General features: G+C 37.2%; 1 protein-coding gene across 7 annotated transcripts; it reads left to right on the top strand.

Moving 5' to 3' along the window:
- Nucleotides 1-60,096: 60,096 nt before the first annotated feature.
- On the top strand, nucleotides 60,097-129,420 carry GPBP1 (GC-rich promoter binding protein 1). Of its 7 annotated transcripts, XM_081053739.1 has the most exons (14): nucleotides 60,742-60,894; nucleotides 62,107-63,056; nucleotides 74,619-74,684; nucleotides 95,870-95,989; nucleotides 105,087-105,210; nucleotides 105,343-105,566; nucleotides 108,190-108,256; nucleotides 109,289-109,348; nucleotides 116,261-116,445; nucleotides 117,031-117,171; nucleotides 118,487-118,654; nucleotides 119,106-119,293; nucleotides 122,637-122,739; nucleotides 128,877-129,420. In XM_081053739.1, exons 4-14 carry the CDS (start codon nucleotides 95,927-95,929, stop codon nucleotides 129,033-129,035), a joined length of 1,482 nt encoding a protein of 493 aa, XP_080909865.1. In that variant the 5' UTR covers nucleotides 60,742-60,894; nucleotides 62,107-63,056; nucleotides 74,619-74,684; nucleotides 95,870-95,926; the 3' UTR covers nucleotides 129,036-129,420. The 7 variants fall into 7 exon arrangements, with proteins under 7 accessions (XP_080909864.1, XP_080909867.1, XP_080909870.1 ...); XM_081053738.1 differs by lacking the exon at nucleotides 74,619-74,684 and having other exon boundaries at nucleotides 60,097-60,894; XM_081053742.1 differs by lacking the exon at nucleotides 109,289-109,348.
- The last annotated feature ends 14,759 nt before the right edge of the window (nucleotides 129,421-144,179 follow it).

Raw genomic sequence — 144,179 nt, 5'->3', positions numbered from 1 at the left:
GGAGGGCGCAGCTCAGCTCCATGTCCAGTCGCCGTTTTCAATCTTTAGTTGCAGGGGGTGCAGCCCCATGTGGGAATTGACCTGGCAACCTTGTTGTTGAGAGCTCACATTAGTATAACCAAGTGAGCCATCTGGCTGCGCCTCTGGAAGCTCAGCAGCAGCTCATTGTCTTCAATCTAATTGTGGAGGGGGCAGCTCACTGGGCCACGTGGGAATCGAACTTGTGACCTTGTTGTTCAGAGCTCAGGTTCTAACCAACTGAGCCATTCGGCCACCCCTTAAGAATGTTTTTCCAGGAACCATCAGCTCCAAGTCAAATAGTTGTTTTAATCTTGTTGTGGAGTGGCCCATGTGGGATCGAATCAGCACCCTTGTTATTAAGAACAGTGAGCTCTAACCAACTGAGCTATCTGGCCGCCCTTGTATCTCCCTTAATAATACCTCAATTCCTACCTTCTGCTGTGGTTATTCAGGTACAGACTTATCCTCTCAGTAAACTGGAAGTTTCCTGAAGTAACTCGGACTGATCCACCTTTGGATTCCCATAACTTCTAGAATGATGGCCTGAACCATGATAAGAAATAATCATGAATGGTCTGATTAGTACAGAAACTATTGGGCTTCATTCTCCTTTTACTATACTTTTATAATACAACCTAAGAATGCATTCGCTTTTTCTTAGTGGTAAACTATTAGGTAACATAAACTTAAAATCAGCAAAGACTTTTGCTTTTTTTCTATTCTAGATCTCCCTCAACTTCTGTTTGTGAGGCTGATCTTTAAAATTTAAGTGTAGACTTATTAAATCATGCTAAGCTTTATCTTTTAAGAGTCCATTGTGTGGTCTGTGGCGGTCTTGATTCTATCATCTATCACCTATTATCTGTTCCTCCACCTTTCGGACATCTGCCTATTTGGTAAACATCTCTTCTAAGTTGTCGTTGAAGTAGCTAATAAAAATACAAATAATTCATGAATCTTGCATAAAACTACAAAACAAGCAAAAAAAAACCCAACCAAACAAAAATCCTCCAAGCCAACGTGGTTGATTAATCAGAGATGTTTGGTCACTATTACTAAATTAGCTAAGAATCTAATCCACTAATCCATTGTGTTATTTTCCACATGACATTCCTGGGACTCATCCATAAAAAATATCATGATTGCTTTGTCAGGTATATTATTAAGCCAAGAAATAACTATCCATAACTTTCCTCTCTTTCACCAATCTCTTATAAAGAAGATATTACCGTGTCTTGTACACCTGAAACTAATAAAATAAAATAAAAAATAATTAAAAAAAAGAAGATAATGAGGTTGCTTTGGCATGCCTTGCTCCTGCTGAACCCAAGTTGGTGCCTACTGCCATATAAAAGGATTCTGATTTGTTTAACAACGCCTAATAAATTCACCCAGCTCTCCTTGTGAGTGTGGAAGGGAAGGTGTTACTCCTACAGAAATAAACCAATGTAGTGACTCACTCACAGGAGTCAGGTTACACCTCTTGACAGCCTATCACAAACCTGGCAGCGTGCACAAAAAGTAAATCAAATTGAATTACTCATCCTCTTAGACTGCCCTTTGATGAGAAATGAGGGAAGAGGGGTACAGCCTCACTCCTGTTGCTTTCCAGAATCCACACACAGTCCACAGAGCTCATGGCACAAGACCAGCCTTTGAATAATCCAAGGATACCTTCCTGGTTACCTTTTTTGTTCATTTCCAATCAACAGATCTTATTCAGAAAATGTCCTCTATCAACTGTTGAATGTTAATTCCTAAGGATGTTCCTAAAATATAGGTCTTTCTGATATAGCTTTCGATAAAAATTTTTTATCTGCCAAAAATTATTTTGTTAGATGGTATCTAATACATACTTGAGTTATGGGCTTTGTTTCTTGATTGACCTAAATCCATTAGTTTCAAGGGGAATTTTAAAATTTCAATTTGGATATAGGCTTTATCTATTTAGATTAAAAGGTAATTTTTGAAAACATGCTTTACCATATCTGAGTATATCCTGGCTCTCAGCTTTCCTTCTAGGCAGAGTTCATAATTTTATTAATTAATTTGTGCATATTAGAGGAATCTTTTTTTCAGGACACTATTGTGCATTCTAACAAATTCCTAGAAACTCTAGGTTGAATTGGATCCTCTCGTTACTACTTGTGCTTCCTGTAAGAAGATATAATACAAATAATTCTATTTAATAACAACTTTTTGGGGAGCATGAAAAGGAGTAGAACAAAAATAAAGTTTGAAAAATTGAGTTTATCTTAGGATGGTTTCCAATATAAAATGGCATTCGGCTAGCAGATCCAAACATAACCTTTTTCAACTTCCAATTGAAATACTTAAGAAGAAGAAAGAAGATGAATACCAAAATAAAATGTAAACTGACAATTAACCTGTGGGTAGAAACAAGGGGGTAACTCCACTAAGTATTAGTCAGATGGAAGAGTTTAGAAAAATGTAATCAATTGCGCTCCCTTCCTATACCATTGGGGAAAATGGCAAACTTACAGGCAAGAAGGAAGGTCAATTAGCTCTTCCCTTTGCCCCGACTGAAGAAATAAAAGACTGTAGCAATGGGAAACCTTAGACAGCCAACATTTCCCATACAGAAGCTGTGTTTTGAGGGAAGCTGGAATGTTCTCTCCTAGTCCTCCCTTCCCTCTCTTTCTAAAACCTTTCAAATTCTGTCATAAAAACAAGGCAGGAACTGGGGTAATACTGGAGGTGTAGTAGCCCCCCAATTAAATACTATAGAGACATTAAGACCGAAAGAGCTGTGACAATAGAAGAATTGGCAATTGTGTGTTCCACAGATCCCACTAATTGGAAGATGATAGAGGCAGTGAGGCAAGAAAAGTCACCATCTCAGGCCAGCAGAGTCTCACTAGATGAAAACTTACAAGAGGCTGGGAATCAGGCGAAAAGCTGCACATCCAATTAACTACAGATCTGAGAAAGGAACACTCACGCCGAAACCCAAGGGCAGTAGTGTGCTGGTAAACAGACTCTGACCACCCCCAAAAGCCCTATTTTGTAGTATTTGCCAATTTACATGGTGCAAATATTCCCACCATGGTGGACCTCAGCTATCAACATCACTGAACTACAAGTTGGGAAGAAAAACACACAACCCTGAGTTGATATAAGCTGGATCCACCACATTCCCAGACAAACACTAGATGTGGCTGAATTTCATCTAGAATAAGAGGAACCTGTGAGAAAAATGCCTCAGGAAGGAGGAAGGAGAAAAACAATAATAATAGCTAGCAGGAATTGAGCATTTACTATTCCAAGTATTTTATACCTTATAAGGAGCATCTTATTTAATCCTCATGGCACCTCTATGAAGTAGGCAGTACTATCGAAATTTTAAGACAATAATCTGAAGTTTCAGGAAGTAAAGTGATTTGCTCTGCTCAGGCAACTATTAAATGGCAGAGATGGTCTTTAGACTACTGAACTCCAAAGCCCATACACTTCAACTCTATGTGAAAGCACAAACCAAACCTGCAATAAATGTCCTGCTTTCTTGACTCACAATATTATGAGAAACCATTCATCTTCCTTATAAATTGTTGTCATTTTCATTTTTTTCTCTTTTGAATTAACGAGAGATGTTTAGGAACTTTTAATTGCTCTTAACTAATTTAGAATGACAGAGTTGTGTGTGTGTGTGTGTTGGGAAATGGGGTGGGGGGAGGGTGAACAGGGTTCTTGATTTCCTCTCCAATATTCCAAAATGAATAGATAGAGACCCGAAGCTGGGGCTGGTAGTCCCAAGCACCCTATCATCTACCAATCTTTGGGTGTTCTCCCAAATTCATACCAAAGTGTCTTTCTTTTTGCTATTTGTCATCAGTGTTAATGCCTATATGGATAATGACCTTTATTCCATAACAACTGCCTCCTCCCATAGGCACACCTGGGGATCTTTGCCATCTATGTGCTCCACCTCTGATCTATTGAATTCCAGTAAAATGCTCACTAACCACAACCTTTTAGCTCTCCCACATCTTTACCACTCGACCTTTGATCTAGTCAAGCCCCCCAGGGACTGCCTCCTGTGTTTTCCCCTAACTTCCATATGGTTCTGTCTTCTTTCTTTACTTTGCACAGACCCCAGGTTGTATCGGTCTAATCATTGTCTCATCAGTGATCTTACCATCTTTGCCCCTTTGCCTTTGCCTTCCATCTTACCCCAGTCTTTATCTATCTATCCTCTTGACCCCAGAACTCAAGTTCTTTAGAGCTGCTGAGAAAATCAAGCAATAAGGCTCTCCAACCTCTACTTAGTCTTCCTCACAGCCCAAAAGTCCTTCAGTGAATGCTTTGTCAGATTACTTACCCATTCATCCTGGTAGCTGTTTCAAACTCCTGCCGCTTTCCTTGACTCCTTTACTCTACAGACCTCTTCTCAACCTCAGAAGAGAGCACTGACTGCACTTCACAAGTGTATTCTGTTGGAGATGCTCCACATACTTGGGTATCGGCACGGCAGAGTGCACAGTCCATAAGGCTTTTTTTCAGGAACTTCGGTATCTCCTTGAAGTTGCCATGTTGCCTCTGAATTGTCTAAAAGCCTTAGGGGTTTTCACAGTCAAAAGCGGATCTGTAGGCGCCGGCCGGGTGGCTCAGGCGGTTAGAGCTCCATGCTCCTAACTCCGAATGCTTCCGGTTCGATTCCCACATGGGCCAGTGGGCTCTCAACCACAAGGTTGCCGGTTCAATTCCTCCAGTTCCGCAAGGGATGTCGGGCTCCGCCTCCTGCAATTAAGATTAAACATGGCACCTTGAGCTGAGCTGAGCTGCCTCCTGGATGGCTCAGCTGGTTGGAGCGCGTCCTCTCAACCACAAGGTTGCCAGTTCGCTTCCTCTACTCCCGCAACGGATGGTGGGCTGTACCCCCTGCAACTAGCAACAGCAACTGAACCTGGAGCTGAGCTGCCCCCTCCACAACTAAGTCTGAAAGGACAACAACTTGAAGCTGAATTGTACCCTCCACAAGGGTACAATTGAAAGGACTAAGATTGAAAGGACAACTTGACTTAGAAAAAAGAGGATCGGTCAACTTCCACACCCAAATAGCAACAGGTCTGGGGTCTGATTAGAACCCACTTCCGTGATGTCTTGCTGGCACACATGTTATTGATGCTTAACCCTATATGATCCAACCTATTGGATCACAACTTACTGCTGCCAGCTCCCTTGGTGATCCCATGGGGCTGTCTCAAGGGGTCAGGAGAGGGCAATCTCCCTCACATAGTATTAATCTCTTTCAAGACTCCTTCACACTGAGTTTCTCAAAGTTACAGACGTAGAGCAGAGGAAATTGCCCCCACCCCCCAAAAAAACTGTAAGCTCCAAATACCAGTGATTCAGCCTTGATTAAAATTAAGGTTGTTGCACTGTTGGTGGGATTGCAGATTGGTGCAGCCTCTATGGAAAACAGTATGGAGGTATCTCAGAAATCTGAAAATGGAACTACCCTATGATCCAGTAATTCCACTCCTAGGCATCTATCCAGAGAAATCCAAAACTCCAATTCAAAAATCTGTATGCACTCCTATGTTTATTGCAGCATTTTACACAATAGCCAAGATATGGAAACAACCGAAATGCCCATCGGTAGATGACTGGATTAAGAAGCTGTGGTACATTTATACAATGGAGTATTACGCAGCCTTAAAGAAGAAAGAAATCTTATCATTTGCAGCAACATGGATGGATCTAGAGAACATTACGTTAAGTGAAATAAGTCAGAAAGAGAAAGACAAGTACCATATGATCTCACTTATATATGGAATCTAAAGAAAAGACTATGTGAATGAACTAATCAGAAACAGTTTTGGGGACACAAAGAAAAAACTGAGAGTTGTTAGATGTGTGTGTGGGGGGGAGGTTGGGGATAAGGGGAAAGGTGAAGGGATTTGGAAGGAGCTGGTAACCACAAGATGGCCTCAGGGTTTTTTTTTGAAAATTAATTTGGGGAAGGTATTCAATAATGTTGTAAAGATTTTGCTGGGTATCTGATGGACATGTGTCCTATTTGGGAGACCACCTCAGGGATACCTGATCATGGCATTGTACACCAGAAGCTAAACATTAATGAATGCCAACTATAATTTTATATATATAATGTGATGGTTCAGTGTGAGGTCGGAGGGATAGTGGATGGGGGGAGGGGGATTCACAGTGTGAGGGATATAAATGATGAACGTCTAAGTATTACCTTGTCTTGTACACCTGAAACTAATAAATAAAAAAAAAAAAAAATTAAGGTTGTACCAGATGTTTTGATAACAGGAACCTTAGGCAGATGAGACATTGACACAGACATTTTAAGTTTACAAAACTCTGAGCTGGTCATTGCAGCTTGTTATAGAGATAAAGATCAAAGAAGGACACTATTAGCCAATCAGACGTTTTTAGGACACTAAAAAATGTAAACATTAGCCAGGTTGGGGTGAAGGTTCCTCTTGATAGATTTATGTTTTTTATCATGATGAAGTTGATTCTTGGCTCGTTTGCATTTAAGAAGTTTGCCCATTACATCTTGATGTTTGACTACAATGGTTTATCATTATATTACCTTAATTTTGAGACAGTGATGCTTGTTTCACTTGTTCATTTTTGAGAAATTTTACGTCCTCATTGTTATCAGTGGAATTTCTATTTGAATTTACTCATCAACATTGTAACTGGTCTTATTGTAATCAATTCAATGAGTATAAAGGAATTGTCAGATTTTCTTTGAGTTAGGAAAAATATATCTATTTTCTTCTTTTCAGGGGCTGTGATCATAAAATAAATGGTGGTTATATCAGAATCTTATCTTTTTCATAAAAAATATTTTTCTCATGAAAAAATATTAATTAACCTATACAAAAGTAGAGTGAACAGTACAATGAACCCCCATGTACCCATCATTCAGATTCAACAGTCATCAAGAAGTTGCCATAGTTGTAAAAACATTTTAAAAATCTGATGCATAAACTCAGCTGTATATTTAACAGAGGAAACCAGTCCTGTGAGCAGCTACCTCTCAGGTCCAAAAGCACTGAGAGCTCAGGCCATCTTATCACGCCCAGAAATATGTATTCTTTTGTAATCTAAGTGCCTCACACAGTGCCGAACACGAACTCTACAAATGATTATAGAATGAATAAATGAATGACTTTGAAAAATAGTTCATATTTGGTAAGAATTTCCAAGTGTTAAAATTGATATGCAATAGTATCTGTGGTGGTTTCTTTATTCAGGTTTGTCCTTTAAAGAGAATAACAACTTTGAGAAAATTGAGGGAACATGAATATTAGATATTATATGAGGCAGTACTAAATTATCCCATTTAGTTTTGGTGTTGCATGCGTTGAAAACCCACTTTAATCTGACCATAGCCCTATTCATTTTGATTATCCTTAGATCAAATAATGTGAGGTTCTCAATTATAGCTATAAATTTGAATGACAGAATTACCATATGAATGGGTTTGAATTTCACATTAATATTAACTTTAAAGAAAATTATGTGTTTTTTTCCTGAAGAGAAGAAAAGCTGCTACTGAAATTAGAAAATGTGCATACCTACAGGTGAAAGAACTAGAAATAGTGCCTTAAAGAAAAGAACAAAATTTAAAGTTGATAGTATTGTCTTCAGATAACTCACCACTCTCAACACCAGTAGAATTTAAATTATACAGGCACCTTGAATAAAATGAGGACAGTGAAATGTTATTAGGAAGATCACATTCCTTTTAGTTAATCATTTTTGGAATAAAAATCTCCCAGGATTCTTGAGTGTTTTTTCTTTTTGGTTGACATGACATCAAGGATTATATAAATACATAGCAGACAGGCTGAGTTGCCTGCAAGCCTATCAGTGGTTGAAAGACATCAACAAGTAGGACATCAACGGCAGGGACAGTTCCTGGGGGCCTGTCCCCAGGCATGGAAAAGTTCTTGTAGGTTATGTTTAAAGGAGTTGTAAGGGCCTGCCAAGGGGCAGCTAGGGAGACCAATGGGGTGTGGTGAGGTTCTCCAGACTAACACAAACTCAAGATCCTAAAGGGCATCAACAACAAACTAATTTAGAGTTGGAAGGACTGAGCTGTGATGAGATCAAGAGAGGGAAGTTTCTAATGGCTGCCTGGTCTTCAGGTTGTGTTCCGGGAATTTAATCAGCAAAGTGGAAAAGGAATGACTAAAAAAGAAAAATACTTACAAAGAAAATAAGCGTAATTCCACTACGCTTTTTCTTCACTTCTTCCATCCCTCTCTCATCTCTTTCTGTATCTCTGTCTCTATCTGCACCCCCCACCTCTCTATCTCTCTCTGTTGCACTAACTCTCTTTGTCCCTCTGTGGATTATTGGAAAGTAGAAAGAAAAGAAAGACAATTCCAGGCTATTCACATAATCTTTCCCTGCAGCCCCTCTCCTAGTGAGCAAGGGCCATAGCTGCGAAGAACTAGATATTCTCTTATAACCCTCATTTCTGGAAATCTATTCATTAGTTTGTTTTTTCATTCATTCATTTGTTCATTCATCATTTGGCAAATATTTATTGAGCTTATAATGTTCTAGGGATATAATTTGTCTCCCAGATCAATTATTTTCAATCCTGTTGTTGTTTTTAAGCTATACAAACCTTTTTGCCAATAAAACATTGCTGATTCTCATTAAGAAAAACATGAAATGAATTGGTGTAGGGACACAGAACTTGGCCAACTCCTTTGCTGCCCTGTCCTGCAGCCCCTGAAGGATTCTGTTGTGCATAGCACACATACCACTGCTCTCATACATTGACATGGGACTGCGGAATGGTACAATGACTGTGGAAAACAATAATAGTGGGTGCATGCACACATAGAAGGTTTTATTTTATTATTATTATTTTTAGATTTTTGGGGGTAAGGGGAACAGGACTTTATTGGGGAACAATGTGTATTTCCAGGACTTTTTTCCAAGTCAAGTTGTTGTCCTTTCAATCTTAGTTGTGGAGGGTGCCATTCAGCTTCAAGTTTGTTGTCCTTTCAGTCTTAGTTGTGGAGGGCGCAGCTCAGCTCCAGGTCCCATTGCCATTGCTAGTTGCAGGGGGCGCGGCCCATCATCCCTTGCAGGAGTTGAACCAACAACCTTGTGGTTGAGAGGACGCGCTCCAACCAACTGAGCCATCTGGGAGCTCAGCAGCAGCTCAGCTCAAGTTGCCATGTTCAACCTTAGTTGCAGGGGGCATTGCCCACCATCCCTTGCGGGGACTCGAGGAATTGAACTGGCAACCTTGTGGTGTAGAACCCACTGGCCAATGTGGGAATCGAACCTGCAGCCTTGGGAGTTAGGAGCATGGAGCTCCAACCGCCTGAGCCACCGGGTCAGCCCAGAAGACTTTTAAAATACTAGAAAGAAAAACAAAAAAGTGATTAGTATAGAATTAGGAGAAAAGTGACCTCCAGGACAGATGAAAAGGGATGTCACTGGGAAGGGTCACAGGGAATGGTAGGTGCTTTGGGGATGTTAGCATTGTCTTATCCCTTGCTTTAGGGATGAGTATACTACTGTTTGCATTATTTCTTGACATAGTGGGTTGATTATACTTGCATGTCACTTGTTTATTCCCACCAAGGAAAAAATGGATGATACATTTTCTCTGGATTTTCTTTCTCTTGTCCTTGACACACACTGGGGATGGAAAGAGTGGGAGGAACTAAGAGTCTTTGCTAAAGTAAAGAGGGAGGAGCAGGAAAAGAAAGGTCAGTAGGACTAGAAATGCCCAGGTCTGACCCAAAAGGGGAGGAAATGGACACAGAATGAGAGACATTAACAGATAGTTGCACCCTGAATGGGTCATATGGAATTTCCTTTGGGGGGTTTCCATCAGCATATCTATATTTCAGAAGGAAGAGCTATCTGTCTTATCTTGTGAGGAATGTTGGTCATGAACATACACAAATAGAAAAAAATATAATCGATGTGTAACATCTATACAGCTCCAATTTATGATATGTTAAACCAAAGACTAAATCTCTGGGGAAGAAATTGGCATTTGTGAGAGGGAAAGGGAGAGAGAGGGAGAGAGAGCTGGAGAGAGGGAGGGGGGAGAGAGAGAGAGAGAAATCCTTCAGAAATTCTACTATGCAAAAAAATTAATGAAATGAAAAGACCAGGTTCAATGTCATCTGTACTATAACATATTGGACTATAAAATAAATCACTATCTCAGTCCCCAGGTATTTAACACAATAAATAACTCACCTAAGGCAATGCATATATAATAGAAAAGGCCCAAACAGAAGCACTGACATAATTTAGAATGAACATATACAGCTTCTGATACTAGGTACACTGAGCATGATGTGTTTTGGGAAAACAGCCCTCTCTGTTTTTGACAAGTATCACATCTGAGATGACATCTGAATAATTAATATATTTAGCCTCAATAATACATTTTCAAAATAAATGTGTTACCCTGGATATAAATTTTCAAATAGTAAACAGCACTTCTTTTTGTCACCTCCCATTATGTGTCTTTTATCACCCATTTAGCCAGCTGTACTGCTATGCAGGCAAAAGCAAACATATAACAGATGTTCCTAGAACTTGAAGCGTGAGGTATTTTCAACCATGGCTAGCTAGCTACGTTGGTTAGGGATGCAAGGTATCTGTGCTGGAAAACAGATTAGTTTCCCCATTAAGAGTATGAGTAATAGATAATGAAATAAAATCCATCTGCTAGCTATGTGGTCTTGGGCTAAATTACTTAAACTTTCCAAGCTTCAGTCTTTTCATCTATAAAATGAGAAGTTATCTGTATTAATAGTATCTACTTACTAGGGTGGTTGTGACAATGAAGCAAGATGATCCGTGTAAAACCTTAACAACAAAGATATCTGGAATAGGTAAGTGTTTAATAGGGATTAGCTATTTATTATTTCATTTTTACTGAATTACATGAGTTAAGTGTTTTGGAGAGTAAGGAAATGGTTTGAAGTAAGCAAGTTGGTTTGGTGCAGTGGTTTTCAACCTGCGTTCCGAAGAGCTGCTGCTGAGGCTGCTACTTGGTGGCAAAGAAACAGAAGCTGTGTGAGAGGAGCTCCCAAGTTCTCACCTCAGCTTGAAGCAGAGAAGTTCAATGTTTATCCTCTATTTACTGAAGTTCTGTGTAAAATTTCAGTAAAAAGCAATACCACTATTTTTTAAATAATTTAAAATAGTTGATAGTGGGTAGAGCCTCTGATTTCAAATTCATGCATTATCTATCTATCTATCTATCTATCTATCTATCTATCTATCTATCATCTATCTATATCATAAAATGTTGAAAGGTTTTCCTCTAAGATGAGAATACAAAGAGATATCTGCTTTCCAGTCAATATTGTACTAGCCAGAATAAAACAAGAACAATAAATAAAAGGTTCAAAGATTGGAAATGAAATAAATGTCATTAATTTAAAGTAATATGATTTTAAACATAAAAATTCAAAAGTCTGGGCCAGCCCGGTGGCTCAGGCAGTTAGAGCTCCATGCCAGTTCGATTCCCAAATGGGCCAGTGGGTTCTCTACCACAAGGTTGCCGGTTCAATTCCTAGCCTCCCGCAAGGGATGGTGGACTGCGCCTCTTGCAACTAAAAATGGCAACTGGACCTGGAGCTGAGCGGCGCCCTCCACAACTAAGACTGAAGGACAACAACTTGACTTGGAAAAAAGTCCTGGAAGTACACATTGTTCCCCAATAAAGTCCTGTTTCCCTTCTCCAATAAAATCTTAAAAAAAAAAAAAAATTCGAAAGTCTATTGGTATATAATTAGATTTCATAAGAGTTCATTAAAATTGATGAGTGCAAAGTCAATATGCAAACTCAATTCTATTTCTATACCCCAGCAACAAATAGAAAATAAGTTTGTTTTGGTTCGTTTTTTTTTTTAAGGAGGAGGGCGCAGCTCACAGTGGCCCATGGGGGATCGAACTGGCAATCTTGGTGTTCAGAGCACTGCACTCTAACTAACTGAGCTAACCTGCCAACTCAAAAGTAAGTTTCTAAAAAGGCATAATTTCCAGTAGTTTCAAAAAAATCAAATAAATAGTAGTAAGTCTGGCAAATAAAATGTTACAGAGATAAAGTTTTGAAAACCAAAGTAAATCTATACAATATGTCCTTATCTTGGAAAACTCAATATTGAAAGGATGTCAATTCTTCCTAATTTGACTTCCAGTTCAATAGAATCTCAATCAAAATCTCAATAGTAATGTTGTGAATTGAGAGGGTGATATAAAAATTTAGATGAAAATGCAACTGGCTAAGAATATTCAAAAACCATTGAAGAAGAAGAAGAAGGTAGGAGAACTTGCTTTACTGACAACAAGCCTTATTATAGTCACCAAGACAATAAAGTATCAGTGCAAGAATAGAAAATTATAGATACAGAAATACACCCATACGTACTTAGACATTAATTATATTAAGGGTAACACTGCAGAGAAGTGGAGAAAAGGTAGTATTTTCAATGTGGGGGTATCCTTTGGGAAAAAACAAAACTTGACTCCACACTCACACAATACACAAAAATTAATTCCAGATAAGTTTTTGTTCAAAATATAAAAGGCAAAACATTAAGGTTTCTAGACAGTAATTTAGGAGATTAGCTTTATTACTTAGGATAGGAAACAATTGCTTAGCACATTAAAAGCACTACGCATTAAAGAAAAGATTGATAAACTGGAGTAAAATAAACTTTTGTTTATCAAAAAGTACCATAAAGAGAGTGAAAATGCAGTCTACAGTGTGGGAGAGGATATTGTAACACCTGTAAGGGACAAAGGGGGTCATATTTAGGATGTGTTAAAAACAAAACAAAAAAACTTCCACAAATCAGAAAAAAAATATATATCTCAATTTAAAAAAATGGGCAGGAGACTGAAATGTTCACCTCACAAAAAATATATATAAATGACCAGTGACATATGAAAATATGCTTAAACTCTTTAATAACCCAAGAAACCTAAATTAAAGCCTTAATGAGATACTACTGCATATTTAATTATAGATTAGCTTAAAATAATTGACAGCACTAAGTGTTGACAAGGATGAAAAATTAGTATAAATTTGGAAACTTTTAATTTTATTCTCATTTTATTTAACCAGAGTTCCCCTCTGCTGAACTTCATGATGCAGAAAATGGACCATATTTTAGAAAAGGCTATACTGGGAAACTCAAAAATGAAAAGTAATGATCACAAGCCACTGTAGAAAGTGGTTGTAAAGAACTGAATTAAAAATGAGTAACACTGAAAAAGAAGTTAAATCTCTCAAATTAATAATGAATCTAGTAAAGAAGTCACAGATTAAAGGCATGATAGTAACCACCACCTTGATGGATAATGAATTTGATTTCATTTCTGTTCCTAAGACAGCAACTTTATGAACAGCTCACAGCAGTATGACAAGTAATTTTAAATATACGGTAAGTAAATCAATGCTTGTTTTACGATTGCTGGGCTAGGGAAATTGCCCAGAAAGAGAGATGCTCTGGGTCTCAGATTCCAGTCTAGGCTTTGAGGCCTTCTCACCTGGCTTTTGTCGTTGACTTGTCTCAGTCCCTCCCAAGTTTTCAAATTGTTACCTTTACATGGGTGTGCCCTTCTATCACTAACTTCACTCTCTGAGCTCCAGACTCATGTCACTAATGGCTGACTGATGATAAGAGTGATCAACCATCCCAAATTGCCCAGGAATGAAGGGATTTCCAGAATGTAGACTTTCAGTGCTAAAACTGGGAAAGGCCCCAGCAAACTGGAACAAGTTGGTCATCTTACTACTAAATAACTCTACCTGCTCACTCCTAAGGTACCTTATAGTCAATGTATCCAAAATTCATTGACCATCTTCCCCTTCAATACGATTCCTCCCAGTATTCTCTCTAGCAATGGACAGTATCTCTGTCCACGCTGACTACCATGTTAGAAACCTTGGAGTCATCACAGATCCTTCCTTCTCATTTACCTCACGTACCAAATCAATTGAGTCCTCTGTATATCTCTTTTGAAAAATATTTCTCTTTAGTTGGTTTAACTTCATCATCTCTTGAGTGGACTATTGCAAAGGCCTCCCGTTATACAATGAAATGTTTAAAATATTCACCCCCCCAGCATATGTTTCATTATTATTTGTGTTCTGTATTTGTGTTTCTTTATTGATTAAAATTATTAATATATATTAGTTTCAATGAAAGGTGAGGAAGCATTCCCATGTAAGGGGACATAATAGAATCCTAGATTGTGAGTGGGAGGGGTTGCTATAAAGGATGATATCAGGACAATCATTGACTGAATATGGACTGTATATTAGATAATAGCATTTTATCAATAATAAATAGATAATTAAATATTAAATAAGTTAGATTATGACTCAGTAGTTATGTACCTGAATGTCTTGGTTCTTAAGATAGAGATGCTACAGGGGTGACAGGCCATGATCTCAGCAACTTAAATGTTCATATTTTCAGCAAATTTTTTAAGTGAAAAATAAGAATAAGAAGGGAATAAAATAAAAAAGATAGGTGTGTGTAAGTACTTGGTGGCATTGGTGAAACATTAACTAGTCACTGACTACTCCGTGCCCAAACGTCCTACGTCAGGCAGTGTGTTCAAGGGTCTCATTCACGGCAGATGCAATGAAGATTTGAGGTCTAGTGTCAGGCCAACATAAGTTATAAGTCAAAGGTATTCCAGAAGGCTCTCTCTGGCCTAAATGAGGAGGTTAGAGCCAAAGTTCTATGGAAGAACAAAGGGATTTGCCAAGCATGTGCTAACCAAAGTAGCTTGGAGGGAGTCTAATAAAAACAGAAGCACCAGATGATGTCTGTTGCAACCAGCTTTCTACTTGGTATTGCAATCATTGTTTATTGGAAGCCAGCCCTTCACTCTGAATATTTTGCATCTCTGACATTAAGAAGTGAAGTCTTGAAAGGGTTAATCTATAATGTGGGTCAGCTGGCTTTAAGTCTTAAAGAAACCAGACCAGACATGACCTTGCTGATAATACCACTTCTGAGTCACTGAACCAGCTACTGAAGACCAGATAACAGTCGGGCAACAGGGTCAACTTATGAGGAAAGCACCTATTTTGTGACTTTGAGGCCTCCAATGGCTTCCTGCACAAGGAGTCTCCTCCCAATGTATGGGATGGGAATGACAATGTGTTTTCCTTACAGTGCATTAGAGTTTCAAAGCCAGGGTGGTATTTCTCCAAAACCCAAGTTCCTAGCCTAAATGTTTTACTGCCACACCCAGACCCTGATAATCTGGCCCTGCACTGCTGTCCCATATCTAATCTTTATGTCTACTATTCCTGCAAACATACCTTGATTTTCAGCAATATCTAAACCGTCTGCCCAACACTTAGCCTATAATTCCCTTTTATGCCTTTATTACATCTCTGTTCATGTTTTGCTTTTATTTGGATCACCCTTACCCACCAGGCATATAAGAAACCTCACCTGGCTTCAAAGGTATCCCAAATGTCTTCTGTTCTTTAAAATCTTTACCAAACTCTTTTCTAATTCTTCACACAGAGTTGGTTCTCTCATATAGGACTTTATATAGACTTTCATTATAATTTTTATTTTGTGTTTGTTAGTTTTCATGTCTGTTTCCCCTGATTATTCTTTCAAGGCCCAAATAAACCATATCTATTCTTTCCTATAGTCCACCATTTCAATGCCTCTCCTGTAGACACTTTTAACCCCTCTTAGCTCTGTCCTTACACAATACCAGCCTTCCGGTGTCTTGCCCTGCCCACTCCCAATGTTACCATAGGCAGAAAGAATAGTGCTGCAGGGAGAGTGGGGAAGGAAGAGAACAAGGAGGTGAAGGGCAACAAAAGAGGGAAGAGGTGAGATCATCCAAGAGAAGCTACCAGATCAGCCAGAACTAGATTTTGGCAGCAGAAAGCAGAGAACCAGGACACCACCTTGTCACTTTAGGTGAACCTTAGCTAATTATAATGGATTATAATGTTATTAGCGTAGCAGCCAAGAAAAATCTCCATCCCTTGTGTCGCTATGACAGTTCTAACACGAGCCAAATAAGGACAAAAATCCTACTCCCAAAGGGAAGGAGTGGTGAGCTAGGAATACCTATATTGCCACCCCTAAATCTTGAATATTTCATGCCCTCATTTTAGGAGTAATAAATTCCTAAGCCTCTTTGTTCTTCGGGGCAGCTGCTCTTCTCTGGGCCAGCCCATTCTCGCCATCTTGAGAGTGTACTATCCTTTTAATAAATCTATTGCTTGCTTGGCTTATTTGGTGTGTCCTTAAATTCTTTCCAGTGGTAAACACCAAGAACCTGTTTTCCAACAACAGCAACACCCATACCAACTCTTTTCATGGAATTTGTTCCCTTTCTATCCAGGTCTTCTGCTTTATTAGCTATTGGCCCCCATACACTTAGATGGAAAGAGGAGAAAGAGTAACTCCATAACTCTAGGATAGAATGCCTGGCATGTAACCCAGAGTATCCTTGGAGTGGTGTGCTTTCCTTTTGCATAACTCGACCTGGTTCTTTCTGTACAATAGTACTGGGTATTGTACTGGTGCCTGTGGTACTCAGTGCTCAGGGTGGTCTAAAATACATATCCATTTCCTTGTTTATTATAGCAGATTGGATAGTTTGGGATGGAGTCCCTCTAATAGGTGAGGCTATAAATAAGGGCAGGGATAAAAATAGAAGTGGAGACTGGGGTCAAATGTTAGTCAGTTTGATTGTTGAGAATGTACAAAATAATAAGTGACGGGAGGAGATAAGAACCACACCTGGCCCCCCACCTGTTGCATTGCTCATTGGATTAGCCTTGCCTCTCTCTCTCTCTTGCAGTCATTTGTAAGGTGGTCTGTGAGCCTTGAGTTTTCTCCAGAAAAAGGTTAAAAGGTGGAGCCCTATAGAATGGAAAATACTGGGATATATGCCATAGATACAGTTAAAGGAGTGTCTGGGTGGAGAAGTAAATTATAGGGCAATTCTGCCATGGGAATATGGATAGCCAGTTTTCCTGGCAATAGATGGAATAAAAAAATAATCAATTCTTACAATATGTCAACCTTTTGCATTCATTATCAGATTGAATCCTCAAATAGTCCAATGAATCATCTATTTTATAAATGTGGAAAGTAAATCTTAGGCCAATTTATTAATTAGTCTAATAGCAAATTAGTGACAGAGCCAACACTGAAATCCAAATTTGTCTAACTCCAAAATCATCAGTCCATAACACCCCCAGGATATCCAAAATACAGTTCATTCGTTTATTTAATAGATATTTATTGTGCACCCACTGGAGGCAGGCACTGGGGATATAATAATAAGGTAAAACAAAAACTGCTTGTCCTCACGGAGTTATAACCTAGTGGAAGAAATAAGCTTTAACCAAATCATCACACAAATAAATGCAAAATTGCAGCTGTGAATTGTACTATGAGGGAAAAGTCCACGGTGTTATAGGAGTAGATATCTATTTTCATCTGTCCAACATTACATCTTCTCCTAGAAACTGCCCTTCAATTTTCCTCTGGTGAACCAGCCTTTCCTCTTTCTCTGACAATGTAGTTAAGGTAGGGCTGATGTCATTGAAGGTTACATGTCCCAGTCCGGACAAATGAAAGTGCTGCAACTCCTGACCACAGTGGTTTGTTCATGTGACTCGGGTCAGGTCAAAGAGAAAGCTATAGGGACTTTCCCTGGAGAGATTAAGAATGAGATGCATGTAAGGTACATAAATGTTTAATCATTATGCTGTACACCTGAAACCAATATAATATTGTATATTAACTGTAATTGAAAAATAAATTTCAAAAGAGAATGAGATGCATTTCTTCGATTAAGCAGCTAAGCTAAGCTGCTGGTGGCCATGGCATGAGAAGAGCACACCTAAGGATGAAGCTAGTAGAGAGCAGAGCCAAGAAATAGAGATTCCAGAGAATTTTAATTACACACACAGACCTAGCCTCACATCAACTACCAAAAATATCTTAGTTATGTGAGCCAGTTAATTCCCCTCTTTCAGCCTAAACCATTTGATTGTTTGCTTGCTTGCTTGTGTGATTTTTATTTACTTATTTCTTTTTTTTTTTGTCACTTGGAACTGAAAGAGAATAGAATCCCATCTGTGCTCTCAGGGATCGCTTCCCTGAGGAACTAAGGTCATCTGAGATCTGAAAGAGAAGCAGGAGTTAATTAGGCAAAGAGAGAAGGGAAGAATGTCTCAGTCAGAGGAAACATCAAGCTCTAGAGCCTTGAAATAGGAAGGAGCCTTGAAATAGGAAGGACTGACAGAGAAGACGAGCAGGCCAGTGTGGGTGGAATATGGTAAATGTAGTATGACATAAAAATGGAAAAGCAATTTCCTGTAACTACATTAAGGGTGTCAATCTTTGGATATAGAGCTACAAGACACAACTGAGGGTTTTTAAGTATGGTGGAGTAGGATACTGGTGATGTTATCAGATTTATATATGTTTAAAAATCACTTCGTTGTTACATGGAGAATAGATTGAAAGATATCAAGAGTGCATATAAAAGATGAAGTTCATAGCCCCATATATGCCAAGAAATTTATCTTGAATCTAATCAAGCCTGTAGATCTAGTTTATGGAAAATATGACAGTTAGAGAAATATGTTAAACAATGCCACAAGGATACAATCAGACTGTGGGACATTGTATAGGATTAATGACCTGTTTTCTACAACAAATAAATGAGATGAAAAGGAAGAGGAAGAGAAAAAGAAGGAGAAAGAGGAGAAGGAGGAGAAAGGAAGGCATTGGATGTTGTTTGGATCCTGATTGAAACAAAAAAATCTGCAAGACATTTGGGGGCAATTGAATAAATTTGAGTAGGTACTGGGTATTACATGATATTAAGAAATAATTATCTTGTTAGGTGTGGTAATGGCATTGGAGTTTGTATTAAAAATGACCTTATATGTTAGCAATATGTCCTGAAGAATTTAGAAGTCAATTGATATATCTGCGATTTGCTTTAAAATAATCCAGAGAAAAGAAAAAAAGAATATTAGAATAACTAGCAAAATGTTAGCAATGATTGAATCTGGGGCAATGGGAGGTTTTATTATATTATTTTCTTCCTAGTTTTGTATATTTGAAAATTTTCACAATAAAATATTTTTAAAGATAAATTCTTAAAACCAAAAAAAATAGATTAATAAAGTTTGGGATTAAATCTGACAAAATTTTAATAACTGAAAGCAACCATAAAGCTCTATGAAATCTATCCATGATATCACTGAGGGAGAGAAAAGCAACATTCAACATTACCACCACCACCACCAAAAAACAATGATGGGTGAAGAATAAAACCATTTCATTTTTATGCCCTTCCCTCTGTCGCCTTCCCCCTTTCCCCTCTTCCCAAAAGAGTGGATGCAGCAATAGAATGCTATTCCTGTCATCTACTGAAGGGGCAGTCTGGACTGGGGAAGTGACAGAGGAGACAGGTTAAAAAGTATGTGGTTTTAGGATTTGGGTCCAAGGTGGTAGATTAGGTAAATGCTATGCCTACTGTATTCTAGGATCACACCAAAATTACAAATAAATTATAGAGTCATCAACCTCAAGAATCATTTGAAGACTGTCTAACCGCTATATTGTACACCTGAAATTAATATAAAATAATATTGAATGTCTAAATAAATAAATAAACAAACAAATAAATAAATAAATAAAGTGCTTAAAAAATAAAGAACAGAAAGCTATAAAAAATAATTATCTGAAGACCAGCTGAATAGAAACCCTATAACTAAGAATATAAAGGTGAGGCCACATTGAGATGGGTAGGAGGGGCAGAGATGAGAAATGGGCTGACCACAAACCCACAGATAGTGGTTGAATACCAGGAGGGACACCTCGGTGACAGAGGTTCCTCTGGAAGAGGGAGGGTGCCTGGGATGTGTCTCAGCCCAACACCAGTCTCTGCAGCCCAGTATCATATTCCAGGAAAAGGAGTTCCCACAACATCTGGCAGGGAAAATCAGCAAGGACTTTGTCCATCTTGGTGAGACGGAAGGCAGCTAGAAACCCAGACGCCCTTTTAAAGGGTTTGCATTAAGACTTACTCCCTTTCAAACGCTCACCTGGTCTCTGGTGGAGGGGAGGCAACTCAGGAGACACACAAAGACAAAGTTGAGTCATATTTGAGTGAGGGCTGGAGGGAAAGCAGCCATTATCCCCGTGTGGAGCCTATCTCACGTGGAACCTACAAGAGGGCGCCATTTTTCTATGTTGAACCCTCCCTCAAAGGGCCAAATCTGAGATCACATTGGTGTGGTAAAATCCACACATGTGCACTACCTTGGTGATGCCCTGGGTCCCTGCCCTGCCTAGCTAGTACTGCATTGTCCATGGTGGCTGGCTCCGCCCCACAAGCAGCGGAAGCCTTTTACAGCAGTGGATGGTATGTGGCTGCCTGGGGAACTTTTGATGGTGGACAGTGAGCCACAACTTTCACTGCAGCTAGGGCAATTCTTGGGGATGTGTGAGTCTGAGGTGAGTCGTGGCTGGCTATGGTATTCTCAGGGTGTTTTGCAAAGTGGTCACAGGCCAGGCACTGGTGCAAGAACTGAATCTGCATTAACCTTGTAAAAACCACTGGCAGTACCTCATGGCTCCCTGGGACCCCGCCCCGCCCAGCTAGTGCTACATCACCAAAGGCACTCTCAGCACCGAGTCAGTCAGCCTGGCCCATGCACCTAAGGAAGCTCTTTCAAACAGCTGAGTCTTATGGACAACTGGCAGGTGGCAACAGGCCTAGGGCACCCTGGGCCTTTTGCTAAGCTGCTCCAGGCCCAATACTGGTGGCAGCTGGCCTCAGTTCACAGCGAGGCTACCCTCACACTCCTCCAGGTCTAGCATATACAGCAGCCAACCACATATACCTTTGTAGCTCCTACCAGGTAGCCACAAGCCAGTCACAGGCAAGGCTGAAATTGGCCTGCCCGGGAACCATTCCCAAGAGACACCCAAAACAACATACCTAAAGGCCAGCCTCAGACCATACCAGAGCACACTACCTGGTTAGTCCCACAAGTGGCACACCCAAAGATTGGTCTCAACAAGAGCCCGTGGAGGCAAATCTGCCTCTGAGGGGTCAGCCCACACACAGCAGCTGATACACTGTGGGCATAGCAAATCTTCACAATCAGCCTGGGAGTCAATCCCACCCACTGATGTGCCAAAAGCAATCAAGGCTCAACTACAACAGGAAAATACACACAACACACTCAAGGGACACTCCTGGAGCACATGCACAGGAAACCAGGGAGACTGTGCTATTGGGCAACACAGGACACAACCTTCATAGGCTACCCAGCAAAGATTGAGAGACAGAGGTGATCTGCCTATTACATAGAAGCAAGCACAGAGAGACAACCAGAATATGGAAACAAAGAAACACGTCCCAAATAAAAGAACAGGAGAAACCTCCAGAAATAAAACTAAATGGAATGGAAGCAACCAATCTACCAGAGACAGATTTTAAAACACTGGTTTGAATAATGTTTAAGTGAGAATTTTAACAAAGAGATAGTAAACACACAGAAGGACACAGAAACTATAAAAACAGAACCAGTCAAAAATAAGGAACACAATAACTGAAATGAAGAATACACTAGGAGAAATCAACAGCAGATTAGATGAAGCAGAGGACTGAATCAGTGATTTAGAAGACAATTTAGCAGAAAACACCCAATTGGAACAACAAAAAGAAAAAAGAATAAAAACACACACAGAAAAACGAAGAAAGCTTAAGGGACCTCTGGGACAACATCAAATATAATAACAACATTCGCATCATCGGAGTACAAGAAAAATAAATAAAGAGAGGGAGCAAGGGATCCAGACCCTATTTGAAGAAACAATGACTGAAAAATCCCTTAACCTGGTGAAGGAAAGAGACAGGAGGCACAGAGTCCCAAACAAGATGAACCCAAACAGCCCCACACCAAGATACAGTATGATGAAAATGGCAAAGGTTAAAGACAAAGAGAGAATCTTAAAAGCCACAGGAGAAAGACAACTAGTTACTTACAAGGGAGCACCATTAGACTATCAGCTGACTTCTCAACAGAAACTTTGCAAGCCGGAAGGGAGTAACAGGAAATATTCAAAGTCATGAAAAACACGGGCCTACAATGAAGACCACTCTATCCAGCAAGACTATCACTTATAATTGTAGGAGAGATGGCTTCCCAGACAAGAAAAAGCTTAAGGAATTCATTACCACCAAGCCAGTATTACAAGAAATGTTAAAGACTTCTTTAAGCAGAAGAAAGGAGAAAATAAGTTTTATTGAAATGATCACTAACACACCAAGTTACTTAACGTAACTGAAATAGTCAAAAACTCAATTTTAAATTCATGACCCTAATTCATGTTATTTTATAATTCAGTAATTACAACCTATTTTCCCACACTACACATCCATCTTTCTTCCCTTTTATTCTTTCACTGAACTTATATTACAAAACAAACATACTTAAGGTGGATTTGACACTAATGTTGTCTGTATGAACAGCCATAAATTTGCAAGAAAATAGTAGTTAATTGACATGAAACCTTTTTCAGGTTGTGTTTCCCAGAAATAGATTCTGTGACAGAAGTTAGCATACAGCCTCTTTATCAGGGCGTGCTTTCAGGATCGATACCTGAGGAAAGTGGGGCAGAAACCAAGACTGGGAAGTCTGGTTTGATGCAGGACCAACAAAGGCCTCGGCTGTCCCCACAGGATCGCCCTGCAGATTGACGGCCTTTCAGAGTTGTCCAGAGTTGAGGAGAGGGAGTCAAGCCTTTACACTCTCCCATTTGTTGGTCATTGGCTGCAGGCCAGCCCTGAAAGGACAGGAGATCTTAGGCGAGGCAGTTTTCCTAAAGCCCAGGCAATCAGCAAAGAGGGCTGGCAGCTGAGGGCTGACGCCTCCTAGCACTCTTGACAGGTGGGGTAATAAAGCCTTTGTTCCCAAAAGAGGACTAGATGGTGCATGAGAGCGTCCATCATAGAAACTAGTTCAATGTAGCTCATTGTTTGGTTTCCAAACTCTAAGAAAAGTCACATCACTGCATCTCCTAAGCCATGGTCATTTTAAGTCCAGTCAGCCATCATTTGTTTTTATTCCTATTCTGAGACCGGGGCAGAAGCAAAGATCATAAGGTGAGGTTCATCCATACAGCACAGGGAAACACGTTTAGGACTGAGAGGCCACTCCATAAAGAGCCACACGACAGGCAAGGCAACAGAAGGGGAAAAGATGGATTCACTAGAATTCTGGGCTTCTTTAAAGGATGATAGGTTTTTGGTAGGCAGAAATAGGGGTGGGGAAGGACATTCCAAGGGAGGGAATAGACTAAGCAAAGCCCTAGAGGGGGATGTGAGGGCACATAAAGAAAATGGATTATAATCTGGCCCTTCTGGCTCTATCCTCAAAGAACCTGGACAGACTGAGTTCTGTCCACCATGTGGGTGGACTGAAGTAGAGAAACGGTGGTAAGGCAGGACATGAGCCTGATTACCGGGGCTTTAGATGCCTTTAATTACGTAACAGGCATGAATCTCAGTCCATAAACTCATACCTAAAAAAATATGTCAGAATTGGGAACTGAAATAAAACTAGTTGGAAACTCTTTTTAAAAAAAAGGGATATGAGACAGTGCATTACATTTAATGAATGAATTCAATTATTTCTTTGAGCCCCATCCTACTGGGCTGATAAAAAAATGAACCTGTTATTCTTCGACTTCCACCTATGGATGTGACAAGAAAGGAAGCTCTAACAGAGTCAAAGCAGCAAGAGTGGGGAAGGGCCAGGTGGTCACTAGCCATCTCTGCACACAGGCCACAGTGAAACTGGCCCTTGTTCTTGTCCAAATAGCTCATTCCAGTCCAGTGGTGCTGTGCAGTCATGCCACACTCTCAAAACATGAAATTCTGCAGATGGTTTTATTTTGACCCACATAGTGACATTTAGACATGTGAAATAATTGCAACATGTAACAATTAGGTGACTTGACCTACAACATCCAGATTTCTTTTTTTTTTTTTTTGACTTGGAAGATAATGGTAACTCTGGTTCCATATTCTTATGTAACAACACTAGGCTGCAACTAAGTAGTGGCTTCATCTTTGAGAGCCCTTCACTGAGTAGTGTAACCTGACTGGCCTCATAGGTACTTGAGTTTGCAATCCCTACCCTACCCGTTCCAGGTAGTCGCTCCCCATGGAAGGCTAGGTGCATCTTCTGGATATGGCCTGGGAGCACTGTAGAGCTTTCCACTGCTCCAAAACACCAGAGCCTTTTCCCTTCTGCCATGCAGCCTGGGGGATCTCTACACTGTGGATGAAGGACCTTCTCCTCTCTCAAATGCTTGCAGCCTGGGAGATCTCTACAGTCTGGATGAAAGACCCTCTCCGCTCTCAAATGCATCGTGCAAGCCCTTTGTCCCACAAACCCTTTCCTTTCTACCTCCTCTAGAAAACTCTCAGTTCTTCTATGGGATTGATTAGATTTTAGAAACAAAGACAGGATGTCTGACAGACTTACGGTTTTTGCACTGTTGCAGGAGTAAAGAGCCAGCTCTCTGCTTGAATGAGAGAAAAACTAGTGAAAAATATGGGGAGAAATTTAAAACTAATATTTCAAAATATTTCAAAATATTTCAAAATATTTCAAAATATTATGAGTTCCACATATTAAAGAGTTGGATGTTTTTGGTCTGAAATAATTGTTACTGCTCACAATGTGTACCCCCAGCTTTGTGAGGGATGATAAAAATGTTTAGAACTGTTTAAATGATCCTAATTTTGTTGGCAGCATCAAGGTACCATACTCAAGGGTCATTGCAATGCGTGCCTTCCGGGCTCCCTGCGGCCCAGATCAGCGCGTTGACTTCAGCCCTGTCAAGGTCATGAAGCTTTTGCAGAGTGCTTTATCTCAGGCTCGTTGGCCTTGACATCTACAGTAAAAACCGGTGTGTTGTTCTTTATCTTCTTTGCAGTCCAGGGGAACTTGATCATGGCATTGTGGTCTAGTTTATTCCTTGGTCTTAGGTTGCCTTTGGAGTCACGATGTATTATACCACCGGAAGGCAGGTAGCTGTTGGGCCTTCTGGCGGCCGTGGCTGCCTTTCCACATGGTTTTCTTGGCCTTCCAATTCCTTGTGCTTGCTTTGGTATCATCCAAGGCAGAGTTCTCCTTCTTTGCCTACAATGTAATCTTTGTATAAAGGTCATAATTCATTGTAACTTCCATTTATAATGGTTGCTGATCCTTGCTATGTTCGTAAGAAACGACCAGTGAGACAGAGATGTGCTGCCTGGGGAACGGCTACGCATAAAGGCAGAATTTGCTGTGTCCACCTCAACATAGAGTTGAGTTCTCAAGTTCAAAAACTCTACTTTTTTTTTTAATGTACCAAGAAAATCAGCTTCCCATTGTCCAGGAAATATACAAAAGGCTAAAACCAGCATCCCAAAGGTGTTAATTTACAATGAGAAATATAATGGCCAAATGGAGAAGCTATTCATACTGTCCGGCCAGAGTATTCTGTACCTTGAAAAAAATATGCATGTGTGTAAAATCAGAAGTTAACTGGTTGAATATAGAATTAGAACAAGGGAAATTATATGGTTTTAATATCTACGGTCATCAAGTTATAAAAAGATAGATATATCTAGGTATGAAAGAAAGGCACTATCTATGAAAGCAGACACACCTGCGTATGAAAGACAGGTCCACCTAGCTGCACACGGGAATCCTCTCTGGCTAGTTAGGCTTGGCCTTTTTGCTGCTCAGATACAAAGGCACAGTACCAACTTTAGTCCCTGGGAAGGCAGAATAATGCCCCTCTCAAAATGTTCACACCCTAATCCTCAGACTCTGTAAATGTGTTAGGCTCTGTGCAAAAGGGGAATTAAAGATAAAGATGGAATTGAGGTTGCTAATCAGATAACCTTAAAATAGAGAGAGTATCCTGGATTACCTGGGGATCCAGTGTAATCACAGAGCCTGTAAACGTGGAAGAGGGAGGTAGAAGTGTCAGTGTCAGAGTGGTGCAGTGCAAGAAGACTGGATTGGCCATTGCTGGCTTTGACCACGAAAGAAGAGGAATGCAGGCAACCTCTATAGGCGGGAAAAGGCAAGGAAATGGTTCTCCCATAGAGCCTCCAGAGGGAACACAGCCCTGTAGAACAACTTGATTTTAACCCAGTGAGACCCATTTTGGATTTCTGACCTCCAGAATTTTAAGATAATAAATCTGTGTTATTTTAAGGCACCAAGCTTATGGTAATTTGTTATAGCAGCAATAGAAAACTAACAGTCTCTCTGAACTCATCTTTTATACAGGCAATGCAGAACATTCTCTATGTGTTAAATGTTTCTTCAGGAAAAAAAATACAGCACAATTATATAGCAATAGTACTAAATGCCTAACACGATGCCATCTCAGGTACTAAAAAAAGATGTTTTCCTTCCATCAATCATTAATTCCACAAATACGAATTGAGTGTCTACTATATTCCCTGTACGATTCTAGTCACTTGAGGAAAGGGCCCTGCCCTCATGGAGTTTGCATGCTTAGTGCTTAGCACATAAGCCAGAGATGATAATTTATAGACCATGGCCTGCTGATAGATTTTATTTGGTCAGCTTAGGCTTAAAAAAAGAAAACTACTACTTTTCTTCTTTTCCGCATGCCATCAAGAAAGTTCCTTTTTGTTTTAAAGATATAAATGACATATAACATTATATTAATTTCCGGTATATCAAAACCTTTTTATTATAAACACTTCAAACATAAAGAAAAGGAGAGGGATCTGCCAACAAGCTGAAAATTTGTAAGAGGACTCTAAGCTCCAAATATGAACATAGCCCAGATAGCACCTTGATTTCAGCCTGGTGAGATTCGTCAAAGAGAGCCTAGCCATGCCATGCCTACTTTTACCTATAGAATAGTGTTTTGGGTTTTTTTTTGAGCTGCTAAGTATATGGTAGCTTATTCCACAGTAATAGAAAACTTACACAGCAACTGAACAATTCCTATACTTTATTTAATCACAAGATAAGAAAAATGATAGAACCAATACTTGAAGTCAGGCTTGCCCATTCAAGAACCTCTACTCTTTACCTATGGAAAGTTCTACAGTGGCCCTCATTATGACAGTGAATCTCAAGGTGAAGAAAGAAATGTCCTCCCTTCCTTCAAAGGACCCATCAAAAGAGACATATAGCTCCAGTGTGTTATCAAGATTCCTCCTACAGCTATGATTTATAGACCTGTCTAATTCTGCTGGTAATAAAAATGATTTTTTTTTCCAAACTTTAATTTCTAAAATGGAAAAGAAGTTGAAGCTAAAATCATTATATAATGAAGAAAAAAAGTATCATGTATAAGGCCAGAGAGTCCATTGTATCTTTAGATAACTAAACACTGGTTAACAAATATACCTATGCGTAATAATGTCATTATTTACCTGCTTCTGTTATAACATTGATACTATATGGAAAACTAATTTGTTTTTGTTTTGAGGATTGGTTTTGAGAGGCTCAGAAAGATTTAATGTACAGATATATGGGATATATACTGTGTAAAAAGTCTTTTTAAAAAATAAGCAAATAGGGGCCGGCCCGGTGGCTCAGTCAGTTAGAGCTCCGTGCTCCTAATTCCAAAGGCTGCTGGTTCGATTCCCCCATGGGCCAGTGGACTCTCAACCACAAGTTTGCCAGTTCAACTCCTCCAGTCTCGCAAGGGATGGTGGGCTCCGCCCCCTGCAACTAACAATGGCAACTGGATCTGGAGCTGAGCTGCGCCCTCCACAACTAAGACTGAAAGGACAACAACTTGACTTGGAAAAAAAATCCTGGAAGCACACGCTGTTCCCCAATAAAGTGCTGTGGGGACAGAGCCCCAGAAAGCAGTTTCCAGGCTCTGGGCCTCATGTGGAGAGGTGCTGGCTCAGATAGTGGATGGCCGTCAGCTGTGGCTGGTTGGCCATCAGCTGTAGCCATTAAGCCATTGGCCACTGATATAACTGCCGTGGCTACGGAGGGGAGCTGAGGAGAGTGAAGGAGGAGACTGAAGGAGAGTAAGGAGAGTCAAGGAGAGTTGGTCGGTTGGCAGCAAAGCGGACAGCAGGTCGCACGTCGTGTAAACCCAGCCTCCAGTGAGACCATAGCGGTATGACTTCCCTACCTATGTGTCCGTGGGTGTTCCTTTTTGGCCTCACCATGTCCTGTGTTCTTATGTGGGGAGCGGGAGCAGAGACCCCACAGGCCGCCCCGCCGGACACCCCGCAAGACAGTGCTGTTCCCCTTCCCCCAATAAATAAGTAAATAAATAAATAAGCAAATAACTAGAGCGCATAGTTTTGTATTGATACCATAATCCATAATCAAAATAATGCCTAAAAAGGGCAAATTAACTACTAAACCGTTTCCAAATTGTCTTATATAGTTTTCCTTTTATTCTAGTCTGAAGAAAATTATTTTTCCTAAGTTCTATATATATTCCTCAAAATGCTGTTTATTATTTTAATATACTATTGCCATTTTGTAAAATTAATAGTCTATATTTTCAAGGGAGAATCGGAATGCTATGGTTACTTTGTATCTATGTCTTTATAATAACCTTTGAAAGATAAAAAATATTTGAAAATGAAATTAAATTTGAGGAGAAAGTATGAATAATGAAAGATACATTAAATAAATAGAAAAAAAAGGAGAGGGAGTATACAATGAATCTCTGTATGTCCATCACCTAGTGTCTACAATTATCACATTTTGTTGATCTTTGCACAGAATTTTGGAAAATCGTTTGAATTAGTGAATTGTCAGGAAATTTTAATGAAATTTCAGATTTTAAAAAATTAGAGCATGAGACAATGTTGGACCCAAATCCCCACATAGCAATAATTAGCTACACCCAAAAAACTTCTGACAGTCCTAGTCATTAGCTAATGCATATGTCTGATTACCATATTTCTCACCTCTCCCTATTGTCTCTCCCTTACTGAAGTCTAGTGTCAGATATACTGTTGGTGTTGTTTTTAATTGTGGTAAAATACACATAACATAAAATTTGTTCATCTTAACCAATTTTAAGTATACAGTTCAGTAGCGTTATAGTGACATTATTCTGCAACTAATCTCCAGAACTCTTTCATCTTGCAAAACTGAAACTCTGTATCCATTAAACAACAATTCCCTGTTTCTCCTCTCTGTCCAGCCCCTGGCAACCACTATACTACTTTCTGTCTCTATGAATTTAACTCAAGGTACCTTATATAAGTGGGATCGTGAGTTATTTGTCTTTTTGTGACTCACTTATTTCACTCAGCATAATGTCCTGGAGGTTCATGCATGTTGTAGCATGTGTCAGAATCAGAATTTTCTTCCTTTTAAAGACAGAATAATCCATTTTGTGTGTGTGCCACATTTGTTATCCATTCATCCATGGATGGACACTTGGGTTGCTTCCTCCTCTTGGCTGCTGTGAATAATGCCACTATGAACATGGGTGTACAAATATCTGTTTGAGACCCTGCTTTCAGTAGTGGAATTGCTGAATCATATGTTTATTCTATTTTTAATGTTTTGAGGAACCACCATATTGTATTCCATAGTGGCTACACTTTACAGTGCCACTAGCAGTGCACAAGGGTTCCAGTTTCTCCACATCCTCACCAACACTTGTGACTTTCTGCTTTTTAGGTAGTAAGCATTCTAATTGTGCGAAGTGGTGGTATCTCTTTGTAGTTTTGATTTGCATTTCCCTAAATGATTAGTGATGGTGAGTATCTTTTCATGTGCTTTTTGGCAATTTATAGATCTTTGGAGAAATGTCTTTACTCATTTTTAAATCAGGTCATTTTATTGCTGTTGTTATTATTGAGTTGTAGAAATTTTAGATATACTAGATATTAGTCCCTTATCATATATATGATATGCAAATATTTTATCCCATTTCATAGTTGTTGTTTTTTTAAGCTCAGCTTGATAGACATATTATCTGCCTGGTCATCTTTGATCATTTGACTTTCTGATCCCTGGCTGACATTTTCTTGGCTACAACATTTAGCATAACTTCCTGAAGTTAACACAAGCCTCCTTACCAAGATTTTGGATATTTTCCAAATTCTTCAGTTAATATTTGAAGACAATATCTTTTGTTGTATCATTTGTAAAAGTAGCTAAACTCATTCATTACATTTTGAATTTACCTAATTTCATTTCTCATTAACTTTAATTTGTGAAGTACCTTGCTGTAATCCCCATGCATAACTGATTTTAGCTTCATTGATCTTATTCTACCAGTTTTTAAAAAATTTTGTTCTAGTTTTTAACCACAGTACTTTCATTATAATCTTTCTGTCCTAAAAGAAAAGGGAGAAGGAATGACATTTCAAACCCATACTCAAATTCCGCAATTTCAGTGATACCTGATAACTGCTTGGTTAAATTTATTACTTTCCCATATTTTAAAATTATAAGCAGCTACTTCTTCTGGAAGCAAAGGTAAATGCACAATGGGAAATAGAGGCGGTGAGCTAATAGCTGTGATGTGCTTTTTATGTTATCATTTCACCTTTGAAAAAATGTTTCTGTGCTATTTGTTCTGTGGAAGGCATAGACAAATGCAACTCATACAGCACCTAGCCAAAAAGACATAAATTTAAAACAACAGAGGGACCAAGAACAATTTAAAAGAACAATCAAACAAAGCAATGAAATTAAAAAAACACCGCTTTTGGATTTTATGAGAGATGATAGAATTGGTTTTCATTGTCATAACAAAGGCATACAAACCTCTTCAGTTGCCAAAATCCATCTTCAGAACTAAATTCTATTTCTGGGATCTCAAGGAGACCTATATTTTTCCCTTGGAAAAAGCCCCAAGAAGCACTCTGGATATCATCACATTGTATGTATTCAAAGTTGGATTAAAATGAAGGTCTTGGAGGCCCCAAAGAGCTTACTTAAGTCTCCAGTAAACTCTCCCTCAAGGTCAGTCCAGTCCATATATAGTCACTATTAGTGCCCTGACTAAAAGCAGAAATTGATTCTTTCAACAAGTTGGGCACAGAAGGAAGAAAACTTTTGGAAGACAGTGTCTTTAATTTCAATCAATAAAAGACAAAAAGATGTTTTGGAACATTTACTTTAGGCTGACTAGTGATACTCTCAGTTAAATCATACACTGAAGCCTCACCCAGCATTCCAGGGGGACATATTTCTGTACTGAGATGCCTGAATTGCCCTTTCCCAGTGAGGCTCTGCATGTTGAAAATGCAGAAGTGGGATAACTTGTATCTGAGAATGAAATACTCCTCCCTCAATCTGTGCAAAACTCCTCTTTCAGATTCTATTGACCATTATCAATCCACAGATCTCTACATATCCCTGGAGATTTATTTGGCTCCTCCTAGAAGCAGCATGGAATGCTTCTCTGCGGACTATTACATTCTGAGTGGGAAATAGAATGACTCAGAGGTGTGAGTTCCTTTTGTTCACAGACAGAATGCCCTGAGGCTTAGTGTTGGCACTCTGGAGTCAGACACCCCTGGTTTCAAATCCCAGCTCAGTTATTGATTGGTCAGATGACCTTCGGTAACCAGTCTGAACCTTCGTTTCTCTTCTGCAGACTCGGAACAATAATGACATCTACCTCATAGAAGTATGAGGATAATTTTTGTTATCTATGGCTGTGTGACAAATTACCCCAAAACTTAGTGGCTCCAAGCAATTTATTTGCTCACAATTATGCATTCTGGGTTGGGCTCAGCTGGGCAGTTCTTCAGTTTGCTGTGGTTACCTAGGCAGCTGCAGTCATCTAGAGGCTCAACTAGGTAATTCAAAATCACTTACAGCTAGGATATTCAGAATACCTTGGGGCTGGTTAGGCCTCTCTCTCACCATCTGGTTTCTCAGCAGCGTAGCTAGACTTCTTACATGGCAGCTCAGGCTCTAAGTGAATGAAAGCTAATGCTGCTGGCCCTTTGAGACCTGACATCTGGAACTCATACAACATCACTTTTGTTACATTATGTTGGTCAGAGCAGGTCATAAAGCCAGTGCAATTCAAGGGGAGGGGAAATAGTCCACCTCTTGAAAAGAGGAGTGGCAAGTGCCTACAGGGATGGGAGGAATTTGGGTTGCTCTCTTTGATGACAATCTATCACAAGGCATATATAAGATACTGCATGTATACTGCTAAGCAGACAGTAGTGTCTGGCAGACAGTAGGTGCTTCATAGTGCACTGGATAAAAGCATATTTCTGGTATTATAGTGCTTGGTTCAAATCCTGATTCTGCCACATACTAACAGTTTCATCAAACTGTTAGTATGTGGCAGAATCAGGATAATTTTAAATTTCCTGTCGGTAAATTTTAAATTCTTTGTCTTAGTTTTTAATCTATAAAATGGTTGTAATAATTGTGCCTCCCTCCCAGAGTTATTGTAAAGATTAAATGAAATACTACATGTAAAAAGCTTAGAAGAACTGATTTAAAAAAAAGAAACTATTCTTCAGACTTACTTTGGTACATCTGTAAGGCATGGTCCTGAGTTAATTTTTTCCACATTATCAGCTGGTTGTTTCAGCATTCATTCATAAAATCATCCTTTGCTCTGCCTTTGTTTCATAGTGTCTTTTTTATTATGTGTCAAATCATTGTGTGTAATACTGTTCTGTTTCTGAGGTTCCTACTCAGTTCCATAATCTATTTTGTTCCATTATATAAATTATTATTGCATCATAAAGTGATTTACCATCTTAAAAGCTACTGTCTCCCCTTTGCTCTTCTTTTTAAAGCTATTCTTTGATACCTTAACCTGTTTCGTAAACTTTATATTTAGTGTACTTTCTATGAAGTTTTTCTAAAAAATAAATGTATTGGTGTTTTCATTGGAATGATGTTAAGTTATACATTGGAAAAAATAACATATTTATGCTATTTGTTTTGTTTTTGTTTTTCCCATTCCAGTACCCTTTTGCTCACGTCTTCTTTAAATACCCAGTAATGCAGTTGTTCCTTAAGGGTATTTTTACTATTTTTATTGCAATTATCTATTACTTTTATCATAATATGTTAAGGCAGTTAATGCTGGATAAGCATATATTTTTATCTTTTTTTTTTTTTTTACCTTTTGTAATAGTCTTCAGTTGCAGAAAATTTAATCATACCTCTCAATTCCTTGTTTAATATTAAAACCAGGTGTTATAATGCCCATTACTGGTTTTTTTTTTCAGTTTCTTTTAGCCTTAATCACTTAATCCCATCACTTAATCCCATTTTCCTGTCTTCATTTTAGTGCATTTGATACAGGTTATAAAATATGCATATGCCCTTTTAAAATATGTAATTTTGTATTGCATGTCTATATGTTTTAATTTACATAAATGATATAGGCTATGTATTCTGTTATATTTCTGAAGTCTTTCTTCCTCAGCATTATGTTTTTATGATCTATCCATATTGCTGTATATATATGCTTCTACCTGCATAGCATTCCACATCTACCACATTTCATATACCCCTCACCTAGCATGCCTCTGGCTTACCACTACAATAAACACTGCAATGAATATCCTTGTGTAACTCTCCTTCATGTGCATGCAAAAATAATCTCTGGTATATGTATACCCTGAGTTAACTAAGTCTGAGACACGCACTAACTTATTTTCACTGAATTCTGCCAGAAAGCTTTCTCGAATACTAGTTTACACTACTTCCTCATATTCTTGCCAAACTGATATGTCTCATCCTTTTTAATGTACGCCAATCTGATGGATGTAAAATGGTACATCGTTTTTGCTTTAATAATTTTTATTTATCTGCTTACTAGTGAGGTTGAATATCTTCATTATTTGCTAGCCCTTTGGACTTCCCTTGCTTCAAATTGCCTATTCATATATTTTATCTATTTTTTTCATACAGTTTCCAATTTTATTTTTGCTGATTTGCAGGAGCTCTTTGTATATTCTAGTTTTAGTGCCCTATAGATTTGGGTCATTGCTAATATCTTCTCCTAGTCAGTCACCTGTTTCCTAAGTTTGTACTTCATCGAACAGAGTTTTTATATTTTTTTGCAGTCACAATAATTGTTTTTCATCTCATGTTTGCATTTTTAAAATACAATTTTACACCTGATTGATAAAGATAGTTCTCTGCATTTTCTATTTCCTTAGTAGGATGTAAAATCCGTTCACATATGGTAAAAAAGCAGGATCAAGCTTGATTTTTCTCTGTATGGTGAGCCAGTTTTCTCATGCTGAGAAACAATCTTTCCTTTCCACATTGTTTTGTGGTGCTACCTTTATCAGATATCAAGTTTCATATATTTCTGAGCTCTCTATTCTATTCCATTGGTCCGTATGTCTTCCTTCATGAGCTCTATACTATTGTTACCATTATGACTTTGGATAAAAGTGACTGATTTTATATTTGCATTGTACTTGGTCAATTTTTAACATATTTTCAGTGAAATTCTACTACCATTGCATTTTATTTTTCCTTGTTGCAATAGGTACAATTTATGTTGTGGGAAGGGTAATATAGTGATTAGTGTGACTTCCCTAAGGGTGATAGACAGCAATAAGTTTTATTTAATCATACTTGTTTCCCCCAAGAATGGAAAAAATTATTAGGTTGGTGCAAAAATAATTGTGCTTTAAAAGGTTCAAAACAATTGCAAAAACCGCAATTACTTTTGCACCAACCTAATGCTGATCACATCATGAGTATCAGAGTGTCTTCAGCTCCCTGTCAAGCAGCTAAGATATTCAGTTAATTCCTTTTCACATAGATTTTTCAGTTTTAAGGTTACTTCCATACCCTTTAGGCCCCACAACACAGGTGCCAGTAATCTGGGCAGGCTTTATCAGGTCCCCTAGTAATTGCATGGAGTTGGTTATCTTATTCACTACCCCATTTTGGGGGGACTTGTCGCCACTCTTCCTTTTCCTTGATTTGTTTTAGGTAGAATTTTTAGTATGCCTCATTCCCTACAAGCTGAATCCTGAACGGTTTCAGACTGAAACCGCCATATTACTGCAGGCACTTGTTCTTCAAATGTTAATCCCTTCCCTAGGAAGCTCCACTTCTCTCCCAGTTTGTCTTCTTCTCGGTAGCTTCCTGCTAACTGTCCCTCATCCTACCAGCTTTATGCAAAAAAGAGGTAAAAAAATGAAATTTACAACCACAATGTCCTTAAAAAGAGAATGGGGCACGGTAAATAAAAATCTTTTTGTCCTATTGAACATTTGCATGGCTTTGAATATGCAAAAGTGTGGCTGGACCTTAGCTTGGAAGTAGACAGTAGTGCCCTGCATAAAGAATAAGAATTTGCATTGGGGGCTGCAGTCTAGGAAGGAGAGTGTTTTAAAGAGACATGGGATCCAGGAAAAATGAAGAGAAACAAGACAGCTGGTGTGTTGCTGAGCCCCTATATGGATGGGACAAAAACAGAACAGTTCCTGGGAAAAGGCCTTGTAAGAAGTGCCTAGTTTTCAAGTGGAAGGAGTTCACATTGTTGAGCTATAAATATTCATATCCCATTTGTCTCCCCAAATTTTCACAAAATTTTGATTTTAAAAAATGTCTCATGTTAACAGATATATCTGAGTGTGTTGAAGGGGAAAAGGGTGGTGTTATGAGCATGTATCAATTGAGAAAGGTAAAGGAATTGACAAATCAGTTCACATGGTGCAGAATGGGACAGACTGCATAATAAATAGTGAGATAATCCATTAATAGACATGTTCAGTGGAAGCAGGAACTCAGAGCCAGAGGTAGTAACAATGACAAGGAGAAGGAGGAAGAGGCAAAAAAGAAGAAAAGAATGAAGAGGAGAAGTAACTATCACTTACTTATAAAGTGTGCCAGGGTGTGTTCTAAATGCTTTGCTTTAGGTATATAAGGATGACCAGGAGAATGTAGTACCAAAACCTGCAGTATCCCTCCCAGAGATTCACAGACATCGTAGGGAAGGCTTTGGACTTCTCACAATAAGTAATGGGCATTTAATTCAATCCCTTCTAGATCTCATGACATAGGAGACCTCAGCCCTCACTCCCCAAATACTCCAAATGAGGCTTAAGGCCTTGTACAATGGCATATATCACAACTGCCTTCTGCCTTCTAGCCCTGAAAATGCCCCCAAACTCATCATTAGAACAAATCTTTGTTGTAATTTCCAGTGTATCATAATGATCATTAATATTTTAAAAGGAAAATATTTTTTAAAAAATAGAAAAAGCTTGCCAGTCAATCTGTGCCTTTTATGGTTCTTCATCTTGTATTATCTCTCTCTTGCCCGATTTTAACACTTGCCAGCAACCTTCTGCTTTTCCTTAATCTCACTCTAGAATACCTGAGCTGGTTCCCAGCTTCCTCTACTAACTTTTATTACTACTCTAGTCGAGTTTGAGTTCATCAGGTCCCAAACTGGTCTTATATCTCTCCGGGAATTTCCACAATGGACAAGAAATATTTTCATGAACACTCTTGAAGGTCTCAGCAGGTTTTCTCCTCTATAGTTAAGGCAGCTCTTGGCTGCCCTCTTCTGGGATCAGGTCCCTAAGCCACTCGTTGTTGACCAGCAACCCAGGTGGAGTATCACAGCTGTACATTTGTGACCCTTCTATTGCTGCCATAGGATCTTAGCAATGTTATTTTACACACACACACACACACACACACACACACACACACACACACACACTTTCTTTTCACCTCTTAAATGTTATAGCCATTTTACCAATAATGAAGATTTTTGTGGAAGAAAAAAAAAATGCTGAGGCTTCTCATATAATAAAACAGTAAGTGAATTCAATAAAAAACAGATAACATCTGGCATTGTCTATTAAATTATCTCTTCTAAAAATGTCATATGTAGGTTGCATATAATAACCATTAATAAGTATCTCAAAGTTTTAAATAAAATATCTACTTGCATTATTCTGGGACGGCTGATCTTTAAAGATTAAATTGAAATATGAAGAGAAGGGGAATATGTTCAAAGTCCCGAAAGTTCCAAGTAGGCCCTATGAATTATCTAAGAACGCATGAAGAACACATATTCTCTCTCTCTCTCTCTCTCTCTCTCTCTCTCTCTCTCTCTCTCCACACACATACATACACACACACACACACACACACACACAGATATTCTTTAAGATATTACGAAGAATTAAATTGCCTAGGACCTTCAGACTTTCAGTTCCTTCTCTTCTCTGGCCATGAACACAGTTTGTTCCTAAATTAAGAGCTCTCTTCCTAATTATAAGGAAACAATTATGAGGTTGGGGAAGCAAGGGGGCAAAACAAAAAGAAAAAGGCAGAAGCAAAAGAAAGGAAAAGAATTCTCATATATTGCTAGTGGGAGTGTAAAATTATATAACTGCTTTGGCAGTTTCTACTAAAGTAAAACGTATGCCACTTTATGACCCTAGCATTTTCACTCTTAAGTATTTACCCAAGTGAAATGAAAACAAATGTCCACATAAAGACTTGTACATGAATGTCCATAGCAGCTTAATTTATAATAACCCCAAACCAGCAACAGCTCAAATGTCCATTAACACTAGATGGATCAACAAATTCTGATATACATTCATATAATGGAATATCTGCAACAATTAAAAAAAGAAGAAGAATTGCAACAGAGTGGGTGAATCTCAAAACCATTGTGCAGAGCAGACACAAAAGAATACACACTGTTTGACTCCATTTTTATAAAGTTCTTGAAAAAACAAATAGACAAAACTATTCTAGGGTAGTAGAAGTCAGGATAGTCACAAATTCTGATGGGGAATTTGTGGTTACTGACTGAGAATGGGTGCAAGAGAACTTTCTGGGGTGATGAAAATATTCCATATCATACCAAGGCAGTGGTTACATGTGTGTATACATAGGTAAAAAGTCATTGAGCTACACATTTAAGATTTGTGCATTTTACTAAATGTTAATTATATCTCAATTTAAGCTAAAGAGATAAAAAAGATAAAGAAAAAAAATAGAAAATCAAACATTAACAGGGCTAGGGATGAAAGCTGCCAGTTAGAGAATGTCTGACTTCTGAACCCGTAATGCTATTAAATACTCCATCGCATTTAGAAATAAAAATTTTTAAGGGAAAATGATCCAGGATGGCTGAGTAGATATATGTTGTGCTTGCCTCATCCCATGAAAATATTAAAATTACAACTAAATTATAGAACAATCAACATGGCAACCATCTGAAGTCAAGCTGAACAAAAGTTTTATAACTAAGGATATAAAGAAGAAGCTGCGTTTAGACTGGTAGGACAGGCAGAGGCACAAAACAGGTTGGCCCCAAACCTCTGTGTGGCGGATGGAAATTGGGAGGGATATTTCGGCCACAGAGGTTCCTCCCGGAGGAACAAGGGATCCCAGCCTCACACCAGGATCCCCAGCCAGAAGTACTGGTGCTGGGAAAAGCAGCCCCCACACTATCTGGCTGTGAAAAACAATAGGGATTCCAACCGACCAAGTGGGACATAAAGGCTGCGGCGAAAGCCAGATGTCCTCTTAAAGGGCCCACACACAGACTCTCTCGCAGGCACTCACCCTGGACTTCAGTGGAGGGATAGTGACTTGGAGGGTGTCAGAGGCTCACAGGGGGCAGATTGAGGTGTGTGGCCTTAGGGGAAGACATGGAAGACAGTCACCATTTTCCCTGTGTGGGGTGATCCCGTGCAGCTAGTAGGAGAGCATCCTCTTTCCTGTGTTGAGCCCTCCCCCTATACTTATGGCCAAATCTAATCTGATTGGTCTGGTGAGCTCCGAAGCTCCACCCTGCTGACTCACTGAGACCCCATCATACCCAACTCCCTACCGCAGGAGGCTTTACCTGCAGCTGAACCTTGCCAGAGCCAGCAACCAGCAGCAAGTGGCAGCAGGCTTGAGGGTGTCCTGGCTTATTTCCGAGCTACCCCAGGCCCAGCACTAGTGGCAGCTAGTGGCACTAGTGGCAGCTCAGTTCACAGTGTGGCCTCTCCCATATGCCTCCAGATCCAGCACAGGCAGTGATCAACTGTGGATCACACTGTAGCTCTTACCAGGTAGTCACTAGCTGGTCATAGGCAGTGGCTGACCTGGCCTGTACTGGAGCCCCTCCCAAGAGGCCCCAGAACCCCACAAATGGCACACACAAAGAGTGGTCTTAACAGACACCAGAGCCAACTGGGGCTATTCCTCTCTGTGTGGTAAAGCACATCAGCACACCAGCCCATAAGCTGTAGATGTGGCCAAACCCCACAGCCAGTCAATCTGAAGGTCAATCCCACCCACTGACGTGCCAATAGTAATCAAGGCTCAACTATAACAGGAGGGTACACACAACCCACATCAGGGACACTCCTGGAACACCCAGCACAAGTTATGCCACTGGGCCTTACAGGGCAGCTACTACATAAACCCACCCGGCAAGAGATGTAGCAGATCTACCGAAGATGTAGAAACATACAGAGAGGCAACCAAAATGAGGAAACAAAGAAACATATCCCAAATGAAAGAACAGGAGAAAACTCCAAAAAAAGAACTAAATGAAATGGAGACAAGCAACCTACCAGAGACAGAGTTCAAAACACTGGTGATAAGGATGCTCAAGGAACTTAGTGAGAACTTCAACAAAGTGGATCACAAGAATAAAAAAAGACATAGAAAACATAAAAAAGAACCAGTCAGAAGTGAGGCCTACAATAACTGAATGCAAAATGCACTAGAAAGAATCACCAGCAGACTAGATGAAGCAGAGGATTGAATCAATGATTTGGAAGACAAGGTAGCATAAAACACACAATCGGAATAGCAAAAAGAGAAAAGAATAAAAAAAGAAAAAATGAGGACAGTTTAAGAGACCTCTGGGACAACATCAAGTGGAACAACATTTGCATCATAGTGGTACCAGAAGGAGAAGAGAGACGGCAAGGGATTGAGAACTTATTTGAATAAATAATCACTGAAAACTTTCCTAACCTGATGTAGGAAATAGACGTACAAGCCCAGGGATTGCAGAGTCCCAAACAAGATGAACCCAACAGGCCCACACTAAGACATGTTATAATTAAAATGGCATAAGTCAAAGACAAAGAGAGAATCCTAAAAGCAACAAGAGAAAGGTAACTAGTAACGTATACAGGAGGGAGCTGCCATAATATTGTCAGCTTATTTCTCAACCGAAACTTTGCAAGCCAGAAGGGACTGGCAGGAAATATTCAAAGAGATGAAAAGCAAGAATCTACAAGCAGGACTACTCGACCTAGCAAGGCTATCACTTAAAATCGAAGGACAGATAAAGAACTTCCTAGACAAGGAAAAGCTAAATGAGTTCATCACACCAAACCAGTATTACAAGGAATATTAGAGGGACTTCTTTAAACTGAAAAAAAAAAAATGTTAGTAATCAAATGGAAATAGTTACATATCTATCAACAATTACTTTCAATGTAAATGGATTAAATGCTTCAATCAAAATGATAGGGTGGCTGACTGGATAAGAAAACAAAACCCTTACCTATGTTTTCTACAATCGACTCACTTCAGATTGAAAGACACACACAGACTGAAAGTAAAAAGATGGAAAAAGATATTTCATGGAAATAGAAATGGAAAAAAACAAAAAATAGGCTGGGTAGCAATACTTATACCAGACAAAATAGATTTTAAAACAAAGACTATAACGAGAGACAATGAAGGACCCAGTAATTCCACTTCTGGTTATTTATCTGAAGAAATTTTGGGTTTCTTTGCAGGGATGTCGGCATCCATAGATTCATTACAGCATTATTTGTAATAGCCAAGATGTAGGTGTGGAGGCAGCCTGGGTATCTGTCGATGGAAGAATGGGTAAAGAGGAGGTGATATATATATATATATATATATATATATATATATATGTATATATATATATATATATATATATATATATGTATAGTGGAATATTGCTCTGCCATGGATGGAATGCGTTCTTGCCATCTGCATTGGCATGAATGAACCTGGAGGGTATTATGCTGAGTGGAGTATGTCAGACAGAGAAAGACAGATACAATGTGATTTCACTTATATGTGAAATAAAGAACTAAAAATATGAACAAAACAGAAACATACTCATAGCTACAAAGAACATTTTGATGGTTGCCAGATGGGAGGGGGGTAAAAGGGGTGGGTAAAAAATAGGAAGGGATTAAGAAGTACAAATTTGTTGTTACAAAGTAGTCATGGGGAGGTAAGGTATAGCAGAAGGAATACAATCAATAATATTTTAATAACCATGTATGGTGTCAGATGGGTACTAGATTTATCAGGTAGGAGGGAGGTTGGGGAACATGGTAAAGTTGTAAGGCGATTAAAAAGTACAAATTGGTAGTTACAAAATAGTCATAGGGATATAAAGTAAAGCATAAAGAATATAGTCAATAATATGGTAATAGCTATTAATATGTATAGTGTCAGGTGAGTATTAGACTAGTCGGGGATCACTTCTTAAATGATACAAATGTGTAACCACTATACTGAACACTGTACTGTTCACCTGAAATTAATACAAAATAATATTGAATATTAGCTGTAATTGAAAAATTTAAAAAGTGGGGGAAAAGTTGAAGGGGAATAAGAGGTTCAAATTTCCAGGTATTTGTCATTCCCATGACAAATAAGTCATGGGAATGTAATATACAGCATACGGAATATAGTCAGTAATATTGTGAAAGCATAGTACGATGTCAGTTGGTTGCTGGACTTATGGTGATCACTTCTTTAGGTACATAAATGTTGAAGAACTATGGTGTACCCCTGAAATGGATATAACATTGTATGCTAGCTATATATTTTTTAAAAATCTCAAAAAAAATTTTTTTTTAATTCCAAATGATGTCCCCAAATATCAGTAGTTTGCTAGGCTCTGCCTTTTGCTCAGGACCTGGTAAACTAACCAAGAAGGCTGAATTTGGACCCTGGAACCAGAGTGGATTTCATGAACATACAACCTTCACAGTAGCACAGAACTCTATGCGCTGAAGTGCTCCACACTGGGTTTTAATGCTCTGCTGTCACGGTCTTAAGTCTTAATATTTTTATCTTTGAACTTGTGTTTTGCAGGTGAAGTTCGATGGGACAATGAAACCTGTGCAGGAACATTGGAGATATGCACAAATATGTTTATTGTTGTCCCATTTGCACATACCATTCGAGGTGCCCATGGGCACAGAATTTCTGTGGATTCACAATGAGTAGGAGTTCCATAAGACTCAGAGCAAGTACAGGATAGTGTATTACATGTAAGACTGAGTAAGGAGGGAGACCCTGGCAGCCCCCAGAGACCATGCTATCTGCTTGAACCAGAACTTGTTTCCAAAACAGAAAAAAGGCAGTGATGTTCTAAGCAACACGAATCACCAAGGAAACATATCATATCTTTTCTTGCCTATGTTAATTCCTTGGATTAGCCATGTGAAAATGATGACATAAAAGAAAGAGAAATATGAGGGAACTAATCTTTTCTTTCCTGTATAGTTGTTCCTTCCTCATCAGAAACCTGAAGGGAGAATGTATTGGTGGAATGTTGTGGTACATAGTTGTGCAGCCATCACTTCTGTCTAGTTCCAAGACATTTCTATCACCCCAAAAGAAAACCTGTACCCAGAGAACTAGTTATTTGGATCTCTTATTTACATTTTCTCTCTAATTTCTCTCTGGATATGATTAAGAGAATCTGGTTTAAATTATAGTATTAAAAAAAAGTGAAATAAAAACAGATGAGTTTAGTTTTGTTCAGTATTTCAGTCTTGGAAAAAACAAAATACTTATGAAAATATAAATTCTGAAATATTAATTGTGTAATTTTGGTGACTCTGCATGCAAGTTAAATGCTCCTCTATTTGCACTTAAAATGGACATTACCATATAAATAAATGGTAAAATTTATGCTAATAATTTATTTTAAGTTTCTTTTTCTTTACTTAGAACAAAAAAACACCCTGTCAACTCAGGAGAGAGACTGAAAAAAAGAAGAAGTTTATATTTGGTGCCTTTAAGAGCACTTTTTTCCTGCTCTTTGAACATGGGGTTCTACCTTTTCATTTTGTACTGGATCTCGCAAATTATGTAGCCTGCATTGCCTGGAGCTGAAGCTCTCAAATAAGATGTGTATTGGGGAAATAGTGGCCCCTCTTACCCTCATAGACTCAGTGTAACAGGTGCCAAAGGAACTCATCCTGATGTAGCAGGGTCAGAGAACACAGGAAGGGGCAGGGGAAGACAGATAACAGCAGAGCAGTTTGATTTTGAGGGGTGTATAGTGTGCTGTTTCTTCCAGTGTCTTCTGACGCAGGTTTACAAGATGATGCCTCCAAGTGGGATATTGTGAGAAACTAACAGAGCATTTCAGAAAAGTCCCATAACAAAAGGACTATTGCAAGGGGCCGGAGGTATGGTCTAAGGTTTGAGGTCTAATACCACTGTCAGCACTGTTGTGGCATGGGAGCTGGTGAATCTTTCTCCTGGGGTGTTACTTATTAGGTCTTCCAGGGTGCTGATGACAGAAGTAACTTTAATATGAAGGCAACAACAAAGCCGGAAGTCAGCTCATTTCATTGTGAGCCACAGAGTCATCAAAGCTGAGGGTTCCCAGCTATACAAACTTGGAGATGAACTCAGGCACTGTGGAGGTTTTACAAGATGGTCCCAAATGCTTTAGAGCTTCACTCATTGAGAGGTAGAGTCCATATCCCCTCCCCTAAATCTGGGCTCTGTGTTTGTGTGACAAACAGAATATGGCAGAAGTGTTACTATGACAGTTTCCAGCCCCAGGCCTTAAGACATTGGCAGACTCCACTGTCTTAAGGGGATGTCTTAAGTCTCTTTGGGATGCTGGCCCTTGGGATCCAACCATTATGCCATGAAGAAGTTGAAGCAGCTTGTGGAGAGGCTTATATGGAAAGGAACTGTGTCCCCCAGTTGTCATCCCGGCTGAGTTCTCAGCATCAGTCAGCCCCAGCTCACCAGCCATGTGGTTGAGCAATCTTGGAAGTGGATCTTCCAGCCTCCAGCTGAGCTGCTCCAGTTGACATTGGAGCAGAGATGAGCTTTCCGGCTGAAACCTACTCAAATTGGAGACTTCTGAGCTAAATAAGTGATTGTTGTTGCTTAAAACCACTGAGTTTTGGCATTGTTTTAAAATAAGGCAATAAAGAACTGATGTACTCCTTGTATCCTACTGGACGAAAAGGTGCACTTGATTTAGGACAGGGGTTCTAGCACTTCTGCCCATGGGAGGTCAGGAGAGTATCAATGTTAAACATGGAGTTAGACTGTCTTGGTTAATACGCGTATTCCCAGTACTACCATCTACCAGTTGTGTGATTATAGGCAAGCCACCTCCCCTCTCTATACCTCAAATGCCTCATTCATAAAATAAGGCAATAATAATAGTGATAACCTTACCACATTGTTGTCAAGGTTAAATGAGTACTTAGAATAGTATTTGGCACGTAGTAAGCTCTATACCATTATTTTCAGAGCAACGGTATCTTCATCATCTTTTAAAATTATTCATTACCTATGATTTTACTCTCTCTAAAGTAGCTGGACTTGAGAAAATACTACTTTACTTTTTACACATTTAGTGATGACCTCTCTCTTCTGATTCCACTGTGAGTCTACGTCTTTACATTCTACAAGATAATGTTTTATGGAAATGTAATGGCTCGGTGGCATGTCAGAGGGATAGTGGGAGGGGGGTCCACACAGTGTGAGGGATATAAATGATAAACGTCTAAGTATTACTTTGTCTTGTGCACCTGAAACTAATAAGAAAAAAAAGGAAGGTTCTATGGAAAGTAAAAACAAAAAAGGATAATGTTTTACTTTATTTATAATCAGAAAAACTGAAAAAATATATTGGCACCACAAAGGTTATAGGAATGGAGCTCTTGCTGAAAGCCCACTGTTGTGTATTGGTTTAATATGATTTCATATCCAGTTGTTTATGACTTAAGTGAAGTTATTTTAGTTCACTTGTTTATGACAAAGACAAAAAAAGTTGCTTTGATATAAGTATGAAGTAAGTTGTATCAGGATGTCATCATTCTACATCTGGTGTCCTTGATAAGCCGTCAGCAACAGTCTAGCTGCTGATAGGCCCCACTGGGAGCTTATCGATAGGAACATGTGGTGAAGTAACTATGCAAGGGGACAATTTGACTATAAATTCTGAGAGTTTGTGAGGGCTATTTGAGAGTTTCAGTTTGAGCAAGGCGACTCTTTGCTAACCTAAAAACTCTTTGAAGACTCTTGGGGCATTCCTAGTAGACAGTGGGGATAAACCATAGTGCCCCTGTGTAAGAGATCAGCCCACCTACCATCACTGGCATCTCCGTTCCCTAGCAACGTGCTCTAACAACAGGACATTTTTACTTTTGCACTGACTGTAGGAAATTAACTCTGGTTTGTCTCCTACTTTCTTAAGTGCCTCCTTGTATAAAAAGGGACACCTCATATTAAATTTAAACACTATTCTTTCAACTCCGCTGGTTTGGAACAATAGTGTGATTAACCTGTCATTTGTTGTATATTCTTTCTTTCTTCCTTTCTTTCTTCCTTCCTTTCTTCCTCCTTTTCTTTCTTTCTCTCTTTCTTCCTTCCTTCCTTCCTTCCTTCCTTCCTTCCTTCCTTCCTTCCTTCCTTCCTTCCTTCCTTCCTTCCTTCCTTTCTTTCTTTCTTTCTCTTTCTTTCTCTCTCTCTCTCTCTCTCTCTCTCTCTCTCTCTCTCTCTTTCTTTTTCTTTCTTTCTCTCTCTCTCTCTCTCTCTTTGTTATTTCTTTATTTGGTTTATTAAGAGATATTATCTTGTATGTTATTGGCTTTGAAATTATTATAATTCCCACAGTGAATTTGTGCTAAATAAATTGCCCACAACGACAGAATCAGCCTCTGAGTATAACTTTTGCTGCCTCCCCAAACAAAACAAAAACAAAACAAACACCCACCAAGTGGAGTTGAGTCAGTAAGGTAGGCACATCATATCATGCATCCATTCTGTAACCTATACTAATTTTGTATTACTTTGTTAATTATAAATATTATAGATGAGCTCTGGGTTATGGGAACACAGGTATTAGTTATGTTTTTCTTTGCCCTTTTATGTGCTTTTAACATCTCTCAAAGTTAAAAAAGAAAAATGTAACATGTTTATTGTTCAAAATCTGGAATATACAAAATAGTAAAACAATCACCCATAATTTAACAACCTGGAAGTAATTACTCTGAAAATGTCAGTACCAATTTCTTAGTACAACAGGAAATTAACCAATCTTCTAGAGATTTTATGCTGGTTAAGGAGATGGCAACTGAAAGCACAGAGAAGTATGACACTGAAAAACAAGCGATATCAGGTCCTCCAAAATAAGTCTGGGGCCATAAAGGGGTACTTGGCACAGAGGCAGAAGGGTGAAATTTTAAGATAATCAGATCATTATAACACAAATAGTAAAATTTATGTAACCCTTTAATTCACATGAACATGTTTTATAACATTGCCATTCTAATTAACAGAACCATGCACTTCAAAAAATATTCACTCTCATAAAGCAATTTTACTTTTCCTTTGGATCTGTAAGTAGCAGAACGCTTTTTGCAAGTTTATTTCTTCACCCAGTTTATGAATAATAAAGTTATCTCTACACAAATTTTTGCCAGTTTATTTCCTCTGACCCACGTGGACCTCTTGGGCGAACCAGGAGTAAAGTTATACTCCTGGTTCTTTCTAGATGGAGGCAGTGGCATGGATATTTCAGTGAAACAAAGGGGGTTTCAAATCGTGGTTTGGCCACCTAGCTTGCAGCAGAGGCATATGGACAAAAAAGGGGCACTGTAATAAATCTAACCAAAAGTAACAGGGTGACCTGATCATAAATTCCTAACTGGGCAGGTCGTGGTGGGTAGTCGTGCCTCAGGCCTATAAACTTCCCCAGTAAAATGTTATCTTTGCCTGAAGCAAGTCCTTTCCATTGTTCTTGTGCATCTAGGTTAACACACCTTTGAAATGCCTCTTTTGCAGACCTCTGGGAGCCATAACCACCCTGAACAGAACACAGAATCTTGTTAACTATCCTGTACCTTGCAAAACACCCTTCTCCAGAGCCTTTGAGATCTTGCTTCCTGGCATGTGATCAGTTTGGCTCAAATAAAAAATTCTGTACAGGTTTGGACATTTTATACATCAACAGGCAGCTGGAAGTTATGGTCCTGAGGCAGGAACCCCACAAATGCAGAGGAGCCCTATCAGCCTTGCCCAGTGCTTGCTCACAGCAACACTTTCCTAATACAGGATAGAGACGTTTGTGGTTTTTTGGCTTTAAAAATACTACTCTATTTTCTCTCTTCCCAAAACTCATCCCCTAGAGGCCAGACTCAGCTGAATTGGGATCCCCCTGCTTGGCAGTAAAAATTCATTCAGCACTCCATCTTGGGTCTCTGTTATTTTTCCTTCTTAACGAGGTGCTAGGATACATGCTGCTATAGAAAGTTGTTTTGGCTAGTGAGAGAGACAAGGAAATGGAAGGATTGTATAACTTTAATTATTTCAGTGAGGTAGGAACTGAGTTTTTCAGCTGGCGTGATAGATTGGTTAGAAGGCTTAAAGAAAGTGGTAGGGATTGGGGATCAGTGCTGAGGGAAATGGGAGAAGCTGACCTAAGAAAAGTCACAGAGCCCTGAGACAGGAGACTTGTAAATTTGTAATAGGGCCAGTCAGTATGGTTCGGGGATTTTCTACAGGAGAGTCCCCAAAAATAGAGAGATAATTCTCTAAAAACAAAATCACCCCAAAAGAATGGTTGAGGACATGACTGACTTGGGGAGTTTTTGAGCATCCAAAATTCAATCAAGATTTAGCTTTATTACATGATCAGATCAAGAGATCTTAATTCATTAGCATTTCTGAAAGAAAATACAGTAAAGGGATGTCTCTTAAATCCAGGAATTCCCCTGTAGCAGGAAAGGTGGGAGGGAGGAATAAGCAGGAACTGAGAAGGCCTAAGGGAGAAGTGGGAGTGGGTGACCTTCACAAACCAGCACACGGCACACTGTAACAACACTGACAGTGTTCCCAGAGTGATCTGGGAATTTGTGAGGGTGTTTTTGATTGTTACAAAGATAGCATTTAGTAAATTTAAATTTAGTCAAGTTAAATATAAATGTCTAACCGCTATGTTGTACAACTGAAACTAATATAAATACTGAATGTCAATTGTAAATGAAAAAATAAATAATTTTTTAAAATGTAGTCATGTTAACTTCTTTTAAAAGATAAACACTAAGTATTTCTTGCTTGGCTTTTATGTGCATTACATTTGCTAGGAATGCAAGTACTGAACAAACTGAAGGAAAATTATACTTCCTTTTATGGAAAACTTTACCAAGGTACATTCAGAACTTTAGAAAATAATACAGTTAGTAACATGTCAGCTAATGTTATTTAAATAAATATAACAGAGTTGTTTTAGTCTGCATTTGTAGCTTTTACAGCCAATGGTTCTACATATGGAAACTCTTAAAAGATAAACTGAGGCATACTAAAAACTTAAAGTTTATTTATGCAAAAAATGATTAGAATCAGACACCTCCAATCTAGCAATAAGAAGGAGCTCTGGGGAGCTGTACAAAATGAAAGACTTCTAGGCAAAAGGGAGTGGGAACGAGGAAGTCATATTAAGCAAAACAAAACAAAACAAAAAAAACCCAGGTTGGTTATTGCAGTTACTTTATTTTAGGTGATGGCAGGAGTCTTTCAGGCAGATCTAGTGCTGATCAGGGGAGATTCCTGATGTACTGGTTTAAGATTCCATTTCTGGGAGTGCTAAAACTACAATAAGGTAAGTCTCGGTTTGGTGACGTGGGGCTTAGCGTAAGCGACTCCATTTTGGGCCTCTTGTCTTGTTTTTTAACAGTACGAACATATGACTACTCCATTATGCATTCCAGTGAAACTCTGATTTACACATTGAACTTTGTGTTTCATTATAAATTCCAGTTTATCATAGTAAAGGGGCAACACAAAAGATTTATTACTATGAAAGGGAGGAGGGTGTAGATATGTAGAGCTAGGACCCACTGGCCTTAGAGTGAGAGCTCTTCACTTTGGGATAAATAGATGTCTTTCAGAAGATGGAAGATGGAGATCTTCCATCTACAGATAAGCATAAATATTTGCAGAAGCGCAATTTACTTTTGTATATGCAAATGGACTCATTCTTAGGAGATATTTAGAAGATGAGCTAATGGAGGAGGGTGTATGAATAGTTTAATAAATAAATTAGACTTGATAGGATGCAAACAGAAAACAACCTTTTTCCTTCCCAGTCTTGTGCATTTAAACCCTTTTTCTAGAATGTTTTTTGTCTCAGGACAAAATCTTGGGCATTTTACATAGTACTTTTACTGTCATTTTAGATAATAAAAAGGCCAGTCCAGTCTAATAACCTATGTTCCAAGCTCTCACCAATTCAAGTTCTTCCCTCCACCAAGCTCAATTACTTTCAGGCTTTAAACCTTTGGTGGGTGGCCGGGAGAGTGGTCAGTTCCTTCTCTATTTTCTACTCCCATGCCCTCAATTTTTAGGTTGCATTGCCTCCTCCTGTTTTATTTAGAGTGGGGATGGGGAGAGGAAACAGGAATAAGGGTCAGAAAGGTCTTACACAGTCGTAATCTGTTATTGGCGCCCTCTAGATTAGACAGATTTCCAATGCTGATTGTTTCCCACAGTGCCTTTCTACATCCTTTGCAAACCCTTCCCACTTTAAGAATGCCTAACCTTAAAAACCATACTGTAGGCTCCTATTGGCTTCTCTATCTGGCCATATGTGTCTCCCTTAGACCCTGGTTTTGACAAAGATTCTCTCCTTGACTTAACTCTAACCATGCACCTCTGAGCCCTTTCTTGACTAGGCCTCAGCCTTGGCCAATAAAGACTTGAACACTAACATAGTTTTCAAGAACTCAAGGCCATATCCCCAGGATGACCCTAGCCCCCCTTAAAGTGTCTGCCTGAGAAAATTCAATGCTGCCCAAAGAACTGTTTGTTTCAGCCAGCACTTAAAGATAGGCTTCAGTCTCCCAGTGTCTGTGGGAGGGTAGAAGTCAAACTTTGATACGGGCCAGTTAATAAACACAGATGGGTTTCACAAGGACTAAACCCCTCCCCAGCTTTCTGAAATTTTTCACTTTCTTGACTCTACTGAAGCCCTACTCTCCCTGCTCCCTCGTCCCTCTTTCTCCCTTTAAAATGCCCAGTCACCTCTGTATAAATTGAAGTTCATTTCAGTTCGGTTCGCACTGGACTCTTCCCTGTTGCAACAGTATATTACTGATTATAATCTGTCCTTCCCACTTTAGTCTCCAGCTTGGTTCCTCTTTGATGATTTTCAGGGGTTTCCAATGAGCCACTTCTCTGTTGGAGTCATCACATCGTTCCAGGTATTCTTCTTGGGTCAAGTCCAGCTCCCTTCACTAAATAAGGCCACATCTGGCTCATGGGTAACTCAGGCATCCTCTGCCTTACCAAAATCTGGCGACAGGCCATTCCCAACACAGTCTGCTCTATTGTCAGAAAAGCAGGACACCACACCCTTGAAACTTTGGGGCCTGAGTTTGGCATCTTATGTCCTCCCAGCTTTCCTCTTCGTTGTTTTAAGGATGGCCTACGTGTCGTCCTCCCTTTGCTCATTGCCCAAGGAGTTTGGGTCGTGGGGAGAACACCACCACAATATAGTGGATGTTTAACATTCATTTCGTTTTCCTTCTTACAATCACATTTTTACTTTTATAAATACAGATGGAGTCACAGGTGTCTTATTCGTTGCATCCTCAGCATTTAGCCTGGGGCCTCGGTCAAAGTCGGCTTCATATGATTACTTTTTAAATGAATGAATGATTGTGCTACTGAATGATCAATTTTCTGTATGTAAGTTAAAGAACAACAAAGAGAATCCTAAGGCTGTTTTCCTGTTTTAGTTTTCTTTCTCTTGTATCCAGTTTTATTTTCTCATTCCAATTCTACTGTTCTCTCACTCTCTGAGTCACCAACTTTTTCCCTCTAAAGTGATTGCCTTCCTTTGCCTATATCACTTTACACTTCTAGAAGTTTGGCTGAATTCATCCTTTGCAGTAGAAAAGAATACTAACTGTAAGGAGACTTCCCAGAGTCTTTCTCAGATTCCCTTTTCATTCTGCTGAAGTGCAAAGAGCTTCTGCCCTGGATGACAGAGGTAAATTGGATAGGATAAATTGTTTCCTTTTCAATTATTTTCCACAAAAGGGATCCTGCTTTAGAGGGAAACTTATTTATAGATAGAGTGAATTTGATTCTTCTTTGGGCTAGCCATAGTGTTGACACAATAAGAGAGAAAAACACCAGAATTGTTGCACTTACCCCACTGGTTGTTTAAGATGGACAGTTGCTTTACCAGAAACTGAAGGTCTTTCACAATCAATTTTGGATATCATGGCTGAAAGAAAACACTTCATAGTATCAGTCACCTTATAGAATGGAGACCCTAAAGTCATAGGTATTCCTTAGACCGAAAGTGACAGAAACCCAGCACAAGCTAGTAAAGCAATGAAGGAAATTTATTTGCTTGCATTACTGTGAAGTCCAGAGATGGTCATTGCTTCAGGTAGGACTAAATCCAAAGACCAAAAGAATGTTAGAGCTCTGATTATGTTTGTCTCTTAAAGCTACATGGTAGGCAAGATGGAAATTTCAGAGTTTTTCCGCTGGAAATTTCAAACTTACACACTTTCCATTTTAGTAATCCCAGTAGAAAGAGAACGTCTTCCTGATAGCATTCATAGAAAAGTCTCAGAGAAGGTTCTAATGGGCCCAGCTTGAGTCAGTTGCCCAAATCAATACTGTGGCCATAGAGATAGGATTCTAAGGCAGGTCTAGGACACATGACCACACTAGGAACTGAGTGGGCAGGGGAGGGATGGGTAATGGATTGGGGTCAGTCCCACTCATACTATACAGAATATGGATTCCCTCAAGAAACCAGCATTCTGTTTTCAGAAAAGAGGGAAAGAACTGCTGGCCAGCCAGCCCCTTGCCCTCACCCCAAAAGGTCTCCACTTTAAACTCCTTCCAAGTTTGACGATTTAAAAGATGGTAACTTCTCAAACTAATCTGTTATCTATTCCAATATTAAATACATTTCTTTCTATTAGAAATCATCTCATTATTTCTAATCAGAATCACTCATGCTCAGATTTACAAGCACATTTACTTCTGTTGGAATCATGATACACATGTCAAACAGCTGTGACAAACTTTGCTTTAGTAATTTTATGGCCTGGAAAGAGAGAAAATTAGAAAGAAAAGGAAAAGAAAACCAAGGGGAGAAAGACATAAATATAATAGATGTAAAGTAACTCTAAGAGTGAAGGAGCATGTTTCTGACCAAGATCATCAGTAGCCTTAGCTGTTACTGGAGTGAGTGCTGGAGATGACTAAGGTTAACATTGGGATATAGGGCTTATTATGGAAAATTAGCTGAATTTTATTTCTTGCCCACTTAAGTTTGTTGTCTGAGATTCGTACCCACTGCATGTCCCAGACTGAACTTGTGATTTCCATCTTCCACTTACCTGTTTCTGCCTCGGTTTCCTAACTGAGGGAATGCCACCAACATCCACCCAAGTGACCAAATTAGAAACCAGGTGTAACTGACTTTTTCCTGGCCTGATCACAAACATTTAAAGAAAACATTCTCTTTTATCCACTCTTGAATCTGTTCTCTCCCTGCCCGTTCACTTATCCACTCACTCAATTCCTCATGAAATCTAGAGTCCAGTGGGTAAGGCATATATCAAAACACATAATCATATAAATGATTGTTTATAATTATGATAGGGTTATAAGGGAGAGTACAGGGAATGTTAGGGGGTCAGGGAAAGCTGCCTAAAGAAGTGACATTTAGGCTGAGACTTGGAAGCTTGTAGGAACTGGTGGCAGAAAGTGGGAGAGCAAATGTGTTTCTGCCAGAAGGAACAGTTTATGAGATGATCCTTCACACAGTTGTGGTATGTTAGACCTCATGGAGGAGAATCTCGTTATCTAGGAAAAACCAAAAGATGGCCAGTGAGGTCTCAGCCACCATCATCTTTTACCTAGATTACCGCAACAACCTTTTTAGCTTTTTTCTCTTTCTGAAGTTTCATTGTCCTACTCTCTTCTCTAAAGGATCACAACAAGGCCCTTTGTAAAGTACGAATCCAATCACATCTTTGTCGTGCTTAACATAAAAGATCCTCCAAAGCCTTGAGGATAAACACCCAATCTCCCTAGCACAGGCTCAAGGCCCTGTGATGTGGTCTCTGTGTTGTTTTGCAGCCCTCTCAGTTCCCAGAAATCTGTGTGGTGGCAGTTGCTTCTTTTCACAGCTTTGGAAATGCCTTGCTCTGGCTTATTTTCACCCTTGCACCTCTGGTTGTACAACAGCTTCTAACTAGAAGGCCCTTTCCTCCTGGATTTCTGTTCAACTCGCCAGACTGTTTTTTAAAGGCTGCTTCTGGAAAGACACTTCATAGCATTCTGTACATGCCTCTACTAAGGTAGCACTTGGCACAAAGTTTTAAAATTCATTCCCGTGGCAAATATTGATTGGTTACTATTGCTAGGCACTTGTTCTAGGCACTGGAGGGCACAGCCGTGAACAAAATAGATATAATGCCAGTTTTATTCCTCAAGCGGTAAGAATTTAGAGGACAAATTATGTCTTAATCATTTCTGTATCCTCAATAGATAGTACAGGAACAGCACCTAGTATAAAATAAATCTGAATGGAACTGAAATAGTATTCAAACCCAGGTCTGTCTAACCCCAAAGCCTGTGCTGTTTCCACCATGTGGAATCCAGATTAATTTGAATCTATTAACGTAAAAATAGTAACACTATTAAAAGAAATGGCAGCATAAATCACATCTAACTAGGACGTAGTTCATCATAAGTGCTCAATAAATAATGTTATCTTGCCAAATCTTCCTCTTAAACTACCATCCTTGGCTCAATGATTCACCCACTGGCATATTACCATAATTTTTCCACCACTTCCCTCTCCTTCCTTTCCAAACACACTCTCTAAATTCACAAACATTCATTGCTATATGGTTTATAGGAGGAAAAATTACATACAACCTAAAAGTTCTTCCAGAAGGTACTAGTTAAATAATATAAGGTAAATTCTTTCAATGATTACATAATTCTTAAAAATAATAAGTTAGTGCTAAGTGTACTGACATGGAAAAATGTCTATATATTATTAAGCTGCAAAAACAGATTGCAGATTAGTATGTGTAGAGCAATTTTATTAAAATATATATGGTGTGTATGACATATGTATACATAGGAAAAAAATCTAGAAGGATCACAACAAACAAAAGTTTAACTCTGGAAGTACGATAGGATTTTGTTTCTAATTTATACACTTTTGTATTATCTATATTTTTTATAAAAAGCTTGTATTATTTTCATAATTAAAAAGGAAGAAAAGGTAAAAATATAATCAAAGACACTATCATAACATAAACTATTACGATATTAATTTCTATAAATTTTAACAAAAACCAGTTAGTGTGAACATAGTTTCTAGTCTCAGTAAAGGTGAAATGATCTGTGATTACTCTAACCCTAAAACTAAAATACTTAATACTAGGTATTACAATGAGACATCTTCAGTTTTACTTCCATATCTGATATCCTTTGATTGGGTTTGATCATGCCGTTTAGCTTGTGTCCCTATATGCTCCCTAGGCAATTAGGCTGTGTTGTGAGAGGCATTAATGCATTTAGGTAGAATTGTTTGGGAGGGTTGCCACTCAGTGGCATTGCAAAGCTCCTGATTCAATAAAGTTACTAATGTGCACGATGGATTTCCTGTCATGAAATGGGTATCCAGAGTCAAAAGTGGAGGATGAACTTGGAAACCTAAGTTTATTGTACCTAGAATCAAGAAGTACCAAAGAAGTCTAGCTCTGGACTCAGTTTCTCCTTATGTTACCCAGTCTGTAACAAGGTACAGGTGGAGGCAATTACACCTCTAGGGTTCCTTGTATTCCATTTCAAGAGTTGATAGAGCATTCCACATATTGAAATAGACCACAGATCCTTTTAAAACACTACAAACTGTACTCTTCACCTTATCTACAATAATTTAGATGTTTATATTCCTGCTGTAGGTATGAATTATAAGTGCCATACAAAAAGAGGATATGTTTTGGAAGCCCCATATTGGGAAGAACATTTTATAAATTTTGCTGGCAACTGTACTTATGCTAATGGAGTTCTTCCAGACCTCCTAGTACAGAAGGAGGAGCAGAGAGATCCAAGGGCCAATTAGGGAAACTGGGCCACCCATAACTGGAGCCTGGAGGAATAGCTGCCAACTAATTTGTTTTGATTAAGAAGTAAGTGGTCAATTAGTTCTAGGTACAATTTAAAAACTCATCAAAAAGGAGAGAATGCGTGGTAAATTTAAATTTATAATTATGGGTTAAATTGAGCCAAATGTAATAGGATCAGGAAACTTTTCTAGGGGAAGGCAGGTTAGAAAAGTGGCTCCAATAGTAACCATTCTTATTATGTTAAAATAAAGAGATCATAAGGACTAGCATAAGATGTTTTACATTAAGAAATCAAATATTATGCTATTCTTAAAATGGAACACAGATAAAATAAAGAAGTTTTAAATACGGGGAATTTTAGAACATACAAAATAAAAATCGAATACAAAGCTGTTATACACCATGACACAGAGCTACAACATGCAAAGAAGAAATATGTGAAATGAATACATTCATATATTTTTTTTTTTTAAACCAAAAGGTATTTATTTCCGGGTGGTGGATTATAAGCAATTTCATTTGTTTATACTCTTCTGTGTCTGTTAAGCTTTCTCCAAGTACACACTACTTTTATGCTTAAAAATTGATGTTAATGAACACCAAATTTATTGATCAAGTTTACCATCAGATGTCATCATGATTAAAGAAGACACAGATCTTTTCAAAGTTAAAATTATACGCTATCATTTTTCATTTGTTACATCACATATTTTTAATTAAAAAGAAAACTTTTTATTTCTGGTAGAGCAAGTTTCTTCCTGAAACATTTCTCTTCAAAATGTTTTTTCACCATCCAGTCCTTTATTCATCCAGGTAGCATATGTGGAATACCTATCCTGTGTCCAGTATTGTTCCAGGCATCGGGGACACAGCAGTAAATAAAGTAGGCATGGGCTCTCCTTTTCGAAAATATTGAATCCTTTAAATGGATCAGCACAAAACCATGAAACTTTCCAGAAAGAAAGAGCGGTGTGCAAATATTTTTGATTATAACAAGGAGAAAGGTTGTGTGAGTTCTGATTTTCTCCAAGTGAGGTATTTGATCCTCAGCTCAGATTATCTGTGAACCACGAGTGTTATACAAGGACCACAATTGCCAGTGAACAGAGACTAAGAGAGAACTTCTGCACCTTGGCAGTGACCTCAGAGGCTGGTCAGGCTGTGCTGGTGCATGGGAACAGGAGCTGAATGGGTTTTGGATGCTTCCAGCCAGCCAGTCATATTAACTGAGGACCTTCTATGGGCTGAGCATTGGTTTAGAGGCAAGGGATGAATAGAAGTGTCCCTGACCAGGGTCTCACCTTCTAGACAAGGGGCTGAAAGGAGAACAAATAGTAATAAAAATGAGTGTATGTCCATGTCAAAGTTCAAGGAAGGAAGTTCTCAGCTTTACCTGATTGTTGTTCACTTGTTATTTGAATAGGGTCTCTAGGGAGAAGAATACAAATTTACAAACTAGAGAGTGGGGAGGAGAAAGGCAATCTATAAAGGGAATAATATTTGCACAGAAGTATCAAGAACAAGGGAAACTCTGAGAACTGCAGGTAGTGCATGGCTAAAACAGACTAAAGGTGGGGAAGTCGTGTATTTAACAAATACTGGAGAATTTACACCATGGCTGAAATTGCACTAGTTGCTATGAATAAATAGAAGACATAGTCACTGTTTTCAGGGATCTTTTAGACCAGTGGTAGAGTCAGGTAAAAAAATTGGCAATTACAATCTAGTGTTATTACAGATGTAGGAGGAACGATAAGGAAGGTCCTGGACACCTTTTCAGGATCAAGGTAGAGATAAAATGGTAGATAATTAATCATAGAGTTAAAGACAGGACCATACAATGGGAACACAGAAAATGGACACTGGATATAATTTTGAAAGAGTCAAGCTTTCCTATACAAATATTTTATTCTGCTCCTTGATTGTTGCACATTTTTGGGCAAATAAATTTTAAACATTATTCTAAAATATTATATTTCAATAGACCATCAGTGTATAAGACAAAATAATCCTGATTTGATGAATATTAAAGTTATTCTTTAGGCATTGTTTATTTCTATATATACACTTAAAAAGAGCAATAATGATGCTAGATATTGTTTTACCACATTCTTTTGTCTCTTAAAAAACATATTGACCATCTTCGCATGTTAGTATGTATTTGTCTACCTTATTCTTTTTCAACAGCTGCATAGTACTCTATTCCTTTTTGTTTTCTTTGTTAGTTTCAGGTGTCTATTACTTTTTAAAGTACATATTTAGGTAGATATTTAGGTTTTCTGCTTTTCACTTTTACAAATAAGTTGGAAATGAATACAGCATTGTATACGTGGGCTAACATTATTTTAGAGCAAGTTATGTAATCTCTGTGGCTAATATCTATAAAACATAGAAAGACTTATCAAACTATCTTATTTAATTAAAAATTCTTGCATATGAGTTTGGCTAAAAAAAATGTCCTCTTCTTTCAAACTACCAAAATGTTATGCTCATTAATAAAAGAATCTATTATATGATAAATCCTTGTTTTAGATTTCACTAAATGAATTAAAATAAATTAAGGGAAAACATGTTACTGGTTGGAGACAGGTTCTTGTATTTAATTAGAAAAGTAACATAGGCCCTTAACAGGTATAAAGAATAAAGATCCTCTATCATTCTGCCACCTAGAAATAAGCATTGGTAACATTTTTGTACCTATTCAGACTTCATTTTGATATATACTTTTTTATTTGACAAAAATAGGACATTAGATAGACAGTTTTGTAACCTACCTCTTATTTTTTTCCTTCTAGCTTTCTTCCCCTCTTGTTTTTCTTAGCGGTGTTCTGTGCACATCTTTTCATGTGACTTTTTTTTTCTTACAAAAAAGTACATCATCATTTTTAATGGCTTCATAGTCTATCTATAGATGTACCATAATTTATTTATTTACTCAGTGCCTTTATTTATAGGCATTTGGATTGTTTCCAATTTTTTTGTAGTTATAAGCAATTTATCAATTAGTATCTTTATAAATTGTTGGACACCTTTCCTATTATTTCATTAAAATAAATTCTAACATATAGAATAGCTGGGCAAAGGGTATCTTATTTTAATGACTTTGTTTTAAATGAAAGCCACACTATGTTCCAGAAAAGCTATACAGATTTCGATTCTTGATATGAATAATGCAAATACCTATTCCTTATACCTTCATCTAGGTTTTATTCTTTTTAAGTCTTTGCCAATTGGCTAGGTTAAAAGGTGGTATATCGTTAGTTTCATTTTAATTTTTTTCTGATTTCGAGTAAGGTAGGGCATCTTTTCGTGTAATTGTTGACAAATACATGACTAGCTTGTTCATGTCCTGTTACTTTTTAAAAGTTGGTTTTTTTCTTAATGATGTATAAGAGCTCTTGATATACTTATTATGTAAATCAAACATTAGATATTAAGAATAGTAACCAAGTATATCTAATTAAATATTACAATGTCACACGTTACCATTGTTTCTCTATTTCACTGCTGTATTTGTTTTTTAACTTTGTTTTTTGCCATAGGAAGAGCACGATTTGTATGTGTTTAAATTATCAATATTTTCCTTTGTTTCTTTAATTAATATCTTGCTTAGAAATAGAAGTGGGTCCTGTCCCAATACTTAAGTTACTGCTACAGAAGCAACGTGGTGCGGTTGAACGTAAGTGGATTAAGACCCAAACACACTTGAGTTTGTCTGGCACAGCAAAACCGTGGCACCCAACGTGCATGTTAGGTAACCAACTCAAGGACGTTACTTGGCTTGACCAACTTCCTCATCTGCGAAATGAGCAAAATAATACCCACTTCAGAGACTGATTTAGGATGAAAGGAGTGCCTGGCAAGGATAAGGCATTCAGCGAGGGTTACTTCTCTTCTTTGCACTCAGCCCAAGTGTCCACCTCCCATGACGACTAAAATAAGAGTGGGAGGTGTAATTTTTGGTGAGTTTACGTAAAGCCAAACCATTCTTTCAAGGCGCTTTTAGCAGTCCATTACACTGCAAACCCCATAACGCACGTAAAAGGATCATCAAGTTTCTGTGTACGAAACCTTTGTGGCTTGGGGGAGAGCCAAGAAAGAGCCAAGTACTTTTTAGTTCCTGCATTTTCCCTGCTTCAGAAACCCTCCCCGTCACCTCTCAGCACCTCTGCGTGGCTACTTTGCTTCCCCTGGGAAGGCTCACTTCACAGGCTTTAAGGGAGACTTCACTTATAACGCGAAAAGGCATCGCAATCAGAGAACTGTAACTACAAAATTCATTCTAAAAAAATCGCCTGGGCTGCGTCGGACTGAGACACTGTTGAAATAACTGTCACCTACTGCAGATTTCATACAAATAAAACAATGATAACTAGCACGGTCATATCCAGCAGCCATATTTATCCTTTGAGAGTCTGGGCTGAGTTCCCCACGAGCGGGTCTCGATCCCTCAGCTACTGGCCTCCGCACACATTAGGGATGTCCGACACACTCCCGTATTTGCACACGACGGCGGATCCGTCGCTTCAGGGCGCCCAATTAGCCCGGCGCCAGCACGGCTAGCGCTCCGCCCGCCCAGGGCGGTGTGGAGGCGAGCACGTGATCTCCCCTCCGCCCGGGCCCGAGCGCGGTACCTGGCGGGCGGCGCGCGCCGCGGCATCTCGGAGTCAGGGAAGACGCCGCGGCGCGCGCCACTGAGGCCCGCGCGGCTGCCTCCCGGCGCGGCGCTCCCCTCCCGCCCTTCGGGCAACCCCACCATCTCCAGCTCCGGGGCGGCCCGGGGCTGGGGGAGAAGGGAGGGAGGAGGGGCTCCAGTGGGAGCGGCGGGGAATTCCCCCTTCCACCGAACTTTCCCGATTGTTCACCATCCTCACGTCAGCAGCAGGGGGTAATCCCCGACTCCAGCTGCTCCTGACGTCACCGCGCGGAGCCCCCGCCCCCCGCGCGCCCTGGCCTCCCGTGCCTCCTCGGAGCCCCGCCTCCATGCATAACCCCGCCCCCATCCCCTCCCGCCAGCCGCCCTCCGTAGAGGGTGGAGCTTCTTGGGCCGGGGCGTGAGCGGTTGCCTGGGCCAGAAGGTTCTCTGGTGGAGGCGCTCCTCCTTGCTGCCCCGCCCAGTAGGTTTGTTCGCACCGCTTCTACTACCACACACCCTTTCTCCCTCCTTCTTTTCGGCGCCCCGCCTCTCCTCCCCCTTCTCCTCAACCTCTTAGTTCCTTCCCCGCCTCGCCTTCCACCATCTCGCGAGACTTGGCCCAGAACATTGCGGATCGGGTCGGCGCCATTTTGGGACTGAGACTGGTTGTGGGGGAGGGAAAAGCGGCAAAGGGGGATTATTCAAAGTACCGAAAACCTCCTCTCGGGATCGAGCGCGGCGGCACCCCCAGGCCAGGGGCACTTCTGGTGTGGCACAAGGTAACCTCGTCCTCCGTGCTTCGCGCCGGAGTCTGGGGGAGGCGGGGGGTGCCCGTGTCGGCGTTGGGGTACGAGGGGTCTAGAGCGGCGTTGGCGGCGCGAGGTATGGGCTGCCCGCGGACCTGGGGGAGGGGAGCGGAGAGCGAGGAGACAGAGGGAAGGACGGCGCCGGGAGGCCCCTGTAGGTGTTGCCTCGGCCCGGGTGGCGCGGAGGTGGCGGTTGTGGGGAGGAGGTGGGCGGCTCAGCCTTGGCGGCCGGGGGGTGTTTGGCGGAGGCTGGGGACGGGTCCGGCGCCCTCGGCGTTCGGGCTTCCTCCCGCCTCGCGCGCACGCCCGCCGCCTCTGGCAGCACTACCCCGGTCCGAGGGCTGAGGGGCTCGAGGCCGACTTGTGGCCTTGGCTGGTTTCTTCAGTGGCGCGCCCGCTGCGCCCGCTCGCCCGGGTCCGTGGCGCTGTTTTGAGTGGAGCGCGGCTGCCTTGCCCCTCCGGGCCCTGTGGGGTGTGGAGGGGACCTGCTCTGCGTTTGGAGAGAGCCGCTTGTGGTACGGTTCACGGGGAAGCTCGGTCCCTTCCGCCCCCTCCGTGTGGGGAGAAGCCTGTTTTCTTCATGGGAAGAAATGGGAGCCGACACCGGGGTCCTGCTGCACTCGGAAGCCGGGGACGTCTCCCCCTCCGGCACCTTTAAGGACCGTTCTGGCCCCACTCCTCGTCCGCCTGCTTCTGCCCTCAGTGTGGGGAATGTGCCCCTTTTAGACCTTCTCATTTCATAGCCCTCCTTCTCTTAAGTTGCGTCGGCTGCTGTTTGGTGGCACCACACCTGCCTTCCTTTTCCTTGGTACATTGCACAGAGACCTTTCATAAGGTTGTGTGCCAGTTTCACAGTTTTAATAGCTACTCAAAAAGCATAACAAGGTTCGGATGCTTGCTCGTGTCATCCCCTGCGTTTTATCCCCACCCCTTTCCCCGTTGACGTTAACACTCGCCTCCCACAACACCCCCCCTCCACCCCCGTTCTGAAGGCCTGTGCTCCCAGCAGGCTTCCTGGGTCCTGCTTGGGCACAGCTGTGTTTCAGACCCGAGCAGTAGTGTGTGGAAGTGAATTTCTCGCCAGACGTTGACTCTTTAAGATGGGGATTAGTTTTTAGTTCAAAATTAAAACTCAGTGTGTAATTTGTTTTTGTTTTTTTGTTTTTTGTTTTATAACTTTTACAGGTGATCGAATTACTCAGATATGAAGATCGTCTAGGTTTTGTGTAAAAGGCCCCGGATATTTCAAGTGGCCATTTTGGAATTACAATGTTTTTGGATAATTTTGCCCCAGAAGTTTATTAAAATTGTCAAGAATCATCTCTGAAGTGAATTCATAGTAGTGAACAGTTCTACAAGCTACTTAAAAAGACACATAGTTATTTTCAGTATTTTGGTTCAAACGGATGATATACCTGGTTTCAAGTATTTCAGCTGGTGGTATTTTTGCCTTTCCCCAACTCCTCCCCTCTTGTTAGTGTTCTTCAGCCAAAACTGTAAGATGTTTGATTTGTGTACTGAGTAGTTTCAGCAGTTTCAAATTACTGTTTAAATAGTGCTGAAGTTTCATGGCAATTCACTTTTACCTTTATTAAAAGTTTTAGGAATTTTTGACCTCAGCCCTATTCATGTCACAGTGGGGCAGCTTTTCTAAATGAAGACATTGAAAGAATACAGAGTTTTTTTCCTTTTATCTTTTATTTACGTGGAAATTTAAGATGTTGCAGTTTCCCAGCAGCATGGTAGTATTGAGATAGCTATGTGTCTCTATATGCTGATGTTTAGGAATGCTCTTCAGATGTGAAATTTTCTTTTTGTCTTTGCTTTTTGGCTCATAAATTGGATATTTCATCTGGAGTGGATAAATACAACAGTGACAAGTTCATGGAATAATATAGACTTCATAATCTTACATCTAAGGAACTTGGCTAATTCTGGAGATAGCCATATGAAAACTTTAAAACAGAAGTATGGGTAGCTGACTTGAAGTAACTCTATGTCAAATAGTCATAGCTTGAGTATCTTCGAAGAACTTGGATTTTATTTCAGAGGATACAAAATAAAAAAACAAACTGGAACACATAAAGATAACAGAGAAAAACTCAACACCTTCCTGTGCAGTCCTGTTGGAATTTGTAAGTACTATATGGTGAGCAAATCAAATGATCATTTGTAAAATGTAATGAGTCAAGTTTCTCCTATGTTATTCTTGGAAGCCTTTCAGTTTCTTGCAATAATATTGCTTGGCTTCAGATTCCTGGACAGTCTGAAAACAACTTAAGTAAATTTAAATGTAGAAAGAGTTAAAGTTTAAGAACATTGCAGATCAAACAGTCCAAATTTTAAGTTTTTGTGCTCCTAAAGTAAAAAAGTCTATGTGGTCATTATTCATCTTAGGCTTTATGGATTCTTAGATTGGTAGGAAAAAACCCAACAGATTATTTAATGTTTGAAACAAATTATAGTGCTTGGTTTTTAATCTGATAATTTCATGAAGTGGCTTGTTTTAAGGCATAACTGTTGCTAACATTTTAATCCATCATAGAAATTAAGTTTTTGAAACAGTTTGTAGAAGTGGTTTTATATTTCAAATAATTCCTTAAGATCTCAATTCCAAAAAGCTAAGTCATTACTAGGAACAGAAACTGAGAGGAACTGAGCAAGATGCACTAACAAGTTTTAGACTAACTTAAAAAAAGGAGTGTACTTTTTTCTCCGAGGAAGCTTATGCTGCCTTAAGGTTATAAACAAAGCTTTTTGAAATAGTGAATATTAATTGCTGTAATAGAAATCCTTTTGGCAAATGAATTCTCTTTTAATAATAATTGTATTTTTCTGGTTTGAATGGTATTTTTAATTGCCATTAGTTACATTTAGTTTTTCAGTGAATCATAGGCATTCAGTAAAATGTTTTAAAAAAAATTAACTAAAATTTATATTTTAAGGACTTACTGTTAGTGAATACGTCAACGTGGCTAAAATTAGACTTTATTTAATTACCTGAGATAAAACATAACTTTCGAACACTTTCCCAGGATGGCCTGATAACTTGTCAGTTGCTTGTTGTTTTGAAACAGCTTTTTTTTTTTTGCTATACTGTAGAATCCTCTTGACTTAGAGCAGAGAAGGTAGTAGAATCCAAAAGAATGTAGGTATTTAGATATGTGTGTATAATATTTGTTTTCTGATCTAAAACTGAGATTAGAATGTTCAGTAACTTTTAAAAAATAGGTTAGTTGTGTTTTTCTGTCAGAACTGTGTGTAGTACTTTAAATTGAGTTTCCACCTTGATTTATATGAAAATGTGAGGACTTTCTCCTCTGCTCCTTGCTTTGGGAGTCTGTATATTACATATTTCTCAATGGCTTTTAAAGTTATTTATATAAGAATATGCATTTTAAATGTGATAAGTTGAAATGGAATTGAATGATCTTTATTCATAGAAAAGAACCACGTAATATTATTTTTGATTATTTTTGTTTAAATTGCTCCTGTTGATGTTATTACCACAAGCAGTAGTATCAAGATAAAGATGACTCCAGAGACCAGTTTTTAACAATTAACTTTAATCCTTGAATAGAATATTTGTGAACTTTGTTTACTTCAATTGTTCAAGGACAGATTTACTTGAATGTTCTGATGTATATTATTTTCTTGGCATTGAAATACGAAGTACCAGTGGTAATTGGAACAGTTGCTGGGCTGCTGCTTCTCCCCCCATAAGTACCTCTATTTCTCCTCTTTATCTCCCTTTCTCTCATATTTTTCTCCTGTCCCTAAACTATAGGTCTAAAAATAATAATCATAATGACTCCATTTATGTGATGATTGTGTCACGTATTTTAATGTGTACTTTACTTGGTATATTTTAAAGCATAATAATCCTACGAGGGAAGTACTATTACAGTTACAGTGATATAGGTGAGGAAATTAAGATTTAGCGGAGACTAAGATTGGGGGAAAGTTAATTTTGTTAGGATTAAGGTTAGGTTGGAATCTTGACCAAATCGTCAAGCCCCATACTCTCAATCACTATGTCGTGCACTGCTTTGTGGATTTTATTTTATTAACTCATTTTATTTGAACATTATCCCTGATGTTTTTGTTTTTTTCATACACGGTTTCTCTGGTTAAAACTGATTACTAGTGGAGCTTGGAGACAAGCTGAAGGATAGAAACTTGTTGGTTTTGCCGTTAGTACCTATTTGAGTGATATTTGGTTAGGTAAAAATTAAAATGTGTCAGGTTATATTCAGATCACATTCACCCAGCACCTCTTTACACAGGTATGAAGCATGTTAGCGTTGTTTTACTTTTTCTGTTTTTGAACTGAAATTAATACACGAATTTTTGTGCTTAAAGCTGCTGATACTTCAGAATTGAAGAAGGGGGCATAATCGGGAAATAATAGTAATGGGAAATAATAGCGAAAGAATATGAGTGAACAGAATGAAAATAAAATTTAGAGTTACAGAAGGGAATACGGATGGGAACCCCTACTCTGAAAGTAAAATTAGCAAATGAGGATATAGTAAACCCAGGCCAGATTATTATCTAATTGTGTTTGATCCAACCACCTTTTCTGTTTAATAATTTTGAATAAAAATGTTCAGGTAAGGGTAGTGATGTGGAAAACAGGTAATGGCTGGGAGTTAGAAAGATTTTTGGTTTAATATTTGGAATACCTAGAAAAGGGCCTAACTTGTTTTGGTCTTAGTTCCTCATAAAACTGATGAAAGTAATGTATTTGAAGGGTTTTTGTTAATTGTTAAGTGTAATATAGGTATAAAGTTTTATTCCAGTATTTGAAGATCTTGCTTAATTTTACATGTCAAAGCAGAATTTATCATAGTCTCTGAAATTTTCTTTCTTGTTTCTGTTAATGGCATTGCCTGAAATACCATTCATGCCATGCCTCCCCATTTCATTTATTATTCTAGCTTGGTCCTTGACTGAGGGAGTAGTAACCTATTAACTCGTCTTTTGGCCTTTAGTTCCAAATCTCTTCTCATAGTCTTTCTCTTTTGGCCAGAGAATCTAAACTATAGCTGGCTCTTGATTTTGTTACTTTTAGCAGCCTTTAGGGGCATGTATTTGGCATACTAGTATTTAGGTAAAGTAGGTTGGTGGAAAGAGATGCATTCCCAACGCACCCCACACCCCCCGTTTAATGTATGACCCTCGAGAAACAAAATGTTAAAATTACTGGTAAACCTTTAGTGGTTGGGTCTGTCTGTTTCTTTTTCCATTTTACCTGCTTGCTTTTTTCCTTTTTGTCAGCTGCCCCACCCAGCAGTTACAGGCTTTTGCTCTGTCCCTTCAGGTAACTTGCTAGTTTGTGCATCACTCAGTTTTTTTTTTTTTTTTAATAAATTTTATTAGGGAGTGTTTCTCCAGGGCCCATCAGCTCCAAGTCGTCGTCCTTCAATCTAGTTGTGGCGGGCGCAGCTCTGCTCCAAGTCCAGTTGCCATTTTAATCTTTAGTTGTAGGGCGCACGGCCCACCATCCCATGTGGGAATTTAAGTGGCAACCTTGTTGAGAGCTGGAGCTCTAACCAGCTGATCCATCTGGCCTCCCTCAGTTTCTTGTTCTTGATTCATCTTTCTGTTCACAGCTTGGTGAGTGCAGTGTTTTTGGTCTTTCATTTGTCACCCTTTAATTCAGATTTCAGATTTCATTTATATATATGTATGTGTGCATATATATATGTGTGTGTGCATATATATATGCACACACACATACACATATACAAATATATATACATATATATGCACACACACATACATATATATTACTTTTACTTATTTTAAGTGTGTTTTTCCAGGACCCATTAGCTCCAAATCAAGTAGTTTCAATCTAGTTGTGGAGGGTGCAGCACACAGTGACCCATGTGGGGATCGAACCGGCAACCTTTTTAAAGAGGACCACACTCTAACCAACTGAGCTTACAGGCCACCCCATTCAGATTATATTTTTTAAAACCATATTTCAAAATTTGCCCATATACTTTTTTCATTTTTAGCAAGAATAAAAGGTTTAAAATCCTACTTAAATAGATTGTTTCCTTTGAAACTCAGAACTTGCAAATAGATTAAAAAACAGTTCTTAAAAAGAAAAATTGTCAGGAATTGTTCTTTACATATGCATACTAGTAAGAGAAATTAGTTTGCTTTTGTAAACATAAATATGTATTTTAGTGAGTGAGTTTAAAAAAATAATAAATATTTATTATCTCACATCGTTTCTGTGGGCCAGAAATTTGGGAGTTTTAGCTGAGGGGTTCTGGTTCCCTCCAGGGCTCTCATAAAATCTTAGTCAAGATGTTGACGAGGGCTGCAGACGCTTGACAGTTTGACAGGGGCTGGAGGATCTCCTTCCAAGATGGTGTATTCTTTGGGCTGGCAGGTTGACGCTGGCTGTTACCAGAGGACTCAGTTCCTTACCGTATGTGGACCTCTCCATTGAACTGCTTGAGTTTCTTTACAACATGGCAGCTGCATCTCCCAGAGTAAGTGATCTGAGAAAAGAGGTAGAAGGGAAGTGCCTTTTCTGACCTATTCTCAGAAGTAACATCTGCCACATTCTTTTCACTACTAGAAGCAAGTTACTAAATCTAGCTGGCAGTCAAGGGGAATGGAGTTAGCTAAGCTCCTCCACCTTTTGTCGAAAGAATTTGTGGGCATATTAAAAACCACAATAGGAGGTAATTCTTCACAACTGGTAATTGTCAACATAATTAGCCAAAGTTTTCACCCCACAAATAGGAAGTTGACAATTATAAGTTTAGAGAAGAAAGTATGTTTTAAATTTAAATTTAAATTCAACTTTTCTAGACAATATATAAGATGTAGAGGGATGGTTCTCCCCCTTCACACTGATCTCCTAACCTGTGCATGAGGAAACTTTTTATTGTGCTAAAATAAACAAAATTTACCATTTTAGCCACTTTTGAGTGTACATTTCAATGTAATTGAGTACATTCTCGTTGTGCAACCATCACCACCATCCATCTCCAGATCTTTTTCTCATCTTCCCAAACTGAAATTCTGTGTACCCAATTAACATTAACTCCTCATTTCCCTCTCCCCCAGCCTCTGGCAGTCACCATTCTAATTTCTATTTCTATGAATTTGATTAGGTACCTCATATTAGGAGGATCAATGCACTATTTATTTTTTGTGACTGGCTTATTTCACTTTGCATAATGTCCTTGAGGTTTATGCGTGTTGTAGCATGTGTCAGAATTTTCTTCTTTTTAAGGCAATCCATTGTACGCTATACCACATTTGTTTACCCATTCATCTGTTGATGGGCACTTGGGGTGCTTCCACCTTTTGGCTGATGTGAACACTGCTGCTGTGAACTAGTGTGTACAAATAAATACCTGTTTGAATCAGTGTTTTTAATTCTTTGTGGTGTATACCTAAGAGTGGAATTGCTGGATTGTGGTAATTCTATTATTTGAGGAACCACCATGTTTTCCATAGTGGCGCCACCATTTTTTCTTTTATTCCTATCAGCAGCAGAGCCTAGATGCCCAACCAATTATCGCTCATAGTTAACAGTTGTTAGGTGATAGGAGGAAAGTAAAATACTATTATTTTTCAGGAACTTAGAAAATATTGATTTTATCCTTAGCAACTAAATTTTATTTTTCTTGTGGTGACTTGTTTATAATATACCCTTCACATGGGTTTGATCTCATTCAGGGATAGTTTCTTTTTGGATCACTTCATAACTTGTGTTTATATAGTACTCAGTTTAGAAAGTACTTTTTCTAATTACTGTGTGAAATAAGTGCTACTTCCATTTAATGGTTTTAAGAAACTCAGCCTGAGATTAAATAATTTACCCAAGGTCCTTAGTAGCAGAGCCAGAATTTGAAATTACTTATTTGTATTTTTTTGTTATACCTAACTTCCTTAGTGTTCTAAGTGGTAAAACAGCGCTGTCCAGTAGAACTTTGTGAAATGATGGCCGTGTTCTTTGTCTACAGTGGTAATCACTAGCTGTATGTCATTTTGGAGCATGTGAAATGCGGCTAGTGCATATGAGGAACTGAATTTTAAGTTATGTTTAAATTTAAATAACGTGGCCATAATGGACAGCACAGCTATAGAGCAATGGTATAAAATAGTCAGATCCATAACTTTTATAACAAGTACTTCCCCTTTACTATCCTGAAGTAAAATATCCCGTGCACGTAAGGTCACAATAGTATACAGCTGTAATAAATAAAAGGAAGATCATTTATAATGTAATTATTTCGGTATGTAATAGCACAGGTGTGACCATTCTAGAAGACAAGCACCTCCCCTCACACACAAATTTGCAAAACACTCTCTACAAGTCATTTGCTCCCCTTAAAAGAAACGATCTAATGTTAAGTACTTCTGTCTTTTAAGGAAGAAGAGTACCTTAAGGCTGGTTGATAATAGTCATTAGAGTACTTTTTCTTTGTTTTTCTGATATTTACTGTCATTGTAGTTGAATGGGCATTTAGCCAACATTAAAGCTATCTTTTGGTGTAGTGATAATATTTCTAGAAATAATCAAAAGAAAAGTAATTAGTTTCCTTCTACCATAAATTGAAAGTAAAAATCAACATCCAGTTTGGATTAGTGGACTTAGTCCTTGATATAGAGGAAAAATTGTAGAATTATTACTCCTCAAACTAGAGAAAGTAAATTTAGGGTCAAAGTAATATAAGCATAATAATGAATAGAGCAAATAATAAAGCAAAGTAATATACGTTGTACTGCCCTTCATTTAGTGTGGTACACAGATACTGCATTTTAACAAACTGAAGGTAAGACCCTCCACCAGCAAAAGATTACAACTCACTTTATTGCAAAACTCGCTTTATAGCAATGGTCCGTAGCCAAATCCACATTATCTCTGAGGTTTGCCTGTATTCGGGAAACACTATTAATCCTCTATTTTTACAACATAAATTAATTTTTTAATAGTCTTTCTAAGTGAATGTCTGCCTGCTAATTTTTTAAATGGGGTATCAACCCATTTTTAAATTAGGCTTATTGAATGCATACAATAAATATACTTTTTAGTGTACAGTTCGCAGATTTTTGACAGATTAGTTGTGTAACCCACCACAATGAAAATACAGAACATTTTCATTACCCTCCCCCCCCAAGATACTTTGTCCTTTACAGATAGTCGCCCCTCTTCACCTCCAGTCCCTGGAAACCATCAATCTGTTTCTTGTTTTTTGTAGCATGTATTGTTTTCCAGAAAGTTATATGTGTATATATATATATATATATATCTGTGTGTATGTGTATATATGTATATATGTACACATATAGATATGGAATCAGTGTGTAGACTTTTGTTTCTGGCTTTTTTCATGCATGTCGTTGCATGTATTCTAATTCTTTTTTATCGTTAAGATCTGTTGTATGGCTATGCAATAAATATCCATAATATCCATTCTCTGGTTACTAGACGTTTGGATTGTTTCCAGTGTTTGTCTATTATGAATAAAGCTTCTGTGAGCATTTGCATACAGGACTTTTGTGAACGAATGTTTTCATTTCTCTTGGGAAATAACCTAGCAATGGGTTTGCAGGGTCATATAAATTGTGTGTATTTAATTCTGGTAAAACCTGCCAAAACTGTTGCACAAAATGAACCATTTTGTACTCCCATCAGCAGTGAACGTTATATATAGTTCTAGTGCTGTGTTCTTGGTAGTATTTGATGTTGTCAGTCTTAATTTTAATTATTCTAGTGGATGTATAGTTTGAATTTGCATTGTGATTTTAATTTGTATTTTCTTAATAATGATCCTGAGCATCTGTTTATGTGCTTTGGTGAAGTGTCTGTTTAAGTCTTTTGCCCATTTAAAAAAACTCAATATTCTTATTATTGTGTTGTAAGAATTCTTTCTATATTTTGGATACAAGTGTATCAGACATGTTTTGCAAATAATTTCTCCCCGTCTTTTGTTTGTCTTCATTTTCTTAAGTGTGTTTTGAAGAACATTTTAAATTTTGAAGTAAAATTGGTTAATTTTTTTCTTTCATGATTTGTACTTTTTTGTGTCCTAAGAAATCTTTGCCTAACCCAAGGTCACAGAATTTTTCTCCTGCTTTTTCCTACATATTTTGTAGTTTAGCTCATGTTTTTAGATCTGTGATCGATTTTGAAGTTTTTTTTTTTTTTTTTGTAGTATGGGGAAAGTGTTGAGGTTCTTTTTTGTTGTTGTTTGGATAGAGGTATCCAGTTGTCCCACTTCCATTTTTTGAAAAGACTTTGTTTCCCATTGAATCACTTTGCAGATTGACCGTATATGTATACAACTACTTGTGTATTCTTCATTGATATATATGTATTACGTCATTTCTACAGAATAGTAGTTGATAAATACAAATTACAGCATTTGACTTTTACTGCTTTAAAACCAGATTGACATCTTTTTGTTTTCTAAAAATCTGTTATAGGAAATTTGGATTGAAAGGAGAAATTGCTTTTATGAACATGTGATGTAAGACATGTTGGAAAAGAATGCCGTTTTGAATTCATAGAGCAATCTTCTTTCCATCGACTTGAAATGTTATATATTATCTCATTAGTAACTTGAACAACTGGAATATAAATGACAACCTTTCTGTTTTGGAAATGAGAAAGTAGGGTACAACTTATTTACTGTAAAACATTGACTCGGCAGGGGATATAGGATTCTTATCTCTTGAGAGCCAATCTGTGCTAGTGATGTTCATTCATTGCCATAGCAGATGTTTAAGTATCTGCTATGTGCCCGCACTTTCATTGGTGCTAGGTATTTAGTTAACAAACAAAGCAGAAATGTAAGATTCCTAAACTCAAGTAGTTTGTCTGCTCTGAACTTCTCTGAATAGAGTAAATAGAGTCCTTGAATTTTGAATCGTGGTTTCATCACAGTCTAGTAATAATACTATTGCCAGCATCCCTGACTCTAATAATGAGCGTTTTACCATTGGACCTAAGAACGGTGTGCAGACTCTGTAGCCTACAAGCATCTGCATTGTTTTTCCCCTTTTTCTGTGCACTCTTGCTTGCTGTCTTCCTAGACTATTGGCCTTTGGCCTTTTTTCTCTTGAACACACCAGGCATTTTCCTTCCTGTCTTAAGGGCCTTGACGTTGTTTGTTCCTTCTGTTTTTCTGTTAGCTCAATTTTAGTTCAGAAGTTACATTTTGAGTACTTTCTCTAATCATTCTATGTAAAGTGGGCAACTCCCCTCTTACACCTTTTGGTTTCTTTCTTCTGTATTTTATTTATTTCATTCAGAGCACAGTCTCTATCTTGTTCACGTTTATCCATCTTTATCACAAACTTTTCTGAGGGCAGGGATCTTGACTCATATTCTCAATGCAGTTACAGAATAAAAGAATTATTAACATTTTAGATAATTTAGCTTAACTTTTATTTTTACCCCCAGAATTGAGTGTATGCAGTTGATATTTTTATTACAGAACTACTGTTTAACTGCTTGGGAACTATGTGAAATTTGTTAGGAGATTATCTGTAGTCAAGTTGATTTGTTGTCAGCTTATTTAGAAGCTGTATTATCTGCCTAGACTTAAATAATATGTTACATGAGCTTCTAGTCTGTTAAAAGACTGGCTTTGGATTTGCTGGTAGCTTTCTGAAGGGACCGCCTGATGAAGACTTCTTTATTATGACTGTTGCCTTTAAAAATTTTCTTCAATTTTGAGCTGTTCAGCCAGAGATTGAAACCTAGTGAAATTGTCCTCACAGGTTTAAAAAGATAAAACACACTTTAGGTTTCAAGGAGTGACTTTTAAATTTGAGTGAACAGAATTTTAGGCTCATTTTCAGAAATCAGGAAGGCCATGGCAATTCATTTATATTAACTATTTATTGTCTTTGAGGAGCATAATCCTTTTATGTTTCCTCAGAGATACAAATGCAGATTTATGCCTGTAGAGCTTTATTTTTGCTTTTATAAAGATCCCTTGCAAGGAGGCTTATTTAGTGAAAGCTCTAGAAGAATGCTAAGCTTGGGGCTATAAACAATGAGTAACATCAGGTGCGAGATGAAATCAGTGTTTTATGGAACACTAGCTATGTTGAAAACTACTTGAAAAATGGTTTCACCTGATAATAATCAAGATATCTTAAGGACTTTTCCAGTGCAAGCCTAGTTGCTTTAGTTTTTTCCTGTAACACAACTAGTAGTTTCAGATTTTTCACATGAATTACTCTTTGGTCTCTCTTTCATTAAAATGAGTTCCTTTTATAGGAAATGGAGAAAAGTGAGTGAAAAACGTTTTCACCTAAGTCCTTTCAATTAGGACCTTTCAAGGACTGAATTTGATGAGAAGACGAGGCAATTTGAGGACATAATTGTCTAGGTTAGTGGAAAGCCAGTTGTGACTATAGTGGTAGCTCAAACTGTTTGTCTTTTACCTGTCTAGGAGATTGAGATCTGTATTTTGTATAGTTTGGTATATCTATAAGTCAAGACAGTGCTTGACAGGTAAGACTAAAACTCAGAACTCAGAAAATTTCTTCAGTACCTATTATTAAAGCTCATATTTTATACAAGGTAAGATCTCTATCTAAAGGATTCTGAATTATTTCCAGTATGTATATACGTGTATAGTGGTTAAGAATTTCAGCTGCCACTGACTAGTACTGTAACCTTGGGAACTTTAAAATGTGCTTCACATCTGTATAAAAACCTGTTTTTCAAGAAAAGATAATATCAACCTCTAGGGGATGTAGTTAGGACTAAATGAGTTACTACTTGTAAAACTCTAAGCAAATTGCCTAGCAAGCTGTGTATGTGTCAATTGAGTATATATTTTTAGCTGTGTTCATAATCTTAAGGTCTTTAAGGTATTTGAATTTCCAAATCTTCCATTTCATACCAAGGGTCCTGTCTCTGTTAGCATTCTTCGTGAACTGACTTGTTTATAGTGTTAGGCTCATTTTACAACTCATTTGTTGAAACTTGTTCTCTTCTTTTTAAACTAACTTGGCTTCAGAAAAAGATGGATTATATTAAGAGTTTGAGGATTCAAAAAATGGTAAAGTTGAGTCAGGCTAAAGAGTATTTAACATTATTTTTAACACACACCCAGTGCAAATTACAAAAAGTACAAGGGTTTTTAGAGAAAAGTCACTCACTCCTGTTGCTCAGTAGTAGTACTTGTCTGAATAAACCACTGTTAGTTTTTTTCTTAATGTATTTTTCTAGAGAGACCTTCCATGTACATATAAGCAGGTTATATTCTTTTTCTTCCTAATAGAAGCAGTAGCATGAGATCCACTCTGCTCTATAGCCTTTTTCACTTAAGAACATGTCTTGGAAAGTTATTTCATACTAATACTTGTAGAGTTACCCCATTCTTTTTATTGGCTGAATAATAGTCATTTATTTAACCAGACCTCTATGAATGTCCATTAAGTTTTTTAAACTGTATGAACAATGCTCATGAATATCCTTCTATATGGGGAGTACATTCCTATAAGTGTAATTTTGAGTACTATGCCAAATTGTTCTCCAAATAGCTACATTTCCAGCACTCATAGGGATCAGACTTTTTCTTACACATTTTGCCTTGTCCCTTTGAATGAAAATTTTTCATGTACAAGATCCTTTCTGTGAACTTTGTTTATAGTCTTTCTCCATTTTTTTATTGAGTTCTTTTTCTGTTGATTTGCAGGAGCATTTTATATATGAACGTCAGCCCTTTATGTGTGCTACATGAGACGAGTTTTCCCCTCCCGCAGTATGTAACAACATACTTAGACCTTGTGAATTTTGTCATATTTTGTCAGATTTTGCGTTTGCATATACTTGAATATATAAATACATTTTTATCACTTCCTTTTGTCTGTGTCATACTTAGAAAGGCCTTCCTTCCCCTTTGAGAGCATAAAAATTTTTCCCACTTCTCTAGTGACTGCTTTTTTCTCCTCTAAATCTTTGACCCATTTGATGGTTATGTTGAGTAAGCTTTGAGGTAGGAGTTGTCCCAACTTTCCTCACATAACTAAGTTTCCGTATGTATTTGGGTGTATGGACTTTCTGCTCTCTTCCAATGATGTTTATTTTTATTCGTGTATTAATGCTATAGTTTCTTAATCATTGTAGCTTTTAAAATGGAATTATATTAAATATAAAAGGGTGTCAAAAAGCCATTTAATCTGGAAATTAGAACACTATTATTTTCCCCTCAAAGGACTGAGAGCATTTCTTTTTTTTCTTTTTCTTTTTTTTAATTGGGGAAGGGGAACAGGACTATATTGGGGAACAGTGTGTACTTCCAGGACGTTTTTTTTTTCCGAGTCAAGTTGTCCTTTCAATCTTAGTTGTGGAGGGCACAGCTCAGCTCCAGGTCCAGTTGCCGTTGCTAGTTGCAGGGGGCGCAGCCCACCATCCCTTGCAGGAGTTGAAACCTGCAACCTTGCGGTTGAGAGGATGTCCTCCAACCAACTGAGCCGTCTGGGAGCTCAGCGGCAGCTCAGCTCAAGGTGCCGGGTTCAATTTTAGTTGCAGGGGGCGCTGCCCACCATCCCTTGCAGGAGTTGAGGTGTTGCACCGGCAACCTTGTGGTTGAGAGCCCACTGGACCATGTGGGAATCCAACCGGCAGCTCTTGCATGGACCTCCAACCGCATGAGCCACCAGGCCAGCCCTGAGAGCAGTTCTTTATTGTAACTTACAGAGAAAAATACAACTGTAACTTCTGTGAGTGGTTTCTCTAAAAATTAAATTCTGTAGGACAGTTAAAACTGACTGGCTGAGGGAAGGAGACTGTGTTCTTAATGAGTAATATACAATTTTCTAATTCTAAAAAGTTGATTTGTCTTTAACATGCAAAATTGTCAAGCCCATTATTTTGTTTTAAGTATAAAAATGAATTCTGTGTCATAATTTACATGAAAAAAATTGAGACAGACATAATTTGTATTATTGAGACTCATTAGGAGCCAGCTGAGACACCTTTGACACAATCTCTTTAAGCTAAAGTTGTTTTTTAAATTTGTAAAATGGGGATTTAAATACCTTTTCTTAATAGGATAAATTTAGATATGTAAAGTGTTAACATGATATTTGCATACGGGTGCTCAATAAGGATTCTCTTTCCTTTCTGTACAATCTTTACTTTTGTCAATTTTCTGTGCCTGTCAGTCCTCAAAGTCAAGATTTCTAGTGTTTAATAATTTATATACTCTGATGTGGCGTTTCAGCACAAAATAACCAATTATGGAGTTAATTTCATATTAAATGCATACTAATTTAGTCTGGTGGGTTTCACATTTTGATAGTCATTACCATTATTTCACCTTTGTCTGTAATTACCTGGTACCAAGAGGAATGAGCTAATCTTCCTTCAAAATTCCCTCCTTCTGTTATTCCATCCTCTGTTTTTTCATTCCATAGTAGTATGTGTTCTTCTGGAGAATATTGTTTAAAAGGCTGGTTTGGAGCCACTCTGTTTATTGGTAATTGTGTCATTCAGAAAATAAATACAGCAAAAATGTTTATGGGAAGCTTAATTGCACTTAATGGAGTAACATGTATAATGCTGAATCTTTTGATAAGCAACTTATGGCTAAATTGGTTAAGATTTCTTGTTTTGTTTTTGTGTCCCTTAAATCATTTTTTGGGGGGTGGATTTTTTTTTTATGCCTTTAATCCTCCAGTTTAAGGCTTATGGCATAATGGTTTGACTTAACATATATTGTGAAATGATTACCACAGTAAGTTTCATTGGCATCCATCATCTCATGGATAAAATTTAGAAAATTTCTCCTTGTGATGAAAACTCTTAGGATGTACTCTTAACTTGTATATATAGACATTTATCTATCTATCTATCTATCTATCTATCTATCTATCTATCTATCTATCTAATCTCAACAACAGTGTTAATTATAGTAGGTTTGCTGTCTTAGATCCTTAGTACTTGTTTATTTTGTAACTTGAAGTTTGTATTATTGAGCTCTTTTTCAATGATTTAGTTTTTTTTTAAGATTCCACATATAATTGAGAACATACATTATTTCTTTCTCTGACTTATTTCACTTAGCATAATACCCCTCAACGTCCATTCATGTTTTACAAATGGCAGGATTTTCTCATTTTTGTATGACTGATAATAATGCATTGTGTGTAATAATGCATTGTGTGCGTGTGTGTATCACATCTTTTTTATCCATTTATCTGTCAGTGAAAGATTTTTTAAAAGGATGATAGTGGCTTTATTGCATTGAATTAGGTTTTGAATGCTTGATATTTAAAGAAGAACTTAAGTTCTAAGCGAATCTTAATGTATATTTACCCTACAGTACCAAATAAGTTCATACTGATAACTTCCAATTCAAATTTAGGACTACAAGGTTTTTATTCATTTCCTTCTGTCTTTTTATTTTTATTTTATTTTTTATTTTTTTTATTAGTTTCAGGTGTACAAGACAAGGTAATACTTAGACGTTCATCATTTATATCCCTCACACTGTGAACCCCCCTCCCCCCATCCATTATCCCTCCGACCTCACACCGAGCTATCACATTATATATATAAAATTATAGTTGGCATTCATTATTGTTTAGCTTCTGGTGTATAATGCCATGATCAGGCATCCACAGTATCTCTGAGGTGGTCTCCCAAATAGGACGCATGTCCATCGGATACCCAACAAAATCTTTACAACATTATTAAATACCTTCCCCAAATTAATTTTCAGAAAACCCTGAGGCCATCTTGTGGTTACCAGCTGCTTCCTAATCCCTTCACCTTTCCCCTTATCCCCAACCCCCCCCCCCCACCTCCGCCCATCTAACAACTCTCGGTTTTTTCTTTGTGCCCTGAAAACTGTCTCTGATTAGTTCATTCACATATTCTTTTCTTTAGATTCCGCATATAAGTGAGATCATATGGTACTTGTCTTTCTCTTTCTGACTTATTTCACTTAACATAATGTTCTCTAGATCCATCCATGTTGTTGCAAATGATAAGATTTCTTTCTTCTTTATGGCTGCGTAATACTCCATTGTATAAATGTACCACAGCTTCTTAATCCAGTCATCTACGATCGATGGGCATTTCGGTTGTTTCCATGTCTTAGCTATTGTGTATAGTGCTGCATCCTTCTGTCTTATATAGTATGTTTCTTTTCTGCAGTGCCTAGAACCTCAGTTCTCAAGAACACTTGGACCTGTGCTTTTTTTGTAATGGAACTTTTTTCTTTTATGTTTAGGTTTTTCTCTCTACTAGGGACATTTTTAATAAATTGTATTTTTCTAAAAATTGCCCATTTCTGTGTTTTCAACTTTATTTACATAAAGTTCGAAGTATCTCATGATTTCAAATGTTCTTTGTCATTTTTGGTTTTGTTTATTTGTGATTGTGTCTTCTCTATTGATTCCCCCTGCTCCAGCAGTTTTTGGATTTATCTATATGTTCTGATTTTTTCAATTGGTGTTGTGAATTTGTTTCTTTTAGTTTATTTTGTTTTTGAGTAACATTTGAAAGTCTTTGTTTTTTGAGTTTGTTATTAATTTTTAGTTTAATTGAATTGTCAAATGTATGCTTTTGTTTGGAATTTATTAAAGTTTTCTTTGTAGCCTAAGATGGGTGCTTGAAAAGAAGATAAACTTTCTGCATTTGGTGGTTTAGCATTTGATATATAAAATCAATATTTGAGTATGGTTTACGTCTTCTATAGTCTTACTAATTTTTTATTCTATATTTGTATTGGACTGAGAAAGGTGTGTTCAAGTCTCCTATTAGTGTTTTCTATTTTCTTTTCCACCTGTACTTTCTTTTTTAAAAACTTTTATTTATTTAAGTTTTTTTTTCCAGGACCCATCAGCTCCAAGTCAAGTAGTTTCAATCTAGTGGAGGGCGCCAGCTCACGCTGGCCCATGTGGGGATCAAACTGGCAACCCTGGTGTTACTAGCATCACGCTCTAACCAACTTAGCTAACCGGCGACCCCCTCACCTGTACTTTCTGCTTTATGAAAAGTGTGTCACTGTCATTGGGTGCAGAAATATTAGAAATTATTTCAAATTTTTTAAAAAGATTTTTTAAAATTAAATTTATTGGGGTGACAATTGTTAGTAAGTTTACATAGATTTCAGGTGTACAATTCTGTATTACATCATCTATAAATCCCATTGTGTGTTCACCACCCAGAGTCAGTTCTTCTTCCATCACCATATATTTGATCCCCCTTACACTCATCACCCACCCCCCACCCCCTTACCCTCTGGTAACCACTAAATCATTGTCTGTGTCTATGAGTTTTTCTTTCTCATTTGTTTGTCTTGTTCTTTTGTTGTTTTTGGTTTATACACCACATATTAGTGAAATCATAGGGTTCTCTGCTTTTTCTGTCTGACTTATTTCACTTAGCATTATACTCTCAAGATCCATCCATGTTGTCACAAATGCTCCTATATCATCTTTCCTTAACGCCGAATAGTATTCCATTGTGTATATATACCACAACTTCTTTATTGGGGAAAGGGAACAGGACTTTTATTGGGGAATGGTGTGTACTTCCAGGACTTTTTTCCCCAAGTCAAGTTGTTGTCCTTTCAGTCTTAGTTGTGGAGGGGAGGGCACAGCTCAGCTCCAGGTCCAGTTGCCATTGCTAGTTGCAGGGGCGCTGCCCACCATCCCTTGCGGGACTCAAATTGAACAGGCAACCTTGTGGTTGAGAGCCCACTGGCCCACGTGGGAATCAAACCGGCAGCCTTCGGAGTTAGGAGCACGGAGCTCCAATCGCCTGAGCCACTGGGCCGACCCCTTATTTCAATTTTTAATTGTACATTTCAGTTGTAAAGTGTCCGTCTTTGTCTTCCTTTAACTTTTTTTTATAATTTGAATGCTACCCTATTAGTTCATTCACTGATCATTTTCTTCTGCATTGTCTAACCTGCTATTTACCCTATCCAGTGTGTTTTTCATTTTGGATATTGCATTTTTTTCTCTAGAAATTCTATTTGGGTTTTTCATATTTTTTGTTTTCTTATGTTCATGTTTTGCCTTACTCTAAACATTAACAATAGCTGCTTTACTGTACTTGTCTGCTAATTCCATCATATCATTTCTGGATATCTTTTCATAAACTGATTTTTCTTCTTGGTAGTGTTTTTCTACTCTTTTTTTGTATGACCGGTAAGTTTTGATTGGATGCTGAGTGCTGGATTTTGTTGTTGGGTTTTGTTTTGGAAAACCGTTAAATTACTTGGAATTAGTTGGATCGTTTCAAGAAAAATTCCATGATAGAAAATACATACATGTAAAACATTCAATTTAGTGAAAAATCTCATAATGTTAAAATTGAATTGGCTTTTATTTCTGGCTCTGATGGAATAACAGGAAACCAGATAACCAGGTTCTCTCATCACCAAAGGAATCTAAAAAGCCAAACAAAATAAACGAAACAGGCTTTTAAACATGGGATACAAGCAGGTGGTGAATCCTATAAATGCCTCAGCCCATTGCTTGAAGAACATTAATAGGCTATAGCCCAAGGAGGGCGAATTCAAACGTAGCCTGGTGGTCTTACTGAAAGTTGGGGAGACAGCTGAAAATTTGATGTCAGATAGGTAGAATTTGTGTGCCAAAATGATAGAGATGAAAGTGCTGTCCAGAGAACGCAGAAGGGTCCACTCACGTTGACTTAGGACTGACTTCTTCATGCATATGTGGAAATTACTGAGGCTGGGGATAGAACCGTCAGAAAAGGACAGGCAAAACACTTTCCAGTATTTACACAGGGCCAGGAAAGGTTTGTGTCTCCCTCAGCCAGTGTGAAAAGACCTCCGAATAGATGGAATATAGCAGTCTTCAATAGGATTTTCTCTAATTAGAGGGGGCAAAATAAACCTTAGACTATAACCTTTTCTGGACCCGCCCTAACAAAGATTTTTACCATATAGTAGGTGAGTAGTTGCAGTATTTGAATTTGTATTTTTCTTGTAATGAGTATCTTTTCCTATGTCATTCGATTTCTTTTATGAACTGTCCATATATTTACCTGACTAAAAAATGTTGGTTACTGGCCTTTTTCTTTCCTTCTGGTTTTAGGAATTGCCTGTCTGAAAATGTACAGTATTCAAGAACCAAAATAAGTTTCCTTAGGACTTTGATAGCTGTTTTGTGTGTTGTCTTAACAGTATGTGATGATTAAGAAGCTTGATGCAGTCTGATTTCTTTCCTTCATTGTGAAAGAATGCTCTTTTTTCTGTCTACAAGTTGCTCTTTATTCTTGAGGTCCTGAAAATTTCATTAATTTGGCTGGTTACTACTTGAATTGTTTCCTTTGTGTTCATTGTTTTTAATGTTTGATGATTGTTTACATTTAAGAATGAGGCAATAAAAAGCTGTTTGGTAGTTTTGTGTATGTAAGCAGTGCTTACTGAGAGGTGGTTAGGCTGAAGGAAATTATCTTTGTGGTGCCCTTGCCCATGTTAACTCTATTTAGAAAAATCTTTTTTGTTTTTTTTTGGAGTGATTGCTCTTGTGTGTATGTGCTTGCTTGTGTGTTTGTTCATACTCTTGCAAGAAATTCTCCAATTTTTTGTGGACACCTAATGGGCGTCCTACAGTTTAATTCAGTTAGGATTTTCTAACACTAATTATCTGGAGTTAGCGTAGACCCTATAGGTTAAGGGCTCAGTTCCATAGGACTGCCGCCTCCCCCACTTCACATGCCAATCTCAACTGGTAGATTGCCAGGTTATCCACACTTTTGTCCCATTTGTCTGCAGATTGGAGATTCCCCTTCCCTCCAATTCTCAGGTTCAATAATTTGCTATAATGGCTCACAGAACTCAGGGAAACACTACTTACTATTACTGGTTTATTGTAAAGGGTGTTACAAAGAACATAAACAGCCACATGAAGAGGTACATAGGGTGAGGTTTGGAAAGGTCTCTAGTGCAGGAGCTTCTGTCCCTGTGGAGTTTGGGATGTAGCCATATTCATCAACCTGGAAATTCTCTGAATACCATTCGAGTCTTTATGGAGATTCTCTTACCTAGGCACGAATGATTACCTCATTGGCCATTGGTGACTGACTCAAGTTACCAAGCTCTACGTTGGTGGGAGCTTTGTTCTTGGTTTTCTGTTCAAAAAGTTCTCATTTGAACGTTTTATTAATGGTAACACATACTCACAAAAAGGGCACAAATTATATGTGTACAGTTTGATAAATTCTCAAAAAGTGAACATACTATGTTAACACCATTTCTTAACATCCCCAAATCTTCCATCCTTGTGTCCCCCTCATTTCCTAACTTTGAAATGTATTCATCTTTGGTTTCTCACTCTCCTTTGCTCTGCACATCCAGTCCTCCTCTACTGTCATCCACCAGTAGATTCTGTTTTTCAATCTCTCTGCCTTTTTTCACTTCATATTCACTGCTACTACCCACTTATTCCTACACTTGACTTGCATTCTTTAGAATAGAGCTTTTTAAAAAGTTGAGGGCAAGTTCTTTTTGTTTGTTTAAAGGAGGGCGCACCTCTCAGTGGCCCATGTGGGGATCTAACCGGTAACTTTGGTGTTAATCAGCACCACGCTGTAACCAGCTGAGCTAACCAGCCACCCTCAGGGAAACTCTTAAATTGAAATTGAACTCAGTGGAACAAAATTGTGAAAACATCTGTCATGAATTGATGGTGTTGGGAATCAAAGTTTTAGATTTTAATATCTTTTCCTCTCCAGGTGATCTACTGAATCACCACTCCCCTTCATTTTACAACAAGCTACCAGATTGATTTTTTGAAAGCAAATTTCCAGACATGTAATTACAACTTTAAAACTTCTGAGTACTTTCTTTCCTTCAAGTTAAGTTCTGATTTCTTATTCCTGTGTGCTGTTAAAAGCCCTCTGCTTACCACCCTCATAGTATGTTCTCTACTCCTGATTTTATATAGACCTGGCTCTTAGTAAGTCGTGTTGTTTGACCTGTTGTTACTGGCTTGGTATCTTGAGAGTATAGTGATTAGATTCATTAGTTCAGATATATTTGCAACAGTGATTTAGTACTATTTAGAAACGAAACATCCAAAAGTTTTAAGAAACCTGTTAAAAAATATTACATGCTTACTCTAAATTCTTAACACAAAATGACTTTCAGGTTTTGTTTTGTTTTTCTGAATTTTAGAATATGTTACTGGCCAAGGTGTCTTGGCACTCAGGGAGAAACAGCGATAAATTCCATTTTCTTTCTGTATCAGTGCTGGAGAGGGTAATTTCATTTTCTGCTTAATTAAAACAAAATATAAAGCATTATAGTTTTGTGTCTTGGGCTAAATAAGTGTGAAAATATTAAGTAACAAAGGCTTACCTTTGTATCCGAAGGGATTGGTACATTAACAGCTTGGTAGTTACTAATTCTAGTGTCAAATACCCTGGTTTTAAAAAAAGTAAATTCTTTATTATATGATATATCCTCAATGTAGTTCTTTTTGATTTTATAGCCCTATATAGTTATGCTCATTTTTGTTCATATTGAATTTCCAGTTGAGCTAAACCATCTCGGATTTTACATAGTATAACAGTGCTTTCTCATACACATAATTTAAGAAACCCATAGGGTAAACCAAGCACTTCTTGCTGCAGTTATTTTACTTGATGGCAAGTAACTTAAAGACTTTTTTACATTACAACGTATGTGAATATATTGTAATACAGTGCAGAAATTTCATAAGTTTGTAAAATAAAATAGGACTTGAAGACAAGTTATTTTGGTTACTTTCTGAAAATATATTGGTGGGGCAAGAGAATGGATTTGTTACACTTGAATTAATTTCTGTGGGAGGGTTTGAGAGATGATGGAAGTAAATGACAGCATAAGCTTTCGAGGCAGAGTTCACATTGTCCAGTTTCTGTCATTACTGGCTGTCGTTTAGGAGTAAATTACATAGTTTTTAGTAATTCTCCTTTTCAGAGAACATATTTAAGCTGATCCCAGTATACATATATATATATTTTAAGTGTGTGTTTACTTCATTTGAACCCTCATAATATTGGTACCTTTCTCATAGTAAATACTTCAGTTAAAAAAATAATTTGCTTATCATGCAATATTTCTGATAAAGGATTTGAGGCAGCAACACCTTGTTTTACAATTATTTGTTAACTGTTAGCTTGTTAGCTGCTAGCAGGCAGGAGTGGTAGTACCCTCTTGAGCTTTGTATCTTCAGTGTTTAACACTTTGTTTTCCCCATTTTGCTGTTCAGTAAATGAGTCAATTTGAATTAAATTTTATCCTAATTAGTTAATATTGTGTGCTTTATAATTCTGAATTAAAATATACCTTTACCAACCCTTAAAAAAAAAGGATCCCATAAGCTGATTTGGAAAAAATTTCAGGATGACTTAATCTGCCTCAGTTTTGTGAGTAAAGAGAAGCTCAATGAATAAAAATTGGCTTACATTATAAAGTTTACGTTTTTTTGTAGTGGTGAAGTTTATATGAAAATTAAGTCAGTTCATTATAAGTTTTAAAGTTCTTTAGTTATATTTTACATATTACACCTTTAATAGTCTAAAAACTTGAGAACTGAAAGCACCCTGTTTCCATTAATGCTTTTCCCCCCTTGATTAAAGTTCTTTTTGGAGGGGTGAACATAGCAATTTTCATGTATTATCAACTTAATAATAATTCTCATAACATTCCTGCTCTATTTTTTATGATTCCCTCTAATAACTCTAGGTTTCTTGTGAAATTTATTAATACTCTTTTATATTTGAGAGAGTCTAATCTATAATTTTAAGTAGACTTAATAGCAAGATATTGGGCACTGCTTTCTGACCAAAACTGTAAAAAAATAGTCAAGCAATAGACTATTTTGCTACCTGTAGAGACCTTGTTCGTTAAGCAAGATTTTTTTCCCTCTTGATGAGTATTTATTACAGTATTTTCTATCCTTTCCTGATGATCATCATTCTTAAGTGCTTGTGTAAAAACACAAGTCTAGGCCCTGCTTATGACCTATTGAATCAGAATCTCCAGGCAAGGGGCCTCTTTTACTTTTTGTTAGGGAATTCTGGAAATCACTTAGCACTTAGTACCATGTTTCCCCGAAAATAAGACCTAGCCGGACAGTCAGCTCTAATGCGTCTTTTGGAGCAAAAATTAATGTAAGACCCAGTGTTATTTTACTATAGTATAAGACCCGGTCTTATATTAATTTTTGCTCCAAAAGACGCATTAGAGTGGATTGTCCAGTTAGCCCTTATTTTCGTGGAAACACGGCAGATGCCTACTAAATACTAATACAGTTTTATTAATGGTATTACAACAATGAAGCAAAATTCGGTGGAGTTAAATATCAAAGTATCAAAAGTTAAAAATATTATGACTCCCAAAAATATGGAATGGACATGTGTCACAGCCTGATGATTTTTAAAAAATGGTTGTCCTTTTATAACCTGACGAAGATTAAGGGCCAATTGTTTTAGTATAACGCCTGTCAAGTTGGCTTTACTTTTAGAGAGGCTATATGCAGGTTATGTATGTATCTTTGGCTAGGATATTGCAGAAGTGAAGTGATGCTGTGTTTTACTCATTGCATTCTATTATTTGGTACACAATTTTAATTTGTCCTGTTACTAATGATGTTCACTTTGATCTGTTAAGCCTTTCTCATGCTGTTTGCTAGGCTATTTATTGTAACACTGCAATAAGTATTTTTCTGGAGGTACTTAAAAATTGTGTAAATAACCTCTTCCGCAGATTTTTCAATGTGTACATTATACCTATCTGGATTCATGGTGTTTTATTCAAAGGGTTATAATACAGCATTCTTACTATTTATTTTTATTGAAAAGAGAGTCATTAAATGAAGTTAACTATTTTAAAGCATACAGTTCAGTGGCATTTGGTACATTCACGGTGTTGTGAAACCAACACCTCTGTCAAATTCTAGAACAGTTTTCATCACCCCAAAAGAAAAATCTGTATCCATTCAGCAGTCACTCCCCATTCCTTCTTCCCAATAGTTCCTGTTAACCATCAATCTGCTTCTCCTTCTGGCTTTACCTATTCTGGAGTTTTCATGTAACTGGAATTGTACAATATGTAATCTTTTGTGTCTGGCTTCTTTTAACATTTTTCAGGTTAATTCTCACAGCACATGTCAGTACTTCATTCCTTCCATTGAATGTATATATTACATTTTGTTTATTCATTCATCTATTACTGGACAATTTGAATATTTGCATCTCTTGGCTATTGTTAATAGATCTGCTAAGAACATTGGTGTACAAGTATTTGAGTACCCATTTTCAATTCTTTTGGATGTATATATGTATATATATATACACATATGTACTATATGTGTGTGTATATATATATATGTATGGTATTGCTGGGTCATGCGGTATATGTTAAACTTTTTGAGGAATTGTCAAACTGCATAGTGCTTGCATCACCTCTACCAACAATGCAAGAATACCAGTTTCTTTACATATTTACCAATACTTGTTAATTTTTTTTTGGGGGGGTAGATGTCTATCCAAGTCCTTTGCCTATTTTTAAATTGGGTTGTTTGTCTTTTTCTTGAGTTGTGAGAATTTTTCAATATATATATTCTGGATACTAGATCTTATCAGATATGATTTGCAAGAATTCAACATTCTGGATACTAGATTTTATCAGATATGATTTGCAAATATTCTTCCCCATTCTGTTGTCTTTTCACTTTCTAGGGAATATCCTTTGTACAGAACTTAAAAATTTTCATGGAGTTCCAATTTCTTTTTTCTGTTGCTACTTACGCGTTTGGCGTCGTGTATAAAAATCCAATCCAGATCCAAGATAATGAAGCCTTCCGTGTTTTTCTTTTTCCTTTTTTTGCTCCTTATGGTTTTATAGTTTTAGCTTTTATAGTTAAGGTCTTTGGTCCATTTTAGTGTTTATTTCAGTATATCGTGTGAATAGGGGTCCCAGTTACCGCAGCACCACTTGTTGGAAAGATTCTTTCCCTCATAGAATGATTGGTCTTAGCACTTTGGTTAAAAATCATTTGGCCATTTATACATGACTTTATTTCTGGACTCAGTTCTATTTCATTGGTATATATATATAAAATCTCCTTATGCCAGTACAACACTGTTTTGATCAGTAGCTTTCTAGTAAGTTTTGATACAGAGAAATGTGACTCCTGTACCTGTATTTTCTCCCTTTTCAGTGTTGTTTTGGATATTTGGGGCCCCCTGCAGTTTCAGATGAATTTGAGACTAGCGTTCCTGTTTCTGCAGAAAAGTTTGTTAGGATTTTAATGGTATTATGTTGAATCTGTATATCACTTTGGGTAGTGTTGCTATGTTAATATTAAATTTCCCAATTCTTGAACATGGGATATCTTTATATGGTCTTCCAAAAGTTCTTGTTTTGTAGTTTTTATTTAGTGAACAAGTTTTGTACTGTCTTGGTTAAATTTATTCCTAGATATTTTCTTTTGAATGTTACTGTGAGTATAATTGAATTTTTAAAATTTCCTTTTTGGAATGTCATTGCTAATGTATAGAAATACAACTGCGTTTTTTGTTTTGATCTTGTATCCTGCGATGTTGAATTTAATAACTCTTATAGTTTCTTTCATGGATTCTTTAGAATTTTCTGTGTATAAGATCATGCTATTCTGTGAATATAGTTTTACTTCTTCACCTCTCCAGTTTGGATGCTTTTATTTCTTGTCTGCTCTGGCTAGAACTTCAATACAGTGTTGAATAGAAGTATAAGTATCTTTGTCTTGTTCCTAATCGTAGGGCAAAAACTTTGTCTTTCTCCGTTGAGTATTATGTTAGCTGTGGTTTTTTCATAGATGCTCTTTATCAGGTTAAGTTCCCTTCTATTCTAGTTTGTTGAATTTTTTTTTTTATGTCATGTAAGGATGTTGGTTGTTGTCAAATGCCGTTTTTTTTTTACCAGTTGAGATGATCATACAGTATTTTTCCTTAATTTTGTTAGGTATGTGTTATATTGATTGAGGATCCCTTTTACGTCACTAGTTGCCTCTTGCTGCTTTGAAGATTTTCTTGGTATTTGGCTTTTGAGTTTGATTATGTCTTCCTGTGAATTTTTTTGTTTTTCATTCTGGGTTTGGTTAGCTTCTTGGATGTGTATGTTTGTGTCTTTATCTAATTTCGTTAAGGGCTTAGCCATTTTTCTTTAGATAACTCTTTCTCCCGTTTTCTCTTTTCTCCTTCTGGAACTTCTGTTATCTGTTTGTATGTTGGTGTGCTTCTTGGTGTTCCACAGGTCTTTTCTGCTCTTTTGAGGTTTTTTTTTCCTTCCTGCTCCTCAGACTGATAATTTCAGGTGACCTATCTTTAATTTCTCTGATTCTTCCACTGGCTCAAATCTGCTGTTGAAACTATTGAATTTTACTTTTCAGTTATTGTACTCTGTTTCCAGAATTTCTCTTTGGTTCCTTTTTTATAATTCCTGTCTCTTTATTGGTGTTCTATTTGTTGAGACATTGTTCTCTTGGTTTCATTTAGCTCTTTGTATGTAAGACAATTGATGTCTGTGCTTCAACAGGGACAGTTTCTGCTAATATTTTCCCCTGCGATTGGTCATACTTTATTTTTTTTGCATGATATCTATATCTATAGATATGTATAATTTTTTTGTAAAAAATTGCACATTTTGAATATTGTAATATGTAGACGCTGGGAATCAAGTATTTTTTTCTGCCATCCTCAGGGTTGCTTGCTGTGTGGGTTGTAGTTGTGTGTTCATTCTGTGATTTTTCTGAACTATTTTTGTAAAGTCTATATTCTTTGTCTTGGGTAGTCTCTGACCCGTAGTTTGTGGTTACCTAGTGGTTTTTTTATTTGAGAAAAAATAATATTTTAATGAAAAAATTTAAGGAAATTAACAAAAAATTTGTGATGAACAAAATATAAGTTTAAATATCATTAGGATCTGTATATTATGTTGTGTAAAGATTGCAAATCTTTTACACACGAGCTAAGCAAAGAACCAACTCTTACTGTTGTGTTTGCAATACAGCTGACATAGGTTGTAGTTTAATAAGACTTTATCAGAGGTTCCGTAATTACAGAAGTAATTTCAATGCAATACAATAGCAGTTTTATTTCAGCTGTTCATGGAACAACTGCTCTTAGAGTTGTTTGAACAGAGGCATCTTTACTGTGTTCAGCTAATTTTTTGTTGCAGACGTATATGGTTGTCGCCAAAAATGAATAAAAATAAAGTGAAAATAAAAGTAAACTCTCCCAGTCTTTGCCTACTAGATCTGTGCTGGGGCATTTCTTTAATGTTCAGCCACACTGTTTATAACTATCTTAGCCTTCACTTCCTGCTTTTGCAGAACCTAAAAGATCAGCCAGAAGTGAAAGCTTGGGGGTCTTCACAGGGTTTTTTTTTTTTTCCCTTCTGAGCATGCAACTTACTCTGGGCATTTGTGTCCAGTTTTCTAAATTCCTTGGTGTAAGAGAGTTCTTTGTAATGAAGTAATTTCCCAAAGAAAGTCTCTAGACTTTGCTCACAACCCTTGGGTATGCAATTGCTTAATCATTTGTGAACTTTGTTCCAGGCAGGAGGTTGTTTTGAGTGAATGCCCTCTGCATAGCAGCTTTTCCTTCCATGTTAGGCAAAACAAAGGCAAGTACTTCTTGTATTACTCAGGTTGTCCACGGATAGGTTTATAAAGACAAACAATTCTGTGACAATAAGGTCTACTCTGCTCACTCTGGAACCAGAGACCAGGGTCCCACATTGGGTCTTAAAAACTTATGTGCCAGAAAGAGATGTGGGTCAAGGGCAAATAAAAATACCACAAAGCTTCCCTACAGTTTTAAAGTTTGTTTTGTCGATGAAAAAACATCCAGCCTTAGAGAAAGCTTATGAGTTTGAGTTAAACTGATGACAATTGCTGGGAAGCAAAGTCTCAATGGATTGAGAAAATGCTCCAGAAAATGGCTGTTGTGCAAATTATTTTATACATTAGAATCAAAGGAGGAGGGTTACATGAAATCCATTGGTTGTAGATTAAGACAGTGAGGGAAAGCAAAGCGGGAAAATCTTTGGATTGGATAAAAAGTAAAATGGAGAGACACACTTTTCTTACATTGGTGGTTATAGGATATTTAATAGCATTTTACAGCACATAGAGATAGTATTTGGGGAACAAGATAACAATGAGGGATTTTGTAATTTCCTGTTCTGGTTTGGTGGGTTTGTGTCTTGAGGCGGGGGTGGGGGGAGGACGGGATTACTCTGGCCTTCCAAGGGTAGTTATCTTAGATGCAAAAAGAGACAACAGATAGGCTCACTTAAGGTAAAGATTGACCTTTGTCAAGGAAGCTACAGGCCAAGGGTGTGACTACCGGCCACTACTCGCTTTTAGTTAGGAATTTTTATGTTCAGACTATCTTATGTGGTTATTTTCAGTCTCCTGAGCTTGTCAGGTTTACCACATGGCCCCTTTTCCATCCACAGTTTGCTTGATTGCTTAAACCTTTGACTGTTCAGAGTTCTGACAAGGTTGGTTCCGATAGATTTTGCTTGATATTTTGGCATATCTGTGGAGGGGTGGGTAGGCTTGTGGAATTGCCTATTTCATCACCATTTTTGTTGATGTCTTTCACATGTCTTTTCTAGTGTTCAAATTGTCCCTGATACGGTCAGTGGCAACCTAATTCAAGCTGGTCCCATGTCCTTTAAGATACTTCTCCAGTCATTATTTGGACACTTCCCTTTTTGCTACAATAAAATATTCCAGGCTTATTTTGCCGTCTTTTTCCAACCCTGGAATCAGCAATTTTTCAAAAAGCTCTGGTTTCTTTTAGTGGAAAATGGATTTTAGAAGCCACGACCCAGAAGTTAAGTATGCTTATTGTTATTGGAGTGTCACTCTGCTTAGGACCTCGAGTGCACAGAGCTGGGGGGAAGGAAAAAATTTATACGTAAACAAATGTGTACCTTTGTTATATATGAACATTAGTATCTTAATACTGTTAATATGACTGTGAATTAATCAGTAATCATACCAACACAATACAATACCACAGCATTCACTGTAGTTTTTACCCTTTCCATTATTAGTTACTGCCTTTGATAGTGTGGAACTTAGCTTTCATTATTCTAAATATATTTATTTGATCATTTCCCCTATATATAACCAGTCTTCTATTGTAGCTGCTGTCACCCCTCCTATGTGGACTCCTTTCTCTCCCTGCTTAGTCTCTTGACTCCCTGTTACAGCTGCTTCCTTCTCCCCACATGGACTCCTTCCTCATACTTTTGGTCTCAGTGCTTCGTCCCTGGCTTTCCCTCTGCATGGATGCCTTTGCTCACCCTGCTTTGATGCTGACATCCTGTGCTGGGCTACTCCCATCTTGATACCCTCTCATATCTAGTCTGGATCCTTTGGCTTCTTTGCTCTGCCTCATATAATTGGCTTTAGGCCTGAATTGAGAAGAGGAAGACCCACTTTTTAAATGAACTCTATTAATATATTAAAATAAGCTTACACTAAAGGAATGTTCCACAAATTTACTATTAATGTAAAGAAAACTAAGGATGAATTTGAATAGTCGCCTCTGGTTCCTGTCTTAATTAAGGAATGTTAGTAATTTGACTAAATATTAAAAAACTTAACCTTATCCAAAGATTTGAATGTAGAGTCAGGTAGTAAAGGGTAGTTGTCTTTTTGTAGCTGTTTTTAACAGCTTTCAGGTTGAATCTTGCAAAATGAGTCATAGTAATCTCAATTTTAATGAAGAAAAGAAACTGAGACTATGTTAACTTGCCAAGGTCATCCAACCTAATAACCTGTTGAACTGATTTGAATCCAGGAATGTTGGCTCTGAAGCCCGAACTCTGAGTCTAGTTAGAGAATTCCTTAGCTCTTGGTTGATTTCAGGTGTTTTAAAGGGCTTTGTGATTTTTAAAGCTTAAGCTATCTGAAATACAAACCATTATATATAAAGATAGTAAGTTTGATGCTTATTCTGATGAAATCAATTTGAGTACGTTTTTCATTGAAAGCGTTTGGCACAAATTTGGTGGGTTTGGAAGTAAAATAGTAGAAATAGAAAAAGTCCCATTTATTTGTGTACTTTTTGCTAAAGCGCATCATATTTCAATTCAAATAACTAGATTTTGATATTTAATTAATCAATGATCTGTATTTCTTTAAAAAATATAGTCAGGCATGTACAATTAAAAAGATAGTAAATTTAGATTAGGATCTTTTAAGAACCAGTTTTCCCCTGGGGAATTTTTATTGTTGATAGTTCAGACTTCTGACATGGATTCATGAACAAGTTGTAAATTAGGTGACTGATGAGAAATTAGGATATTTGTAATGGAAGCATTTAAAAATCTTGACTCTCTCTGTCCACATGGGGCTTTAGACCTTGTAACAAAATCTGGTAGAAGATTCCTAATAGGCTTGAATCCCTGAGGTGTTAATAGGATTGCTGATTTGTACCCTACCCCCCCCATCCCCATTTTGGTAATAATCTCTTGTATATACCAGTTGATACATGTGTAAAGGAAATACATAAACATTTTTATTTTTTAATTTTTAATTTTTCTTTTTAAGGAGGGCACAGCTCACAGTGGCCCATGCGGGGATCTAACCGGCAACCTTGGTATTACCAGCGCCACGCTCTAACCAACTGAGCTAACCGGCCACACCAGGAAATGCATCAACATTTTTAATTAGCGTATTTCTAATATTGCTATTAGTATTAGTTTGTGAAGGCTGCCACAACAAAACTTCACAAACTGGGTGGCTTAAACAAATTTACTTTCTCATAGTTCTGGAGGTTGGAAAGAAGCCCAAGATCAAGGTATAGGCAGGATTGGTTTCCTCAGTGACCTCTCTCCTTGGCTTACAGATGGCCACCCTCTTGCTGCCTCTTCTTATTGTCTTCTCTGTGCGGTGTAACTGTTTTTCAGTGTGCCTAAATTTCCTCCTTTTATAGGGACACAGGATTGGAATGGGGCCCATCTTAACATCCTCCTTTAAGTTCATCATCTTTTTCAAAGACTTTATCTTCAAATATGGTTACATTCTGACATGGGGGGTTACAACTTCAGTATATGAATTTGGAGGGGATGGGATCACAATTCAGTCCATAACATTATTTAGGGAAAGGAAGATGGAATGAAATAAGATGGCACAAAGCACAATTAAAAGAAAATAAACAGGGTGGAGGCTTTGAAACTTTAATTTGCCTTTACACATGTTGAATAAAAGTTTTTTCTCCCCCTCTTCTACCCTCCTAGGTTCTCTTTCTGAGGCCCTATAAATTAGACTGACAAAAGACAGATTAACAAGAGAAAATAGAAAAGTTTATTATTAACATGTGGGAGTATCCAGAGATGAGTAACTCAGAGAGATGGTTAGAATTTGTGATCTCTATACTAAGTAAGGGAAAGGGAGGAGGGGAAAAGGAGCTTAATGGAAAAGCAAGTGACTTTTTGAAAAAGGTAGACAAATGGACCCTTAGGAGAATAGATGAAAGAGATGTTATGATAGTTTGTGGCAATGTCTGGGTGATTTGCAGATTTATCTTCCAGAAGAGATTAGAGTTGCCCCAGGGTAGGAGATTGATAAATTCTTTGGGGAGGCCCTGCTTTTCGGTTGATAAGGGCTTTCAGGAACTCATGCTTTCCAGTTTAAAATTATTCTTCTGTCAGAGTGGCATATTTTGGGGTGGCATATCCCGATCCTTTCACACACTTGTTGGGTAAATGCCATAATGTTAACTAGTGTTTGCTCTTTACCTTTTTTCAGAACATGAAAACATCTGCGATTAGCTAGCCATTCATACTTTATTCTTTAAGGACTGGACTTAAAATTCATAAAGACATCAAGGAAATGAATAGGTAATAGTTAGTGGTTTGCCTCTCAGGAAGAGTTTTTAGTATATAGCTTCTCACTTAACCATCGTTTTGGATGAGACCCTGTTTAAAATGATAAGATTTAAGTTACTGGTTAATTTAAGTCCTCTGGAGTTTCTTGTGAATTTTCATTTGGTACATGCTATAAAAGTGATCTTTCGTTCCCACCGAGTTATTGGAACTATGAGAGTTTCAACAAGAAGTTATTGGAAAAATAATATCCGATCACACATCACAAAGCAGTTTAGTATTTAGCTTCATGTCAAAATAGATAATCTTTTATACATCCTAAAACACTTTAGATTTCATTTTTATTTCAAAAATATAAGATGGTAGTAGAATTAGCTCCGAATGCACAAATATTTACATAGTTCATTTTGATTAGGTACAGTCTTAAAATCTTGCATTTGTTTTACAAGTGTTTTCTTGGAATTTGTGTTAGGTGTTTTGAATGTATCAGTGGTTTTGTAACTCCAGCTTATATGAACATTTAGCATTTAAACGTTTTTTATTACCATAGTGAGTTAACTCATGTTTGTATATCTATTTCATATATCTGGCCACTCTTAACCTTTCTTTTACTAGACCAGCACAGTTTGAGATAGTGGAAGTAGAATATTTCTGTAATGTCTTAATCTATTTTTAAGTATTTTAGGAAATTGATAAGGCTTTAAAATATTGTGGGCATAGCACTTATATGTGAAAGAAGACTTAAAAGGAAGATTAACAATGGTATTGATCATTAAAAAATTTTCACTGTTGAGATTATGCAATTGTAAATATAAAACATTAGTAAACTTAGACATTTGATGTTTAAAAAATTTGATTTCTTCATTGACTAAGCTCTATATTGAAATGAGTACAGCTGCCCAGTTGGCTTCTGCCTTATTTAAAAAAACTGAATTTACTATGTTTAGATTGGGCTGGCAACATGAAACTTGATTGATGCAGTTGAGATAGGCTCCCTAAAAGTTAAATTTAGAATGTGGAAGAGCAGTAGGTTCTAAAATATTAAGATATCTATTGTGATGATTGTAAGTAAAAAAACAAATAAACCTTTTATTTATGGAAATCTTCAACTGTACGTGTAAGTAGAGCAGAGTATTCATACACCTCTTTGTACCAACATTTATAAACATGGACAAACTTGTTTCAAACTATAAACCTATTTAGCATTTCCTGGTTTGTTTTAAAGTGAATTCCAGATGTATCAATTGTAATTGTAAAGACTTCAGCACATAACTTTTATATAACATCATTGCACTAACCATTATCACATCTAAAATGATTAATAACATTAATGTCATTTACTATTCAGTTTATGTTTAAATTTTGATTTCATAATTTTCATTTTTTAAGGGATGGTTGGTTTGAATAAGGATCTATTTTAATAAGGTCCACACATTGTACTTGATTGATCTGCCTGTTCAAAGGCGCTTGTTTGTTGAAGAAACCAGATTATTTGACCTGTAGAATATCCTTGGTCTGGATTTGGTGGAGTACTTCCTTCATATATATGTCCTTTAAATTGTTTCTCTATGTTGAATTTCCTGCAAGTTGGTAGTTTGATCAGATTTCAGATTCCATATTGGAGTGTGGGCAAGAATACATCATAGATGGTATTCTGTGCTCCTGTTGTGTGACATCAGGAGATAGTTGATGTTTACAGTCTATTTGTGATGAGACTGTTGTACTTCTGAAAACAAGCTTTATTGACTTATACTTTATTTACAGTAAAATTAGCCAGTTTTAAATACAATTTGATGAATTCTGATAAGTGTGTACATTTGTATAACCATCATCACAATGTAGATAATACCCCCATTACCTTGAAAATTTTCTCCTTCCCTTTGCAGTCATTCTCCTCCCCCATAGATCCCCCACTTACTCCAACTGATGTAGTTTCTGTCACTATTTTTGCTTTTTCTAGAATTTTATTGTAAGTGAAATCTTAAAGTAGCAATATCATTATCAGTTAAAGAAGATACAGGATAAGAAGATAATTTTGGCCAGGAGCTACAGGTCTAATTCCTTCCATTTTTATATGACAGGGACTTGCCATGAGGTGTTGAAGCCTTGTTTCATTGAGTCGGAGAGACTGGACCTAAATGGCGCAGCATGACTTTGCTCCAGCCTGGCTTAATTTTCCCACACCACCATCATCAACAAAGGTATTCTTTTCTTGCATCTTTCTCTTCTTTCTGTCAGTCTCTTTCTTCTGTTCACATTCTATACAAATGTAGTTAAGATGTAGAGGCTTAATGTTTTTGCAGAGAAATAATTTTTGTATTACCATCTAAGTTTATATTTATTGGTTTTTATTATTTAAAGTCAGTTTTCAGTATACCATCAACATAGGAAACCGTTTACTTCGAGTGTCTTTTGTACTAATCAAAGTTCCATACACTTTATTTCAAATCAGTTAGATACACTGAACATGACTTTCTCATTCTACCTTTTTCTATATTATTTTCCTGATAACTTGCATTCCTTTCCTATAGGTAATGTTTTAAATAATTGGAGGTTTTTGAACCATGTAACTGGAAGACCTTTTTCATAACACATAAGACTTTGAATGGTACATGACTAAAATTTCAGAAGTGATGAGGACTTTGCAACTTTGTTACATATAAAGACTCACTAATCTAATAAACGTTCATTTTACTTAAATACCAAAACAGAATAGTTTATAAGATTTGCTAGGCACCTTGGTATTGGTTACAGTCAATCTCCTGTCTTCCACTTTCCCCCCCTTTAATTCAAAAGGAATTATGAGAGGGTCTGCTTGCCCTATTAATCAAGTTCTACCAGGTACAGGCAGTTTCATAAAATGGTTTATTAAAAACAGCTCTTATGGGAGCACTTTCATAATTTGGAAAGTTGTTCCCTTATAAGGAATTGTGAGATCATAAATATATTTGACCCTTAATATGTTGTTAAATCTGCATTGGAGTGACAATTCTCCCAGACAATAGAACTTTAATGTTTAAAGATGGATCTTAATGCTCATATAAACCGACATTTTATACAGATGGATTTTCTGGAAGGTTAATTGACTTGCCCGTTGTCATGTAATTAGTGTGAGCCTAGATTAGAATCCAGGATGCACTTCCTATTCTGTACTCTTTCCAGTTACAGACTCTATTTGCCCCCTTTCCTGTTAGGTGTAGGTCTCTGAAATTTGATTTTTTAAGTCTTTCCCCCCCAGCTGTTCTCATCTACCTTTTCAGTGGGTTCATTTTTTTCCCTAGGCTTACTTCATAGCCTGGATACGTAGAATTTCCTACTCCTTCCTTTATTTCCTTTTTCTCTTTTCATTTTCTTGATAAGATTTCATTTTTTAAAGCAGATCAGTAAGTTACCAGCACCTGAAAAGTTAGTTACAAAACATTAAAAAGCTTGAGAATAAGTCTTCATTCAAATGTTAATCCAAGGTTGATGAAGATTGACTATTAAATTTGGTGATGTCCTTACTGCTTTCTAGAACTTGACTCTCACCTGGATATCGGCCCTCATTAATGATGATTTTTGGAAATTGGGATTGCCTATACTAAATTCTTAATTCTTATTCTCCAGAAAATGGTGTCAATTTGAACTCTGAACTAGCAGTATTTGAAACTTACCGTAGACCTTACCCAATGTACTATTTTATAAACACAAACGTGTACAACTTCTAGTAATGACTTTATAAAAAAAATTAAAAAAAAAAAGATTTTATTGGGGAAGGGGAACGGACCTTTATTATTGGGGAACAGTGTGTACTTCCAGGACTTTTTCCAAGTCAAGTTGTTGTCCTTTCAATCTTAGTTGTAGAGGATGCCGTTCAGCTTCAAGTTGTCCTTTCAGTCTTAGTTGTGGAGGGCGCAGCTCAGCTCCAGGTCCAGTTGCAGTTGCTAGTTGCAGGGGGTGAAGTCCACCATCCCTTGCGGGACTCGAGGAATTGTGGTTGAGAGCCCACTGGCCCATGTGGGAATCGAAACGGCAGCCTTCGGAGTTAGGAGCATGGAGCTCTAACCACCTGAGCCACTGAGCTGGCCCTAAAAAATTATTTTTAATTACATGACTTCTTACACTTTTCTGTCTTATCCTTTCATCTCAAACTCACTGTTTGCAGATTCTTATTTATAACTCTTGTTTTCTGCCAGAACCTTTTAAATCTTATCATGAATAAGTGGAGTAGACAGTAAATACTGTTGCATTCTCTATTGCAACTTAGGCTCATTTATTTGTTTGAAGGGATGATATGAGGACTTGAATTAAGGGTAAAAATATTTTTAGAACCACAGTTCAGTAGTTTTCTGAGGTGTGTAGAATTTTAGCCCCATCATGTGGTGAAATTTTAAACTGCATTGATTATATGTCTGGCATAGGGCTTTCGAAATGCTTATTGAGACCCAGTAAGACATAAATTTTACATAATGTTTTTGTATACACATAGGTATAAATAAAAAGTCACATACCTGTGGTCTTTTGTTCTTTTCTATTCCATTAAAAATGCAAGTTGTTACTAATTTCGTCATCCTTTAATAGGTCCTGATCTGCAATTTGAAAAGTAATATTTTTATTATCGAAGGAATACTGAATTGAAATGGTTGTAGATACCTTTTTAGAAACCCCATTGTTATAGATGCTTCTTCCCATTATTTTACTGTAGGAAGTATGATAAAACGATTCCCTTAATCAGGCTGAGGTATAGTAGTAGTTGTTTGAAGAAGGAAGATCACGGGGATGGTATTTAAAGAGTAAATGGGTGGTAGGAAATAGAAACAGAAAATAAGAAAGTTTTACTCTTTTTAAACAAAAAAATAATGTTATGAGATTCTACTGCAGTCAATTCGTTTTCATATTTTCAATATTCTGTAGTTATTTCTATGGGTAGAGTGTAGCAGTAGTGCTTTTGATTTTTTTTTTTGTGGCAACATTTAAACAATGATTAATACTGTCCCAAACTTTCCTTCAATAGTATAAGTAGTGTCAGCCTGTATTGAAAATGTGTGCTGTTTAGGAAGAGAGAGGATCAGAAAATTCAGTCAGATTGGTAGCTGAATTTATTGAAACTTGCTGTTTGCTATATAGTTCTTTGTTACTGATTAAAACATTCCAAAGAATCCAGAAATAGATTTAAAATGTGTAAGAGGGAAAAGGTAGAGATGGTCTCTTTCTTGCTCATTGTAATATCTGTTTTGAGGCATTACTGCATACCAGTCACTGTAAAGCATGTTACATGAAGGCTAACAAAAGTCATAAGAGGCAGGTACTCTGCTTTTGTCCCCATTTACAGATGAGGGAACTGAGGTTGAGAGAGCTGAGTAACTGTTCCCAAAGTGCTAGAGCTGTCGTGTTTCCCTGAAAATATGACCTAGCCGGACAGTCAGCTCTAATGTGTCTTTTGGAGCAAAAATTAATACAAGACCTCGTCTTTCTTTACTATAAGACATGGTCTTATTTTACTGTAAGACTGGGTATATGATATGATATATGGTATATGACATAATATAATACCGGGTCTTACATTAGTTTTTGCTCCAAAAGATACATTAGAGCTGATAGTCCGGCTAGGTCTTCTTACTTTCGGGGAAACACGGTAGGATAGGAATCCATATGTGCCTGACTTTAAAATGTACCATTTTAATAACCTGCTTGATTATTCCTGTGTTTCCCCGAAAATAAGACCGGGTCTTTTATTAATGTTTGCTTCACAAGACGCATTAGGGCTTATGTTCAGGGGATGTCATCCTGAAAAATCACGCTAGGGCTTATTTTCTCATTAGGTCTTATTTTCGGGGGAATACGGTAGTATGGTATCTAGTAGCCTTGATCAATTCTTAATCTGTAATGTCTTTTGGGTTTTTAAAATGGACAGTCATCTGTTCACAAACATCAGTTTTCTACCTTTGCAGTTCTGTTACTTGTATTTCTTAACTCATATTTTACTGTACTGGCTCTATGTCAGTCTGTGAAGTGTATGGGATTTTTGTCCTACTTGCAAGCTAATAAGCTAGACCTGTTACTGTTTCGTAGATGCTGGTAAAGACGTGAGACTCCTGGGTCAGAGATGGAGAACTTTTATTAGAGCAGCCATAAGCATGATATTCGCACTGGTTCTTCATGCCCCCTAAAACCTTTGGGAATTGACATGGAGGGGCCCAGGTAGATGCTACCCTTGCACTGAGTGGGGAGTCTACCACATTTATAATAAGCCAAGTTTGTCCTGGAGAAGGACGTTACCTATTCCTAATGTTGCTTGCTGCAAACATAAATGGGCCATACAAAGAACGGTCAAGGCCTCATATTCTTGGCACACAAGTAAGAATGTTCAGGGATCCTCAGGGCCCGTGGTGGATTGCCTGTCCCAATAATCAACCCATCAGCCTTACATGTTCTTGGCCAAACTTTAATTTTCACATTACTGTACCACTCTGTTAGACATTCTAATTAACAGAGGCTAGAACCAAATCCATTTTAATTTGTCTTAATAAATAGTATTTAATTAAGGCTGCTATGAACAACCCAAGCAACAAGGGGAGGCCAGGGTTTAGCCAACTATGTAAATTAAGTTTTAGTGGGGACCAGTAGATGATTTTTTTCCCCAGTCAGTTAGTATATAGTCTAAGGCCACTCTTATTCATTAAGATGCACTCAAGGGAATTGAAACTGACCTGATTTTTGGGGTCATCACCTGCAACTATAGGGGTGGTGGACTAAACAGCGTTCCACATCTTCAGTAAAAGACATTCTGTGCCTTACTTTTTCCATATACAAACATACCACCTGAAAGGGACACAGATCATTTCAGTTTGTGATTTGTTGTTAAACTTGATTTGGATTACTATTAATATTAGTTTGTTTAAGAAACAGACAGTAGCATCACCATTAGTTGCAACCTCACTTGCCATACATAGCATACCCTAAGAGCATTCAAAGTGTTAGGAGAGTCATGAATTTTTATCAGGATGAAGCAGGTTTGTGCTGGTCTGAGTGTTTTTATGCATTCATATTCAGGAACTGCTGTTGACATCAAGCACAGCAGAATAGTTGAGGGCTGTTGGTGGCCACATGAGAGTTTTTGGTTTCGAAGCATATGGATGAGGATGACAAATCTAGCAGTGGTATTATTATTAGTGGTATTATCTGCTAGTGCTAAATCTAGCAGAGTATTATTTCTAGCTGCTGTTTGATTCAGGTAGTGGTGCTGGTTTCTAGGGGATAGAGAGAGCATTAATTGTTCTGTTTTCTTCCTGCACCTTCTGGGGGCAAAGATGTGTCCTGTCCCGGTAGTGGGGTTTTTGCTCCCCCTCTACAGTCATGAGATCTGTGTGTCCCATTCCAATAACTTTGATTTCACTTAAAAAAAACAAAAACAAAAACACCCCCAAAAAACCCCTTACTTCCACCCAGATTACTTTATCCAGAGGAGTTGGATGTGAGTAGGACAAAGGCATTTTTATACATGAAATGCAGAAAACTATTATAGTCCTCGTCTTGGTCCACACACTGGACGCTGTAGCGGAGACTTAGTGAGAAGTATATTCAGGCAAATGGTCATGATTTAGGACCATGTCAGTCCAACAACAGAACCCAGGTGTCCAACCAGATTATCTGAATTCCTTAGTTTCCTTTTTGTCCAGGCCATTACCCTGAGGGTCGGCCTGGCCTGCATTTACTCTTAGGAAAAGAAACATCACGTCCAGAGATAATCAGTGCATAATCCTTAATTTAAAAAAATGTTTGTATAATCTCATGACTTCACTTTTTCATCCTGATTACTACCCAGGAAGTAGCTGAGAAGATCTCTTTTTACCTATGCTTCATTCGTTGACCAAACTGTTTTACTAAGGTGTGTGAAGAGATGAAAGACGTGGAGTTATAGATTGTTTTGTGTTGAATTTTGGGGAGACTGTTCAAAGTTTTGACGATACCAGGTGCCTACGAACAGTAGGGAGTACAGAATGTCCATTGAGTACTTTGAATATTGGTCCATTGCATGGTGACCTTTTTGACAGAAGATTGACTGTTACTGGATTGTTAGTGACCTGGAATGCCAAAAACACTATACCTGGATTAATTTAACGAGATGAGAGTTTGAGCGATCAGGCTTCAATGACAACGCTGTAACCTAAAATGTTTGAGCAGTGATGAGATACCACTGATCATTCTAGGAAGTGGTCAAAGGTTTGATGTAGTTTCCCTTGTATATTATTGCCTCCTTCACAGTGAGACAAATGGACCAACTTTCGGCAGGAGTCACAAATTGGCATGCAGTGATGGCTTCTGCATCAGAAAGATAAAGCCTTTTGAAAATTTTTTTCCTATTCTGTATTTATTAACAGACAAGGCCTATAGATTTCTTTCTTCTTAGACACACCCAGTATGGTCTCGGCAGCCTTGAACACAAAGTCCCCAGAAGTGGCACAGCTCTCTGTGGGCTTGAATTCTCTTCAGTCGCCCCAGGTCTTCACAGAGCTTGCCGTCTAGACCATTGGCCAGGACCTGGCTATATTTTTCATCCTTCACGTCCTCTGTCTGTTCAAGAACCAGTCTGGGATCTTGTACTGGCATGGATTCTGCATAATGGTGATCACACGTTCCAACTCTTCCTTAGTGTGCTCTCCTGCCCTCGGTGAGATTGATGTCTGTTTTCCTGAACACCACATGAGCATGTCTTTGCCCCACACCCTTACTTGCAGTGATGGCAAAGGCAGTTTTCCACTGCGCATGAGTGGAAAGGACTGGTGTTGAGTCCTTGCGTAATGTGCTGGGACTCCTCAGGAATCACTAGAGACAAGGCGCCAGTCCTAGGCTGGCATGTAGGCCTCCTGGGGAAGAGCTTAAGATAAAGTCCTTTAATCTGCTAGTCTGTAGTTTTTTAGGTGACAGACCAGTTGATTAGGCCATTGGTGACAATCCAAGAGTCAGAAATATATATAATGTCTAGTCCTTAAGAATATTATCTAAGGTAAGGGTCACCGCTTTCCTTTTACCCCATCGTGCTGACTGGCTCTTACCATATGGTCTTTCAGATTTGTTGGGCCTGGGTGGCTGTTGCCACCCAGTGGGCACCATCATCTTTTAGCTTAGTTCAATTACCAGCGAACAAGACCCAGACATTTAGGAAAACTTCTGTGACTTGAGAGCCTTATTAAAACAGCATTTGTTACAGGTGACTGGGAGGGGAATAAGGTTTTCCCCAAACGGTAGTTACCACTTCTTCAGGCAGAATTGAAATGTCCCTAGGGCCAGGCCTGCTGCACCCTTGAACACACTATTTCCATTTGATTAAAAGCCCTGGTGGGCCCTTTTTAGGTTAGTCCTTTGAGTTCACTGTTGAGTTCAGCAGGATGGCAAGAGCCACATTCCCTTTCAAAGGAGTGCTCTTGGTGCGTTAGGCAGATGGCACTCATGTACTGGGAAGTAGCCAGGAAGTCTTCACCTACATCCCTGAATATCTTTTATTCTTAGAGCCTGTGCTGTTTTTGCTAGACCATCTGGAAAGTGATGGGGCACGCCTCACCTGTCAACCTGTGGCATTCCCTGAAGGGGAGAATCTTGAGCATTTTCAGTATAAGCATTTAACATTAGTACCAACTGTAAATCACAACAGTACATTGAATTGGCCTAAAGACCCCACCTGTAGGATCACTTTAGTTTTTCTTTCCACCTACTGAATTTTCTTCGCTCTGTCAGTCAAATTGAGGCAGTGATGTACGTACCTTTTTCTGCCATGAGGACACAAACTAAGGAGTGCAGCAAATGCATATCAAGGCTACAATCTAAACTTCCAGGAGATGTTTCTTTAGCTGGAAATGTGGGAAAGTGCAGGGTGGAGAGAGGAAGACTACCCCTTTGGGGATTGCACGGGTGTCTTGGAGGCTTTTGATTTCTCTTCTGGCTCCTCAACCCAGGGTTGGTGTGGTCCCTTCTCCTGTGTACCTCCTGGCTCCAGCAAACCGGGGCTGGAGCCTTTCCTGCCCCCCTGCACCACAGGGCCAGGGCTTTGCCTCGCACTCCTCAATACCATGTTACCCCTGTGTTTAGTACTGTCTTCTCATCATGGGAAGGGGTAGGATGGTGACTTGGATGCCTGTGTCCAACTGGGGTATAAAAGTTTGTCTCCTTTTCCTTAAGTTCCGCATACTTGACTTTTTTGTTAAAGCAGCTGAGGTCGATGTAGTGGGGAAGGTAGGGATCAGGAAGTAGTACACGGGGCCAGAATACTTCCACTCCTGAAAGCTAGGCTCTGCATTTACTTTGTTTGCATTGGTTATAGCAGCTCACCCTTAACAAGTCTAATGTTTTCAGTCTTTCCAAAACTCGATACGCTCATTGCTGGCACTATTTCAGCTTTGGAGACCCCTTGACTCAGCAGCCACAGCTGTATTGCCTTTCAGCTGGGATCCCGTTGTCATGGTGAAACATCCCTTCCTTCTCCTACTTGGAGAGTTAACAACAAAGCACCATTTGGGCACCTTGTTTTGATCCTACCCCTTGCCAGTTGCCTGCTAAGCAGTGAGGGACCCTTATTTCCACCTATCACTTGGATGAGAACAATTGCTATCAGATCCTGGAGAGTTTTCTCATGTGCCCCAATCTGGCCCAGGAAACCCTTATCTCTGCTCCGCCCCACCAAACAAAAAACAAAACAAAAAAAATTTTTTTTAACCTCTGTCAGCATCTCACCCTCATCACCAAAAATATTAGGGGCTGTACAAGGTTTGGGTTTTTACCCTATTTGCAGGGTTAACAAGCTAGCCTGTTACACACTTCTGGTTTTTTAAAATAGTTTTGACACATTCTTTTGATGTATTTTTTAAACACTTGTTTTGGGAAAGAGGAGTTTGGAAATAAATCTAGAGAACTTAAAATAGAACTGTAGCTTCATTTGCCATAATTTTCTGATACTGAAGAAAACCTTGAGCTATTAAATAAAGTAGTGCATGATAAAGAATGTTACGTTTTGTTACAAGAGAAATACACTATGATTTGCCTTGTTTCCCTTATGCCTTTTTACCTTTAAAGTTTTGAGGTAAGTAGATATAGTTGTTGAGCTCTTTCAGAATGGTGCTCTTATTTCCATTAAGTAGAAGAACATAGACCAACAGTGGAATCCATCTGAATAAGTTACCAGTTACCAAACACATTGAAAATACAAAATGTTCTTAACTATTTAAAATTATTGAAAGTAAATTAAGTCAGAATATTATTAGTTTTAAAAAGTTGTATTTAGGGTTGTATTTGTATATTTACCTATTTGCTTATAATTTGTTTCAGTCGTCATTGAATTTTGAGAAGCATTCTGAAAACTTTTCATGGACAGAAAATCGTTATGATGTGAATCGTCGACGACACAACTCTTCAGATGGCTTTGATTCTGGTATTGGACGTCCTAATGGAGGTAAAATTTGCTAAGAAATGATAAAACTTAAGGATAATTTCTTTCATGTTCTTTTAAGAATGTTTTGCTTGTGATTCAGTCTTTAAGCATAACCATCTTTGAATTTATAATACTTGGCCATTATCTAAAAAGGTAACTTTGGAAGGAAAGAAAAAAATGGATGGCGTACACATGGAAGAAATGGTACTGAAAACGTAAATCATCGAGGGGGATACCATGGTGGAAGTTCCCGTTCTCGTAGCAGTATTTTCCATTCTGGAAAAAGCCAAGGACTACATGAAAACAACATACCTGACAATGAAACAGGGAGGAAAGAAGACAAAAGAGAACGCAAACAGTTTGAGGCTGAGGATTTTGTAAGTTTCTTGTAATTTTAATATGAATGAGGTTTCTGCAAATGCTGTTTTAGCATCAAGACTCTTTTATGAGGTTTTATCAGGACAGCTCATTTTCTACAGAGATCATACTTTACAGGCTCAGTTAGTTTTAATTCTTACATTTTTAAGGCTTTTGTTCATAATTCTCCCCTCTCCTTAATTCCCTCCATTGTTCTCTCCCTTCTACTTATTCCTGTGTCTCACTCACCATGTGGTCTTTTAGAACTTGATAATGTCGGTTTATTCCTTATAGAAATCTAAACACTTTCCCTTAGAAATAATGGCAGAGTTTAGTGGCTTATTTGCAAGTGCATATATTATTTGCAGTGCATCTCTGAAAAGCTATCAAGTTAATTTTTGAAAGAATATTTTACCAGTACGTTTCACTCAGATAATCTCTTAACACTTGATTATTCATATATTACCCTTAATCTAATCCCAGCCTAGCTCTCCTTTCAGTACTTTTTCTATTCAGAAATTTCTTTTTGGTCAGGGAAGGCAAATTAATTGGTAGCCTAGGTCAGTTGTTTCAGTAACTCCAGTACTAAAACAAGTATGAACTAATTAGAAGCAAATTTTTCATAATTTTTTCCTATTCGTAAATCTTACCATGTGGTTTATCTACACATATATTTCTCAAGTTGCGTAAAAATCGATCTAATGTACAATCTTAATCTAGTTCTTCTTGTGATTCATTCATTCCTGTTCATTTATTTTTGTGTGTATGTTATTCAATATACACCCGAGTGGCTCTGTTCATGGCCCGAGTTCATGGCCCTCAGAATACATAGGTGAATAAGGTAGGCAAGGTCCCTACTCTTGCTGAATTTCTGTTCTGTTGGGGACTTCCAGAACATAAAGAGAAAAAATAATTAGTATTTTACAGAGAATTTAGACAGGAAGTTACTGGGTGGCTACTTTGGTTTTGGAAGTTATGAGAGGTTTCTCTAGGGAATTGTCATTTAATCTGGGACTTACTTGATAAGGAGGGAACTTTGTTAAGACTGGGAAAAAGGGAAAGTGCTAGTGTGAAGACCCTAAGGTGGGAGCAAGCTTGTCATGTTTAAGGCATAAAAGTTAGGCCAGTATGGGTAAAGAATAGTATTAGACCCGCTTATAGGGGTAGGAAAGGGTTTTAATTGGTAGGACTTTTGCCTGTAAAGAATTTTAGGTTAATTACAAATGCAGCGGAAAGCCTCTCTGGAGGAAACTCATGCGAGTTGATATTAGTTTTTTGAAGACCATTCCAGTTGTTAGATCTTGAATGGATTATAGTGAAAACAGGGAGACCAGTTAGGAAAAAAGATGGCTTGAACTGGGTAGCTGTGATAGTGAAGATAAATGGTTTTGGATATAGTTTGATGGTAGATTGGATGGAGGGTGGAAGTGAAAGAAAGGAATTGATAGATTGCATTTAGGGCAAGGTAGTGGTTTGGGATAGAGAAGAACCAGAGTATTCTTAGATCCTGTAACTAAGTAACCTTGGAATCACTATGTCTTCTCATTTCAGTGGCCCATTTTTTCAACTTGTTAGTTACCATAAAATGGAATTTTTATAATCTAAAACCAGTAATGATAATGTGCTCTCAGAGTGTTGCGAAGGTTAAATGAGCAATACACCTAAATCATTTTAAACAGTGCTGGACGCATATCAAGCACTTAATAAAACCTAGTTGTTATTGTTATTATACCCCATCCGCACTTCCAAGATGGTGGGCATCAGCAATTACAATCCTAGACCTGGAATATAGATCTATGATATTATTTCTTGTATTTTTAAAAAAGCACGTATAGTATAACCGCCACCAAAATCTTATCCATCCTATTTAGTTTATGTCAGGGAATCCATACTAGTATATGAGTACATGCATACTCTTTGGGGCTTTATGACAATGTCAGTAGAATGTTAGTAATTCACTTGTGGGCAATTAAAATATATTGGGATTCATTTTATTCAACACGTTAAGTACCTTCTTAATGGCAGGATGTTTTGCTAGGTAATATGGAAAATGGGTGATATAATTATTGGAAATTTACGATTTTGTAAGGTAAACATACCTACTAAGATTAGCTTTAGAGTGCACATTCAATGCTCAACTCAGTTTTCTTTCTAATATCGTAGCATCATTTATTAAAATAAAATTTGCATTTTGCTTTGAGAATGAATGTGTTAACTGTAGTGTCCAGCAATGAAAACATAACAAAAGAGTTGAGGAATGGTTTGATTTTTCCTCTTCTTTGTTCTTGCTCTGAGAAAAGGATATTTCTCAGATTTATGCAAAGACTACATTCTCTTGTGTTTGCTCTGGGTGTTTTTTTTTTTTTTTTTTTAATTCACATTTTTCCTCAGGTAGTCAGGGATGAGGAGAATATTTAAAAACACTTTCCTTGTTTTCCGGGGCTAGGAGTGAGTATAGATAGATGGTAACCATTTTAATGGTAAGCAGAATAAGCTAAAAGTAATGTTTATGAATATATTAGTTTTTAATTGTTGAGTTGATTATGTCATCAGGTATTTCAGTATGGTTTTGAGATTAATTTTAAAAAGATGTGAGCAGTTAAAATTGTTTTTTGTATTCTTTCCATTCCAATGTTCTTTCAGCCGTCTTTAAATCCTGAATATGAGAGAGAACCAAATCAGAATAAGTCTTTAGCTGCAGGTGTATGGGGTAAGTAATTTTTGATCTTTCTTTGAGGGGTATAACATGTTACTTGTAGGTTTCACTTTTTTGTGTTTTTAAAACTAAAGAGTAGGCTAGAATTAAACCTTTTCTTTTAAATTACTTGTTTTGATGTACTAAAGTACCACAAAAAGTGGCACTTATCTTTTAAAAACAAGATATTGGGGATAGAAGAATTGGAGTTGAAATAATTGATTTGCATATGTTAGTACCATTAAGTATACTCAAATATGGATTTTAAAAAATGGCCGTAAGTGAATGTAATGAATGTTATTTTGAGAGCAGCCCATAATCTAAAGAAACAAAAACCTTAGTTTAAATTTTTAGTTTTTTAAAGTTGAAAACTTAGTTAACTGGAAAGATAAGTACTTACTGTGAGATAAATAAAATCTTTTTACCTACGAAAATGGTTATACATAGAGAGTATTAAATTGTATAGATTTGCCTATAGAACAAGTCTGTTTGAAATACTTTGCCTTTTTGATTGACAGTTTTTTTTTCTGGTAATAATTCCCTTTAAAACTGCTGACTTTAATTTGATAGCATCTTACAAAAGATTAAACTGCACTCATATAGTATAAATTAGACAGCTTTTTAAAGATTCAAGTGAAGTTTAAAATAATGGAAAAATTTATAATATGAAGATTTGATATCTGAAAAATTTAATTATTTGATACCAAATTCAAAGGTGATGTATTCACTTTGGAACTTGTACACATGTTCATTTGTATTTTTCTGTTGAAAATCAACAACTTAACCAAAACAAAAGGATTGTGGCTTATGACAGCATACTAGTCCTAACAATAAAGGCATTATTTTAAACTTTGCCACTTCCTGTGCTGTTCTTTATTGTATATGGGGTGCTACTCTGGGGAATTATTTTGTTTTCTTTTGATCTCCCTATTTGTTTAAGGGTTTTTTGAGGGTGGGGGTGGGGGTGGTCAGACACTTTATTTAGAACCATGTGAATGGCATTGTTTTTTCTGTATTGCAAATTAGTATTTCTACCACTCTCCCCAGGCCTACACGCCCAGACACACACATACCCAACCAAAAAAATCTCCCAAGCTCCTCTCTTAGGTATGTTTCCTTATTATTCAGTTTTTCTGGGAACAGCTGATTGCATAAGAATATAGAACCACCTGGAAGATGTTAAATAGAAACTCTAAGAAATTAGGAATAATTTGGATTTGATAAGAGTGAAAGTAAATAAAAAGTCAAGAATGTCAGTGAGCATTTGTCATATAAAACTACCTATAGATACTATTGGTACTGATCCTGGGTTAATTTAATAATTTTAGAAATGATTTAAAGGCAAATAACATTTGAAAATATTGAAAATAGAGTGTATTAATATAAAGATTTGGTTCTGCTGTTTCAGGGTTGATGTAAAAGATGTTTGAGCACTAGTTGGAAATATGTTTAAAAAGAAGTACTCTTTACTGTGTTTTAGGTATACTAAGAAGTGTGTCTGCATTAGAAAAAAGAAAATGGTTAATTGTGGCTTGGTTAATTGTTAAATCCCCAGTGCTTCCTACAGGAATACAATGAACCTTTCATTGTATTACACTTCACTATTCCTTTCTCAGTTTCCCCCTGGGTTCCCAAATATTGTTTTATTCATTGAAACATTTAAAATAGCTATGTTCCTGAGGAAGACATGAGAGAAAAATTTAGGAAAGACTTCAATAGAATTTTCCTAGTGCTACTTCCTTCCAGGTAAGTAAAAATTTAATGGAAATGTAACATATATTTAAAAACAAACTGGTTTGTCCCCGAAACTATACTTTTATAGATCAAAAACTGCAAGAATCTAAACATAATATCCCAATTTAAAAAGGGTGTTGAGGGAAAGTAATTAAGCTATTTAAAATATCGTTACATAAGTGTAATTCTGCTTAGAATTTAGACTTATTGGGAATACCTTCATGCAGCTTGAATCTGTGACTTGTACAGTATTTCAGTCTTGATCAGGATCACTGTTGTTTGGTGCACAGGATTAATGCTTAATAAATTAATCTTATTTCCATATTTAAATAGTTTAAAACAAAAATTCAAAGTACTTCAATGTGCCTTTGAGAATTTTAAAATAATTTAGTTGTGTGATTGATTTGTTTGGGGGTGAGAAAGAAGAGATAAAATGATCTGTGTTTATTGTGTTTGTATGCAATTTGAGACATAACTAGGGACTGATTTATGTGTTTTTGGGAGTCCTACTGGGTATATTTGTATTGACACAACATGTCAGCAATATATTATTGGCAGAACCTAAGGTGATGCGTTTCAGATACTAAATAACAAAAAATTTCAGTCATTGGTAATTAACTTAAAATATAGGCTTGTTTCCACTCAGCATTTATGTTTGTGTCTGTTCCTTGATAACTTCATGAATTTTCTAGTTTTTGCTCATACCTGATAAACTAAAGAGCATCAAGGTTCATTTTTAAGAATTTTGTTTAGCCTTTTAAATCAAAGCAAATTGGTGACCAGTTCTTAAGGATGGGTTATTTTCTAGAGAGTTCCAGTGATACTACTAGCCACAAGCATACAGCTTGAGTGACATGATTTCATTAAATGAATTACCGTGTTTCCCCGAAAATAAGACCTAACTGGAAAATAAGCCCTAGCATGATTTTTCAGGATAACATTCCCTGAACATAAGCCCTAATGCATCTTTTGGAATAAAAATTAATGTAAGACCCCGTCTTATTTTCGGGAAAACACGGTAGATCGTGGTGAAAACCATTGAGTTGTGTTTTTTTTTTTAAAGGAACTTCATGACTAGAATTATAATAAGAGAAGGGAATAATCTTTATCAGATTTTCTTTGTAAAAGCATTCTGTTGGTAGATTGTATATTGAAATGACTCGACTTTTCTTCAGTGTCTTCCTTACATGAAAACAGTTGTTAAAATTACTACAATAAGAAGGAAAAGGTAATAAATACAAAACATGTTCAAGGTTGAGAATGGGGTTTGATTAGACAACTTGACAGAAGGAAATTTTATTTGGTCAGAGTTAGAAGTATCACTTGTTCCTTATCTAAGTTGTTTTATTTTAGAAGTATATTTCTTTAACTCTGTCTTCCTGATGGGTAACACAGGAGACCTTCTTAAAGGAAAAATCCCATTCCCCTGCTGTTGACGTACATTATAAGTTAGTGAAACTCATTTGATTAACACACTATAAATAAAAAACAACAGATTTGGACATTAAATTAAAAAATTCAAAACCAACAAAACTCAAACAGCTTCAATATATAGAAGAATAATCTTAACACATTTTTCTGTGTTCACAGTACGAATTTGTTTTAGTTGCTGTGCTACGTGTACGGATTCTTTAAATTTGAATGTTACTGTGTCTTATGTCACTAAGTTTCTCAAATTAGGGTGAATACTCAATTCAGTTAACTGTTTCCCCTTTACTTGGCTATAAGCTTTTGTTTACATATGAAAGTTCTTTTGTGTGTGTGTGTGTCAAGATAATGAGGAAACTAATGACTGGCATCAGTGCGGTGGTGGCTGGAGGAAAGGGTACATAGACCCTGATGTCATGTGGTGTAGTGCACACGTACAAACCCCTTATTCTTACTATTCAGTATAGGCTTATTATTAGTATTTTTAGTTGGGAATGGTAAACATTTTTCAGTATCTGGCTAGGAATAGTTTAATTTTCATTTTCTTCAGTAGTGTAATATAATGGTTAAGGACATTGGCTTTGGAATCAGGTAGATCTGGGCCCAGACATTAGAGCTTTTACCTATTGGTTGTTTAGACGTTGGGAGATTGAACTTAATCTCTCTTTCTGAGTGATTTTCCTTGTCTGTGAGATGAGGATGATCATAATTATCCTAATAAGAAAAACATTATTAATGTTTGTCCACTGTGAATAATCTTTGATCATGTTACAGGTGTTAATAAATGTTAGCTAATTATGTGGTTCAAATCCAATAAGCCAGGGAGATTCAGTAGATTTAGTAAAAGGTGCAAAAAAATGATTCTAAGTGATCAAAGAGTAAAATTCTAAGTGATCGAAGAGTAAAGTAGTAAGTGACTGAATCAGAAAAAATATACATGGCAGCTGTATGGCGAGTATATGAAAGAAAAGAGGGCGAGTATATGAAAGAAAAGAGGATGAGGAATTGATGTCAGCTTTGTATTAGGCATGTGGCCAATTTACTTTGTATTATTATATGTGGCAGTATTTTAATTCTCATTTTTCTTACAAAGAATTGAACTACTCCCCCTCCACAATTGACTTCGTATTTAAGGGATAAAACTATTATATTCACAGATATTGGAAGAGCATGAATAACAGGATAATAAAGGGATATTTAAAATCATCTATTGTTAGATTACAGTTGTTTGTGAGAAAAGGGAAATAATGATATGACAGTCCACAATAATTTGCTTCAGGTGTTTTGAACTTAAAATTGAATGAGAATACCTGCTTATATGAGCGTGAGGTAATAATATGCACATGCAATTTACAGAAGTAAGTCTCTAAGGTCACTTTCTAGTTCTTTTATATAAGTGTTAAAGCTTTTCATCAATACATAAATTTTTTCCTTAAAAGAACATATAATTTGGGTCTTTTCTATATATTAATAGTTTACCAATGGACTAAGTAAATGGAAAAAGTATAGAAGGAGACATTGGATACTGTGACTCCAACAGCTTCAACACTTAACTTGGGAGATTTGTGTCAGGAGAATTTAATCGAAATAATCCATTAAATAGATGAACCAGTTTATAAGTAATATAAAATGGATATAAATGATGCAAATTAAGTTTTGGCTATTAGTCTGTCATTACTCTTTCCATTACTTACATGTAATTATTACCATTAAGAACACTTTTCTTGTTCTTAAATGGGCAGGTTTATGTAGTATATTCAGCATAGTCATATAGGACATAGGTTAGTCTTTTTTGTGTTTATTTCTGTTTTTTTTCCTCACCTTGCTTGCTCTTTTGGATCAACCTAAAATTCTTAAAAAAGGATACCGTTCATAAAAATACAATCAGAAGCCTATTACAGTATATGACTTTTCTGGAGATTTTTTTCTAGTATTTAAAGAAAATGTCACAGGAACTATTGTTTTCCATTTTATAAAGACAGTAAACTAGTAAGGTTGGAGGAAATACTAAAATTCTATAAATCTGGTACAAAAGCACATGTTCTTAACCTCTGTACTATAGTATTTAAATTGAATATACTTAATAAGCACAGGTCTATGTCTCTTCCCTCCCAATCCCCATCATCTTCCTTTCGGTACCTTTATTATCTTTTACTTTGCTACCTGTCCTTTTATGATTGATTTCTTAGGCTTCACCATTCTTATTTATCAGATATTCTATCATTCATTGCATTGAAGGCCTCTTTGAGGAAACAGCCAGCGTATTTCTTGCTCCTAGGTGTCTAGAAATCCAATTTTAGGAAAGGTAAACTTAGTCACAAACTATATTGATATTTAAGGATAACGTACCTGCTTGCTTATCTACTCCCCTTCTCTTCTCCCTTCTAGTTTTGATCAATGATTGCTTAAGTACAAAAAAATATTTATTTCCTTCCTGTATCTTCAGCCTTATACTGAGGGTGCCAGTGAATACAAGTGGTCACTTTTGGTCAACGTTGCTCAAGCAGTAGTTTGCCGTAAGCAGAAGTGTCTGGACGCTGACGGTAACCACTTTGAGCATCTCTTGTAATTGCAGAAGTCAAAAGTGACTTGTATTCATCTTTTGTTATCAGTATATATTGAGTATTATAATTTTAATACAGTTTTCTTAAAATGTGTATAAATTTTTTGGCACCCTCTGTATATGGGATCATTTTCCTTCTGCCTAAAGTACATCATTACGGATTTACTTCAGTAAGGATCTTTTATTGGTAATTATTTTTGTCTTAAAGTTTTATTTCTGCCCTTTGCTATTTGGCATTTCCAAGTCCCAGTCTACAATACAAGATTCTTCAGGGCAAATTAACTCCCATCTCAGATACTAGGTTCTTTGTTGAGTACTAAACTGAAGTTTTTTCCTTTATGTCTCTCTCTAGAAATGTAGGTTGGAATTATCCTTGCTGATGACCCTTTTCCTGTTGTGTTTATTTTCGCCCCTCATTATATTAATAGTAATTTTAACATAAAGATCTAGAACAGAAAGAAGATAAAACTTGTGTGCTTAGTTGACACACAAGAAGTCTTCATCAGTCATGTTTGAACCTATTTAATTGTGGTGTTCTGATAGAACTGCCCTGTTCCAACACTTTGATTCCCCTGAGAGGAGATCTTGCAAACTCCTATCACCGTTTGCATATCTCAGCATCAGTCATTCCTCAGATTTCCTGAGTTTTATTTAATTCAGATTTTGAGTACCAGACTGTGAAGATTTTCTCATTCATATATATATATATGAGAATATATATATGAGAGAAACTTTTATTTAAACTTTTATTTATTTAAGTGTGTTTTTCCAGGACCCATCAGCTCCAACCCAAGTAGTTGTTTCAATGTCGTTGTGGAGGGCGCAGCTCATAGTGGCCCATGTGGGGATCAAACTGACAACCTTGTTGTTAAGAGCAGTGCTCTCTAACGAACTGAGCTAACCAGCCACCCCTTCTCTTGTATTTTTATTTCAAGAATTTTTTTTAACTATTCATGCAGTATGCTTACCAAAAGTAATAATTCTGAAACTTTAATTGTTTTAGTAGTTCTTTTTTATTGACCTCCGTTTGAGATCTTTATTCTTAATTTTTGTTTCATTGACTTCATTATGTAAGTTCTTCAGAAAAGCTGTGTACTGGTGATACAATTTCTATTGTGTTGTGTTCCTCAAGATATCTTTTTTAGCATTCATATCTTGGGCCTTTTTAGGCAGCCAAGAAGTTGGAATGTTTGCCTTGTAAATTAACATGTGTTTAACCTTGGAAGGACCAACCTTTTCTCAGTTTGCTCTAGGTCCTTGTTTTATCCTTTCTTGTTACAATAAATGAAGCACCATACCAGCTCTCATATTTTAAAGAATTTGAAGCCTCAGATTAACTTTCAGAGTCCCTCCATGTCCTAGGAGTCCTTGTTTAGTTTAGTTTTTGAGATGATCCAGTAGGAAGTTTAGCTTGGTTTGTTGAGGGTGGAGCATCATCACAAAACATTTATGCAGCTTAGCCATCTCACAGGATCATATCTTGTTGACTATGCAAAGCTAATTTTAATTTAGATTTTCTGGGATTTCTCCCTTCGAGTTAATTGTTTTATCCTAAACTCTGAAACTGATGCTTTCGGAATTTTTCCAAAGGAAGAAAGGCATACTTCATTTCAATAATTACGAACATGCTCATGTGTAACATCTGTTTAATTACACATACACTGATTAAACTCTAGGAGTAATTTTTCATATTTTAACAACTATAGTGGCCTTGAGAAAAGCTTTTAGTTAGCAACCATTATTCCTAGTACTAGCTTCAGAAGCTAGGATTGAGTTGGTTACCCTGCAACTTGCATAATGCCTTCGATGTATTTAGATGGTCACTAAATATTTGAATGAATTGGTATTGTGAAAATAGAACTCTCTTGCAAAATAGAACTTAACTAGAAATTTAGAAATAAAGGAACTGTAGTTCCTTGCTTATTGGTAATAACTTCATATGAGAGATAAAAAGAATGGAAAGGAATTAGAAAAATTTTTCTTTTCAAAATGGAAAAGGGGAAAATATAATACACTTCACATTGCAAATCTTAAGAGCCATTAGGATGAAAATTACAAGTGAAAACAAAATAATGAAAAATACATTAGAATGTAATTAATCTTGGTTTGGTTATAGTTAATATTCCAGGCCACTGTCAGCTGAATTCATCTATATTACCTGACTTTGCTCAATTCTTGCTATGATTTGTTCAATTAAAAATATCAAGGTTTGGAATATGCTATTCTTTTGGTGGTTTAATTTTATGTTAAAATTTATACTGTGTGTAACTCTTGCTCGTGCTTTATTTATGCAGAATATCCTCCGAATCCTAAATCTAGAGCTCCAAGGATGCTGGTCATTAAGAAAGGTAATACAAAAGATTTACAGCTATCTGGATTCCCAGTAGTAGGAAATCTTCAATCACAGCCAGTTAAGAACGGGACTGGTCCAAGTGTTTATAAAGGTTTAGTCCCTAAACCTGCTGCTCCACCTACAAAAGTAAGTTCTAAATTGTTAAAAATACAAGTTTTAAGTTGATACCAGTTGAGTTACTTTGAGAAACTTATGTTAAAAATTTTACACCAAATTGTGGGGGTATTGGTGGGTGTTGTCTTCACCTAAGTGGAAAAAGTTGGCCATTTGTGTGTCATTAATTTTAATTATCTTTTCAGTGATAACGTGTATTTGTTTTTCCATGTATGGGTTTTCTTGTTTTAGTACTAATAAATGAAATCTTTAAGTTTTGTTTTGCTAGATGCATCTATGATATATTTGCTTAATAATAATATATAATGTTATCTCCTTGGAGTTCCGTTTTAGGTTTTTGAAACTCCCACTTGTGTTTTCCTGATGTTAGGCAAAAGAAACCTAACTTTTTTTTGGTTTGCAAAACTTTGACAAAATAGCAGTGTAGTCAGATGTTTTTATCTGAATACCAAGCTTTGATTTTTATTATAGAGAAAAAGAGAATCATGTAGTAATGATGTAATACAATTGTTTTTATGAGCCTCATCTAGTCATTTTTATTTTATAGTGGTTGCTTTGTTTTTCTCTTCTATATAATGTTTGTGTGTTTTTCTTTAGCCTACACAATGGAAAAGCCAAACTAAAGAAAATAAAGTTGGGACTTCTTTCTCCCATGAGTCTACATATGGTATTGGCAATTTCAATGCTTTCAAATCAACTGCCAAGAATTTTAGTCCATCTACAACTTCAGTGAAAGAGGTATGGCATTTAAAATTATTTGCAGCATGTCTTAATCATGATTATTTAATCAACAACAAAAGGCTTAGATTCATTAAATGAATACATTAAAATTATATTTTAGTTCTTTCAGAAAACCTGATCCAGATATTTTCCTCAATTTATTAACATTTTGGCACATTAAGTAGGAATCAGTTTTTAGAAGTTTTAATGAAAATTTTCAGATATCCCAAAATGTGGAGAAAATAATAGTGAAGCACCCATATATACCTGTTGACTAGAAAGAGTAATTTTTGAGAAAAGAATTATGAAAATTGCAATTTTGACATTTGTGATAGAGTTGTGCTATGCCTATGATTGAACCTTGACTAAAATTGAGGGTTTGTATTACGTATTCTTTTGCGGCTGACGAACATTTTATTAGTGTTAACAGAGCCGGAAGGAAGGAAGAAGAGGGAAAGGTGTATACTGTTATTGAACTGACTTCAAATGCTTGTTAAGTATTTCTTTGTCATTTGACCAGGTTTCTGAAACTTCCATATCAGGGAGTTCCCTGACAAGTTCAGTGTCAAAAGATAATTGTGATTATATAATTATACCTGAAATTGTTCTGGGCACTATATTGGGCCATCATAGGCCTTCATGTACTTGTTCTCAATCATAGAATTTTAGAGCTTTGATGGAAGGACTAACGTTCTCAGCTGGTTAGTTTGGATTAGATTCATTATAGTCTACAGACAATATTGCCAACAGTTAGGCATTATGGTTTATTTCCATGGTTAAAACTATGATACAGAGATGTAACATCTGTTTTCTAGTCCACTGTCAAAACACCAAAAAACAAAAGGATGTCAGTACATGTACCCCTTTCCCTTCCTTCTGCCCTTCCAAATTTTCAGTGGTGAAATTCTACCCGATAAATCCTGTATGTACCTGCATATAAATAATTATAAAATAGAATATTACAGGATCTGTTATTAGAACTTTAGAACTCTGTGAAACAGTTGGAAAAACGGCTCTTCTATGTTTTATAGAAATGTTTAAACAATTTCAGGATCCATTTAAAAAAATACTATTTAAACTCCTGATTTAGAGTCATTGTTTTTTGTGTTATCAGACCTTAATAGTTTCTGGGATATGAACATTCTTTTGTTTACTCATTCAGTAGGATAGATAAAATATACAAGGATAAAAGAAAATAGCCTTCGAAATAGACTTTAAAATCAGTTTTGTATTGTGAATAAAGGCGAAAGAGGAAGTTGTGGTAGTTGTGAGCTTTATATTGACAGTAGTTCTCTGTCTGCATATTTATTAATATTTCTGAATTTTTTCTTAGTGTAATCGCTCAAATTCCTCTTCACCTGTTGACAAACTTAATCAGCAGCCTCGTCTAACCAAACTGACACGAATGCGCACTGATAAGAAGAGTGAATTTTTGAAAGCATTGAAAAGGGACAGAGTAGAAGAGGAACATGAAGATGAAAGCCATGCTGGTTCAGAGAAGGTAACCTAACTTGCAGTAACTCTTGATTTGACATTAACATATCATTGAAATATTTGGGCAGATATCATTTAGGACCTTTGAATCAACTAATCAAATTGTTATCTCCCTGAAGGCAAGGCTAAAGTATTTGCATAAAATGACTTTCTAAAGTAGATTTTTCTCATTCTGTAATTCCTGTGTGGAAATAAAATTTAAAATGTCCTGTTCATATATGTTGTTTTCCCCATGCGGCCTACCTTTATCCTTTGGGTTTTGCCTTTGTTGAACAAATGCGAATACATAGTCAGAAAACTGGGTATCCATCACAACTTAATTTTATACCTTATGATAACGTCTTCTAAATTTAATGATGACAAGTATTAACATGTATATGTTATCAATGGAAATTAACTTGGACCTATGGCAGTTTTTAACTGTATTCTCATTCTTTTTTTAACCTCTTAAAAATCAGGATGACGACTCATTTAATTTGCATAACAGCAATAGTACTCACCAAGAAAGGGATATAAACCGAAACTTTGATGAAAATGAAATTCCTCAAGAGAATGGCAATGCCTCGGTTATTTCCCAACAAATCATTCGGTCTTCATCCTTCCCACAAACTGATGTTCTTTCAAGTTCACTTGAGGCAGAACACAGGTTACTATTTATTTTTACTTCTCTGCATTTTTTAACAGTTGTGTAAAGTGTGTACAGAATAGATTACTAGGAATGAAATTGGTCAAATGGCACACGTATTTAAAATAATCAGATACTGCTGTGTTGTTATTACCCAAAAATGTTCTGCTTGTTTTCACTCTCACCAATAGTCATTTAAGTATTTCTAATCAGACAGTTGGTAGAAAGGACTGTGCTCAGAAAAGAAAGTATACAAACCAGGTGACCTAATGATAGTAAAGATGAATTCTCCTTTAAGGAGATAACAGCATAGGCAATGAAAGAAGAAAGATAAATTATTTACCTATAGAATCTATTAAGGTTATAGTAAGAAAGTTGAGCTACACTTTTAAAGAAATATTCTTATAACTGTTTGAGATAATGAGTGTTTTAACTGTTCTATTTTAATCAGGTATGTATTTAGTGTAGGAAGCATTTTGATGGTTTCTTGTTTTCATTCATGGATTCAGGGAAGAGTCTTTAGTTCTCTACCTTGACAGAGTTTGTTCCTCTAGTGACTACTAACAGTAGAAAATGGAGAGAATGGGATTTAGGAACTAAGCCAAATAGAGCAAGGAGAAACCATCCTCAATTGTAATAAACTCGGTGTATGGGGAGACCCATACTGCATAAAGAGATACCTGTCGATTCAGGTAGTGATGACTATCTGAATGAATATTTTATTATATATGTCTTTTGTTTTTAAAGACCCTGTAGATGATTTTTTGGAAACATTGTGCATGTTAAAAAGGATCCTGAATCAATAAAAAGAGGAAGTAAAGGCGCTACTGATTTAGAACCATTTTAATTTATTAGCTTGAATTTTTCTTTTTTGTTAGCTTGAATTTTGTACACTGCTTAGTACATTATGTTTGTGAGTGTTCCAAAGACATTTATTAATACATTTTTTTTTAGGTAACAAAACAATAGTTTATTTTACATTTCAGGTTTATTTCTCTGAAAGGGGAGTGATATTTCTTTCCCTTGGCTCCAAATTTTCTGTAAACTTTGAGATTCTTAAGTTATATACATGTTAAGGACTCATTGGTTAGATTTAACAAATTAGGTGTCAGCAATACATCACAGTTTTCAAGGATCACAATTCTTTTGTTCAAATGTGAAACTAAAATATAAAATATGAAATAATCAGGCACACGTATTATTGGTAAATTTCAATATGTCATTATGAAATATTGGGGATAGCTTCAATACCAGAAGGATAGTAGTTATCTTGTTTAAGCACCAATGCATTAGTAGAAATGAGTGCTAGAGAAATTCAAGGGAGTTTGGGGGTAGGCTTGAGTACCCGTGAGAAAGTTTTGATTGGAACCTAAATTAAATCTTAAATGATGCGACATTCACGAAGGCAAGGGTACTAGGTAGTCATTTTGGAAGAAGGTGTGAAGGAATGTTTAGAGTTGAGTACATATCTAATTTGTTTTAGGGCCAGTGGATAATATCTTGACAAGAGTGTGGTGTCCCATTTTAATGGAATTAGATATAATCTCAATAAGGTAGAACCTTGGAGATCTTTTCAAGCTCCTTCAGTACTTCAGATGAAGAAATAGCTCAGGGAAGTGAAGGACTTGGCCTGTGTTCTTTTACCAGGTTTGTAATAGGGAGGAATTGTGACCCACGTCTTCTGCTTATAATCCTGTGTGTTTTCTAATGTGAGGAATTTGGATTTGTGGTAATGGTGTTTAAGTTAAGGAGTTTGTTCTTTAGGAATTAGGAAGCCATTGAAAATATTAGGAGAGAGTGGTAATTGTGAAAGTGGTGTCATGGTGGTTTGGTAATACTAGTTTGAAAGAGAAGGGGAAGAAATGATAATGAAAAAGAAGCAAAGTGCAGATTACTGTTAAACCATATTCCTCATTGTGGGGAAAAGTGTGTTTTGAAAGCTATTCCAGAAACAGTGAAAAGTTACAGTCCCTGGGGGAGGGAATAGGAGAAAATGGACAATTAGGAATACTTGTTTTTTTACAACATTTGAAATAATTTGTTCCATCTGCATTATTGTTAAGAGTAAGTTTTTAGCAGTGAAACGTAAGGACCTAGCAAAAGCACTTAGATTGTTTTACCACTCGAAATCTATAGATTCTGGACTAGATGGCATTGGGAATGGAAATACCATTCCACAAGAAGGCCATCTAAGTAAAAGAGTGAAGACTGTGTTGGAAAAGAAATGATAAGTGATTAAAAGGAATGAGAGAAATAGTAATTAATTATAAATAACTGTGACATTTTGGTCCAGAGGCAGCAGGCTTTGGTGCAATAAATACTGACTTGGAAGGTGAAAAACCAGAATTCTGTTTCTTTCTCTGCTGTTCAGTAAGCAAGTTATTTTACTTATGTGATCTTGATTTTTTATCTGTAAAATACAGGGTAGTGTTAAATTTTATTTAGGGTCTGAGTACTGGTATTATGAGATTGTTTAAGGCGTTAAAAGCCTACAAAGTAGCTAATTGTGGAAGGCTCAAGTTGAAAGGTGAATAGGTAGAAATAGAAGTAACAAATACTTAAGGAGATGTACTTATTTTAAGAAAGTATAGTCAGACCTGTATAAAATATGTGGCCATATTAGAAAAAAAAACTTTGAAGTCATTGACTCAAAGGCAGCAGCTATGGCTTTGACTATGGTACTTAGGTTTGCCAAACTAGAGAGAAGTGTTTGGTTCCCTGTTAATCCTTTTCTTTCTCTCTTTATTTGCCTAAAGTAGAATCGTTCTCTTTAAAAATTGGAACGGAAAGAGAATAACCATGTTAGTCATTTTACATAGGTCCTGGTTAGGAGCTTTTAAAGAGGCCATCTTTCTGTTATTGTAGAACATAAATGCCTCTTTCAGATTGAAGTATGTGTTGAGGACTGGTGTGCACAATAAGAGGTGATATCAATAGATAAATTATACAATACAGGATATAGGATAAGATAGCCCAACCTTTATTTTTTCAAAGTAGAAAACCTAATGAGTAACTAAGAATAGGATGGCTTGTGGTGCTATAAAAGCAAATAGAGAGGAGTATTGCTTTTACTTTCAGTTAGTGGAGTTAGCAAATTTTCTTCACTTTCTAACCTGGAGAACCTCTGACACCAAAGATAAAGCAATTAAGCAGTTAATCCTGATCTTATTATCTAAGACATTTTATTGGGCTTAATCTTACCTGTTCATTTTTAGGAAGACATTCAAAGCATAAACTCAAAAATCTTTTTAAATGTATTTTGAGAACTTTGTATAATGGATACTGTTTTATTGCACCCAACATAAATGGAATTATCCTACTTGGATGAAGCTCTAAATTTATTAATTTCCTCCCTTCTTTTCAGATTGTTGAAGGAGATGGGCTGGCAAGAAGATAGTGAAAATGATGAAACATGTGCTCCCTTAACTGAGGATGAAATGAGAGAATTCCAAGTTATTAGTGAACAGGTAAGAAGACCTGATCATACAGGTTCACTTTTAATTGCCTTAATCAGAACTGCGTATTTTAACAAAGCATTGGGGGTGGGGGACTTACACACTTTTATTCAGGAATTTATTGGACATCGCACTATAGGTCAAAATCGCTTTTGTGTTATGTCTCCATAGTTTCCTTTTTGAAAGAGTATTAGAAAATGTTTGATAGAATGTCAGGAAGTTGAGATGATTTTCTAAATTAGAGTTTTTTAAATAGTTCTAATCATACAGAAGTGAATTTTCTATGTTATAATCGATAATCATAATCTTCAAAACGCTTTTTAAGTATTGAAACTCTGAGCAAATTAGTTTAGTTTTCACTTCATGATAAAATGGACATGATCACCCTAATTGAAAAACTTTTAAGAAGAATTTAATATTGATTTTTTTTTACAGCACTTTAAAAAATTTGTGGCAAAATACACATAACATGAAATTTCTTTTCCATCTTAGCCATTTTTAAGCGTACAGTTCCGTGGCATTTAGTACATTCATATTGTTGTGCAGCCATTACCAGAATCTACCTACAGAGCTCTTTCATTTTGTAAAACTGAAACTCTGCCCATTAAACCATAACTTCCTTCCAAGCTTCTCAAGCCCTTGGAATCCGCCGTTCTACTTTCTGTCTCTATGAATTCGACTACTCTGGGTACCTCATACAAGTGGAATCATGCAGTGTTTGTCCTTTTGAGAGTGGCTTATTTCATTTAGTATATATTCATTCACCCATTCATGGACATTGGGTTGCTTCCACCTTTTGGCTATCGTGAGTAGTGATGCTGTGAACATGGGTTTGCAAGTATTTTGAGTCCCTGTTTTTAATTCTTCTGGATATGTACCCAGAAGTGAAACTGCTGGATCTATGGTCTTTGATTTTTAACTTTCTAAGGAACCACCGTACTGTTTTTCTATAGTACCTACACTATTTTACATTCCCAACAGTGGTGCTCAGGAGTTTCTTTTTTTGGATAGTAGCCATCCTAAAGGATGTGAAATGGTATTTCATTGTCGTTCTCCTATTGATAGTTCATTTCCCTATTGATTAGTGATGTTGAGCATCTTTCCATGTGTTTATTGGTCATTTATTATATCTTCTTTGGAGAAATATTCATTCAAATCCTTTGCCCATTTTTTAATTGAGTATTTTTATTGTTGAGTTGTGGCACTTTTTTTTTTAATTAAAGTTTATTGATGACAATTGTTAGTAAAGTTACATAGATTTCAGGTGTACAGTTGTGACACTTCTTTATACATTCTGGATATTAATCTCTTATTAGATAAATGATTTATAAATATTTTCCTCTCATTTCATAGGTTGCCTTTTCATTGTTGATTTTGTCATTTGATACATAGAAGTTTTAAATTCTGATGTAGTCCAATTTTTTTCTTCTTTTGTTGCCTGTGCTATTGGTGTCATATTCAAGAAAACATTGCCAAATCCAATGTCATGAAGCTTCTCCTCTGTTTTCTTCTAAGTGTTTTAAAATTGAAGTTTAGTTCAGGTCTTTGATCCATTTTGAGTTAATTTTTGTACATGGTGTAAGGTAAGGGTCCAGCCTCATTCGTTTGCATTAGATATCCCTTTCTCCCAACACCGTTTGTTGAAAACAGTCTGTTGAAAACACTGTTCTTTCTCCACCGAATGGTCTTTGTACCCTTGTCAAGAGTCATTTGACTGTATAGGCAAGGGTTTATTTCTGTTCTTTCTACTCCATTGGTCTTTTTATCTGTTTTTATGACAGTGTCACATTGTTTTGATTACTGCAGCTCTAATGAGTGTTCAAATCAGAAATTGTGAAACACCTCCAGCTTTGTTTTCAAAGATTGTTTTGGCTATTGGTAATCTCTTGCGGTTGCATATGAATTTCAGGATGGTGTTTTCTGTTTTTGCCAAAAATATCTTTAGAAGTTTAATAGGAATTGCATTGAATCTATGGATTGCTTTGGGTAGTTTTCACATCTTAACAATATTAAGTCTTCTAATCTGTGAGTACGGGATGTCTTTCCATTTATTGTTTTCTTTAATTTTTTTTCAGCATTGTTTTGTAGTTTTCAATGTAGAAACCTTGCCGCCTCAGTTAAGTTTATTCCTTAATACTTATTCTTATTTTTTTAAATTTTTTATTTATTTTTTGGGTTGCTACAAATAAATCTTTTTTAAAAAAATTTATTGGCAATTGTTGACAATTGTTGTGACAATTGTTAATGAAATTACATAATTTCAGGTGTACAATTCTGTATTACATCATCGATAAATCCCATTGTGTGTTCACCACCCAGTCAGTTCTCCTTCCATCACCATATATTTGATCCCCCTTACCCTCATCTCCCACCCCCACCCCCCCTTACCCAATTATTTTATTTTTAATGCTATTGCAAATAGGTATTTTTAAAAAAATTCTTTTCAGATTGTTTATTATGGATGCAACTGATTTTTCATGTGTTGATTTTATATCCTGCAACTGGAGTTTTCTATATATGATCATGTTGTTTGTAAACAGATAGTTTTATTTCTTCAGTGTCACCTGTCTTTTCAATTAATTTAAAATTTTTATTCAGAAGTTCTTAGTGAACCATGTTACTTTTCACAACACGATTGTGAGGCTGGTGATGGATAATAGTTTGGAAGGATATTTTTTGTTATGTTATATAGTTCACATACAAAAAATTTACTTTCAGCACCTCAATTTTGAGTGCACAGATTATATCCCAATTAGTTAGCCACTGACCTGTTCCAGCATCTTCCCTCTTTGCATTCAATTCTTTCACTCCGAGCTCCTGCCCCTGGCAGCACTGATTTGTTTTCTTTTCCCTATAGTTTTGCCTTTCTAGAATGTTTTAATAATTGAACCATACTCTGTATCGTCTTAGATCTGGCTGCTTTCATGGTTTTGAAACTCAACCATGTTTGGTCAGTAATAATCCATTGTATGGATTTACCAGTTTGTGTATCTGTTTGAAGGATTTATTTTGAATTTGAAGAAAGACATCAAGAGAAATCAATTAGGTACCATTACCACAGAAAGCATAATATTATCTGACCAAGATAATTGGCTTTAAAACCTTGTGATGACTAACTAGGACAGGTAGATAAAAAAAAATCCCCGATTGATAATAAAATAATTGGGTTGGAGTGCAATGGTATGTAAGTATGTCCAATGGTATGTCCATACTTAACTGATGATAAAGACATGGATATGTTTATATTAATGATGACATATCATTTGACATTTAGATTTCTGAAAAATCATTAGGCCTTGATGTTTATGATAGGATTTCTGTTAAATCTGGTAACAGGAAAATCTGAGTTCAAAGTCTCTTCAGCAAACATTTATTGAGTGTTTGTTCATTGTGACTAAGATGATTCCGAGTTTACAGAGATGAGCTCCTTCATAGGCCTGACAGTTTAATAAGGGTAGATAGATTCAATATATAAAGCAGAATGTGATAGCAGTTTTCAAAGTGTTTAAGGGAAGACAGGTGAGTGTGCCAGGCAAATTTACAAATGTTTCTTGAGTGCTTACTATGTGCCAAGGCTATGTTATAGAGTGCCAGGAAACACACAAATTTTTGCTCAAATAGGACTTATATCCTAAGGATTACTCTAGAGATTGATCACAGTTGCGGTGATCTGGGAAAGCATTTGATGAGTTGGATTTGAATTGGCCTTTGACATTTAAGATGAGGGAATGACATTCCTGGTGCAAGGAATGAACAAAGGCAGAAAGGAAGGGTACTCGGTATGCTGGGTTTCACGGTGGTTGGAGCATGGGGTGGGAAGTTCTTGATGAAAGATCATGACAACAGTAATAGGTAGGGTGAGTCTGAATCTTGGTGTGCCCTGGAGAGGAGTCCCAGTTTATTCATGTTATTCCACTTTAGTTATTAATAGAGTGCTTACTTTCTTTCTAATGAGTGCCCTAATTTGTATGATAAATTACATGACCTCCCTAATTATAAGTGATATTTGTGTGAGCTCTTAATGCCTTCTAGGTATTGTGCTAAGAGCATTTTTGTAGCGTTTTTATGAAGTAGGGACTATTATTAGTCCTGCAGTATAGATGATGAAATTGAGACTCATAGAGGTTGCATAATTTTCTTTAGGTCATACAGTTTATCAGTAGTTTGGCTGGAAGTTGAGCCCAAATCTGACTGACTTCAAAGCCTGTGCTTTTAACCATGATACAAGGTTTAAAAATATACCGTGTTTCCCCTAAAATAAGACCTAGCCCGACAGTCAGCTCTAATGTGTCTTTTGGAGCAAAAATTAATATAAGACCAGGTATATAATAATATAATATATAATGTTAATATATAACATAACATATAATACAGTGTATAATAATATAAGACCAGGTCTCATTAATTTTTGCTCCAAAAGATGCGTTAGAACTGATTGTCTGGCTAGGTCTTATTTTCGGGGAAACACGGTATATTTGGGTCACATTATGAAGGTCTTTGTATACCATTGTCAGGAGTAGAGATTGTGTCCTATGATAGGAAAGCTTTGAGGGTTTTTAGGGATGTGAAGTGGTCATTATTTGTACATGAGAAAGCACAGGTGTAAAGTGTACCTTGAAAGGGTGATTTAGAAAACCAGGATCAGGATGATTAGTTGAGGATATAATGTAATAATTAGGGGAGGGATAAATGAGGGCTTAAAGTAGAGAAATGACAGTAAAAAATGATCTTGGTGAGACTAAGATCTGAAATAGAATCAGCAGGATTTTGAAATCCAAGCCTATGAACTGATAATCATATTATTACAAACAGGAATACAGAAAGAAGAGCTAGTTGTAGAAGGCTTAAAACATAAATTAGATGCTCTTAGGGATGATGCAGTAATTTAGAGAAATCAGAGATAAAGATTTAGATTTGATTTTTATCAAAATTTTCCAGTTGATTTCAAGCTTTGGAAAGATTAGGTGGCGTTGGGCTTATACATGATGTGAAGCACGGATAGAACTTTGGCAGGTGGGAAAGATACACCTTTGAAAGGACAAAGGTATATTTTTAAGCATCCCAGTGGCTGAGAACACCAGAGGTGGATACATGGCTTTTGTTTTTCTCAGTAAAAGATGGTAGGGTCATTTGTTCAAAGTGACAGGAGGTAGCTTAAATTTTAGATTTTAGTAAAATAAAAAACCCGATAAGGAAAATAGAGAATTAAATAGGGGAAAAGGAAAAATGAGAGCCAAGACCCTAGACCTGTTATTTCTAATTTTCAAGGTCCATAACAAACAAAATTAGCTATGATGTAAGTGGTACCCTTGGGTTTCAATCTTTTCCCAATCCTCATGATTTAAAAAACCCTCTAGAATATGAAACCTATAGACAGTTCCAAATATTAACTTACATAGCTGGATTTGGTCTTACGGAACATTCATGAAAATTACCAGTGTCAAGCATTTTTCATGAAAGAAATTAAAAAGGCTGGAGTTAGTAGAATGTATATTATTATTATTTAACTGAATTTTGTGTCTTTAAATTGTTTCTAATTTGGGCCACTCAACCCCTTCTTCCTCCCCTCAAAGGTGATCTTTGGACTCAATTCTTATTATACTAATCTTTTAGTTTTGATTTCTTATTTTCAGAAATAGAAACTGGTATGTTTTTTCTAGTACCTTAATTTCTGTGGTTAATAGCAAAGGGCTCTGTTTGATTTTGTTACTTCATATACCTTTCTTGAATACTGCTTACTGGAATAGTTTGTATTCTACTTATTTTGCAAAGTGTGAATAATGCAGATTGTGGGGTGTGTTAATAGCCCAGGTAGGTCAGAATAATAAAAATAACAGCTATAGCTGAATGGTTGCTGATTATATTCTGGGCAGTATCCAAAAGGATTTATTTCAATTTTCATACTGGTTTGGTAGATGATAAATGCGGTTCTCCCAAAGGCAGTGATTTATTTCTAGGAAATATTTTGTTGGATCAGTTACCTGTATCTGACTGGTTTTTTAGAAATGATGTCATAATTTGTGGAATTTTCAGAGTAGGATATAATTTCATTAACTTTATTCATGGTTACATTTAATTACTATAGTATTCTTAATTTGATAGTAACTCAGAGGATAGTTTATTTATTTAATTTATTTTTGATATTTTAGTTACAGAAGAATGGTCTGAGGAAAAATGGTATTTTGAAAAATGGCCTGATCTGTGACTTCAAGTTTGGACCCTGGAAAAACAGCACTTTCAAACCCACTATTGAGAATGATGACACAGAAACAAGTAGCAGTGACACATCAGATGACGACGATGTGTGAAGGATTTCCTAACAGCTTTAGAAATTTTAGTGTGATACATCTCTCATACAGTCTGGGGTGAATTGTAAAAATGAAGAACTATAATTTATGTAGTGAAATACCCCATTAGAAGGTGATTTTTTTGGGGGACTTCAATATGAAGAAAACCAAGAATGTTGTGTTGGGCTGTGTTGAACATTATTTCTTTGTAAATGAATGTTGTAGAAATGAGGACTTTGGTTGATCCAACATTGACTTTCTTCATCACTGCAGCATTTCTCTGACTAGCAATGTGACGATGTAACAAATGAGATTTTCTCATTTAATAATAAAAAATTGTGTAATGTTTTGCAAAGCTTCTGTCTTAAAATGTCCAGGTCTTAAGAACAAAAGGCAGCTTACACTGTTTTGCTTGCAGAGTCATATCTTTTTCGTACAATGGAAATCCTCAAGTCCACTTGTGCACCCCTCCACCCCCCAAAAAAGGACAATGTAGCATGTTGGCTAAAACTGGAGCAAAGTGCACTAAAATATTAATTTCCTGAACTCAACTGTTGTACTAGTCACCTTTTAAAACATAAATTGCTCTTTAGCCATTTGTAGTTCAGTAAATATTACAGGAAAGACTTGCCACACTTTCTTCCAAATTTTAAGAGGTGATTTTCAAGAGCTTTATTTGGGTTTGTTGTCAGACCAGGATTTTCAGAGTTGATGGAAAAGAGTTGTGGGGAAAACATATTTTGATAAATTATTACACGTGCAGAAAAACTGATCACACTGACTGGATCTGTCCACAACATGGAAAATAAACTGGATTTTCAGAATATTGTCGTTCTCTGTAGTGTTCAAGGTATTGGTCTCTAAACACAGTGTGCTTTATTCACATATTAAAACAAAGTTATACTTTATTAAAGTTGGTGATTACTTTCTGAGTTAAGAAAAAGAAAGCTTTGGAATATAACCTTTTAATTATCACCTGCTTAACACGTTTATTGAATGAATGAATGTTAAACAACCACTTTATTTTTCATTTGCACGTTAATTTTAGAATCATTTTTGTTTTACTGCTGACTGGAAGAATAATTTGGCTCTGAATATTTGTATTTTGATTTTTCTGGTTTTGTTTACCACATTTGCTTTTAGCTTTCCCCATCCTACTTCCATTTTTAAATATGTTCTAATTGTAAAGAGCATAATCTTAGAGCAAAAACGTTTTCTAAGTTTTATGTCAGATGAGTTAATCCTCAGTTTTTCTTTGTGTTCTCAGAAGACTGCAGTGGTTTTGTTGTTTCCCCCTTAGTATCCTGCCCAGACTCCAGTTTTCACCAGAAGCCAGATTTATTTGTTCCCACTGAGAGTGGTAATGATAGGGGAAATTAAAAACAACACAATTTCACCTCCACAAAATTTATGAGGATGAGTTAGAGTGGTAACAAAGTATTAAATATATCTTAAGAGTTGTCTTTTTTTAAATCAGTCTTTATAATATGCCTTCAAGTCACCTCAAATGTAATGTTAGCAACAGGAGTGGGCTTTGACAAAGCTCCATCTGTATCAGATAGTATTTAGGACTCTGAGATTGCAGTATTTGGTTAATAGATTTATAAACCTACGCAAATTATTTGCTAACACAAGCTAGAAGGGACCTAAGAAATGTGGTTTACATTTAAAATTTACCTTACTGTCTTGTATAAAAACCTTTTTTTTCTCATTTTCTAAAATTAGTTTCAGGTGTACAAAACAATGTACTAGTTAAGACATTTATACCCCTCACAAAGTGATAACCCAGTCTACTACCGCTCTGACAACCGTATATAGCTGTTACAATTCCACTGACTTAAATAGCTTTGTTTTTGTAATATTTTTATTTCTGGCATCTGCTGCCTTATATTCAGATACTCTTTTGCTTTAATTCCTATTTATTGGCAGTTAAGTAATGTATATTTTGCATTCGTGCATTGTGGTATGGAATATGTTTAGTAGTTTACCTTAAAGGCACAGTGGTTTGGTTATTCTACGTATTAAATAATAGCGTTAACAAGTCTGGTTTCCAAGGAGGTGGAGCAATACAAATGTATTTTGATAGGACCATTAAAGCTTAGCTTAATTTTAACTTGTCTAAATAATGGGCAGCTGGTAATGAATTTTGACCATGTTGTTTGAAAGGGAGCCCACAAATATGGAAACTAGTTAAGTTGTACATCTAGTGTGGAAATGACAGTCTCAGAAATAGCCATGGAGGTCTGGTGGAAAAAAAGTAATTTGGCTGCTTTAAATTCAGTTTCTTTGCAGCAAGTTCCTTTTCACTTTATTGATATGTAAATTGACCTAAACTACACATTTAAAACATTTGATAAAAGTTCGACCTGTGAAACCCACCACTGCAATCAAGGTAATGAACATGTCTGTCACCCCCAAAAGTTTTTTGGTATTCTCTCCTTTGTCATCCTTCCCTCTTAATACTACCACCTCTCCCCCCAGCATTTTTTTTTTTTGTATGAAATGTGTGAGCAGAATTCTTACCGGCAATAGGTGTATAAAATAGCATTTCAAAAATTATATCTTATCTGTTTTAAGATAAGGATTAGAATAATTTTTATTTCCATAAATACATTTCCATTAAAGTTGAAATAAATATAAAAGTGTTAACCTAAAAATATTCAGATTGATTTGATAACATCAGGTTTATATTAAAATTCATTATGTTGAAGGGTCTAGCACCTAAACAAATACTTTGTTCCTTTTGCTAGTGTTTGTATGTACTGTTAGAATATGGTAATGTAAACATTTTTACACTTAGGAATACGTCATGAATGAGTTGTTTTTGACCCCCCCAGAACATAATTAAACTTAACCTGACATCAGATTGTACTTGATGTTCCATCATCTTCTACTCACGAACTTTATAAAAGATGTTTTATTAAAATGTGGTTTTATTAGAATTTAGATACTTGGATTAGAAAAGGTAGACACTTGTGAAAAAATTTTTTTAAAGCGAGACTTTATTTTGGCATACACGATAAACTTAGGGACATAATGTGACTTTTTGTTTTGAACAGGTGTTTCTGGAAGTTATATTGTGACTTTTTCTTTTGAACAAGTATGTTTCTGGAAGTTATAATGGTTACTTGATGGCTGGGGAGGGATGGGCAGGGCATTTCTAGCAACAACAAAATTCCTAAAAACCTCCAAGTGTTAACAGAAATTTCGGTTATTCTGTTTTGTTACTTAATGTTATTTCCTTGCCTTAGGCAGGGCTGAATGCTAGGACTTAAAAAAACGATGGGGCTCTAAAAAGAGCTGTGATTGTTTTCATATATAATTATGGGCAGTATGGCACACATAGACTTGAAAAGTTTAAGGGTTTGGGAATGTGTAATTCATTAATTACCTCTTGAAACAGTTTTGTAGTTGTGAATTTTTCTTGTTTACTTATGAGACATATGCATTTAACCACTTGCTGACATTTATCTTGTAAATGCGCTTACCCTTATGTAGTGCTTGTGTAGGAACCTAATCTGGCACAATGAAGTTGATAATGTTTTGGACCATTAGGCCTGCTGGAAGGATACTGCTGTGATCTGTTCAGTGCAGCAGTGTCCTAATTCTTGGTGTATGTTAGAGTCTATGTAGTAGTGGTTTCCAAACTCGTCTGCACATTGGTGTCACTGGAGAGCTCCAAAAAATGATGACTGATGTGTGGACGTGCAGTATGGTAGAAATAGTCACACCTGAATTTGAAGCCTGGCTTTACCCAGTGAACTGTGACCAGATACTTAACCTCTTTAGACATTAATATCTATTCTGTAGTGTTACTGTCAGGATGAAGAGAATGAAAAGCACCTGTTGTACATTTTGGACACATAGTAGGCGTTCCATAAATTTTAGCCGTTAATTTCACTACTGTAACAGGAATTCCAGTAGCATGTAGTACATATTTCTTAAATTACGTGTTAGGTACCATTCTAAATGGTTGTATATGGTGCGAAACATCTGGTTAGATTGTCACATTGAACTGAAACTGAGCTGTTTCATCTCCATTTATTTGGCATTATGCTCAGTTATGAACTAAACTTGACCTTACTTAAAGTGAGATTTACCAATTTTCTTAAATGTAAGCATTGAACTTATGGTAAATCATTTTGTGAACTAATTACTAAGATGAGTTAAGTGCTTTCAAACCTTTAAAATAGAATTGCCTCCAACAGCCACATCATTTCATGCTATTTGTGAGAATAACAACTCTTAAGTTGGAGGATGACTTGCTACTTTCACTCTTGCAACGCTTTTTTCTTTTTCTGAGATGCTAAAGATGAATGAAGTAATGGACTGGAGAATTGTAATGAGAGGAAGATAACTTTTCTTTCAGCTACTTATCCTTAAATGGGCACTCTATTACAGAAAAAACTCACTAGGTTTAGGTGACATTAATGACAAGAAAATTAGATGATAGGCCTCAGCTTTTGTGTAAGGTTCGTATTTCCGTAATGGCATTTTTACTTAGTGTGTGTCTTTTCAATAGGGAATATACTTCAATAGGGAGTGTCATAAACAATGCCACTTTAATGTATTTTTTTCTTTTTCATGATGGCAAACTAGCAATTGATTAACCAAATTAAATTTCCCTTCAGTTAGTTTGAGTACTGTAATAAGTATTAGGTGCAGTTACTTTATAAGAAGTTGACTTGGTGAAGTGGAAAATTATTAATTTGGGGGAGAGGGAAGTGTTTCTGCCTCAGATCTGGACTTACGTCCTGACAATGTTCAACATTTTTTATTTTGGTGAAATGAGTTGTAGAGTGAGTTATTTGACAGAGTAGATAAAACCCAGATCCTGGGAAATCACCTCTTTGTCCAAACAGGCATAATACCACTTATTAAGATGTCTGCAATTTTGTTTTAGTAGACTATTTTCTAAATTGGATGTTGGTGTACTTTCTATGAAAGGTAGATATATTTTAGGCCATAAGATCGCTTGCAACTACTTGACTGCCATTACAACACAGCTAAAGACAATACCTATGCGAATGGGTGTGTCCAGGAAAACTGGCCAGCTGGGAGTGTAGTTCGCTGTTTGCTGTTCTAAATCTCCAGGGTTTTGGAGTCTCGAAAATTGCGTTGTTGCTGTATTTGATCTTTACACCACTACCTGGGCAATTTTTCAGTCTTGCTAAATGCATAACTTTCAATACAATATTTGCCCCTTTTTGTAAACACGATTATAATGTATCTACATAGGATAAAACATACTGCCTCTTGAATCACATTGAAAGAAATGCAAATTTATCAAGTCAATACAAATAGAGGCCTATGGAGAAAATGGGAAAACCTTAGTAAAACAGACAGTTTTAGACAGACTTGTTTCCTTTTCTCCTTTGAAAGGAGTAATTTCTTTCCCGACTTTGGTTACTCTGCCAGCATTCTCTACTTCGTGTGTTATTAAGATAAAAACTTTGTCTTTTTTCATTCTCAATTGGATTGTGTCAACAATAAGATGGACTATTATTTATTTTAAAGGAAGAGACTTTTCTTTTGGTGGAAATTAGAGCTTTCCTGTGAAGTAATGGGGAAGTTTTGGTGAAGAGCATGTCATCCTTTGTTCTGAACATGAATTGAGAACCAGAAGCATCTCTACCAGCAGTAGGAAACAGCATGGTAAAAGAACTTTGAAACAAGGGTCCAAACTTTGGTGTAGGAAGTTGCTGTTAAAAGTATCAGGCAGGTTCTCAGAATTTCGGTGCCTGCATTTGCAGTCTGGTGGATGCGAGTGAGACAAGGCCCAGATAATGGCTCAGGCTCAGATAGCAGAAAGCAGTAGGTGATGGAATTAAGTCTCTCAGTAATGCATGCAACTAGGCACAGGGGGTAGGGCAGTACTGAAATTCTTCCTGGGGTGGGGGTGATGGAAAGATCTCACGTCTACGATAAGGGTAAGAAAATCTATGTGTTGAATCTGAACCCAGGAAAGGTTCAGGGACACCTTCCTTAGCTAGTGAAGCTGCAATGTGATGATGCAGTTAAGCCACTCCAGAGGTACCACATGAGCTCTAAATCCGTAGAAAAGAAGTAACAAGGTGCTGCGGCAAGGACTGAGAAACCTACTGTACCTAGCTAGAGGCTGGGCTAAAATGAGTCTAACTGGCTTTGAAGTTCAAACAGCCTGCTCTATCGTCCAACCTAGATAGGGGGTCCGGACCAGGATGAAGAGTAAGTGTGGAGATGTGAAATGTGTGCTAGTTCACATCGAAATACCATGAGTGACTTTAATAGTAAGTGCTGTATCTGCAACTTCCCAAGTTAAATAGTAAAATGGGGGCCTATAGGTCAGCCCTGTGCTGAAAGTACAAAGAATAAAAATAACCTGTGCTGAAACTGATCACAGCCTTGTAGGATAAACATTGCAAATGAGTTTTCAAGTATGTGCAGTGTATAGGCTTAGCATAGGGCTGGGTAAGGGTTCAGGGAAGGCTTTCCTGAGGATGTCACAGCTCGGTTTTGCTGAATGAAGAACAATTTACCAAGGCACACAGAAGGCAGAAGGGGATTTTAGACACAGGAATTGGCCTGTGCAAAGGCATGCTATAGCCGCCGACTGGGTTCAGGAAAACTTACGGGGTTCATTATAAGTATTGGAGAAGGAGATGAGGCTGTGAGGCAGCAGGAGCCAGATCATGAAGACCCTGTTTACCATGCTGACCAAACTTGGATTTTCTCCTGCAAGCAGTGGGGAGCCATCAAAGATACTAAAAGTGGACCATCCCACTCAATGTTCTTTCTGTTCAGATTTCAAAAGCCTTCATCAAGGTTCATATGTACCATTACTTAAAACTACAGGGGCAAGTAGGAAGGAGAACTTGTGAATGCCTCATTCAGGTGTGACTTGAGAGTCATCTAGGTAGAGGGGTGGATATATGTTAGCAACGAAAGAGGCCAACTGTTCTGGCATGCATGCGGGGATGAGGGGAGCGGGCAGAGGTTGAGCAAGGATCTGGCCTGCAGTAGAGGAGTTTCTCAAAGCAGTCCATCAATAATAACCTCATTACAGAAGGACCTGACAAAAATGAGGTTCTAATACTTTGAAGCCTTTTCTCTCTCTTCCCTGTTGAAAGTAACTCATGCAAAAAATAATTGAGTAATTTTTGGGCAATTACTATATTATGGTAGTGATAATGAATGAGGAGACCCAAGATGTAAAGATGTGGCCCTGCCTCAAGAAATGATCTGTTTACCCATATATCTGTATACCTATATTTCTGTAGTAATATGTATATATGCGAGTAAGTCCAGGGATTCTTTGTGTAAATAGCTAGGTACATCCTCGGCACCTGAAAATTTGTTTTCAAAGTAAAACTGAATAGGTGCTTTTGGCGTTTCTAAAAATATATTGAATTTACATTTAAAGCATGTTCAAACTCTTCATATGTTTTTATGCACTTTCCTGAGGTTTGTTTCACAATTGAGAGGAAGAAAGAATTCTACAACTTGGTAAAGAGTTGTTCTCCAAGGCCAAGAAGAAGTACTATCAAAAATACTTAATATATATCTTGAATTTGGAGGACATGATCACAAGCAGAAGAATGCCACAGATGCGCTACGCAGTGGCAGCATCACCAAAAGCATTCTCACTTTGAGCACCTTCTATGTTGTACGTGGTCCAATGCTGGGTCCTAAGTGCAGAACCTACCAGTGTAACTACTCTGAAGGGAACAATCGTCGTTTAGATGCTTAGTTCCAGTGTGTGTTAAAAAGTAAAAAATCACATTATTGTATAAGCTGTGACTTTAATGAAAATATTCTAGAGTAACACTGGTTGTTTGCCTTGAGGTTATTGATTAGGGAGACGAGTTCTGCTGGAATTGCAGTGGTAATACTGATACATTTTCAAGCTGTTCTTTTTGACTTGGAGATAATTATGAAGAGAGATTAGATTCTCCTAGCATCTCTCTTAGTACAGGCTGGGCGGCTCTTCATGGGTATTTGTCTTGCTGAAGCTGATTAACACTGGCATTCTTGGGTCTCAAAAGGCTCATTGATCAATTGCTTCAACACCAGGATTCCAGGCCAGGTTTCTGGCCATGGTGTTCTGAGCCAAAGATTGATGTATGTTCAACAGTCGCCAAAAGATAAGGCAAGTAGAGAACAGGTAGGAAAACTGATTTCAGGTATTTAAAGGATTATTAGGAAAAGAGAGATTAGGTAGTTTTTGTGTGACATTGGTTATATTACCTAACTTGTATGTGTCTCAATTTCCTTTGGTGTGAAATGGGATATTCTTTGGAGCTACCTCACAAAATTTTTAGGAAGACTAAGACCAAAACCCAAAGCAAAACAAACGTGTAAAGCCCTTACAAGACATTGGCAGGTAGTCAATACTTAACAGTATTAGTTTTTTTTTCTTCTGTGTAGCTCAATGGAGAGAAATCTGCAAGGTATCTTTCTAAATAATTGTGTTGCATGGATAAACATTGTTTTTACGTTTACCCGAGTTTAAACTCTTCCCTGATCGTTGCTGGACTGTAGTTGAAATGAGTAGTATTGTCCGTTCTTACAAGCTAACCTCAATGATGTTAGTATTTGGCCCAAGTCACCTCGCTAACATGTGAGTGCACTGAGACCTGAATGACATCTGCTAATTTCCTAACTCCGTGTGCTTTCCACTATATCAGGCTACCTTAATGAGGCAGTTAGGGGCAATCCAAGGATGTTGGGGGGATGCAGATTTCAGTTCCCAGAATGAAAAATTGACTAGAATTCTTACCAAATGGTTTGCTTGATAGTGGTGGTAGTCAAATAGGAGCTGCGTGACCAGTTTTCATAGGTACTGTAAAGAACTTGCATTTGGGAAAATCTTGACCCAGATGACTGTAATGGCCCTTTTGGCTTAGATTTTATGGTCTTAAGAAGATGAAATTGATTAACTCAAACTTTTAAAATTGTCATTATTTTTCAATGTGACTCATCACAAAGTCATTAGTAACATAAACTGCTTTTCCCTTAGATATTCTATGTAACTTACTTGCCTCTTGCTGTCTAATAGTAAAATATGAGTAACATGAATTGGAATATTTAGCATTATGTGTATGTCCCATTGCATCCCACAGAATATTAAAATAACATGTACCCAAGAGCTGAAATTTGGTAAAATTAATAAGTTTTTCTGTTTTATACTGAACATTCTTGAGTGAAGCTGGTATTTTTTCCCCTTTACTATTAGTACCTGGGAGTGAAAAAAATACAATGATTACTCATCCTGTTTGATACTAGCACCTCGATTCATGCTCAAGTACCAGCAGTTTTACCCAGTTATTTTGTACCATGTACAAATGTGCAACACAGTTGTTCCAGTATCACCAATGTGATTCAAAAAAGTTATTCAGTGCTTTGACTATTTCAACACCATTTGTGTTTGTTGGCAAGCATTCACATAAAAGAAGATACTCTTTCACTGGTGCTGATACCAGATGAATATAAGCAAAACAGCAAGTCCAGCCACATTTTTTGATTTATCCATTTGTAAGACAGATCAATTTTGAAGATGAGTTATTAACTCAGTCTTCATGCTTGCAACTAACTAAGTGTTTAATTCAGAGAATAACCTTATCATTGGTAGGATGTCACTCCTGTGATTTATTTACTGAATTTTCAGGCATTCAGTAGTGTCAGTGTATCAGGGCTTTAAATTAGCCTCTCACCTAATGTGTGGGTTTCTCCAGTCAGGGCAATACAGAAACATCAACTAGAGATGCTTCAGTGACTTCATTTCTAGTTTGGAAAAGTTGAAATAATTTTTGGCTTTGAAAGAGCCGATCACATCTGTGTTTAAAATATTTGTATTAGTTTCATAGGACAGCTGTAATGGCGGTGGCTTTAAAGAGCAGAAGTTAGTTCTCACAGTTCTGGAGGCAGGAAGTCTGAGATTAGGGTGTAGGCAGAGCCATGCCCTTCCTGAAGTCTCGGGGAAGATCCATCCTTGCCTCTTGCTAGCTTCGGTTAGTTTCCAACAGCCCTTGCCGTTCCTTGGTTTATGACAGCATAGCTCTAATCTCTGTCCATCATGGCTGTTTTCCCGCTGTGTGTGTCTGTTTTCCTAGAAGGACCCATTATTGGATTAGGGCCTAATCTAGTATGACCCCATTTTAGCTGAATTATGTCTGCAAAGATCCTATTTCCATAAAGTGACATTCTCAGGTTCAGGATGGACAGGAATTTGGGGGGCACACTGTTGAACCCAATACAGTGTTCAATTTCTTATTTGTTAAACTCCTGATACTCTTTCTTTAAACTCTGGTTTCAAAATGATGCTGCAACTTAAGTAGCACTATAAAACTATTTGAAAATGTTCTGATGCATAATACTTTTGTTCATTTACGGTTTTGCCCAGTTTCTTTGTGGTAGATTCCTCTCTTCCATGAGTTAGAAAACACTTGGGTGTCAGTTTCATCTCTTTCAACATCTTTAGATATAGGTGGTGCAGCTATGGATTGAGAAAAGCAGCCTTTTAATCTTGTTTTTAAGTCACCTGTCTATTCTTAAACATAACAAAATACATAGTTACTTAATGTTAGTATAAAAATATCAAATTATAAAATAATATTTTAAATAAAAATAAAGTCTAGAAAAATTTTCAAGAATTTAAAAATGCTATGACAGAAGATATCAAAGGATTTTTTAGTAGTGTTATTTCCACAGAAATACAAGAAAAATTTATCGGCTTCAAAAGTCATGATTTACTGGGTAATGAGATTGCAGAGGTCACAGCAAGTATAACCGAAGAGAGCAAGCAAAAACCCAGGAGGAGCAACGAGAACAAACTTAGTTAATCTCTGAAAATGCACAAATCTATACCCTAAACCAACTGCCTTAGAAAGTTATGCATTGTACAAACACACATTCGTAGTAGCAGAGCAGTAACAATGTCAGAGAGCCTCTGGAAAACTCCCTTCTACATGCATGAGAAAATGGAAGCGACAGAAACAAAACCATGTTAGGATGACAGTGAAAATAGTTTTGATCTCAGCCAACCCCGGGAGGGTCTCAGAGACTCTCAGGAGTCTGGGCCCTACTTAGAGAACCACTGTCAAGGACAGATTAAATGTGTTTATACTAATACCAGTAATTCATTCAAAACATGGCATTCTCCTCAGCAGCGCTGAGGCCCCTTCCACCAGACGCTGACCTCACTCAGCAAAGCCAGTGTAATGTTTTGTTTCTCTTTGTATTCTCATTTCAGCTCCTTGTGCATAAAACATATTAACAATGCTCAACAGATGATCATTGGAAAACTGAGGAACTTTTTATTTCAGCAGAAAACATTTTTAAGTCTTTGGTGCCCTCAGGTGGCGTAATACTGCAAAGCAACTTAGCAAAAATAGTGCATGATTAATAGCTTTTAATCACGAGCCCAATTTGGGTTTAGGTAGCTACTTCTGTATATTAATAAGACTTTGCTTCCACTCCGAATTATCTTGCAAATGTCAAACAAATTATTTGGATATTTTCCATCCCCATGTCTCATTTCGTGTTTAATACGGGGTGAAATGTTAATATTCATTACTGAATCGTTTTTCACGAGTTACCAGAGCTGACCAATTTACCATACTCCACCGTTTCTTACCCTCCTGTTGCCAAGTAAAGGTGAGTGGTTCACCTTGTTGCAGTTCATTTTCTGATGAGAGAGGTGAGTTGTATACTTGGTAGATTTCTTAAGCTACCTCTGGCCTTTGATTCAAGTCTTCACGACTTCATCTCCTAGGGATCTGCATTTCTTGTGAGAGCAGACATGTATTTCATATTAGGACTGTCCAGCATCTTTTTGTCTTTTCCTTTATTTAAATTTAGTTAAAATTTATTTTTTGTTATGCCTCTTCCAAAATAGATGAGTTTTTTTCACTTGGTGAATTTGTAGGCTCACATCCTTCTAACCACAAGAGTGACCGTATTCACAGGGAACTCTTAAATGAATGAACTCTTAAATGAATAACTGGTGTTCTTCCCAGTTATTGTTAAGGAATTGGACAAATCTGATGACATGCCCTCAGTGTATTGAGTATTTTTTTTTGCTACCCAAATTGTTTAAAAATTAGACTTTCAGATCACTCAGTGATCTGCTGGTCAGTTTAGTGGAAGGAACCAGGAGTAAGATACTAGCTTTAGGGATGGCCAGTTAAGGTTCAATGCAGTGTGAAGAATCTGGAGAGGGTGTGTGTGTGTGTTTGTTGGTTCACCGAAGTGATCAGAAAGCTTGAAAGAACTAAAATTCTTTAGGGGAAAGTCTAGGGTAGAGACATCCACAAAATGCATTTAAAATATGGCTACTCTTTCATTATCTAAACATTTTGTTTCACTCATTTGTTCAACCAATATTTATGGCAAATTTAATATCAGCCATTTTGCCGGACTTTGGGAACACAGATTTTGAAAAGGGAGTCCCATCCTTCATGAAGCTAGCTCTTCACATAATGTGGAGACGACGAAGTTAAAATCAAGGCAACAGTGCGAGTGCTGTGACATGTATAAAGGCATGTCAGAAAATTCTCTGCAATGAGGCAAAATTCTGTTCCTTATTTTGAGGAGTAATTAGGTGTTGGATGATGGAGGAAAGGGGTGTTTCTGCAGAGGGGCTACTGTGTGAGTGGTATTGGAGGAGTGTGTGTGGTGGGATAATTAGAGGCTAGAGTGGCAGGCAGAGATCTTGACAAACTAAACATCTGGGATGTTTTCCTGGAGAAAATGAGAAGCTACTGAAGGATTTTAAGCAGGAGAATTATATGAGCGGATTACACATACACACACACACTCATTTTAGAAAGATTGCTTTGGCCACAGGGTAAAGAAAAGACCGGAAGTGGGTAAACTGAGAAATAGGGAAACAGTTGAGAATGTTGCCATAATACTGGCAAGGAATGAAAACCAAGTGAACTAAGGCAATTGGAATGGAATGGAATTGAGGTGCTAAGGAGGGAGAGTTGGAAGGATTTGGCCGGTAGGGGAGTGAAGAGGTCTCAGATGCCTGCTCTGTGCTTGGCTTAGCTGGTGTCATCATCCATTGAGATAAGAAATTTAGAAGAAAGACTTTTTTTTGGGGGAAAAAAAGAGTTCACACTTTTTTTGAGATGTTCAAATGGCAATGTCAATAGAAGGCATACAGATTTGGAAGTCAGAAGGGGCACTGGACAGAGACCAGCCAGCAAAATCTGGAATTGGGGTTGACTCTGGAAGAAACGAATAGCACTGAGTTTCCTGTTTTCATAGCTTCTAGCCAGAGTCAGTCTCTAGTTAGGAACAGCTAAAACACCAATAGAAAACCTACAGTTTTTCTGGCTGAAGAACCACAGCACAGAAAGTTAGGGGAGAATTCTAGAAGGAAAAGATCCACAGAAGGGAAGCTCCAAATTCTAGTTATAAGCTCTTGAAATCTATTGAATAAACTTAGATTTGAGCCGTAGTGGGAGACCTGGGTCAAGGTACTTCACCCCACAGAGCCTTACATTCTTCATTTTTAAAATGCAGAAACTAATATTTTGCAGGGTGGTTATGAGGATTAAAATTCCCCAAGTGCAGGTGAAGAGTTTCACACAGTGTTTGCCAAATAGTACATTCTCAATAAATGACTGCTGTGTCAATCAAGATTCTGCTCGTGGCAAGAGACAGAAATTGAACTCCAGCTGGCTCAAGCAGAAAAGGAACTTGACTGATGAATAGCTAGGAAGAACGGGGTGGGCCAGGGGCTCCATGTCACCTGGGCTTGTGAGTGTTCTCTCTCTCCTTCTTTATCTTCCTCTTCCTCTCTCCTTTCTGCCTCACATACCCACCTTGCCTTCTCTCCTAAGGTTTACCCTTATTCTGCCTTCTGTTGATGGTTTCCTTCTTTGGGAGTGGGTGTGGGTGTGAATGTGGAGAAATCGGGTGCAGAGTGGTCCAGTTTTTGGAGATGGAGGAAGGGGCCACAAGCCAAGGAATGTGAACAGCCTTTAGAAGCAGAAAAAGACAAGGAAACAGATTTACTCCCAGAACTTCCAGAACGAATACAGCCCTGCCACTGATTTTAGCCCAGTGAGACTCATGTCGGACTTCTGACCTATACAACTGTAAGATAATTGGTTTGTGCTATCTAATCCTCGAAGTCTGCAGTATTTGGTAAAGCAGCTTTACAAAACTAATACACCATCCCAGCTTAGTTGGGGTGATTCAGGTTTTGTGGAGCCTAAAACTTATGCAATTCGGGGGACTCTCATTAAAAAAATTCAAAATTACAAAACAGAGAGACTATTTGTTTAGAATTAGAACAAATCACAACAAATTGCAAATTTAAAAAAGATGACAAATGTTAGAAAATTCCAAAAATCCAGAAAAATAACTGTTAAATTAGTTAAAATTTAACGGATGTACCTCTGTAATACTTTTTTTTCCACTACAATGTTTGGCTGCATTTTTTCCTGTTCTCTTTTTCATCTGATAACATTTTTATTTTTAAAAAGTGGAATAGAAAGATATCACTAACTGAAATTTATTCTTTTTATTATTGATAGTTTAGAAAAGTTTCTTTCAGTTTCATAATTTGTAAATTTTCAGAATTGCTAAGGTGAGAAAATCTCTATCAAGTGTATTTCATATCTGAGAGAACTGTGAGGTTTTAGGGAATTTCAATTTTTGTTGTTGAGTGGCTAATCTTAAATAATCTTTGAAATGATGACACTTAACTAACCAGCTTGTTGTCCCTGTTCTTTTCGTAATGACATATTGTAAATTATATATTTTATTCGTTTAAGTTGGGAATCTCATTTAAAACCAGCCAGAACTTAACAAGGACCTGTGGTCTGAGAGAGGAGCTCATGCTGAGGTGTGGCCCAGAGGAAGGTAAGGTGCCTGGTCGATGCAGGGCAGACAGTGCACAGGCAGAGCAGCAGTGAGAATAAGCCAGGCAGGAAGTTGGAAATGCTGGCCAAGGAGAGAAGATCATGTTTTAAGTTAACGTGTCAAAGGCCTGAGATCGGTCACTAACCACTTGAATATTGTGGGAAATGTTATGGTCATTAACACCAGACGTGGAGACCTTTTGGTTTGGATCCTAGCTCCACCTGCCCCGAGTCCACTTTCTCATGCCTGACAGTGCTGCCTTCCCGGCCACGTGTGTGGCAGACAACCAGGTCGGATTCCTGAAGCTGC

Source organism: Rhinolophus hipposideros (assembly GCF_964194185.1).
Source record: "Rhinolophus hipposideros genome assembly, chromosome: 7".
Classification (NCBI taxonomy): Eukaryota; Metazoa; Chordata; class Mammalia; order Chiroptera; family Rhinolophidae; genus Rhinolophus; species Rhinolophus hipposideros.
Note: the sequence above shows the minus strand (reverse complement) of the source record. Positions and strands in the feature narration are given on the sequence as shown.

Bases quoted from the DNA above. Each gene is read 5' to 3' on its own strand.
- GPBP1 (XM_081053738.1), top strand. From the start codon at position 95,927: ATGGCGCAGCATGACTTTGCTCCAGCCTGGCTTAATTTTCCCACACCA. The intron at 105,211-105,342 runs GTAAAATTTGCT...TTATCTAAAAAG, and splicing joins TATTGGACGTCCTAATGGAG to GTAACTTTGGAAGGAAAGAA. The intron at 119,294-122,636 runs GTTACTATTTAT...CCTTCTTTTCAG, and splicing joins TCACTTGAGGCAGAACACAG to ATTGTTGAAGGAGATGGGCT.